The sequence below is a fragment of the Scyliorhinus canicula genome, chromosome 8, assembly GCF_902713615.1.
Source record: "Scyliorhinus canicula chromosome 8, sScyCan1.1, whole genome shotgun sequence".
Lineage (NCBI taxonomy): Eukaryota > Metazoa > Chordata > Chondrichthyes > Carcharhiniformes > Scyliorhinidae > Scyliorhinus > Scyliorhinus canicula.
Window position 1 is genome coordinate 179,864,081 of NC_052153.1, and position 144,179 is coordinate 180,008,259.

At 48.4% G+C, this 144,179-nt stretch overlaps 1 protein-coding gene across 1 annotated transcript; it reads left to right on the plus strand.

Annotated features, from left to right (window-relative positions):
- The first annotated feature begins 626 nt into the window (after nt 1-626).
- LOC119970712 (15-hydroxyprostaglandin dehydrogenase [NAD(+)]-like) lies at nt 627-109,686 on the plus strand. The gene is made up of 7 exons (XM_038805774.1): nt 627-824; nt 37,214-37,337; nt 55,643-55,749; nt 56,578-56,674; nt 87,933-88,009; nt 94,446-94,609; nt 109,517-109,686. The coding sequence occupies exons 1-7, from the start codon at nt 732-734 to the stop codon at nt 109,623-109,625; spliced, it is 771 nt and encodes a 256-aa protein (XP_038661702.1). The 5' UTR covers nt 627-731; the 3' UTR covers nt 109,626-109,686.
- Nucleotides 109,687-144,179: the final 34,493 nt, after the last annotated feature.

Consider the following 144,179-nt stretch of genomic DNA (forward strand, 5'->3'; position numbering starts at 1 on the left):
TCAAGCTGCAACAAAGAGGGACCCTCGTCACAGCAATTTCGAAAAGCAGGCAACCATTTGAATAACTTGAAGCGAGCTGTGACCATATATTTCTTTCTTGCTCCTTTGTCCGTGAGGGCGACTCAGGCAGGCTCCTCCATTACGGCGTGGCATTTATCCTTCCAATGAGGAGTTGGCTACTTTAAGGGCAGATTCACTGGCAAACCGATATGAACTTTGCCCTGATACCATCTGCCATATCGCTTTGCACCATCAATGTTTCTGACACACATTTTGCTTGAAACTTGCAACATTAATGCCGTGCAATCGACTACTTGCCGGCGAGCAGAGCTCGAAATGCCAAGCGGGTTTTCGCAACTTACTGAACACATTTTTAAATAAGGCGCAACACCCAATGTTGGATCTGATGATTACGTGGCAAGGTTAAAATTTGGGCTGAGTTTAATTTTGTGACACTCGTGGAACAATCAAAGTGGAACAAGCGCAGAAAGGGGATGTCATTAAAGGATAATAAGAAGTCTTGTCGGAGAAACAATGATTGCAAATAGAATGCTACCTCGACAAATTGTTGCTGCTGCAGGCGTTTCCTGGCTGGGTGCCAGGTTTTTTTGCCGAGTGTTAAAAGAGCAGCAAATCGTTTGCGCTGTTAGTGCGAGGACAGGTGGGAGAGGACAGCACACACGCGGGGGAGGAGGGCTCTGAGCAGCAGGGGAGAACCTTCGGCAAGCAGAATGATCTTGAAGAACTGCGTGGGTTTGGTAACGGGTGCATCGCAAGGCCTGGGGAAGGCATTTGCTGAAGCCTTGCTAAAGAAAGAAGCAAAGGTAATAACACAATGTGATTGCATAAGGAACAGGGGCGGTGGGGGGGGCGATGGTGGTGGTGGTGAGCAAGAGGGGGGGGGGGTGGGTTATTGCTGTTGTTTTCCTCAGTTTAAGTCCAAGGAATCTGACAAAGCCTGAAGTATTTGTTTGCCTGATGCAACACTTATGTAAATATTATTTGCATTTCCATCTGCAGCTGAGCATTGAGCTGGAGAAGGGAGTAACTCTGTCGGTGCTGTGCAAATATTATGGATTCCACCATTTCATCCTGAACAAAGGCGCCGTTGAAGAGATTGTTACTTATTTTTTTCAGCGACAAGGTTGAGTGGGTGTAAGAGTGTTTGTGTCTGGAGAGGCGCTGGGCGGTGGGGGTCGAACTTGGAGTGTGTGGCATTTGTTTTATTTGTGAATCACTGTGTTGGACGATACCCTTGCGGAATGTCCACCCACACGTTCCTGTTCCTCATCCCGTTCCTATCTATTTCGACCTCTCCTGATCCAGTCCACACTCTCAAGACTCCCAGTCACATTTGGGAACCAGTTAGCAGATGCAGAGAAAGTTCAGCACCAAAACCATTGGGTCATGTTCGCCGCCTGGGGAATATCTCGGTGGCCAGTTGTCTTCTCCGTGCGGGAGGGGAGAGAGGGAATGTCACATAATCTCTAAGCATCAATGGCAGTGCCAGTGCCTATGTTTGGGAGAGAAGGTTTTTAACTGTAAGTCATAAACAGATTTGTGGACCTAACCCTAGCCTGTGCTGAGTAACATGCATTCTTAATGACAACAGCAGTGGGTAACTATGACACAAACTCACATCATGTTCCAAGTTGAGATCTGGAACCAACAGCAAGTCAAACATTAGTGGAGGACGTGTTGCGATCCCTTGCCCATCTGTCTTCAATTTCAGGTGTTAGTACTGTCAGAAAACAGTCCCACAGGCAGATGTGGGGGGGTGGGGGAGCTGAGGAAAGGGGAGCGGCACTGAGGGCAAGAGGAAGGTGGGTGGGTAGAGGATAGTGAAGAGGGCTGGGGAGGGGAGATTGGTGCGGGTAGAAGGGAGTTGGAAGGGGGTAATGAAGAGGCACAGGGTAAGAGGAGGGTGAGGAATGGGCTGGGGAATAAGGCGGGGAAGGGTGGAAAGGAGTGGGGAGAGGGTTGATGGCAGAGAAGGAAGGGCGGAGCGGGAGGGATGGCGAGACGGGGGAAGGGAGAGTGGAGAAGAGTTAAAGGGAAGGGGGGATGGTGAGAGGAAGAGAAGGAAAAAAGTAAGAGAAAGGGTGGAGGAGAAGGGCAGTGGAATACTGTTGGGGGGGTAGAGATCAGGGGAAGGAGGGTAGGGAGGGGAAGGGCTGAGAAGGGGCACTGAGGGGACTTGGGAAAGGATAAGGAGAGAGTTAAGGGGGAGGAGAAGAATAAAATAAGAGGATCATTCGCATTGAATCACACTCTGGATGGAGTCAAGGACAGCGGGCAGAACAGAGTGGCACGGCAATGCCAGTGACATCAGAAACTCGCCCAGGGCCCTCCGGCTCAAGGGCCTCCAGATGACGCCCACCAAGGGCATCAAAGGCCACAGGGCCCCCACCTCTGATGTGCATCCTTGGGCCACGCCGAGATGTAGCGACAGAGCACAGAAGCTTAAGAAGATTGATGATCACTGAGTGGCCATAGGAAGGTCGGGAAAATGGCACCATCTATAGCCAGAGACAATGAGTGTTTTGAATGTTCACAATTAAAACATGTTACACTTGGGTTATATAGTCAGCTGCCCGGGCATACAGGGCATCTGTGCTCTCACGGATGCACTTGTGGGCTGCAGTTTGTGAAATGCCGCACAAGTACCCACCCGAGCCGTGGAATGATACAGTGGCATAAAAGTTCAGGGCTGCGGTGACCGTCATGGCCACCGGGAGCAGGTGACCTCCTCCTTCACGGGGTGCCAAGTTCACAAGGACATGGCACAAGTACCATACCATCCTCCTGTTGAGACGGAGACTCCTGCGGCACATGCTCGAACAACCAACAATGACTTTACACCTTGGGCCATCGCCGACGTCCCCCTCTGGGCCCCTCCCTGGCCTAATGGATGGCTGAGTCTGCAGGCTGTGTGCGGCGCTCTCCACAATGGGGTGCTGCATCGAGCTTGCGTCAGCGATGCTGCCACCTTTCATAGATTTCATAGAATTTACAGTGCAGAAGGAGGCCATTCGGCCCATCGAGTCTGCACCGACTCTTGTAAAGAGCACCCTACCCAAAGTTAACACCTCCACCCTATCCCCATAACCCAGTAACCCCACCGAACTGTAAGGGCAATTTTGGACACTAAGGGCAATTTATCATGGCCAATCCACCTAACCCGCACATGTTTGCGACTGTGGGAGGAAACCGGAGCTCCTGGAGGAAACCCACGCACACACAGGGAGGATGTGCAGACTCCACACAGACAGGGACCCAAGCCGGAACCGAACCTGGGACCCTGGAGCTGTGATGCGATTGTGCTATCCACAATGCTACCGTGCTGCCCGCCTCTGGTGTCTGGCCACCTGGGCTACCACCATCCATATTGTGATATCTGGAAGGAATTGGAGAAGATGAGAGACCGGCAATCAGTTACGGCTTTCACACTGGGACCCTCAATGCCATCCACCGAGCCCGTTGTGCTGGGGGACCGCACCCTGCACGGCCACATCAGGAGCCCTTAGACTCCACACCCCACTCCTCAGACCCCTGCCAGGAACACTTGGGGAACTATGCTCAGGAACCCCCCCCCCCCCCCCCCCCCCCGCCCCCTGCACACTCACCCTCTTGTTGCAGAGATATCCTCAGTGCTGAAGCCCAGCAACTTGTGTGTTTGATTGTTGGCTGCTGCTGCCTCTGTGGTGTTGACGGCCCAGGGTTCAGGCAAAGCATCCAGGCCTCACAGTTTGATTGGAATGCTGGGCAATAAAACCCATCAGAGACATGGCACGTCTACGCTCGAGAATGCACTGCGAATATTTTGTCTATGAAATGGTCAACAATAAAAATTATTTGAAAAACAACTATCTAACTGATGGAACCATCAATTCACCAGACACGTGTTTTCCGATATGAATATAGGCTTTAATCTACTTACTACAGAGCCAGCCTGTTACCCGTTGATGAACTCTCGGTGAACTGCAGGCTGACTCTGGACAAGGGTATTTATACAGCAGCACAAGGGGGAGGAGTTGTGGGCGGAGCCAAGCGTGGAGCCCTGTACAAGCTCCTGAGCGTTCCCAGAGCTACTCCCTCTAGTGGTCGGATAACGCTACGGCACTTACAAAGATACAGTGTGAATTACCATGTTACATTCACCACATTCACCCCCTGCAAAAAAGTCAAGTCCGGCTGGGGTGGTGGTCTACAAAGTCAGTCTGTCTGGTGGTCGAACTGTCCGCTGTGATCTGCGGAGCACCGGGGTTGCAGCCTCTTGCGGTGGCTGGATGGGTGTTGTGTGCTGGTGTATGATGGCGGACTCGAGGGAGGGTTATATCCGAGCTTCACACTCTCCTGGTTCGACCGGGGACTGGGGGCGCTGGGGGCTGGCCGGCGCAGGTGCGCGGAACTGGTGGAGCGAGCTCGTGGCCTCGGGAGCGCGAGGGGGCGGCAGCATGGGGTGTAGGGTGAGGGGTCCTTCTGTGGGGGTAGAGGGGGCGCTGGATCCAGCGGGTGCCAGATCCAGGAGGGATACAGTGTCCTGACGGCCGTCAGGGAACTCGACGAATGCGTACTGGGGGTTGGAGTAGAGCAGGCGCACCTTTTCAACAAGGGGGTCGGTTTTGTGTGCCCTGACGTGTTTCCTCATAAGTACGGGGCCCGGTGTCATCAGCGATGCCGGAAGTGAGACCCCCGTGGTAGTGCCCCTGGAAAAAATGAAGAGCCTCTCGTGAGGGGTCTGGTTGGTCGCTGTGCACAAAAGGGACCTAATAGCGTGGAGCGTGTCTGGGAGGACTTCCTGCCACTGGGAGACTTGGAGCTTTCTAGACCGGAGGGTCAGTAGGATGGTCTTCCAGACCGTCGCGTTCTCCCTCTCCATCTGCCCGTTCACCCCGGGGTTGTAGCTGGTAGTCCTGCTCGAGGCGATGCCCTTGTCGAGCAGCTACTGACGCAGCTCGTCGCTTATGAAGGACGAACCCCGGTCGCTGTGTATGTAGCTGGGGAAACCAAACAGGGTGAAGATGCTTTGCAGGGCCCTAATGACTGTGTGGGAGGTCATGTCGGGGCACGGGATAGCAAATGGGAAACGGGAGAACTCATCTACGACGTTTAGAAAGTAAACGTTCTTGTTAGTTGAGGGAGTAGCCCATTGAAATCAATCACGAGGCGTTCAAAGGGACTAGAAGCCTTGACCAGGTGGGCCCTGTCTGGTCTATAGAAGTGCGGTTTGCACTCCGCACAGATCGGGCAATCCTTGGTGACCGCTTTTACCTCCTCGTTGGAGAAAGGCAGGTTTCGGGCCCTGATGTAGTGGGCGAGCCGGGTGACCCCCGGGTGGCAGAGGTCATTGTGGATGACTTTCAATTGGTCAATCTGCACGCTGGCGCATGTCCGGCGGGATAGGGCATCCGGAGGCTCGTTAAGCTTCCCGAGTCGATACTTAATATCGTAATTGTAGGTGGAGAGTTCGATCCTCCACCTCAGAATTTTGTTGTTTTTAATTTTGCCCCTTTGCGAGTTGTCAAACATGAAGGCAACCGATCTTTGGTCGGTGATGAGGGTGAACCTTCTACCTGCGAGGTAGTGCCTCCAGTAATGAATAGCCTCCACAATGGCTTGTGCTTCTTTCTCGACTGAGGAGCGTCGGAGTTCTGAAGCGAAGAGGGTACGGGAGAAAAATGCGACTGGTCTCCCTGCCTAATTTAGTGTGGCTGCTAGAGCTACCTCTGAGGCATCGCTCTCAACCTGGAATGGAGTGGATTCATCCACCGTCCGCATGACCACTTTGGCAATGTCCTCCTTGATGCTGTCGAAGGCCTGGCGTGCCTCGGCTGACTGGGGAAATCGTGTGGCCCTAAAGAGTGGGCGGGCTTTGTCCGCATATTGAGGGACCCACTGGGCGTAGTAGGAGAAGAAGCCCAAGTACCGTTTGAGGGCCTTGGGGCAATGGGGGAGGGGGAGTTTTTAAGAGGGTGCACATACGGTCCGGGTCTGGGCCCAGGACTCTGTTTTCCACGACATAGCCGAGGATGGCTAGACTGGTTGTGCGGAAAACGCATTTCTCCTTGTTATACGTGAGATGCCGTTTCTGTGCCGTCTGGAGAAAATGATGGAGGTTGGCGTCTTGGTCCTGCTGGTCATAGCCGCAGATGGTGACATTGTCCATGTAAGGAAATGTGGCCCGCAGCCCGTACTAGTCCACCATTCGGTCCATTGCTCGTTGGAAAACCGAGACCCCATTAGTGACGCCGAAGGGGACCCGGAGGAAATGGAAGTGGCGGCCATCGGCCTCGAATGCCGTGTAGTGGCGGTCCTCCGGGCGGATTGGGAGCTGGTGGTATGGAGACTTCAGATCCACCGTGGAAAAGAGCTGGTACTGGGCGATCTGGTTTACCATGTCTGCAACCCTGGGGAGGGGATACGCGTCGAGGAGTGTAAATCTATTTATGGTCTGACTATAGGCGACAACCATGCAGAATTTTTCCCCGGTCTTAACGACCACCATCTGAGCTCTCCAGGGACTATTGCTGGCCTCTATAATCCCCTCACTGAGAAGCCTTCGGACCTCTGATCTGATAAATACCCTATCCTGCAGGCTGTACCACCTGCTACGAGTGGCTACGGGTTTACAGTCCTTTGTGAGATTGGCGAAGAGAGGGGGGGGGGGGTGGGGATTCACAGCATAGCGAGGCTGCAGATAGTGAGTGGGGGCAGGGGCCCGCCGAAGCTGAGGGTGAGGCTCTTACGGTTGCATTGAAAGTCTAAGCCTAATAAGAGTGGCGCGCAGAGGTCGGGCAAAACGTAGAGTTTGAATTTTGAGTAGCTAGCGCCTCGGATTGTGAGTGTCGCGGCGGTGCGTCCCTGGATCTGGACCGAATGGGAGCCTGAAGCGAGCGAGATAGTTTGCCGCACGGGGAAAACAGGGAGTGAACAGCGTCATACCAGGTCTGGATGTATGAAGCTCTCAGTTCTCCCGGAGTCGAAGAGGCATGGCGTTTTGTACCCGTTGATTTGAACCTCTGCCATCGAATTTCGCAGATGCTTTGGGCGTGATTGGTCCAGAGTGACTGCACTGAGTTGCGGGTAGTCGGCGGCTCGATCAGCTGTGCTGGAGTGGCCCCGTGATGACTGCCCTCTGAGTTCATAGTCGTACTCTTCCGATGAGCTGTCCGAGCGTGGAGATGCAGGTCGGGCCCATGGATCGCACGTGGCGGGCGGCGAGGAAGATGGAGTCCAAGATGGCAGCCCCCATGAGTCGCACGTGGCCGGCTGCGTGGTGGAGGTTTGCCAAGATGGCGGCCCCCATGGATCGCACGTGGCTGGAGGGGGCGGAGTCGGGGCATAGGCCGCAGCGTTTCGGGCCGCGATTACTTCGTGCCACTGGGGAATTAGAAGCTGGGGCCCTTTTAGCGAGGCACACTCTTGCGTAGTGGCCTTTCCACCCGCAGCTGCTGCAGGTCGCGTTGCGGGCCGGGCAGTGTTGCCGCAGGTGCTGATTCTGGCTGCAGAAATGGCAGGCTGGAGCAGTAGAGTGGCAGGCTGGAGCAGTATGGTGGCTGGCTGGAGCAGCATAGTGGCAGGCTGGAGCAGTATGGTGGCTGGGCGGCTGCGTAGCACAGGCCTGGGGGAGTTGCTGGTCGGGTGCCCATGATTGGGTCGCAGGGCCCACGGGGAACGAGTTAAGGCTGCGGAAGGAGATCTCCATCGTGGTCGCAGCTTCCACAGTTGTTTCTAAGTCTTGGGCCCCCTTTTCCAGCAGTCGTTGGCGCACATAATTAGACCTGAGGCCCGCTACTAAAAACATCGCGTACAGCAAGTTCTCTGTGTTCAGCCGCGGTAACCGCTTGATAATTACAGTCATTTGACAAATTATTGAGTTCCCTTAAAAATTCGGCAAGTGATTCTGTAGGCCGCTGGCGGCGAGTCGTGAACACATGGTGTGCGTAAACTTCATTAATGGGCCTTACATATATCTTATCGAGTACCGCTAGCGCTGCAGTATATGAACCGGCTGAGTTTAGTTGCGTAGAGATTCGGTGGCTCACCCTCGCGTGCAGTAGACTTAACTTCTGTTCCTCTGTCGTTTCGGCTGTGCTTGCTTCTGCCAGGTAGGCCTTAAAGCACCGCATCCAGTGGGAGAAGATTTCTTTTGCCTCTGCATCCTGCGGATCGAGTTCCAGGCGTCCAGGCTTGAGGGCCATTTCCATGATCGATCTTGACTATTCTTAAGTAGATGAAATTGATGGAACCATCAATTCACCAGACACGTGTTTTCCGATATGAATATAGGCTTTAATCTACTTACTACAGAGCCAGCCTGTTACCCGTTGATGAACTCTCGGTGAACTGCAGGCTGACTCTGGACAAGGGTATTTATACAGCAGCACAAGGGGGAGGAGTCATGGGCGGAGCCAATGGTGGAGCCCTGTACAAGCTCCTGAGCATTCCCAGAGCTACTCCCCCTAGTGGTCGGATAACGCTACTGCGCTTACAAAGATATAGTGTGAATTACCATGCTGCATTCACCACACTAACAATTCCACTTAACGCACTAACCATTAAACAGCAAGGAAATGACACTGTTCCATATTGGTCCGAATATAAAGCTGTATGAGCTCACTTTCACAATAAAAACCCACACAGTATCACCCCTCGCAGGTTCCTCAACTGAAACGGTGGATCAGCCTGAGAACTTGTCCAGAATTTGTCGTAGAAATGATCTGTCCATCAATGTGTGATATGTTCCGAGGCTCCAGCGGCTGTATGTAGAAGGAGGTCGTACGCCAGGTAGCTCCCACCAGAGTCCTCAGTTTTTGGCCCTTCTAGCCCAGTTCCCGGGGATAATTTGTGGACAAAGTTGTCCCATTTGATAGCCTTTTACAAGGCCATGTCAAAAATCACAAAAAAGAATACTGGAAAAAAGGGTACAGGCGGTAGCCCGTAAGAGGAGTTGGGGAAGGTGCAGAGTCCGTTGGGATTAAAGATGGCGGAGGCAAGCTTGTCAGGTGGGGCTGCACCTATTACTGTGGATAAGCTGATGGAGGTAATGGTGGCCAAATTTGAGAGACAAATCGGCAAGCATTTTGAGAGGGAAATGATGGAGACTCTCAAACAATCAGTGGAGGATGGGTTGGGACCGATAAAGGAAGCATTGTGTGGAGCTGGTTTAGCACACTGGGCTAAATCGCTGGCTTTTAAAGCAGACCAAGGCAGGTCAGCAGCACGGTTTAATTCCCGTACCAGCCTCCCCGAACAGGCGCCGGAATGTGACGACTAGGGGCTTTTCACAGTAACTTCATTGAAGCCTACTCGTGACAATAAGCAATTTTCATTTAATTTCATTTAATTGGGAAAGACCTCGGAGACAGTGCAGGAGTATGGTGAGGTGCTGAAGGGGGTGAAGGAGACCCTGTCGTGACACCTGGACCAGATAGCCTCACTAGAAGCTGAGCTGTTGATGGCAGATGACAGAAACAAAAGCCCAAGGGCTAAGGTGGAGGACCTGAAGGATAGAGGTGGCAGGACCTCAGGATCATGGGGTTGGTTGCCAGAGAGGGTGGAAGGCCCGAGGCTGAATAAGTATTTTACTGCAATTTTCACAAAGCTGCTGGGGGAGGAGAACCAGGTTTTCTCCCTTGAGCTGGACAGGGCCCACCGGTTGCTCCAAGTGAAGCCACGGGTGAATGAACCACCACAGGCGGTGAAAGTACGCTATCATAGCTATCGGACGACAGAGAGTGTCCTGAAATGGGCCAAAGAAAATTGTGAGGTGTAATGGGAAGGCAGCAGTATTCAAATATACTAAGATGTCACGGCAGAGTTGACAAAGAGGTATGCAGTCTTCAACAGGGCGAAGTCAGTGCTGTATAAGAGCGGTGTGCATTTTGGTGTAGCATGGTAGCAGCAGGGTAGCATGGTGGTTAGCATAAATGCTTCACATTTATTGTCCCAGGGTCCCAGGTTCGAGTCTGCACGTCTTCCCCCTGTGTGCGTGGGTTTCCTCCGGGTGCTCCGGTTTCCTCCCACAGTCCAAAGATGTGCAGGTTAGGTGGATTGGCCATGCTAAATTGCCCGTAGTGTCCTAATAAAAAGTAAGGTTAAGGGGGGGTTGTTGGGTTACGGGTATAGGGTGGATACGTGTGTTTGAGTAGGGTGATCATGGCTCGGCACAACATTGAGGGCCGAAGGGCCTGTTCTGTGCTGTACTGTTCTATGTTCTATGTACCCGGTAAGCCTGTGAGTCAAGCACAATACCAGAGATATCGAGATGGCGGAGGAAGCAGAGGCTTTCGTTCAAGCACAAGGACTTGGACTGTACTATGGAGATTTAAATGGGACCTTTATGTTGGTTGGGATGGGGCTGTTTGGGGATGTTGTAATGTTTTTTCTTTTTGTACAATAATATGGGTAATTGAAATTTATGATCTTGTATTGGGTACCTCGCGGTAGCATGGTGGTTAGCATCAATGTTTCACAGCTCCAGTGGTCCCAGGTTCGATTCCCGGCTGGGTCACTGTCTGTGTGGAGTCTGCACGTCCTCCCCGTGTGTGCGTGGGTTTCCTCCGGGTGCTCCGGTTTCCTCCCACAGTCCAAGGATGTGCGGGTTAGGTGGATTGGCCATGCTAAATTGCCTGTAGTGTGGGGTTAATGGGGGGATTGTTGGGTTACGGGTATACGGGTTGCGTGGTTTTAAGTGGGGTGATCATTGCTCGGCACAACATCGAGGGCCGAAGGGCCTGTTCTGTGCTGTACTGTTCTATGTTCTATGTTCTATGTATTCATTCAGGAGCGCGGAGTGTGCTTTTTTTTTCAGCGAGAGCAATAGCCAGGGGGCTGTTGGAAAGGTAAGTTTTCCTATTTTAAAAACTTACCTTGCAGGAGCAGCACGTGGGAGGAGCTGAGTGGGAGCGGTCGAACTGCGCTCTGGGAAGGTGAGTGAACTGATATATTTGGGCAGCGGATAAACCCGCGACACTACATGTATAGTGTCTCCCACCTGCCCTCCTCTTCTAACCAAAAAAAAAGACTGTGGTGATAAGGAGCAGCAGCTTTCAGATTTTCGGCGGGAGCAGTGGCGAGGGGTCGTTGGAAAGGTAAGTTTACCTCTTTAAAACTTTAAAAACTTACCTTGAAGAGTGACATCACAGCAAAGCAATGACCTTATTGGCTGGTAAGGAAAGTGCTCCAATTAGCAGCAGCTGGGAGAAATTTAACTCTTCGTGTGTTGGTGAGTATTGTGATTGATAAGTAAAATCTTTATTCCTTTCACTTATTAATTATTTGATAGTATATTTTGTAGTCAGTTAAGGTAAAGGGTAAAAATGGCAGGAGATCCCAGACCCGTTTTATGCTCCTCGTGCGCAATGTGGGAGTTCAGGGACGCGGCCGATGCCCCGACTCCTTCATGTGCGCGAAGTGTGTCCAGCAGCAGCTCCTGTTAGACCGCATGTCGGCTCTGGAGCTGCGGATGGACTCACTTTGGAGCATTTGCGATGCTGAGGAGGTCGTGGATAGCACGTTCAGTGAGTTGGTCACACCGCAGATTAGGATTGGTGAGGGAGACAGGGAATGGGTGACCAAAAGGCAGAGAAAGAGCAGGAAGGCAGTGCAGGTGTCCCCTGCGGCCATCTCCCTCCAAAACAGGTATATCGTTTTGGATACTGTTGGGGGAGATGACTCACCAGGGGAAGGCAGTAGTAGCCAAGCTCATGGCACCGTGGCTGGCTCTGCTGCACAGAAGGGCGGGAAAAAGACTGACAGGGCTATAGTCATAGGGGATTCAATTGTAAGGGGAGTAGACAGACGTTTCTGTGGTCGAAAACGAGACTCCCGCATGGTATGTTGCCTCCCGGGTGCACGGGTCAGGGATGCCTCAGATCGGCTGCAGGACACACTGAAGGGGGAGGGTGAACAGCCAGTTGTCGTGGTGCATATAGGCACCGACGATATAGGTAAAAAACGGGATGAGGTCCTACAATCAGAATTTAGGGAGTTAGGAGATAAGTTAAAAAGTAGGACCTCAAAGGTAGTAATCTCAGGAGTCAGAGTAGAAATTGAAGAATAATCAGAATGAATACGTGGCCTGAGAGATGGTGCAGGAGGGAGGGGTTCAGATTTTTGGGACATTGGAACCGGTTCTGGGGGCGGTGGGACCATTACAAACCGGATGGTCTACACCTGGGCAGGACTGGAACCGAGGGGGTGCTTTTGCTAACACTGTTGGGGAGGTTTTAAACTAATGTGGCAGAGGGATGGGAACCAGATTAGGAAGTTAGAGGTCAGTAAAGAGGCAGCAACTAAAGCCAGTAAGGTACTAGATAATAAACTCAATGTGACTAAGGGGAAGAGTAGACAGGGAAGAGATGATGATCGCAAAGGGACAGGTGGTCTGAGGTGCATTTGTTTTAATGCGAGAAGTGCAGCAGGTAAGGCAGATGAATTTAGGGCTTGGATTAGTACCTGGGAATATGATGTTATTGGTATTACTGAGACTTGGTTGAGGGAAAGGCAGGACTGGCGACTGAATATCCCAGGGTATAGATGCTTCAGGAGGGATAGAGAGGGAGGTAGAAGGGGTGGAGGAGTTGCATTACTAGTCAGAGATGATATCACAGTTGTGATTAAAGAGGACACTATGGAGGATTCGAGCACTGAGGCAATATGGGTGGAGCTAAGAAATAGGAAGGGTGCAGTAACATTGTTGGGACTTTACTACAGGCCTCCCAAAAGCGAGCATGAAGTAGAGGTACAAATATGCAGACAGATTATGGAAAAATGTAGGAGCAATAGGGTGGTTGTGATGGGATATTTTAACTTCCCCAACATTGAATGGGATTCGTGTAGTGTTGGTGGCGTAGATGGAGCAGAGTTTGTAAGGAGCATCCATCAGAGTTTTTTAGAGCAGTATGTAAATAGTCCAACTCGGGAAGGGGCCATAATGGTCCTGGTATTGGGGAATGATCCCGGTCAGGTGGTTGAAGTTTCAGTCAGTGATTACTTTGGGAATAGCGATCACAATTCCATAAGTTTTAGAATACTCATGGACAAGGACGAGAGTGGTCCTAAAGGAAGAGTGCTAAATTTGGGAAAGGCAGAGTATAACAAAATTCGGCAAGAGCTAGGGAATGTGGTTTGGGAGCAGCTGTTTAAGGGTAAATCCACATTTGAAATGCGGGAGTCTTTTAAGGAAAGATTGATTAGAGTGCAGGACAGACATGTCCCTGTGAAAATGAGGGATAGAAATGGCAAGATTAGGGAACCATGGATGATGGGTGGAATTGTGAGACTAGCTAAGATGAAAAAGGAAGCATACATAAGATCGAGGCAACTCAAAACTGATGAAGCTTTGGAGGAATAGCGGGAAAGTAGGACGAATCTCAAACACGCAATAAAGAGGGCTAAAAGGGGTCATGAAATATCTTTGGCTAACAGGGTTAAGGAAAATCCCAAAGCCTTTTATTCGTATATAAGGAGCAAGAGGGTAACTAGAGAAAGGATTGGCCCACTCAAAGACAAAAGAAGGAATTTATGCGTGGAGTCAGAGGAAATGGGTGAGATTCTTAATGAGTACTTTGCATCGGTATTCACAAAGGAGAGGGACAGGACGGATGTTGAGGCTCGGGATGGATGTTTAAATACTCTAGGTCAAGTCGGCATAAGGAAGGGGGATGTTTTGGGTATTCTAAAAGACATTAAGGTGGTCAAGTCTCGAGGGTCGGATGGGATCTATCCCAGGTTACCGAGGGAAGCGAGGGTCGAAATAGCTGAGGCCTTAACAGATATCTTTGCAGCATCCTTGAGCACGGGTGAGGTCCTGGAATTGCTAATGTTGTCCCTTTGTTTAAGAAGGGCAGCAGGGATAATCCAGGGAATTATAGACCTGTGAGCGTGACGTCAGTGGTAGGCAAACTGTTGGCGAAGATATTGAGGGATAGGATCTATTCACATCTGGAAGAAAATAGACTTATCAGTGATCGGCAGCATGGTTTTGTACAGGGAAGGTCATGTCTTACAAACCTAATAGAATTCTTTGAGGTAGTGACAAAGTAAATTGATGAGGTAAGGGCTGTAGATGTCATATACATGGACTTTAGTAAGGTATTTGCTAAAGTTTCCCATGGCAGGTTGATGGAAAAAGTGAAGTCGTATGGGGTTCAGGGTGTACTAGCTAGATGGATAAAGAACTGGCTGGGCAACAGGAGACAGAGAGTAGTGGTGGAAGGGAGTGCCTCAAAATGGAGAAGGGTGACTAGTGGTGTTCAACAGGGGTCCGTGCTCGAACCACTGTTGTTTGTGATATACATAAATGACCTGGAAGAAGGTATAGATGGTCTGATTGGCAAGTTTGCAGATGATACTAAGATTGGTGGAGTTGCAGATAGCGAGGCGACAGTCAGAGAATACAGCAAAATATAGATAGATTGGAGAGTTGGGCAGAGAAATGGCAGATGGAGTTCAATCCAGGCAAATGCGAGGTGATGCATTTTGGAAGATCAAATTCAAGAGCGGACTACATGGTCAATGGAAGAGTCCTGGGGAAAATTGATGTACAGAGAGATCTGGGAGTTCAGGTCCATTGTACTTTCGTTGGAAAGACGGAGTTTGAGGGGGGACCTGATTGAGGACTACAAAATTATGAGAGGTATGGACAGGGTGGATAGCAACAAGCTTTTCCCAAGAGTGGGTGTGTCAGTTACAAGGGGTCACGATTTCAAGGTGAGATGGGGAAAGTTTAAGGGAGATGTGCGTGGAAAGTTTTTTACGCAGAGGGTGGTGGGTGCCTGGAACGCTTTACCAGCGGAGGTGGTAGAGGCGGGCACAATAGCATCATTTAAGAGGCATCTAGACAGGTAAATGAACGGGCGGGAACAGAGGGAAGTAGACCTTAGAAAATAGGAGACAGGTTTAGATAAAGGATCTGGATCGGCGCAGGCTGGGAGGGCCGAAGGGCCTGTTCCTGTGCTGTAATTTTCTTTGTTCTTTGTTCTTTGTTCTAAAACTGAACACAATACTCCAGGTGTGGTATCACTAACAGCTTATACAATTGCAGCATAACCTCCCTAATCTTAACCTCCATCCCTCTAGCAATGAAGGACAAAACTCCATTCAAATTCTTAATCACCTGTTGCACCTGTAAACCAACTTTTTGCGACTCATGAACTATCACACTGAGAAGTGGCAGATGGAGTTTAACCCTGACAAGTGTGAGGTTGTCCATTTTGGAAGGACAAATATGAATGCGGAATACAGGGTTAACGGTAGGATTCTTGGCAATGTGGAGGAGCAGAGAGATCTTGGGGTCTATGTTCATAGATCTTTGAAAGTTGCCACTCAAGTGGATAGAGCTGTGAAGAAGGCCTACGGTGTGCTAGCGTTCATTAGCAGAGGGATTGAATTTCAGAGCCGTGAGGTGATGATGCAGCTGTACAAAACCTTGGTCAGGCCACATTTGGAGTACTGTGTGCAGTTCTGGTCACCTCATTTTAGGAAGGATGTGGAAGCTTTGGAAAAGGTACAAAGGAGATTTACCAGGATGTTGCCTGGAATGGAGAGTAGGTCATACGAGGAAAGGTTGAGGGTGCTAGGCCTTTTCTCATTAGAACGGAGAAGGATGAGGGGCGACTTGATAGAGGTTTATAAGATGATTAGGGGAATAGATAGAGTAGACAGTCAGAGACTTTTTCCCCGGGTGGAACACACTATTACAAGGGGACATAAATTTAAGATAAATGGTGGAAGATATAGAGGGGATGTCAGAGGTAGGTTCTTTACCCAGAGAGTAGTGGGGGCATGGAATGCACTGCCTGTGGAAGTAGTTGAGTCGGAAACATTAGGGACCTTCAAGCGGCTATTGGATAGGTACATGGATTAGGGTAGAATAATGGAGTGTAGGTTAACTTCTTAAGGGCAGCATGGTAGCATTGTGGATAGCACAATTGCTTCACAGCTCCAGGGTCCCAAGTTCAATTTCATCTATTCAACTCCAAATCATCTATGTAAATTATGAACCATTGTGGGCCCAACACTGATCCCTGAGGGACACCACTAGCTACTGATTGCCAACCAGAGAAAAGCCCATTAATCCCCATTGAAAATGCTTTCTATTAATTAACCAATCCTCTATCCATGCTACTACTTTACCCTTAATGCCATGCATCTTTATCTTATGCAGCAGCAACCTTTTGTGTGGCACCTTGTTAAAGGCTTTCTGGAAATCCAGATATACCACATCCATTGGCTCTCCATTATCTACTGCACTGGTAATGTCCTCAAAAAATTCCACTAAATTAGTCAGGCACAACCTACCCTTTATGAACCCATGCTGCATCTGCCCAATGAGACAATTTCCATCCAGATGCCTCGCTATTTCTTCCTTGATGATAGATTCCAGCATCTTCCCTACTACCGAAGTTAAGCTCACTGGCCTACAATTACCCACTTTCTGCCTACCTCCATTTTTAAACAGTGGTGTCACGTTTGCTAATTTCCAGTCTGCCGGGACCACCCCAGCGTCTAGTACATTTTGGTAAATTATCACTAGTGCATTTGCAATTTCCCTAACCAACCTCTTTTAGCACTCTGGGATGCATTCCATCAGGGCCAGGAGATTTGTCTACCTTCAGCCCCATTATCTTGCCCATCACTTCCTCCTTAGTGATAGCAATCATCTCAAGGTCCTCATCTGTCATAGCCTGTATTAAGGAACTGTATGTTTTAGGGGTTGGAGGGGGACCGAGGATTTTATTGCCCATCCCTAGTTGCCCTTCAGTAGGTGGTGGTGAGTTGCCTTAGAACATAGAACATAGAACAGTACAGCACAGAACAGGCCCTTCGGCCCTCGATGTTGTGCCGAGCAATGATTACCCTACTTAAACCCACGTAACCCAACAATCCCCCCATTAACCTTACACTACGGGCAATTTAGCATGGCCAATCCACCTAACCCGCACATCTTTGGACTGTGGGAGGAAACCGGAGCACCCGGAGGAAACCCACGCACACACGGGGAGGACGTGCAGACTCCACACAGACAGTGACCCAGCCGGGAATCGAACCTGGGACCCTGGAGCTGTGAAGCATTGATGCTAACCACCATGCTACCGTGAGGCCCCCTTCTTCAACTGCAGGCCTTGAGGTGTAGGTACACCCATTGTACTGTTAGGGAGGGAGTTCCAGGATGTTGCCCCAGCGACAGTAGGCAGCACGGTAGCCTTGCGAATAGCACAATTGCTTCACAGCTCCAGGGTCCCAGGTTCGATTCCAGCTTGGGTTGCTGTCTGTGTGGAGCCTGCACATCCTCCCCGTGTGTGCGTGGGTTTCCTCTGGGTGCTCCGGTTTCCTCCCACAGTCCAAAGATGTGCAGGTTAGGTGGATTGGCCATGATAAATTGCCCTTAGTGTCCAAAATTGCCCTTAGTGTTGGGTGGGGTTACTGGGTTATGGGGATAAGGTGGAGGTTTTGACCTTGGGTAGGGTGCTCTTTCCAAGAGCCCGTGCAGACTCGATGGGCCGAATGGCCTCCTTCTGCACTGCAAATTCTATGACAGTGAAGGAATTATGATATATTTCCAAGTCCGGGTTGTGAGTGACTTTGTGGGGATCCTCCAGCTGGTGGGGTTCCCAGATACCTGCTGCTCTTGTTCTTCTAGTTGGTAGTGGTTGTAGGTTTGGAACATGCTGTCAGAGGCACCTTGGTGAATTACTGCAGTGCATCTTGTAGACGCCACTCACAGCTGCCACTGTTCATCGGTGGTGGAGGGTTTGTGGAAGAGGGAGCAATCAAGCGGGCTGCTTTGTCCTGGATGGTGTCGAGCTTCTTGAGTGCTGTTGGAGCTGCACTCATCCAGGCAAGTGGACAGTATTCCATTACACTCCTGGACTTGTGCCTTGTAGCTGGTGGTCAGGCTCTGGGGAGCCAGGAGGTGAATTACTCCTCGTCTTTGACCTGCCTTGGTAGCCACAGTACTACAATGGCTGGTCCAGTTCAGTTTCTGATCAATGGTAACCCCCAGGATGTTGATTGATCAAGATTCAGTGATGGTAATGTCATTGAATGTTAAGGGGTGATGGTTAGATCCTCTCTTGTAGGAGATGGCAACCTCACTAGTCGGCAGAATTTAGCTCTTAAATGGCAACGAGGTGAGGGGAGGGGCTGTTAGACCTGTTTAGGCAGGTTTCGATGAGCCTAGAAGATATGAATGGCGGGTGGAAGGGGAGGGAAGGAGAGATATTAGTTTGAGAGGAAGTAGTTGGGGGATTTCTGGGATAGAGGCAAGGAGAGGGGAAGGGTATGTAGCTGACAGTGATCAGGATGTTTCTTTGTCTCATCTTGTGGGTGAGGCGGGGTGCCATCTTGGGTGGACCCTGATATTAGGAGCCTGGAAGATGGGGAGAATACTTTCTCGTGGTGGAAGCGGCTGACTTGAGGGGGAGGGGGGGTTGAGAGACTCCTGATTAGATTGGTCTATGTGGCCTATGTGGTGCTTTTGCAGGAGATGCACCTGCGGATGAGTGACCAAATAAGGCTTTGGAAGTGTTGGGCGAGCCGTGTGTTCCACTTGGGTTTTGATAACAGGGGCTGGGGGCTAGCAGTTTTACATAGATTACATAGATTACATAGAATTTACAGTGCAGAAGGAGGCCATTCGGCCCATCGAGCCTGCACCGGCTCCTGGAAAGAGCACCCTACCCAAGGTTAGCACCTCCACCCTTTCCCCATAACCCAGTAACCCCACTCAACACTAAGGGCAATTTATCACGGCCAATCCACCTAACCTGCACATCTTTGGACTGTGGGAGGAAACCGGAGCACCCGGAGGAAACCCACGCACACACGGGGAGGATGTGCAGACTCCGCACAGACAGTGACCCAAGCCGGAATCGAACCTGGGACCCTGGAGCTGTGAAGCGATTGTGCTAACCACAATGCTACCGTGCTGCCCCTTCATAAAAAAGTAAGAAGTCTTACAACACCAGGTGGAAGTCCAAAATGTTTGTTTCAAACATTAGCTTTCGGAGCACTGCTCCTTCCTCAGGAGGAGGAGTCAGTGAGTGTATGCTCTAAACTGAGACGACGTAACATTTATGTGGAGAATGTTGGCTCCAATAACAGACTTGGACACGTACCAGTTGATCTTGGGTGGGGGGGGGGGGGGGGGGGGGGATTTTAACTGTGTTTTGAATGCAAAGTTAGACTGAACCAAGCCAAAGTGATTGGTTCCTTCGGGGGTAGCAAGGCTATTGACAGTGTTCATGGCCCAAGTTTGTGTCGTGGGTACGATTGTTGGATAAAGCACCGAGGGCCAGTGTCCGCACAAACAACGTGATCTCGGAGTATTTTCAGTCGAACAGGGGAACGAGTCAGGGCTGCCCTATGTCACCCCTCTTGTTTGCATTGGTGATCGAACCTTTCGCCATTGCCCTGAGGGTTTCATATAGATGGAGGAGGATAATGAAATAGGGGTGGATGTGGAGTATAGGGTGTCCCTGTACACAGATGATCCCTTACTGTTAATGACAGACCCAATCCCCACCGTGGGTGATATGATGGCGCTGCTGAGGCGCTTTGGCTTTTTTTCATGGTAATAATTGAACCTGGAGAAAGGTGAGCGTTTTCCGTTGACTCCCCCCCCCCCCCCCCCCCCCCCAAGGAGGGGAGTCAATCTGGGGATGTTGCTGTTCCACAGGTTTCCATTTAGATATCTGGGGGTGCAGGTAGCTCGGGACTGGGCCCGGCTCTGTAAGTTTAAGCTTGGTGGGAAGGGTCAAGATCGATTTGAAAAGGTAGGATAGTCTCCCTCTGTCCTTGGCGGTCAGGGTTCAGTCGGTCAAGATGAATATTTTGCCAAGTTTTCTGTGCCTGATCCTGTGTTTGCTGGTTTTTCTACCCACCCAACACTATTTCTTTGCTGGCCAACAGGGGGCTTGGCACCACTGAGCATGATTTATTATTGCTGGGCAGCGAATGTGGAGAAGGTGTTGGGGTGATGTGGGGATCCGGAAGCTACCTGGGTACGGTTGGAGTCGAAATCATGCAGGTGGTATTACTCCCAGTGAAATATTTGGCAAATCCGGTAGTTGTCCTGAATATATGGAGAGAATTTTGACAACATTTAAATTGGGGGTGGTATTGAAGCTGGCTCGGATCCGCGTGAATCATGTGCTTGAGCCTGCGAGGTTTTATGCCACGTCCGGGAGGTGGGAAGAGATGGGGCTGGAAGGAATGGGGGATCTGTTCTTGGAGGGACGATCTGTGAGTTTGGAGGAGTTGGCGGAGAAATTTTGGCCCTTGCGGTCTGACCCGTTCAGATACCCCGCAACTTTGCAATTTTACGAAACAGATCTTTCCGACATTCCCTGTGGCCCTGCCAACCTCGAGGATGGAGAGGGTTCCTTCACTCGCAGGGTCAGAGGAGGGGAGTACCTCAGGAATCTATGGAAGGATTATGTCCGAAGACGCAGTATTGGTGGAGGGGAGGAGTTGGGGCTGTTGGTGGAGGACGGGGTGCGGAGTGAGGGCCTGTGGCAGGTGAACGCCAGGTCATTGTGCGCGAGACTAGGCTTAATGCAGTTTGAAATAACGTACAGGGCTGATTTGACAAGGCCCAGGATGAGTAGGTTTTAGTAGGAGTGGAGGACAAGTATGAGTGTTGTGGGAGGGGTCCAGCCAATCATGTGCACATGTTCGTATTCTAAGCTTGTGGGGTTCTGGGTCTCCTTCTTTAGCTCCATTTCCAAAGATGTGCAGGCTAGGTGGATTGATCATGCTAAATTGCACCTTAGAGTGGAGGTGCAGGAATAGGGTGGGGAATTGAGCCAAGGTAGGGTGATCTTTCGAGCATCTGTGCAGACTCAATGGGCGAATGGCTCCTTCTGCATTGTAGGGATTCTATGATTCTAGGTCGGCGATTCTGAAAATTGATCTGACACCCTGTCCCTCAGTGGTTATATTTGGGGTTTCAGACTTGCTGCAGGCTGCGGACGGCTGCGGGGGCTGATGTCCCGGCCTTCGCCTCAATAATTGCTCTGAGGTGTGTGCTGATGAGACGGAGGTCAGCTTTTCAGCCAGTGCCCCAATGTTGCTGGGAGATCTGATGGAGTTCCTATACCTCTTAAACATGAAATGAAAAATGAAAATCGCTTATTGTCACGAGTAGGCTTCAATGAAGTTACTGTGAAAAGCCCCTAGTCGCCACATTCCGGCGCCTGTCCGGGGAGGCTGGTATGGGAATCGAACCGTGCTGCTGGCCTGCTTGGCCTGCTTTAAAAGCCAGCGATTTAGCCCAGTGAGCTAAACCAGCCCCTGGACCGTGAGCTAAACCAGCCGCTGCACCGTGAGGGGAGCAGTTGAGGGGTTCTACTGAAGGTGGCAGCCATTTATTCTGCATTTCAAAGAGCTGGTCACCGTTCTTTGCTAAAGGGGGGATTGGGGGCAAGGGGGTAGGAGGGGAAGGGTCTGGGGGTTTCGGTTGGGGGCTGTGATTGGGTGTGTTGTTTGGGTGGGATGTGCTGTTTGGTGCTCTGCATAATAATATATATTTTTTTTAAATTTGTGTCTTAAGTGTGGGGAATACTGGTCTGAATCGCAGCCAAACGCACAGCGGGAATCATCCCGCCAAATCTGCCCAAAGTGACACAGTCACGTTTTCGGAGAACCGCACCCACTTTCTCACACAAAGGAGAGTAGAAACCTGGAACTCACATCCCTAAAATGCTGGGGTCAAATTTCAAAACTGGGATTAATAGATTTTTGTTACGATCCGATGGTGGTACTCAAAATCAGGAGGGGTCAGGACAGAGTTGGTTGTGAAAAACTGTTCCCATTGGTGGAAGGATCAAGAACCAGAGGCCAAGGATTTCTGACAATCGGCAAGATGGTGACAGGAGGAAAAACATTTACACGCAACGAGTGATTAAGGTCTGGAATGCATTGCCCGAGAGTGCAGTGGACGCAGCTTCAATCGAGGATTTCAAGAGGGAGTTGTCTGATGATTATCGGGAAAGAAACTATGCACAGGGCTGGGGCTGGTTTAGCACAGGGCTAAATCGCTGGCTTTGAAAGCAGGCCGAGGCAGGCCAGCAGCACGGTTCAATTCCCGTACCAGCCTTCCCGAACAGGCGCCGAAATGTGGCGACTAGGGGCTTTTCACAGTAACTTCATTTGAAGCCTACTTGTGACAATAAGCGATTTTCATTTCATTTCATAAGGGGAAGGTAGGTATTGCCAATAGGTCCATTCGGAGAGCTGGCACACACAACAGGCCAAATGGCCTCCTCTGCGGTATCAATTCTCAGCATTCTGTGACTCTGTAACAAAGGAATAATGGAGCAAATGTGATGAATGAGGTTAAATCTTTTATGATTTAACTGAATTTTGAGTTCACATTGAGAGGGGCTAAATGTCCTAATTCCTGCTCTTCATGTCCTCAATATAGAGACTGGGAGTAAACAGCATCAACTCTTGCGGTGTTGTTCAGTTGTAATCTACTCGTTGGTTAACTGGCTACACACCTCCCGACTGTGGCAGATGGGGTTTGCTCTCTGACCACATAACCTGTCAGTCACACTGATCTAAAAATAGAAAGTACAATCATAGAAAATTACAAGAGAATTAATGCTATCAATTAAGGCAGCACGGTAGCATGGTGGTTAGCATCAATGCTTCACAGCTCCAGGTTCCCAGGTTCAATTCCCGGCTGGGTCACTGTCTGTGCGGAGTCTGCACGTCCTCCCCGTGTGTGCGTGGGTTTCCTCCGGGTGCTCCGGTTTCCTCCCACAGTCCAAAGATGTGCGGGTTAGGTGGATTGGCCATGCTAAATTGCCCTTAGTGTCCTAAAAAATAAGGTTAATGGGGGTTGTTTGGTTGCTGGTATAGGGTGGATACGTGGGCTTGAGTGGGGTGATCATTGCTCGGCACAACATCGAGGGCCGAAGGGCCTGTTCTGTGCTGTACTGTTCTAATTCTAATTCTAAAAAAAAATTCAAATTACTCATGAGTCTTCAAATTAACTCCATTTCTGTCAATCTCAGATGTTGTTTTGCGTCAATAGATTGGAGTGAGTTGAGATTTGTATTCTTAAGTATTAATGGGTGAACCTTTGCGCAAAATTTCTTTGGTTGTTCTCCATAGAGACACTAAGCCACACTTAGATAAATAGTTCATGCCCCCAGCAAATGGTGGACTGAAGATCTTTACACAAATGCATTAAACAATCAAATACACATATATATAATTCAGCCGCACAGAATTTAAAAGAAAATGCAACGTTTTGTATGCGTTCAGGGAGGATTACTGGAGAAAAGCATCAATGGGCTGGTTGCAGGCATCTCCACAATGAAATATGGGCCCCGGAAAATTGAGCTGGAGGTTAAATTTATGCTACTGGAAGGCCTGATCCAATAATATTTGGTTGGGGACTTCAGGATAAACCTATGAATGAGAAGTCGGCAACAGAAGTGTCTATTATAAACCAAATACCCCAGGAGCTACAAGACCTTTTCCAGTCTGTCGGCATAATCTTAATGGGAGATCTGTGAAGCCAGCAGGAAAATGGGATGAATGGCCACTTATTCTGTGCCTGCCGGATGCATGCCGAAGAATTATTGTGGAATTTAGAATCACCACAGTGCAGAAGGAGGTAATCTGGCCCATTGGGTCTGCACCAAACCTCTGGAAGAGCACCCTACCCAAGCACACACCATCACCCTGTCCCGGTAACCCATTAACCCCACCTAACGTTTTAGACACTAAGGGGCAATTTAGCATGGCCAATCCACCTGACCTACATGTCTTTGGGCTGTGGGAGGAAACCGGAGCACCCGGAGGAATCCCACGCAATGCTAACCACTGTGCCACCTTCGGGTCTGTCAATGTTCTCTTCTCTTAATGCCGAGGTTGTCAGGGCGTGTAGTGGGGGGTGCCAGTGGGTAAACCCTGGTGAAGATTGTTTCTTGCTTTGCTCGCTATATGCTGGGGTGTCCATTAAAAATGGCACCTGGATCATGGGGTGTCTGATTTGATGGTGGGCCAGGCGGGTCAGAGGCCACCCTCTAGTGGTACATTGTGGAACTGTGACTTGAAGATTTTTTGTTCTAAGTGCCGCACTGTATGGCGGCGGCAGCTGCCTGCTTCAACACGCTTTTCCGGCCCGAAAGCGTTTTTGCTGATATTGGCACAAAATCCTGGTCAATGGTGTAAGAGATCATGTGACCTGCACCTCGGAGCCAGTGCGATGTGGTTAGGTATGCTGTTAAACTATTGTGTAGATTACATCACAAGGACAGATACCTGTGGGCGAACCAGGGATCAAATTGTCTAGATAACCTTTTCTTCTTGTGATGCAACCTAGAGCCACTGAACCATAGAAAAGATACAGCGCAGAAGGAGCCATTTGGCCCATCCTGTCCATGCCGCCCCAAAGGCACCCAGGTGCCCTTTCGAATCCCATCTTCTTGCCCACGATCCATAGCCCTGTAGCTTACAGCACTTAAGGTGCATATCCAGGTACCTTTTAAAAGAGTTTAGGGTCTCTGCCTCCACCACCAGCTCAGGCAGCGAATTCCAGACACCCGTCAACCTCTGCATAAAAAGGCTTTTCCTCACGTCCCCTCTGACCCTTCTGCCACTTAGCTCGAATCTGTGACCCCTGGTTTTTGAACTCTGCCAAGGCAAACCGATTCCTCCTGTCTACTCTATCACAACCCCTCACAAATTTTATCCCTCAATCATGTCACCCCTCAGCCTTCTCTGTTCTAAGGAAAACAACCCCAAACTTTCCAATCTCTCCTCATAGCTCCAATTCCCCAGCCCTGGCAATGTTTTAGTAAATCTTCTCTGCACTCTCTCCAGAGAAAATACATCCTTCCCGTAATGTGCTGACCAGAACTGCACACAATACTCCAGTTGTGATCTAACCAGAGACCTGTACAATTCCATCATTATATCCCTACTTTTGTATTCTATACCTCTGCCAATGAAGGAGAGCATTCCACATGTCTCCTTTATAAACTTATCTACAAGTACTGCTACCTTTAGGGACGTGTGCACTTGCATGCCAAGATCTCACTTCATTCCTCCCCCCTCAGTATATTCCTGTTTATCGTGTATTCTCTTTTACATTTTGACCTCACTAAATGCAGTCCCTCACACTTATCAGAGTTGAACTCCATCAACCCATCGATATCATTTTGGAGCTAACAGCTATCCACTATACAGCCAATTTTTGTATCGTCTGCAAATTTCCCAATTGCGCCCCCCACGTTCAAGTCCAAATTGTTCATATATAAACTAAACAATAGCAGATAACAATAACAGAAATAAAAGGCACGTTTCAGATACTAAAATTATAGACTTGGGTAAGGCTGACTTTAACAGGACAAGGCAGAGACTGTCCATGGTAAACTGGGAAGATGGTAATGTGTCAAACCACTGAAGATCAGTGGTGAATATTTAAAGAAACATTTAATGAGATACAGAGTGAGTATATACCCCTGAAAGGAAAAGGCCCCAGTTCACAAAACAAAACAGCTGTGAGCAACTAAAGGGGTTCGGGACAGCATAACATTAAAAGAAAGGGTTTACAAAAATGCAAAACACAGCACGGATCCGAATGAATGGGATAGATACAGGGAACAGCAAAGGGTCACAAAGCGGATTATAAGAGCTACTAATTTTATTATAGAATTTACAGTGCAGAAGGAGGCCATTCGGCCCATTGAGTCTGCACCGGCTCTTGGAAAGAGCACCCTACCCAAGGTCAACACCTCCACCCTATCCCCATAACCCAGTAACTCCACCCAACACTAAGGGCAATTTTGGACACTAAGGGCAATTTATCATGGCCAATCCACCTAAACTGCACATCTTTGGACATGTGGGAGGAAACCGGAGCACCCAGAGGAAACCCATGCACACACGGGGAGGATGTGTAAACTCCGCACAGACAGTTACCCAAGCCGGAATCGAACCTGGGATCCTGGAGCTGTGAAGTAACTGTGCTATCCACAATGCTACCGTGCTAGCCACAAAGGGATAGTGAAAGAAAACTTGCAAGGGCCATCAAAAGCAATAAGGTGGAATTCTATAGTTATTCAAAGGGAAAGAAGGTGGTCAAGAGCAATGTAGGCCTACTAAAAGCTTAAAATTGAGATAATGGGTGGGATTCTTCCGCCCCATCCGCCGCAAAAATGCCACGGGCAAGACACGGACAATGGAGAAGTCCATTGACATAGGGCGGGATTCTTCGGTCACTGGGCAGACGGGGCCAGAGAATCCCACCCATTGTCACTGTTAAAGGGGAAATGACAGACATGTTGAACAATTACTTTGCCTCAGTATTTATCGTAGAAAAGCAGGATAACTAGCTGGAAGTCCCATAAAAATTAACAGTCGATAAAGGACAGGGACTTAATACAATTAGTGTAAGTTCAGCATCACTAACTAGGAAATTAATGGAACTAAAGTGTGGAAAACCCCCAGGACCTGACAGTTTCCATCCGGGCGTGTTAAAGGAAGTAGAGGACCACATTGTAGATGCCCTAACTATAGTCTTTCAGAGTTCCATAGATTCAGGGAGTAGTCCCTTTGATTGGAAAATTACACATGTCATTCCACATTTTAAGAAGGATGAAAGGTGGAAACCAAAGAATTATAGACCAATTAGCCTAAAATCTGTGGTGGGGAAATTTCTGGAGTCAGGGATGGGATAACTGAACACCTTGAAAACTTTGGTCGATCAGAGAGAGGCAGCATGGATTCGTGAAGGGAATCTTTTTGAAGAGGTGACTATGGTAGTGGACAGGGGAATGCCTTTGGATGTTATTTATGTGGACTTCACAAGTCCCACACAAGAGACTGTTAACTAAGGGAGAAGCCCATGGAGTTGAGGGCAAATTGACATGATTAGGAAATTGATTGAGTGGCAGGCGACAGAGAGTGGGGATAATGGGTAAATATTCTAATTGGCAGGAAATGAAATGAAATGAAATGAAATGAAATGAAAATGAAATGAAAATGAAAATTGCTTATTGTCACGAGTAGACTTCAGTGAAGTTACTGTGAAAAGCCCCTAGTCACCACATTCCGGCGCCTGTCCGGGGAGGCTGGTACGGGAATCGAACCGTGCTGCTGGCCTGCTTGGTCTGCTTTAAAAGCCAGCGATTAGCCCTGAGAGCTAAACCAGCTAAACCAGAAATGACTAGTGGTGTGCAACAGGGATCTGTTTTGGGGCCTCAATTATTCACAATATTCATTAATGACTTGGATGATGGCACAGAATGCCATATATCTAAATTTGTGGATGATACAAAGTTAGGTGGCATTGTAGACAACCTAGTTGGCAGCATAAAATTGCAAGGAGATATTGACAGGCTTGCAGTGTGAGGTTATCCATTTTGGACCAAAAAAGGATAGAGCAGAGTACGTTTTGATTGGATGTCCAAAGAGACTTGGTGGTTCATGTGCATAGGTCCTTAAAATGCCAGGAACAAGTGGAGAAAATAATCAAAAAGACTAATGGAAAGTTAGCCTTTATATCTAGAGAATTGGAACATAAAGGGGTTATGCTGCAGCTTTACAAAACCCTGATTTGACCCCACTTGGAGCCACACCTTCGGACGGATATATTGGCCTTGGAGGGAGTGCAACGTAGGTTTACAAAATCGATACCTGGATTGCAGGAGTTTAGTTACGAGGAGAGATTAGACAAATTTTCACTCTAATTTAAAAGATTAAGGGGTGATATGATCAAAGTATTCAAGATATTACCAGGGAAAGGCAGGGTAGATAAAGCTAAACTGTTACCACTGGTTGGAGATACTAAAACTAGGGAGCAAAATCTAAAAATTAGGGCCAGCCCATTCAGGAGAGATGTTAGGAAGAGTTTCTTCACTCAAAGGATGGTAGAGGTTTGGAACTCTCTCCCACAATCAGCAGCTGTAGCTAGATCTGTTGTTGATTTTAAACCTGAGATGGATAGATTTTTGTTACGCAAAAAAAATTAAAGGATGTGGGCCAAAGGCAGGTTTATGGAGTTAGGTCACAGATCAACCATGATCTAATTGAATACCAGGACAGGCTTGAGGGGCTGAATGGCCTATTCCTCTTCCTGTGCTACTAGATTGACAAGCATAATTTTTAGCACACTTAGTATATCCATAGAAGAATCCATCGAATACCTACAGTGCAGAAGGAGATCATTCGGCCCTTCAGTCTCCACAGACCCTCTGAAAGAGCACCCTACCTAGGCCCACTCCCCATCCTAACCCCTTAACGCCACCTTTGGACACTAAGGCAATTCAGCATGACCAATGCACATAACGTGCACATTGTTTGACTGTGGGAGGAAACAGGAGCACTCAGAGGAAACCCACACGACACAGGGAGAACGCATAAACTCCACAATTAACCAAGGTTGGAATTGAACCCAGGTTGCCGTGGGCTGTGAGACAGCAGTGCTAACCACTGTGCCACCAAGCCGCCCGTATCGTAAAGAAACTATCAATAATCCATTGACCAAAATCTGAACTGGAACAACCTTATAAATACTGTATCCACAAGAACAGGTCAGAGGCTGAAATTGCTGTGGCGAGTAATTGAGCACTCAATGCCCCAAAAATGTCCATCACTACAAGGTACAAGCCAGAAGTGTGACAGAACATTGTCTGGTAAAGTACAGCTCAAGAACATTCAAGAAGCTCAACACTATCCAGAATAGAGCAGCCCAATTGATTGGCACCCTATCCACCACCTTTGACATTCACTCTCTTTTCCACTGCCACGGGTCCTCAATCTCACTCCATGGCAGAAGTGGACTTACAATCGAAGACACAACGTTGAAGCGCAGGGCCCCAGCCACTGTGAGGTGGCTGTGGTGTGGGAGCACCAATCAGAGCCTGGTATCTCCATGTTTGCTGATAGGTTCAAGAAATTCAAATGAGCCCATCAGCAGGCAATGCAGAACATCACCGGACTCCGGTTGGTGAACTCCCCTTTAGAGCAGGAAAACAGTTTGGCAGACGTTGAGAGGTGATGCCTTGCCTGCAAAACATGAGCTCCTACAACCTCCTTCCACTCCTCTCTAGGGTACCCAGTTCCTCCCAGCCCTGGACTTACCTGAAGTCTAATAACCATGCTGTCTTCTTTGTGGGACTGCTTGCAGTCCCAGCAGCGGCCACTACTGAGTGTTGGCACTGCTGGCGTTGGAAGAGCTGCCATGGCCAGAAGGGCAGGACCTCAGCTGAAGGGTCTAAATCCCACCTTGAGCTTGTTATCTCCCACTTTCTATGCCTTTTAGCTTTGGCAAAGGGTCATCTGGACTCGGAACGTTAGCTCTTTTCTCTCCTTACAAATGCTGCCAGACCTACTGAGATTTTCCAGCAGTTTCTGTTTTGGTTTCAACTTTCAGCATCCACAGTAAGTTGCTCTTATCTATTTATTGAACTTGTTAAGGTTGCCCGCAGCCTATTATCACTGTGGGTCAGCCTTTTTTAAAGTTGGTTGGTTTGCGATCGACTTTTCTATTAGGGGATGGTGAGCCTTGTAGAATTCACCCCTATGGCTTAGCTCACTCAGCTAAATCGCTGGCTTTTAAAGCAGACCAAGCAGGCCAGCAGCACGGTTTGATTCCCGTACCAGCCTCCCCGGACAGGCGCCGAAATGTGGCGACTAGGGGCTTTTCACAGTAACTTCATTGAAGCCTACTCGTGACAATAAAGTGATTTTCATTTTTCATTTTTTCATGGGAACCCTGAACTCATTTACGAACACATTAAAAACTGGGTCAGGTGAGAGATAGGTTTGTTCAGGGACATCATCTTGTGGGGACCGTGTCAAGGAGGAGGTCGTAGGCAAAAGGGGCAGGATTTTTAAAAAGAGGAGATACCAAAAAGTTCAGCAATGCTCAAAGTGACCCCGTCCAGGCAGGATCGAGCCTTACGTTAAAGTGGAAATTCCAGAGGGTCTGACCACAATCTCCCAATCTTTCTTCAATATAAGCATGGTGGGCCGCACTGTAGCATTGTGGATAGCACAATTGCTACACAGCTCCAGGGTCCCAGGTTCGATTCCGGCTTGGGTCACTGTCTGTGCGAAGTCTGCACATCCTCCCCGTGTCTGCGTGGGTTTCCTCCGGCTGCTCCGGTTTCCTCCCACAGTCCAAAGATGTGCAGGTTAGGTGGATTGGCCATGATAAATTGCCTTTAGTCTCCAAAATTGCCCTTAGTGTTGGGTGGGGTTATGGGGATAGGGTGGAGGTGTTGACCTTTGGTAGGGTGCTCTTTCCAAGAGCCGGTGCAGACTCGATGGGCCGAATGGCCTCCTTCTGCACTGTAAATTCTATGATAATCTGTGATAAAAGTTGTTCAAAAGGAGAGGGATAAACCCAGTAACAACAATGTGGTCAGCTTCAAGCTAATATGGAGAAAACATTCAGAGACAATAATCTTGGAAAAAATTAATTGGCAAAGATCAAATAAATGAAAGCCAGCTGAGGTTTATTAAAGGCAATATAAAATAATTGAAGGCATGGAAGAGGTAAAAATGGAAAGCTCCTGTAAGTTCAATTGTGACAATGAGAGCCGGAGACACAGGGGTTAAAATAGGTGAAGGAAAATTCAACCTTCAAATCAGGAAGGGCTTTTTTTTACACATAAAGTGATGGACAGATAGAATGAGCTTGCAGATAGATCTGAAGGAGAAATCCTCAACAGGAGGTTTTCTGCTTTAGGAAGTAGCAGCCACCACCAAAACAATGAAGAAAGAGGATATCACACAAATATTGCCAACAGTAATTAGGAGGTGTTTAAGGGACTGCCAATTTACAACAAATTGGAGGTAGTAAATATTTGTGCAATATCACAAAATTGTATTGCGAAACTTCACAAATTGGTGTCATTTCTCATCAGCTTTCCTTCCCATCTTGATAGGAAGAGATTGTTTTGCAGTGGTAATGCCACTGGACAAATATGCCTGAGGCCCAGGCTAGTGCTCTCAGAACAAAGGTTCAAATCCCATCACAGCAGATGGTAAAATTTTAATTTAATTAAAATCTGGAAGTGACAGCTAATTTCAGTAACGGTTACCGTGAAGCTGTCATGGATAGTTTTGGAGTAGTGTGTGCAGTTTTGGTCTCCTTCTCTGAGGAAGGATGTTCTTGCTCTCGAGGGAGTTCAGCGAAGGTTTACCAGACTGATTCCATGGATGGCGGGACTGTCATATGAGGAGAGATTGACTAGGTTGGGATTGTTCTCGCTGGAGTTCAGAAGAATGAGGGGGGATCTCAAAAGACTTATGAAATTTTAACGGAACTAGACAGGGTAGCTGCAGGGAAGATGTTACCAATTATGGGTGTGTCCAGAACTAGGGGTCACAGTCTGAGGATTCAGGGTGAACCATTTCGGACAATATAAGGAGACATTTCTTCACCCAAAGAATGGAGCCTGTGGAATTCAATACCCAGGAAGTAGTTGATGCTAAAACATTGAATCTATTCAAGAGGTGGCTAGATATAGCACTTGGGGAGAATGGGATCAAAGGCTATGGGGAGAAAGCAGGATGAGGCTATTGAGTTGGATGATCAGCCATGATCGTGATAAATGGCGGAGCAGGCTCAAAGGGCCAAAAGGCCTCCTCCTGCTCCTATCTCCTATGTATCTATGTATTTTCATAAATACCCATCTATTTCACTAATACCCTTTTTTGGAAAGGAAATCTGCTGTGGGGCAGCACAGTAGTTAGCACTGCTGCCTCACAGTGTCAGGGATTGGGTTCGATTCTGACCTTGAATGGAGTCTGCATATTCTCCCCGTGTCTGCGTGGGTTGCCCCCCGAGCGCTTCTGGTTTCCTCCCACAGCCCGAAGATGTGAAGGTTCGGCGAATTAGCCATCCTAAATGTCCAAAGGTTAGGTGAGTTATGCGGATGGGGCAGGGGACTGGGTCTGGCTAGGTTGCTCTTTCAGGGGGCCGGTGCAGACTCGATGGTCTGAATGGCCTCCTTCTGTACTGTTGCGATTCTGTGGAATGTTAACCTAGATTTTATGCTCGCACCCTGAAGTGGCACTTGAACCACAGCCTCCCGACTCAGGAGTACAAACGCGACCAACGGAACAACAGCTGACATTGTGGGTGCTATATAAATGCAAATTCCAGAATGATTTCTGTTGAGGAGGATGGATAACCAACTGTTAAATAAATATAATAATGATGTGATTATGAGTGTATAGCTGAAGAGATGCTGAGAGTTAATTTATTTTGTGGAAGAAAAGGCCACTGGTAGCTACACACGTTGTGGTAATTGATGAAGGTTTACCAGACTGATTCCTGCAATGGTGGGTCTGGCATATCAGGAGAGATTGAGTCGGTTAGGATTATATTTGCTGAAGTTCAAAAGAATGAGGGGTGGATCTCATAGAAACCTGTAAAATTCTAACAGGACTAGACAGGGTAGATTCAGGAAGGATGTTATAGAATCATAGAATTTACAGGGCAGAAGGAGGCCATTCGGCCCATCGAGTCTTGGAAAGAGCACCCTACCCAAGGTCCACACCTCCACCCTATCCCCATAACCCAGTAACACCACCCAACTCTAAGGGCAATTTTGGACACTATGGGCAATTTAGCATGGCCAATCCACCTAACCCGCACATCTTTGGAATGGGGGAGGAAACCGGAGCACCGGAGAAAACCCACGCACACACGGGGAGAACGTGCAGACTCCGCACAGAAAGTGACCCAAGCCGGGAATCGAACTTGGAACCATGGAACTATGAAGCAATTGTACTGTCCACAATGCTACTGTGCTGCCCCAATATTCCCAATGATGGGATATCCAGAATCAGGCATCACAGTCTCAGGGTGCAGGGTAAACCAGAGAATGCTCTGCCTGTGGAATTCGCTACCAGAGAAAACAGTAGAGGCCACAAATTGTAAGTTTTCGAGAAGGAGTTTGATATAGCTTTTGCGGTTGAAGCAATCAAAGGATATGGGGGGGGGGGGGGGGGGGGGACACACACACTGAATGGATGGTCAACCATGATCATAATGAATGGTGGAGCTAGGGCGGCATGTGGCACAGTGGTTAGCACTGGGACTGCGGCGCTGAGGACCCAGGTTTGAATCCCGGCCCTGGGTGACTGTCCGTGTGGAGTTTGCACATTCTCCCATGTCTACGTGGGTTTCACCCCCACAACACAAAGATGTGCAGGATAGGTGGATTGGCCACGCAAAATTGCCCCTTAATTGAAAAAAAAAAATAATTGGGTACTCTAAATTTATTTTAAAAAAATAATGAATGGTGGAGCAATCTCGAAGGGCTGAATGGCCTCCTCCTGCTCCTTTTTTCTATGTTTCTGGTACCTGCTTTTGTAAAGCATTTCAGTGAGTTCAGTTGCGGTCAAGGGCAGAGAACAGCTTATTGTACCAACAATGTGCCCAGACAGTAAAACCAGACAGCCAGACAGGAGGTAGGTCGAGGGTGGTGAGATTCATAGAATCCATAGAATTTACAGTGCAGAAGGAGGCCATTCGGCCCATCAAGTCGGCACCAGCCCTTGGAAAGGGCACCTACCTAAGCCCACTCCTCCACCCTAACCCCGCAACCCAGTGACCCCCATCTACCTTTTTGGACAGTGAGGGCAATTTATCATGGCCAATCGACCTAACCTGCACATTTTTGGACTGTGGGAGGAAACCGGAGCACCCAGAGGAAACCCACACAGACACGGGGAGAATGTGCAGACTCCGCACAGACAGTGACCCAAGCTGGGAATCGAACCTGGAACCCTGGAGCTGTGAAGCAATTGTGCTAACCACTATGCTACCGTGCCGCCCTAATTGGGGAGCGGCCAACAAATTTACACAAAAACTGTGAACCCGAAAGCAGCCAAAATAACCTGATGGAGCTGGAAGCAAAGGATGCAAGACTAAAACAACAAGGATCTGCATTTACCTGGCCCTTTAATGTAATAAAATGTCCCAGAATCCTTCACAGGAGCATTATGAAGTAATATTTGGCACTCAGCTTTGTAAGAACATATTAGGCTGGGGTGAGGTGAAGTAAATGATGGGCATACACAAGGCCAGAGTTAGAAAAAGGCTGATTTCTTGGAAAGATGTGGGGCTTGAGAAGGTTAAAGAAATTGGCAGTTGCAATTTATTTTGCGCCTTTCGCAACTTCAGGATATAATAGCGTTTAACATCGTATAAATTACTTTCTGTTGTAAAATAGGAAATGAAACAGCAAATTTGCACGTAACAAGCACCTAAGGAGCTCTCACAAACAGCAGTGACCAGATAACGTTTTTTTTCTGATTATGGTGGTTGGGGCCAGAGATGGCCTGGACACCACTGAGAATTTCTCGGCTCTATTCATATAGTACTGTGCATATTTCACATTCACCTGTGGAGGAAGGCAAAGTCTCAATGGAAGATTTGCACTCTCTCAGCACTGGACAAAATTCCTACAAGAGTGTGAGTATGATTACCTAACTCACTGAAACAAGGCTGAGGAGCAATGTTGCGCATTGTAGTGAATCTGGGGAATTCTTTACCATAGAGAGCTTACAGAGCCTCGGTTGTTAACTCAATTCAAGATTGAGATAGATAGATTTTTAATCAGTAAGGGAATCAAGGGTTATGGGGAAATGGCGGGAAAGTGGAGTTGAGGTCGACCATGATCTCATTGAATGGTGGAGCAAACTCGATGGACCAAATGGCCTACATCTACTCCTCCATCTTATTGTCTTAGGGTATTGACTAATCAGAGTCAACTTGCTAACCAATCAGCATCTACTTCTCATGCAGTTTAATTTGTTGTACTTGAATATTGTTGAACCCTTTGAAATTGGGCATTCTTGCTTCTGTCCTAATAAGTGCAAGATGAAAAGCTTTGACAGCTTGTTTGCGTTTTCAGCAGTCATTTTACAACTGAGATTGATAGACTTTTGCGAGACAATGTAGTAAAAGGATATAGAGCCAAGACAAATGATTAGCCGTGATCTGTTGGAATGCTTGAACATGCTTGAGGGGCTGAATGACCTGCTCCTATTCCTGTGTGTCGTTAATTCTCTGAATCTACAGCTCTAAATTCCTCATGTAAAAGGAAGGAGGCATTTCATAGAACAGTACGGCCCTCAATGTTGTGCCGAGCCATGATCACCCTACTCAAACCCATGTATCCACCCTATACCCGTAACCCAACAACCCCCCCCCCCCCTTAACCTTACTTTTATTAGGACATTATGGGCAATTTAGCATGGCCAATCCACCTAACCCACACATCTTTGGACTGTGGGAGGAAACCGGAGCACCCAGAGGAAACCCACGCACACAGGGGGAGGACGTGCAGACTCCACACAGACAGTGACCCAGCCAGGAATCGAACCTGGGACCCTGGAGCTGTGAAGCGTTTATGCTAACCACCATGCTACCCTGCTGCCCCTTTCACTTCCTTTCACTTTGATACACATTGTTGTTTTGGCTCTTGAACACAGGGTGGTTTTCACTGAAGGACACGTTTGTTATTTGTTTTGATTTCATATATATCTTGTTCGCTACTGAATTTAGCTTTCTATTTCAAGTGTGGCTGAATGATGGACGCCCACTGCTGTGCACTTTCCAATATCAACCCTCTTGCTCTCACTGTTACCATGGAATTCCTCAGAGCCAGCTCTCGTTCCACCACTGTAGCTTCACTGGGAATGTGGCAGAAGCCCGCTTTGGTGGGAAACCGGGATTCACAGTGAAACTATGTCAGCGGAGGAGCAACAAGTTCCCAGGAAATAGGAGCAGGAGGAGGTCATTTGGCCCTTCGAGCCTGCTCCGCCATTCATTACGATCCTGGCAGATCACACAACTCAATAGCTGATCCCGCCTCTCCCCCCCCCCCCCCCCCATATCCTTTGATCATCTTCACCCCAAGTACTATATCTAACTGGTTCTTGAAAACAATGTTTTGGCCTCAACTGCTTTCTGTGGTACTGAATTCCACAAGCTCACCACTCTCTGGGTGAAGAAACTTCTCTTCATCTCATTCCTAAATAGTTTATCGCGCATCCTCAGACTGTGACCCCTGATTCTGGACTCACCCACCATCAAGAACATCCTTCCTGCAACTATCCGTCTAGTCCTGTTAGAATTTGATAGGTTTCTTTGAGACCCCCCCCCCAGCCTCATTCCTCCAAAGTCCAATGTATATAATCCTAACCAACTCAATCTCTCCTCATACGTTGATCCGGCCATCCCAGTAATCAGTCTGATAAACATTCTGTGCACTCCCTCTAGAGCAAGAACATCCTTCCTCAGATAAGGAAACCAAAACTGCACACAATACTCCAGGTGTGGCCTCACCAAGGCCCTGTATAAATGCAGCTCCTGCACTCGAATCCTCTCGCGATGAAGGCCAACATACCATTTTGACTTCTTTACTTCAAATAGATGGAAGAACTCTCAGGCGCCTTTTTTTTTTGTCTTTCTTTAAGATCAGCAGCAGGAGATGGGCTCCATAAATTCCACAAAGCTACAACAATGGAATTGGAGAAATGATAAACAAGTGGAACAAATGAAATAAGAAACCCCGAGGGCAGCACAAATAAAGATCATGTGCGATCACACTTTTTCATAAATTACTGTCCCTTTCTTTTGGTTAATGCCAACCTTGCTGATATTTTTGACACCCAGATAAAATCCATTCCCCGAGTATACAAAGATTAGAAACACGCTTTGGCAATGTTGCAGTGGGTAATAATTGAACCATGCCTTATCTAAAGACTTATCTTCAAACGCTACACGAAGCACAGATGATAGAGCCCCGGCACATTTTGAAGTTTTATCAAATTGCAAATTGTTATGCAAACTTGAATTAGGCCTGTCTGAGTTCCGCTCAGCTGCAGGCACGAAGTTCGGACCTGAACAGATTTGATAGGTTTCCAACATTGTAACTGTGACAACATATCAAGAAATACCTCGCTGGCTACGTGGCATCTTGGAACATCCTGCGGGTCTGAAAGGCACTTTCCTTCCTTTGTTGGCATGGGTGAAAATAAGGACTTCTTTCGATAGTTGCAGATTCTTCTGCAAATACTAATAAGCGTTGAAGATACTGCTGCCACATTTACATAAAATGTGCAATGGATTGCCTGTACAGGAATAATTGTTTTCTCATCTCATTCCCCATCACCTTTCTACAGTTAGTGTAAAGGTCTATTCTTCACCTTTCAGGTTGTTATATGTGATCTCAATCACGCACAAGGCGCAGATACTAAAGCAGAGTTCGATGAGAGGTATGGGCCTGGTAGAACAACATTTATGGCCTGTGACGTCACATCTCTGCCCCAAATGAAAGGTCAGTAAAATCTGTTTCACAGTTTGTACACTCAAAGGTTTATTGTCCAAGGGCATTGGACAGTCTGAAAATAACTTGTTCCTCCAGTATTGATGCGTTACTTGAAAGCAATCTCACTCTGTGCAGCATCTTCGTTGTCCAAAGGTTGCTGATCATGACTTATGCTACCATATCACTATAGCGTAAGGTGAGGAGGGCAGGTACCAGGAACTACCTCAGTATTTATAAGGATCAAAACAGCCCTTGGTGGTGTTATTCTGTACTGCATTCTGGCCATCTAGTTGACTGAGCTGATTGGAATGTATTCAAAAACTGGCAAATCAAATGCCAAAAAGTGTTAATACCACCTGACAATTAGACCGCCAAATATTTGCAAGATGCTCGCGTGAGTCTTGATTTAGAGGAGCACGCTTTTGGGAGTGAAGCATGGAAGTGGGATCAGGCAGTACAGAAGGAGGCCCTTCTGCCCACTGTGTTTCTGTCAGCCCTCTACAAGAGTTACCCAGTTATTCACACTCACCTGCTAATTCTGTATTGCTTGGCAAGTTTCTCCCTCTCTCGCACTTGTCCAGGAAACCTGAACATCTTTGGACTGTGGGAGGAAACTGGAGCACCCGCAGGAAACCCACGCACACATGGGGAGGACGTGCAGACTCCGCACAGACAGTGACCCAAGCCGGGAATCAAACCTGGGACCCTGGAGCTGTGAAGCAGTTGTGCTAACCACTATGCTACCGTGCTGCCCTGACACTGTTAAAACACCTCTATTCCTTCTTTGAGGCAAACAATCCCTGTCTCTACAGAGAACACACAACTATTTCCATTCTTGCAAATCTCCTCTGCACTTTCTTCAAGGCACTGGAAGTCTTCATTCCTAAAGTAAGTGCTGCTCAGAATTAGACATGGTAATCCAGGTGAGACCTAGCCAGTGGTTTGTGATGGTCAGTGCCCTTATAACTTTCAGCAGTTAAGTGTATAATTTGAGTTTGCATGGGATTTGTCATTAATTATGAACAAAGAGAGTCTTTTGTTGCTCTGCATGACGCACTAAATGTTTCGGCTTAATACTTCCTGCACTGTAAATATTAAAGTGCTTATTACAATATGAGATAAGGTTTCAATTGGTGTCCGCTTTTGGTCTCTGATGATTAAAAGTTCTGCACATATTTTTTTTCCTGTTTACAGTATGCATCTGAAGTATGGCTCTCACACTGTCAGCCAGCCAGTGAGACAGCGGGAAACGGCAATTTGGAGGCATTTACATGCAGAATGTCAGCCTTAACTCAGTTGGTTGCTTCTGAATCCAAAAGGCTGTGGGTTCAAGAACCACTCCAACAAATTCAGCACAAAATCTTGGCTGAAACTTGATTGAATCATACAAGACCCTGAGGGGTCTTGACAGGCTGGATGTGGAGACGATGGACAAGATCAAACGGCCACGTTGTGCCTGAAAGGCAGAGCGCCATGGCGCAACATGGCATGTCGAAGCCGCGATCTCAGAAGACCCCGACCATTGTGAGGGGGGTCACTTTTTGGTCAATCTGCATATTAGAGCGAGGCAGCTCGTCTCACTTAAATATGCATTTTCCTGAGGCACACGACGTGTGGGGATCTATCCCCTTCACCCCAGAGACCTCGGACAAGCGCCATTCAGTCCTGGTCTCCATAAACTGGGACCAGACAGCTCTCGTAGGGATTTCCCAGGGGATCGGAGGCCCCCAGGTGCTTGCCTTCCGGGTAGAGTCGCACTCTGGCACTGCTTGTGCCACCTGGGCACCTTGGCAATGCCAGCCTGGAAGTTGTCAGGTAGCACTGGCAGGGGCACTGCCAGGGTACCAAGCTGGCATTTTCTAGCCATCGGGCCGGGGGTGACCTGTGTGGCAGTTGGCGGGGCCAGGGGGGATGTTGATGGGAGGCAGGGGGCCAGGAGCCCCCTCATAGTGAGTTGGGGCTTGCTGGGGCTCAGAGGTTGCGTCGGAGGCTCCAGAGTTCGAGGTGGCAAAACTGGCGTCTTGCTCTTTCGCCGAGCAGAGCTCCTCAATGCAGAAAACGGGGCTCTGTGTGGCCCCGCCGAGGTCCCCTATCTAACCGGGGCTACTTTTCATAGCCGGGTGTTTTTCTGCATTACGAGTGCCGGGAAACATGGAGCTCCCTCGCTATCAGACTTTGTTCCCATTTAGTTAAATCGCACCCGATGCTTCCTCTTGTGGGAGAATCTAGAAATTGGGACCACTGATAAGAATTAAGAGCTCGCTCATTTAAGATGGAGATGAGGGTCTCTCAGAGAGGCCGTGAATCTCTGGAATTCACTTCCTCAAAAGACAGTAGAAGCAGAGGGCGGAAGTGTCATATTTCCTGGCAGAGTGGCACAGTGGGTGGGAAAAACAGGGTGGAAGCTGCCAGCCCCTAGGGCAGCTTCCTCCGCCGAATGATGAGGCACTGAGAGAAAATAAATTGAAGAGGCACGTCGCACAACATCACACTGGTGGAGCGGGTAAATATTGAGCCTACGCTGCCAGCAACTTAGGGTTTAGAAAGATCCGGTCGCCCTCCCTATACAAAGAATTAAAAAGAGAACACGCCCACCCACACTATGGAACTCCGCACCCCCCTTCCCCACCCCAGGTAATCACTGCATCACAACCCATCACAGAAGCACCCCACCTTGGAACTCCATTCCCCCACCCCTCGCCATGAAACACCTCCACCATGAAAGACCACCCAGGCGCTACCTCCGGCACTGCCTGGATACTGTGCCCAGCACTGTACGGGCACTAGCCCTGGCACACACCCCTGGCACTGCCACGGTGCTGCCCACGACTGCCCCCGGCACTTCAGGGCACTGCCCCAACAGACTCACTCCACCTGGGTGCTGTACCCATCTGTATGCCTCCAGCGGGTTCTGCTCGCCAGGTGCACGCCATGATGCCCTGTCGCGCTAAGGACTCTGGTTTGATCCCAGCCCCGGGTTACTGTCTGTGTGGAGTTTGCACATTTTCCTTGTGTCTGCTTGGGTCTCACCACCACAACCTAAAGATGTTCAGGGTAGGTGATTTGGCCAGGATACATTGCCCCTCAATTTGAAAAAAAAATGAATTGGGTAATACTTCAAATTTTTAAAAAAATGTATGATGCCCTGTCGTGATTCACGTTGGCGTGAATGGGACTATTAGGAGTAAAGGCCTGATAATTATGCTTAAATATATTGAGATCAGGACCCCGGCATTCAACATCAGGATATCCGTTACGTCTTTGGCGACGTAAAATGCGCTTTAGGAATCATACAGAATTCTCCGTCCCCGCCCTCCAAAAATGGGAGTGACAAATTACCCCCAGAGTCTTTGAATATTTTTAAGGAAAAGCTAGTTAGATTCTTGATTGACAAGGAGGTGAAAGGTTATCGGGTGGGCAGGAATTTGGGGTTAATGTTACAGTCAGATCAGCCGTGATCGTATTCATTGGCAGAGCAGGAGCGAGGGGCCGAGTGGCCTACTCCTGCTCCTAATTCATGTGTTCGTATATGAGAGAAACATTCAAACTTTGGAGAAACCTTTGGGACTTCAGAATGAGAGATTAAGCTGGAGAATCTAATCTCTTTTGGTTCTGAAATCAGATAGAGGTAACTTGATAGACTTGCACTGCACTGTAACTTACAGCTAGGTCAAATTAAACTGGGAACCTTGGACAAGAGAACATGGATTTCAACTTCTTGGTAGGCCGGCATTCATTCCCCATCGCTAATTTCCCCTGAGAAGGTGACGGTGAGCTGTCTTCTTGAACCAATGCAATCCATGTGGTGTAGGTACACCCACAGTGCTGTCAGGGAGTGGGTTCCAGGATTTTGACCCAGTGACAGTGAAGGAACGCCGATATATTTCCACGTCAGGGTGGTGAGTGACTTGGAGGGCAACTTGTAGGTGGTGATGTTCCCAGGTATCTGCTGCCCTCTTCTTTCTAAGTGGTAGACCTCGGAGGTTTAGAAGGTGCTGTCAGATGGTTCTCCATGAGTTGTTGCCATGCTAAGTTTAAGATTGTTATCAAGAAGCCCTTCCTCACATCAAGTAGAGGAGTTAAAAAGCAGAATGGTTTGAGGGCGTTGGACTCTTGCACTTGAGTTGCTGGTTGTGTAAACTGTGATAATTTATTTCCTCATATTAATTCAAACATGAATATTGTTCACAGGGCATCCACCACCTGTGAAATACAAATGCATAAAACCAACAAATAGATTCTCCATTTGTGAGATGTGGGGTGAAATTCTCCGTTTCTGCGGCTAAGTTCTGGCTCGAACGGGGAATCCGTGGGAAGTTCATTTCAGGAAAATCGGCGCAAACCCGCACTGATTCTGGTACCGGTGAGGGGCTAGCGTGTAGTGCCCGCAGATCGCTTGGAATGGCCGGGTCCCGGGCTGCGCATGCGCACGGCTGACGACCTGCACCAGTCGGGCCAACAACATGGCGTCCGCTGTGCGTGTAACCTAACCAGCAAACCATAACCCCACAGCCCACCCCCCGGCCACCTCCCATCAGTCCCCCCAACCCCAGAAGATTTCCCCCCTTCTTCCCCCACCCCGGCTAGCGGCACAGATCCCGGCCGAGTGTGGCGGCGCTGGACACAGTCCACAGCCGGCACGCTGGCTCAGGCCACATGTGTCCCACGCCATTGGGAACTCAGCCCGTCAGGGGCGGAGCATCATGGGTAGGCCAGCCGATGAGGCGGCAACTGCCTTGCGACTGCACACAGCACGCGTCACGATGACGCCAGTTTGGAGGGGACAGAGAATCGCAAACTGCCGTCAAATCCATATCGTCCCCTGTTCCAGCGTCAGAATCGATTCTCCGCCCAATCACCAATTACGATTTTGGCGTCGGGCAACGGAGAATCCAGCCCATGTTCTCCCGCCGGAGCTGAATTTCAGTAGTTTATGATCCCCTTGTGTCATAAAGTGGGGCATAATTCAATTTTCCATGACATTCAAATCTATGCATGGCATGGAATACGAGGAATTCCCAGGAATAAAAACCATCTGTAGCATTGATTCATTCATATACTTTCATGCTTCAGTGGTCTAAGTGATGAAACCCCAATGGTTGTAAATATTGATCACACGCATGTGCACGGCGGCCGAGTCCAGCGGCCTCGCCGTGCTCCATGGCGAACTCAGACCGTGGAGGTAGACCCACAAAGGAGACACCCCGATTGGCCGCGCACCTAACCATCAACCTCCGCACAAGCATTCCCTGGCCGCCTATAAGCCCCCCCCCCCCCCCCCCCGCCCCAGCCTCCGACGCCAGCCCCCGACCAGGGCGGCCGCGGTCTGAGTCCGCAGCCGCCACGTGAGTATCCCGACCAGCTGGAGCACATCATTAGTTCCACGCCGTTGGGACATCGGTTGGGCGGAGAATGGCTGAGTGGGCCTCTGGCAATGGCCCCAGTTAGGTCCCAGGTGGCGCGGCGCACTCCCCGAGTACACCGCTTTTCGGGGCCCGCAGAATCGGTGAACCGGCGCCAGTCCCGACTTCTTGTGGGAACATCGATTCTCCGCCCCCACGCCGGCCGCGATTTCCACGCGAAGCTGCGGAGAATACAGCCTCAGGAATTGTAAAATGGCTGAGATGACCTTAAGACAATGTGTGAAAGGACATTCACAAAACTAAAAACATCAAAGAGCAGCATTGTACTCCAAAGAATACTGGATGCTGGAAATCTGAAATCTGAAGAGAAAATCCCAGATACACTTGCGTGGCAGCATCTGTGGAGAAGCGAACCGAGTTCAGTAAAAACAGAAAATACCGGACAATCTCAGTAAGTCTGACAGCTTCTGTGGAGAGAGAAGAGAGCTAACGTTTCGAGTCTGGATGTCAACACTAGAGAGAACTGGAAATAGGGTCAGATTTATACTGTTGTGGGGGTGGGGGGTGGGGGGGGGGGGGGGGGGGGACGTGGAGCAGTGGGGTTGGATAGAGGGCCAGCGAGAGATGCAGATTGACAAAGATATCATGGACAGAAAGACAAAGGAAATGTAAATAGGTGAGATCAAGGCGAAGAGGGGTGGCTGATGGTGGCACATTAAGAGATCAGAATGTGTCAATGGCAGAACAGAGGTAATCAGTGTGTCAAAGTACAACTAGGAGCAGGGGGCAGATGGCCCAATAAGGGTGGGCTGGCAGGAGGGAGACAATGGTGAGGGGGAAATGGATCGATGGAAGTAATGAAAATAAATTCACAGAATCTACAGTGCAGAAGGAGGCCATTCGGCCCATCGAGTCTACACCGACCCTTGGATTCTCCGACCTTGATGGGCCGTACGCCGCGCGGAAACAGCAGAGTCCTGCCGGCGCCGTCCACACCTGCTAAGCTCACCTTATCCCTGTAACCCAGTAACCCCAGGACATAGCGCAATTTAGCATGGCCAATCCACCTAACCTGCACATCTTTGGACTGTGGGAGGAAACTGGAGCACCCGGAGGAAACCCACACAGACACGGGCAAAACGTGGAGACATAGGCAGTGACCCAATCTGGGAATCGAACCTGGGACCCTCGAGCTGTAAAGCACTGCGCTACCGTGCCGGCTTTGATAGCAATAAAAATAAATAATCTTTTATTTTCACAAGTAATCTTACATTAACACTGCAATGAAGTTACTTGAAAGGCCCCTAGTCGTCACATTCCAGTGCCTGTTCGGGTACACTGAGGGAGAATTCAGAATTCTCAGCTGGTACGGGAATTGAACCCACGCTGCTGGCCTTGTTCTGCATCACAAGCTAGCTGTCTGGCCCACTGAGCTAAACCAGCTCTAAATAATGATCGCTTATTGTCACAAGTAGGCTTCATTGAAGTTACTGTGAAAAGCCCCTAGTCGCCTCATTCCGGCACCTGTTCGGGGAGGCCGGTACGGGAATTGAACCCGCGCTGGTGGCCTTGTTCTGCATTACAAGCCAGCTGTTTATCTCACTGTTATGGTGAAGGTGGTATCAAACTATTTTCTATTTCTGTTTCAAGTTCCAGCATCCGCAGTAATTTTCTTTTATGAACAGAGTTAATAGTTCAGGATGATGAACTTTCACCAGTTTGGAGAATGATGACTCTGTCTCTCGTTCCACAGATGCTCCTGGGCTTACGGGAAAGTCATATAGATAGCTAAGGCAGTGGGAAGCAGGGATCAGCAGATGAAGTGAAGTGAAAGCTTACACACCTTTCATTTATGATGAAGGTTTTTTTTTACCTATCGGCTCTCTCTCTCTTTGGGTGTGATTTGGGCGTGGTGCCACTGCGCATGCACGGGTTGGCGCAGTGCCCAGTTGGCATCAGGAAGGGAGGCTGGAGCGGCGTGAACCGCTCCAGCGCCGTGCTGGGGCCAGAATCGGTAGTGCACGCGCCCATTCCGTGCCGTCGTTAAACACAACGGCGTTCACGCCGGCGCGGACACTCTGCCTCCATTTCGGAGAATCCCACCCTTTCTCTCTAGATGTTATCTGAGCAACTGGGTAGAATTCCAACATTTTCTCATTCGATGCCAGTGAACACTATAACATGACCCTGCAAACGACAAAAAAGGGTCGATTGTCACCAATGATTTTGGACAAACAGGAATCAAAATGAGTCAACCTTCTTTGGGCAATTAGGGTTGGCTTAAAAGGAAATGCTTTCACAACTGGTGCAGACGCGATGGGCTGAAGGGCCTCTTCTGCACTGCATTGTTCTGTGATTCTGGTAGACCCTGACCATCACAGCGGTCGTCTAACCAGTTATTAGAGCAGAGGTATCAAATAATCTGTTTAAAGCAGGTCAACTAAGTTAATACAAAGACAAACTTCAAAGTATTCGTATTCATTAACCTACAGTGTAATTTCAAATTCCTGAAATCTACTCATTTAGGCTTATCGGCAAGCTTTGCCCTTTTTATTCAGAAGCATTCTGATTAAAGATTTTTATTTCCTTTGCACAAAAAAAACTGTTCCCATGAGCTCGCTGACAGAAAGGAAGCAAGGGGATACAGCTGTGCTTTTGCTGGAGTTTTACCAATGCGGTAGGTAAAAAAAAAGTAAAGTTGCCATAATCCCAGATGACCAGAGGCTGCTTTCCTCTTTGAGGGGGAGAGCTGATTGGTGATATTAACCTGAGGGTTACCACAGCTCAGGCGAGGGACATGGTTGAAAAGGTGGGGCCTTGATGAACAACCTCAGCCAGGACGGGAATTGAACCCGCTCTGCTGGCCATGCTCGGCATCATAAACCAGCTGTCCAGCCAACTGAGCCGAAAAAGCTCAACCGGTATGAGAAAGAAACTGTACACAGTGCCTTTAACAACCTCAGGATCACTTATTTTACAGCCAGTAAAGTATTATCACTGTTGCAATATAAAAAACGTGGCAGCCAATTTGAGCACAGCAAGCTCTCAAAATCAAATAAATGTTCCAAAATGGCAGCACAGAATTGGATGAGAGGTCTATAAGATAATGAGGGGCATAGATAAGGTCAATATTTTTTCTCAATGGTCGGGGAGTCTAAAACTGGAGGGTATAGATTTATGGTGAGGGGGGAAAGATACAAAAGGTACAGAGGAACAATTTCTTCACACAGAGGGTAGTGAATGAGCTGCCAGAGGCAGCAGTAGAGGCCGGTACAATTTTATCTTTTAAAAAGAGGGGCAGCACGGTAGCATGGTGGTTAGCATAAATGCTTCACAGCTCCAGGGTCCCAGGTTCGATTCCCGGCTGGGTCACTGTCTGTGTGGAGTCTGCACGTCGTCCCCGTGTGTGCGTGGGTTTCCTCCGGGTGCTCCGGTTTCCTCCCACAGTCCAAAGATGTGCGGGTTAGGTGGATTGGCCATGCTAAATTGCCCGTAGTGTCCTAATAGTAAGGTTAAGGGGGGGAGTTGTTGGGTTACGGGTATAGGGTGGATACATGGGTTTGAGTAGGGTGATCATTGCTCGGCACAACATCGAGAGCCGAAGGGCCTGTTCTGTGCTGTACTGTTCTATGTTCTATGTTCTAAAAAGCATTTAGACAGTTATATCGGAAAGATGGGTATTGGGCCAAATGCGGGCAATTGGGACGAGCTGAGTGGTAAAAACTAGGCGACATGTACAAGTTGGACTGAAGGGCCTGTTTTCATGCTGTAAACCTCGAGGACTGTATAAGAGGACAGTACTTAATGTACTGCCTGAAAGATGACACCCCCCCAGAAATGCAGCACTCCTTCAGTATTGTATTGCAGTGTAAGCCTAACTTTATAGGCCAAACTCTGGAGGGGGAGTTCAACCCACAAACTTTCCTGACTCAGAAGTAAGCGCAACTGGGCCAAGGCTGACACAGTGGCAGGAACAAAAGGAGCTGGGGACAATCAGAGTTGTTGCCATGGTTTCCCTTCTGTTACTAAATTCGCAGGTGCAATTACTTGTACAAGGATGCTATTCAGAATGCCTCTGAATACAAAGGAAATTATGAAGATGTACAGCTTTCTTGTGGAGGAGATAAAGGACAATTTAATTAGTTCTGCCTTAAGGAGTAAAATGGGAGAAGGTCAGTTAAGGTGACTTAGTTTAATTAGAAGGATCAGCAGTGCCATACTGGGAAAGTAACAATCGTTGAGATGCATTTGAATTCAAAATGATGTTAGATTTGCATGAGTCATGTGTTGGCAAAAACAAGTCTGTGAATAAGATACAGCAATGACACCAGGCACCAGCCATGCAAATTGCCATTGACTTCTGCAAGACCAAAAGATGTTAAAATTAGAGGCAAGGTATTTAGGAGGGACAAACAAAGGATAGTGGATACCTGGAATTTTCTTCCCGAAAAGACTGTGGATGCTGGGACAGTCGGTGTTTTCCATACTGAGATTGTGTTGCTAGGTAAGATTGCGAGGGATATGGAGCTAAGGTGGGTACATTGAGTTGAGGGACAGGTGAGCAATGATCAAATTGAATGGCGAAGCAGGCTTAAGGGCCTGGATGAGCAACTTCCTGTGCTTCAGATACCCAGACAAGAAACCACAAGGAAATCAAGATGCTATTGATCTAGCCCTCCCAATTCCAGAAATCATTGCGATATGTACACATAAAACCAGAATTAAATTGCGGATGCATAGCAGACCACAGACCACATGCCGCAGTGATGACGTGTTTTATTAGGTTCTGAGCTTTCTGTAACCGGTTCACATTTTACAAGCAAATCTTGCAGAATGCATCACAGATTATAAATTCAGGAGGGATAGAAAATGAAACATCTGGGCTTGAAGTAAATTTTACAGATTTAATTAAATGATCTCCACAAATGGTGAAACATCAAATATCTGTTCAACCATATCATTAGACTGCATTGACTCATCCCCATTCAACTTCTGCTCGTGGAATCGGGAGGGTTTTTTTAGCCAGTCTGTTTACAATGGTTAGAACAGAGATAAAAAAAAAGGGAGAGAGCTACTTCACTTTTCCCAATCTGCATTCGATTCTTCAGAAACAGGAGTCTTTGAATATGCATGACTTTATTACTCTGAAACTGCCCAACTCAAGTCACTTTGAAATTCAAATTTGGTCCACAGGCTTTATAAACCATATTAAATAGTAATTGTATCTAAACCAAGTATATATATATAGTGTTGCAGATAGGAGGCCTACAGGCAGGGCCTTGGTTTGGTGGGAGGGGTAAAGTGGGTATCTGAGGGGGAGGACTCACGGTGCCAGCTAAGTTTGACCAATAAGGAGTTTGCACGTTCTCCCCGTGTCTGCGTGGGTTTCGCCCCCACAACCCAAAAATGTGCAGAGTAGGTGGATTGGCCGCGCTAAATTGCCCCTTAATTGGAAAAAATAATTGGCTAATCTAAATTTATAAAAAAAAAAAGTTTGACCAATAAGTTTGAAGGTGAGGCACTCCTATTCATTTCAGTTCTACAAAAGTATAATTTTGAATAAGTTTTGTGTTCCTTTTTTCTCTGACTGCAAACAATCAGGGTCGTACATATCAAAGGACCCCAATTTGGATGGTAAAGCAACCATACACCAAAATATGGGGTGGGATTCTCCGATCCTGGGCTAAGTGTTGAGGCCGTTGTTAACGCCGGAGCCTTTTACAACGGCATCATCTGGCCCCTAGGATCAGTGAGCCTGTGCCGCACAGGAGGCCAGCACGGCACCGGAGCATTTCACGCAGCTCCAGCCGGGTCTGCACATGCGCGTCACGGCCCGTGCGAATTTGCGCATGCACGTGGGTGCCTTCTCTGCGGCGGCTCCCAGGTAACATGGCGGAGCCCTACAAGGACCTGGTGCGGAGTAACATAGCCCCCCCCCCCCCCCCAGTGATAAGCTCGCCCACCGATCGGTAGGCCCCGATCGCGGGCTGGGCCACGGTGGAGGCCCCCCCCCCCCAGAGTCGTATCCCCCCTCCCCCACACCAGGACGGCTCCCCGCAGTATGAACACTGAGGTCCCGCTGGGTAGGACCACATGCGAATGACGCCGGCGGGACTCAGCCGAACTCGGCGGGCACTTGGCCCGTCGAACACAGAGAATCGCCGACCAGCACCACGCCGGCGCCATTGGCGCCGTTTCTCCATTTGCTGGAGAATCGGCGGACCGGCATTGGAGCGGCATCACGTGATTCCCCCCCCCCCCCCCCGCCATGCGCAGGGTCGGAGAATCCTGACATCTGTCGGGCCTGGGCAACAGCCGGCCCTGTTTTCAACTCCAGTTATGTTAGCAGTAAAATGAGTGGCCAACTGCCCAATGTCTGCCTCAAGGAGTCGGCACTTACCCATCGGGATAATCTAATAACAACGGCTGAAATCAATTAAGAGTTGAAAATATCTGGGAACGGAATTCTGGCCCATTTCTGTATAATTGAATAAGCAATCATTTCTTATTTTGATGCTTGTTTTGATCCGAGTTGCATTGAATAGTCATGTATTTATCGGCACTCCAAGCGCCTGGAAACTCGCGACTAAATGCACTGGCTTGGAGATTTTGTTCCCTTTTGGGAGAATCACACCCATAATATGGTGGACAGGAAATGGCTAATGTTTAAAGCGGGACCAGAACGGCTGGCCAATCGGCCTAAGGGGGGGTCTTTCTGACTCCGCCATCAGCGATCACTGTCACAGGCAGGATGGTAAATGTGAAGAGCCTTTAAACAAAGAATAATAATAATAATAACTTTTTATTGTCACAAGTATGGAGTTACTGTGAAAGGCCACATTCCAGCACCTGTTGAGGTCAGCTGGTACGGGAATTGAACCCGCGCTGCTGGCCTTGCTCTGCATCACAGACATGCTGTCCAGCTCACAGAACCAAACCATGTTAATATCTTTTGTTCCTTTAGAAGTCAATGTACAAAGAACAAAGAAAAGTACAGCACAGGAACAGGCCCTTGGGCCCTCCAAGCCTGCGGCGATGATGATGCCCTCACTAAAAACAAACTTTCTGCCCTTGCTCAATCTGAATCTCTTTATTTCCTCCCTATTCATGGACCCATCCAGATGCCTCTTAAATGTTGCTAATGTGCCTGCTTCCACCACACCCTCTGGCAGCCCGTTCCAGGCACCCACCACTCTGTATGTGAAAAACTTACCCCGCACATCTCCCTTGAACTTTCCCCCTCTCACCTTGAACCTGTGCGTTTTTGCAATTGACACTTCCACCCTTGGAAAAAGCCTCTGACCATCCACGCTGTCTGTGCCTCTCCTTATTTTGTGGAGCTCTATCAGGTCTCCCTTCAGCCTCAGTCTTTTCAGTGGAAAAGTCAGTGGCACTCCAAATTTTCTTGGCCCACCCATGACGATGCCACCGGTGTCTGTCTTCACAGGGGAAGATGCAAAAAAAACCTCAGAGGAATACTCGAGAAGCAAGTGAATAGTGTGAATGAAGAACTGCGGAATATAAATATGAGTAAAACTGTAATACTGGATAAATTAATAGGGCTGAGAGCTGACAAACCCCCCTGCAGCTGATGATCTGTACCCTAGAGTGTTGAAAGAGGGGGCTGTAGAGAGAGTGGATGCAGTGATATTCGCTCGACTATAGAACGGTTCCTGCAGACTGGAACTTAGCAAATGTCACTCCACTATTTAAGAAAGGAGGAAGGGAGAAAATAGGGAGCTACAGACCTGTTAGCCTCTTATCAGCAGTAAGTTAAGTGCTAGAATCTTTTATAAAGGACAAAGCAGCTGGATATTTATGAAATAAAAATAGGATTGGGCAATCAACATGGATTTATGAAAGGGAAATGATGATGTAACTGGCAGATGAGCTGGATTCTCTGATTTTGAGGCTATGTCCTGGCGCCGGCGTGGGAACGGTGGTGTGTTACTACCGAAGATTTGGCGCAAAATGGTCACTGATCCTCCGTTTGGCTGGGGGCCAGCAGCCGAGCAGCATAGAGCACCCAGCTCCAGCTGCTGTTATGGCCAGTGGAATTGCCAGGTCCTTGGCCGCGCATGTGTACGGCGGCGGCGTCCTGCGACTCCGCCATGCAACGTGGAAAATACTGCTCCCCATTTTGGACGGCTCACGAGCCCCGGACCACCCCCCATCAGTGCCCCCAGCCCCTGATGTTGTACCTTCTAAACTACAGTGTGTATTTAACCCGTATACGGTGGACAAATAATCACACATGTTGCTTAATACAATAATTGTTTATTAACAAGTACACAAGGTTAATATTAATCAATGACACACATATGCAAGTTGGACTCTAAACCAATACACTAAACAACCTTAACTTACCTTCCTGGTGACTGGCAAGTACAGAGCAGATATGACCTTATCTGTAACCTTGTAGTCTGGCAGTGTTGGATGTCTGTTGCTGGTTGGCTGTGTCCTCGGCTCTGGTCCCTCTGTGGATGGTGTGTGTGGTCTTCTTGGCTGGTGAAGGCTTCACCGTTGTTGTTGGCTGTTGAAAGCTGCAGCTGAGAGAGAGATGCTAAGGTGGTGCAGCACCTTTTTAACCTGCTTCAATGTTCATGCCCTTTTGTGGGCTGTCTCTGGGCCATTGTCAATCAATTGAACAGGGCTCCATCACCCTGATCTATCAAGCCCAATCAGGGGCTGCCACCAATTTTATTTTTTAAATTTAGAGTACCCAATTATTTTTTTTTCCAATTAAGGGGCAATTTAGCATGGCCAATCCACCTAACCTGAACATCTTTGGGTTGTGGGGGTGAAACCCACGCGGACACGGGGAGAATGTGCATACTCCACACGGACAGTGACCCAGGACCGGGATTCGAACCCGGGTCCTCAGCGCTGCAGTCCCAGTGTTAGCCACTGTGCCGTGCCACATCGAATTTGGGGTGGGCACTCAGTGGAAATGCTTGGAAGTGTTGGGGGCAGGGGCTTAGGTGCCACTGGGTATGGTAAACAGTGTGATTAACAGGATAGTTCTATTGTTCCTGGGATGCCTGGAGATGGTCTTTTTCCTGGGCTGTTAAAAACGTCTGAGCTGCAGCGTTTGTGTATCTGCAAGCTGCAGCCTGTCTGAGCCTGATTTTGACCATTTTTCCTAGTGTTCTTTGCTGGAGGCCATTTTGGATGGCCACACTGACAAAGTGTCCCCTGCCTGCGGATCGGCCCTCCCCCGGCTGTGGCAGCGCTGGATTGAGTCCGCAGCCGCCACGCCGAGTTCTTGATGCATGATAGTTCACACGCGACCAACGGCGTCGTGAACTTGGCTATTCGGGGGCGGAGCATCGGGGGTGAGCCTTGGGTAATGTCCTGAGGCCTTCCATACGGCGCGTGGCCTATTCTGCGAGTAGGCCGCTTTGGAAGGGGCGAAGCATCGCAAAACGCCGCCCCCCCCCCGGATTTTGTCGGAAACGGATAGTCTCCGGCTGATCGCTGAACGTGATTTCAGCATCGGCGACCGGAGAATCCTGCCCAATGTGTTTGGATTTTTAGAGCCTTTTGTTAAGGTTCCACACAAGAGGTTAGTGATCAAAATTAGAGCACATGCGATTGGGGGTTATATACTGGCATGTATTGACAATTGGTTACTGAACAGAAAACAGAATGAGGATTAAATGGGTCATTCAGGTTGGCAAGCTGTGCCCAGTGATGATATCGTAAAGGTCAATGTTTGGGCCCCGGCAGTTCACAATCTACATCAATAATTTGGATAAGAAAATACTTTAACATAGAACATAGAACAGTACAGCACAGAACAGGCCCTTCAGCCCTCGATGTTGTGCCGAACAATGATCACCCTACTCAAACCCACGTATCCACCCTATACCCGTAACCCAAACAACCTCCCTTAACCTTACTTTGTAGGACACTAAGGGCAATTTATCATGGCCAATCCACCTAACCTTCACATCTTTGGACTGTGGGAGGAAACCGGAGCACCCGGAGGAAACCCACGCACACACGGGGAGGACGTGCAGACTCCGCACAGACAGTGACCCAGCCGGGAACCGAACCTGGGACCCTGGAGCTGTGAAGCATTGATGCTAACCACCATGCTACCGTGCTGCCTTTGCGTCTGTCTTCGCAGAGGAAGATGCAGAAAACCTCCTTGGGAAACTGAACAACCAAGGGATTAGCGAGATTGAGGTGCTGAAAGAAATGAATATTAGTAAAAGGTAATCCAGGACATGTTAATGGGACTGAAAGTTGATAAATCCTCTGGACCTAATGATCTACATCCAAGAGTGTTGAAAGGTTTGATTGTAGAGCCAGTGAATGCATTGGTCACCATTTAAAATTCTATAGATCCTGGTGGTGACGGTCTGTAATGCACCACTTGGGAGGGTTGCCTCACATCCTTTTGAATATACCTGGATGAGCACTTAATACATCATAATATTCAAGGCTATGGGCCAAGTGATGGTAAATGGGATTAGTCAGTAGGTCAGGTGATTTTCATGTGTTGATGCAGACTCGACGGGCTGAAGGGCCTCTTCTTCATTACATTTTCTGTGATTCTCGGATTTACTGGCTGTTCACGCCGATGGGAAATTCCGTTCCCGTGCCAGTGCCCAGGTTTCCTGAAGATGAGGGGTGCAGTCAATGGGAAATCCCATTGACAATGGCGGGTCCAGCAGATCCCACTATCAGGCCACCTCCCTCGCCGAAAAACACGCTGCAGGCTGCTGGGAAAATCCTGCCCCAATTCTCACTTTGTACAATCTCCTCATTGTCCGAAGATGAAATGAATGAAAAAATGAAATGAAAATCGCTTATTGTCACAAGTAGGCTTCAAATGAAGTTATTGTGAAAAGCCCCTACTTGCCACATTCCGGCGCCTGTTCGGGGAGGCTGGTACGGGAAGATGAATAATCATGGCTTAATCCATGGTAGTGCTTTTGGGCAAGATGAGGAGACAGGCCCCAAGGACTACCTCCCAGTATGGGGATTGAAACCTAAGCTGTTGGTTTGCACCACATCCTAACTATCTAAGTTGCTGTTTGAGAGAATTTGCTGTGTGCTAATTTTCTGTCCTGTTTCCTACATTACAGCAGTGATTAGACCTAAAGAGGTTCATTAGCTCTGAAGTCACAGAATCACAGAATTGTTACAGTGCGGAAGGAGGCCATTTGGCCCATTCTGCCTGAACTGACTCTTCAACCGTGCATCATAAGTTAAAGCACTTTGAGATGTTATGAAGGGAGCGATCTAAATGCAATTCTTAATTGCTATCCTGCTCATAAATTGACCTTGCGCTTCTTCTGATGCTGGAGCCTTGGTCTCGTTGCAGCCGCACCTAGATTCACCTCAGGATCACTCCCCAGCTATCCCTTCCTGGCTTCAAGCCAGGCAGGGATATGTAACAATGCCACAAACCAGGGGAATGGGGAGGGGTTGTGGCTGGGTTGCGATGGTAGTCAAAAGAACATCTAACCAGTATTATTGGTTTTAAATTAAAGATCATTCCCTTTGTTCAGTTTTGGCTTATGGAAGGAAGAAACCAGAGACAAGCTCACAATAAATGCCTTTAGCATCTATCATATGGACTGGTTTAGCTCAGGGGCCTGGACAGCTGATTTGTGATGCAGAACAAGGCCAGCAGTGTGGGTTCAATTCCTGTACCGGCTTACCTAAGCAGGTGCCGGAATGTGGCAACCAGGAGCTTTTCACAGTAACTTCATACTTGTGACAATAAAAGATTATTATTAGTGTTTCTGTGCAGTGCCTGTTTTTTTTTTGGAATCTTTTTTATTGGCTTTTCTCATATTTATAAACAGGTGTGCAGTTCCTGTTGATTGAGATAGAAAGGTCTGGATTATGGAACTGAAAGAGACAGCTTGGGCAGGGGCCTCCATGATTAGCCTCTCTTGAGATCATATAGAGAACACTAAATTTAGTGGAGGTGAACGTTAAGGCCTCTTATCTAGTAGAAATAGGCCAGTAATACCACAAAAATGGCTGCATTCATGCTTCCATTGTCGTTCCCTGGGGCAGTCGATGCAGCACCTTGAATCAGGTACAAGGCCCAGTAGATGTACTGTACAATGCTGTGATGTACGCAGGATCCTAAGCACCAACTTTGCACTGAACTGGAAGGAGTGGCTTACCTCAGCAGGTGGTTGGACGAACGAAGAAGTCCAAAAAGTTGAGTTATTGTTTAGTATTATTGGTCTGGAGGAGCAAGATGTGTTCCAGGTTTCTCAAAAGCACCTGGTCCACTACAGTTTGGGTTCGCCCAGCTCTCCCACCCCCTCCCCCTTCACCCCCACCCTGCCATGATCTCAAAACTTCCCACCCCAAATGGCTCCACCTTCTTCAGACCGGGAGGCCCGACCGGTTGTTGTGGTGACTGGGAGCTGATGGGTTGCCCCAAAATGATGTCTGATCTTGCCTTCCTGATGCTAATGCCGCCTGGGTGTTACCTTTTCCGCCCAAATGAAGTAGGTCTCCGGCCTGAACTACCAGTTGGAGATTTCCATCCCTTTGTTTGCCATCCTAATGGTTAGGTGATAAGGCAATGGAGCCCTGTTAACAGTACTGCAAACGAGAAAGAAAAGAGGCTGAAACAGAACATGACAGAATCTCTCAGCGGCTCACTCAGTGTCTGTGAGAGCAGACAAACCCTGAACTTCCAGGGCATCCGTTCTGAACCCCAAGCAGAGGCCACAGTTCAAGTGTTAACCTGTCATTTTCTTCACACATCAGTCAGCGTGGATGGGAATCTCATTCGTATCTGCACTAAAAGTGCACACTAAGGGAGTAAAATCTGCATGAATTCATAACCTCTTAAAAACGGCCCAGCAATCCAAATATTGTAAATGTCCATCCATTGTATGATGCTGCAGGGAAATGACAGTTTCCAAATCTGATCAATCAAATCAAACAAATGTTCACCGTGTCTTCCAGATGTTTTTTCTGAAACGCTGCAGACGTTTGGGAGACTAGACATACTGTGCAACAACGCTGGGATAAACAATGAAAGTTCCTGGGAAAAGACCATTTCTGTCAACCTGGTAAGTACTGTACAGTGAAACACTATTTCCATATCAAATCGATCCTTGTAATTCAGTAACAGTTGTTTTTAAAATATATAAAATCTTGGGGGTGATTCCCCGTCCTGCCATCCCGTCTTCTGGCGCAGCACGCCACCGCCGGCAGCGGTATCCTCCATCCCACCAGCCGGCCAATGGGGTGCCCCATTGTGGGTTCCCTCACACCATCTGGAAATCCACTGCTGATGAAAGGGAGGATCCGATCAGCGGAGAATCCAGCCCCTTGTCTTTCAAATTAATCCTTTGTTTGTTGTTCCGTTATATCAGTGGATCCGAGGGGTAAATTTTGAGTAGAACTTTGAAGAGAAGGGGATGGGCAACAAGAAGGAAGAATTCTGGATAAGCACTCAAGAGTGAAGGGCCCCCAGGCAACTGTTAATGACAACTTGCTGCTTCACAGGCGCGTTTCCAAACAGAACTTGACATCCAGCCAAGAAAAGAAATATTAGCGCCAATCCTTGCTCAAAATGATAGGTTTTAAGGAACATCTTATGGAACGAAAGGGAGGTGGAGAGGTTTAGAAAGGGAATTCCCAAACAGCTGAAAGCAGAGCCACGAGTGATGGAGCGATTGAAATCCGGAATGCACACGGCTTTGGATTTGAAAGAGTGCAGAGGTCTCAAGACTTTGTAATGATTCGAAAGCTTGAGTAAGAATTTTAAAATCAAGGAAATGCTGAACCAGGAGCCAATACGGTTGATCGAACACAGGACTTACTTCAGAGCATAAAGTCATGTCCAATTTGCTGAAATAATTTTACACCACATATTTGTGTGTGTTCTTATGCAGGTGGCATTGATCCAAGCAAGTTATCTGGCTTTGGACCATATGAGGTGCGACCGTGGTGGGCACGGTGGGAGCATTGTGAACGTGGCTTCCATGTCAGGTAGGAATTGAAAGATATCACATCCCACAGATTATTTTACGATATAATAAACTTTGTTCTATCAATGGGAGGTCAAACAATATTTGCTGCATGAAGAACCTAGGAAAGCTGGGATTGTTCTTCTTAGGGGCCGACTCGCTACGGAGAATCCTGGACAAAAGGAAATCTGAAATGAAAACAGAAAATGCTGGAAAGCCTCAGCGGGAGAGAAACAATATTAATGCCATATTGGCCCTGTTAGGCAATGCCAGAAATGCTGAGCCTATCCGGAATTTTCCATTCTTATCACAGTTTTCCAGCATAGGGGCTGGTTTAACTCACTGGGCTAAATCGCTGGCGTTTAAAGCAGACCAAGGCAGGCCAGCAGCACGGTTCGATTCCCGTACCAGCCTCCCCGGACAGGCACCGGAATGTGGCGACTAGGGGCTTTTCACAGTGACTTCATTTGAAGCCTACTCGTGACAATAAGCGATTTTCATTTCATTTCATTCACATTCATAAGTAGTTATTTGGCTGAAAAATGCAGAAAGGTCATGCTCCTTCGATGGTACCTTTCGAACCCACGACCGCTACCACCAAGAAGGGCCAGGGCAACAGGTACCTGGGAACACCACCACCTGCAAGTTCCCCTCCAAACCACACACCATCCTGACTCAGAAATATATCATCGTTCCTTCACTGCGGCTGGGTCAAAATCTTGGAACTCCCTCCCTAACAGCACCGTATGTGTACCTACACCGCACAAATTGCAGCGGTTCAGGAAGGCAGCTCACCACCATCTTCTCAAGAGCAATTCGGGATGGGCAAAAAATGCTGGTCTTGCCAGCGACGCCCAAATCCCATGAACAAACTAAAAATAGGAAATGTGCAAACAGGATGGAATTTGTTTCGTTCTTGCCAAAAGGAGAGTCATGATTCACCTTTTTGAATTACCCAGAATCACGGAGAGCCTATTGTGCTCCATTCTTCACCAATATTGCCCCTTAGTGTCCAGGGAAGTGCAGTTTTGGTGGGGTTATGGTGATAGAGCACGGGTGTGGGCCGAGGTAGGGTACCCTTTCGGACAGTCGGTGCAGATTTGATAGGCCGAATGGCCTCCTTCTGCATTGTTGTAATTCTATAATCCTATGGTTCATTGTTAGCTCCATGGCGACACCTCGGCCAATCAGAATCCACTTGCCAACCATCAACACCCTTTTCTCCTGTAGTGCAAATTATTTTAATTATTTGACCTTTGTGTTTTTGATCTCATGAATGCAAGGCATATTTCTCATCACATATTTCTCTCTTCATCTGTATTCGAGTTCTGTACGACCAAATAACTGTTTGCTTCTTTCCGTTCCTTTTCAACAATTATCTCCAGCAGTGACTTTTCCCACATCTCATTTAGATATTCTCACTGTTCCACTTCTAATGTATTGCAGCCTTTGCTGCCACTGCAAGACTCTGTGGACCAGGTTGACCTCTTCGACTGAGAGTCGCCCTTTGAACAATCCTTTTCCTTCGCCTGTGTTTGTTAAAGCCCTTTCTGTTTTCCTTTAGATTGGCTCCGATCTTCCTCTTACCCGCCCTAATCCTTTCTACTTCCTAATTTCCCTTTCTGCTTCCCTTCCAAACATACTTGGGGGATTATTTTTCTAGCCTTGCCATTTTTCAGCATGCTGAAACACAAATGCTATTTTCTTGTCGAAAAGAGGCAGTGAAGTTTGACCGGATAGCCTGCAAGTTCTCAGCACAATATTACACAACACAAACTGGAGACATTGCATACATGTCATTTTATATTGCAGTGTTAGTGCACCACTTTCTGTTTTCCCCACATACTGCAGGTGGAGCATTCCACGTGGCTGTGTTCTCCTGCCATACCATAGAACTGAGCTCTTAGATTCTCCCTTAAATTTAGATTGCTGGTTGCGCAAAACTACTTAAGACACCAGCTACTCCAAAACTAACTTTCCTGAAAGAAAATCTTAAAAATCTCTCCGCGTTCCATGTTCTCTTGTTTAAATTTTGGTTTTCAAAATGTACCAGTGCCGGTCTGGTCAAAATGCACCAATGGCTGAAGCTGGTCACATGCTGATAGTTCTCACTGCCATCACTCTCAACACTGACCTTCAGAAAGTCTCTTCTGGACAAAGAACGGAATTGTGCAGACAGAGCCACTGATATTGGACGGACTCACTGGGCACTCCACTCACGTGAATTTATGGCAGTAGCATTTTTGATTTTCTGAGAGGAAGTAAGGAAGTTAACTCTTGATGTTGAATGAGAATCTGAAATACACTGAATGGCAGCTTATTAATCTTGTTGATTGGAGTATTTGTTCATGCACTGAACTGGCACATTTTGTCCTGCACTAGCCTTAACTCAAGTGATGTAATCAGTTGATTTGTCCACCTCATTGCTCATCCATATTCCATATTTCCTGGTCTCAAGGCACACATTACAACAGTGACCGTCTTTACTGTCATGCTGACAAGAGGTAAACTTGGATTTCAATTCAGCAATTATTCAGACAGGCTTGCTTTTGCAAGTTCAAAAGCCCTCAAGCAGTTAACCAGTGATCAATTGTATTTGTGTGGCTTACGCCTTTGTGTTCTGTGGGGCGAGGATGTGTGGGGTCGAGGGGTCGTGGCAGCATTGGGTGGAGGGTGTGATGTCATTTGGGGGGAGGGGCGTGATATCATTGGGGATCCCCCTGAAATGAAGGTGAGCGCGGGACCCCACAAAGTGTAAGTCTGCCACTGGCGCTAAACATTGTGCAATCATCAGCGAACATCCCCACTTCTGACCTTGTGAAGGAAAGAGATTTTGGCTGTTCTTCAATGACCTTCCCTCCATCATAAGACCAGAAGTAGTGCTATCTGCTGATATTTGTAAGCAAAATTACTGCGGATGCTGGAACCTGAAACGAAAGAGAAAATGCTGGAAAATCTCAGCAGGTCTGGCAGCATCTGTAGGGATGAGAAAAGAGCTAACGTTTCGAGTCCGAAGACTTTGTCAAAGCGGATATTTGTATAATGTTTGGCACTATTCATGATTCCTCAGATATGGAATTAATCCTTATGCATGCAGCTAGAACTGTACTAGAAACTGAACTGGACCGAACAATACTGTGACTACAGGAGCAGATCCAAGACTGGGAATCTGATTCAACGTAATAACCCACCCTCTGACTCCCCAAAGCCTGTCCACCATCTGCAAGTTACAAGCCTGGAATCTGATGGAATACTCATCGCTTGTCTGGATAATTGCAGTTCCAACAACAATCATGAAGCTCGCAATCATTCAGGATAAAGCAGACGACCTGACTGACACGCCATCCACCACTTTAAACATTCATTCCCTCCACCACTTACGCACAGTAGCAGCAGTGTGTACCATCTACACGGTGCACAACGAGAACTCCCCAAGGCTCCTTCAAAACTACCTTCCAAACCCACAACCTTTACCACTTAGAACAGGGTTTACCAAGGTGCGGGTCACAACCCACGCAGGCATTGGGATCGGTCACGCCATTTCCTCGGTGGTCCCAATAGTGGGAGAAAGATACAACAGATGCTACCGCTTTTTATGCTGAGAATGGTGGCCACTGACACCTTTAAATGGAAATAAATGAGGCTATGTGGAGTCTTCTGGCCAGAGGTGGCAGCAGAACAGGTCAGGTGCCCTGCATGCACATTTGATGTCAAGCGCCCTCCAGATATGTGCTTTTGGCGCCATATCATAGAGCAGTGCTGCTTCCATTTTCCAGCTGCTGGAAAGCAACTCAAGTGAACTGTGAACATGGAACATACAGTGCAGAAGGAGGCCATTTGGCCCATCGAATGCACCAACCCACTTAAGCCCTCACTTCCACCCTATCCCCATAACCCAATAACCCCTCCCAACCTTTTTTTTGGTCACTAAGGGCAATTTAGCATGGCCAATCCACCTAACCTGCACGACTTTGGATGGTGGGAGGAAACCGGAGCACCCGGAGGAAACCCACGCAGACACGGGGAGAACGTGCAGACTCGTCACAGACAGTGACCCAGTGGGGAATCGAACCTAGGACGCGGGCGCTGTGAAGCCACAATGCTAACCACTTGTGCTACCGTGCTGAAGATGAATGGTTTTCTTCAAAGTAAGAGATAGGCAGAGACTCAAATAGGCAGTTTATCTATTGGACAGGATGTCACAACAGAATCTGCTGGAGTAAGCTGCTGCTACGGATGCCTGGTCAGCTCTCAACAGTGGCTAAGAGACCGGAGCAGATGACATAACTTTTATAAGTTTTAACGCAGTACAGGAAGATCGATTTATGAAGCAATTTTTCTTCTGTTAGGAACAATTGTTCAGAACCCTTTCCCAAAGCCTGCCTCGGTGCAACTATCATGACCTCTGTGGTCGATTTTCACAGCCTTCTCCTTGTCACTGTTCAGAACAGTCTCCTTTCTCTCTCGCTCTCTCTCTAAGCTCCGCCCACCCCCTCAAACAAAGATTCTCCCCTGAGGTGGCCAGACTTGAAACCATTATTGTTATCTTGGCTGTCAGATTTCCCACTCCCTTTTCTACAAAACAAAGAACAACGAACATAGAAAAGTACAGCACAGGAACAGGCCCTTTGGCCCTCCACGCCTGCGCTGACCAGGCTGCCCGTCTAAACTAAAATCTTCTGCACTTCCTGGGTCCGTATCCCTCTATTCCCATCCTATTCATGTATTTGTCAAGATGCCCCTTAAACGTCACTATCGTCCCTGCTTCCACCACCTCCTCCGGCAGCGAGTTCCAGGCACCCACAACCCTCTGTGTAAAATACTTGCCTCGTACATCTCCTCTAAACCTTGCCCCTCACACCTTAAACCTATGCCCCCTAGTAATTGACCCCTCTACCCTGGGAAAAAGTCTCTGACTACCCACTCTGTCTATGCCCCTCATAATTTTGTAGACCTCTATCAGGTCGCCCCTCAACTTCCACTGTTCCAGTGAGAACAAACCGAGTTTATTCAACCATTCCTCATAGCTAATGCCCTCCATAGATTTCATAGAATTTACAGTGCAGGAGGAGGCCATTCGGCCCATCGAGTCTGCGCCGGCTATTGGAAAGAGCACCCTATCCAAACCCACACCTCCACCCTATCCCCATAACCCAGTAATCCCACCCAACACTAAGGGCAATTTTGGACACTAAGGGCAATTTAGCATGACCAATCCACCTAACCTGCACATCTTGGGACTGTGGGAGGAAACCGGAGCACCCGGAGGAAACCCACGCACACATGGGGAGGATGTGCAGACTCCGCACAGACAGTGACCCAAGCCGGGAATCGGACCTGGGACCCTGGAGCTGTGAAGCAATTGTGCTAACCACTATGCTACCGTGCTGCCCTTCCATACCAGGCAACATCCTGGTAAATCTCTTCCGCACCTTTTCTAAAGCCTCCACATCCTTCTGGTAGTGTGACATTGAAAAATTGAAAATCGCTTATTGTCACGAGTAGGCTTCAATGAAGTTACTGTGAAAAGCCCCTAGCCGCCACATTCCGGCGCCTATCCGGGGAGGCTGGTACGGGAATCGAACCGTGCTGCTGGCCTGCTTGGTCTGCTTTAAAACCTGTGGGCCTGTACACCTAGATCTCTCTGACTGTCAATACTCTTGAGGGTTCTGCCATCCACTGTATATTCCCTACCTGCATTAGACCTTCCAAAATTCATTACCTCACATTTGTCCGGATTAAACTCCATCTGCTATCTCTTCGCCCAAGTCTCTAAATCCTGCTGTATCCTCTGACAGTCCTCATTGCTATCCGCAATTCCACCAACCTTTGGTTTGTCTGCAAACTTACTAATCAGACCAATTACATTTTCCTCCAAATCATTTATATACACTACGAACAGCAAAGATCCCAGCACTGATCCCTGCGGAACACCACTAGTCACAGCCTCCAATCAGAAAAGCACCCTTTCATTGCTACTCTCTACCTTCTGTGGCCTAGCCAGTTCTGTATCCATCTTGCCAGCTCACCCCTCATCCCATGTGACTTCACCTTATGTACCAGTCTGCCATGAGGGACCGTGTCAAAGGCCTTACTGAAGTCCATATAGACAACATCCACTACCCTACCTGCATCAATCATCTTTGTGACCTCTTCGAAAAACTCTCTTAAGTTAGTGAGACACGACCTCCCCTTCACAAAACCGTGTTGCCTCTCGCTAATACGTCCACTTGCTTCCAAATGAGAGTAGATCCTGTCTCGAAGAATTCTCTCCATTAATTTCCCTACCACTGACGTAAAGTTCACCAGCCTGTGGTTCCCTGGATTATCCTTGCTACCCTCCTTAAACAGAGAAACAACATTGGCTATTCTCCAGTCCTCCGGGACATCACCTGAAGACAGTGAGGATCCAAAGATTTCTGTCAAGGCCTCAGCAATTTCCCCCTAGCCACCTTCAGTATTCTGGGGTAGATCCCATCAGGCCCTGGGGACTTATCTACCTTAATATTTTTTAAGACGCCCAATACCTCGTCTTTTTGGAACTCAATGTGACCCAGGCTATCTACACATCCTTCTCCAGACTCAACATCCACCAATCCTTCTCTTTGGTGAATACTGATGCAAAGTATTCATTTACTACCTCGCCCATTTCCTCTGGCTCCACACATAGATTCCCTCGCCTGTCCTTCAGTGGGCCCACCCTTTCCGGCATGGGTCGTGAAGGCCGGTTGGCATGAGTCACAGGAACATGCCGGTCCTGAATTCATTTCAACTGACATTTGAAAGCTTCCCACATATCAGATGTTGATTTGCCCTCAAACATCCTCCCCCAATCTAGGTTCTTCAGTTCCCGTCTAATATTGTTGTAAATAGCCTTCCCCCAATTTAGCACATTCACCCTAGGACCATTCTTATCCTTGTCCTCCAGCACTTTACTGACTGAATTGTGGTCACTGTTCCTGAAATGCTCCCCTACTGAAACTTCTACCACCTGGCCCGGCTCATTCCCCAATACCAAGTCCAGTAAAACCCCTTCCCTAGTTGGACTATCTACATCTTGTTTTAAGAAGCCCTCCTGGATGCTCCTTACAAGAGAACCGTTCATTCGCAACTAACCTTCCATTTACGGTAATATAGGTCATCACATTCTGTGATAAGATAATGGTGGGACAAACAAGGTTGTCCCAAATGACAATGGATCTTGTGTGGATCATCTTGGTTGAACCCGGACATCCTGTGTATTCTTACTAATTAGGTTAAGTCTGAATGGGACAAGATAGCTCAAGCAGTGGGCGTACCCCTCTGGCTCTGCTGCTAGCAGTCTTTTCCTTTAGTTTGTTTGACCCCTAAATTTCCTGCTACAACTTGGGTCCCATTTCTGGACCCAAGTTCCTAATATCTCCCTATCATGACTGCACAGGAGAGTCCAGGGCAAGACAGAGCAGTACTTGTATTAGATCTGAACAGAGATTCAGCACCTCTGGTTTACAGCCTACAATGAAGAAACTTAACTCAAGGGAAAAAAAGCAGTGTCAAAGTGAATCCTTGAGGTATGGCTTTGTCAAGTCTCCCGATGCAAATAAGGATGCAAAGCCCATTTGTTTTACATGCAGGGAAGGACTGGCAAATGAGAGGAGAAGTTTAAGATTTTGAACGAGAAGTGGTTGGTGAAAAATTCCTTTTGAGGTTGAGACACCAGAGTCAATTATTAACTTAGAACTAACCCCAAATAAAAATACAATGCTGCTGTAGCTGATCTGGAATATCACATTAAAATCATGTCAAAAGCCCATAAGGCTGTCAGCATTCTTTTGCAGCATCTCCCAGCAGTATCCAGTGCTGAGTAAAACAAGCATTTTGTTGCTATTGCCTTTCACGATGACCTACATATGCGAGGTTGGATTTTCCATTTTCATAAAGATGGCACAAAGGAACTGGCTGAAGTCTGTGCCTGATACGCACATTGTCCTCTGCTCCTTTGAAATGGATTCAAGTGAGAACGTGAGAGCAATGCAGGCTCCCCTTTTGTATTAAAGGGAAGCGAACGTGGTGTGTGTCTCAAGGTTCGGTCGGCATGGGTCATGAAGGTAAGTCGGTGTGCGTCGCAAAGGTTGGCTGGCATGGGTCGCGAAGGTCGGTTGGCATGAGTCACAAAAGTGGGCCAGTTGGCAAAGTGGGTTCTGAGGAAAACGTTGAAAAACACTGACCTAGAAGGCATGAGCAGCAGAAGCATGGGAGAACCACCACCTACCTGCAAGTTGCACTTCAAGTTACTCACCACCCTGACTTGCAAATATAACATCGTTCCTTCACTTTTACTGGGTAAATGTCCTGGAACCCCCCCCCACCCACCCCACCCCCTACACCACAGGGACTGCAGCGGTTCAAGAAGGAAGCTCACCACCACCTACTCAAGGGCAATTAGGATTGGGAAACAATTGTTGGCCGAGCCAGCGAAGCCCACATCCTGTGAAATAATGAAAAAATGCAGCATCCTTAAGTAGTATTTTCTGATAGTTAACAAGCTCCAGACTATTATTTAACCAATTCTAAAGTAGGTTAATACCAGAGCTACGGCGAATGGTCACTGACATTGGAGAAACTGCTCAGTTTCTTGCTGTTGTGATCTGTAACTAATTTTGTGTTTTTTGCCTCAGAACTGAAAATTGAAAATGCACCGGAAAACATCCCTTCCTTTTTGATTTCTGCATCCTCATTTGGCCCAACTCTGGATGAACCTAAGCTGGCCAATTAGAATATAAATTAAGCACAGCACACTGAAATTGACGCTGAGCTCTATTTCCCCTCCAGGGACTCCCAACAAACAGTGGCAAAAAACAATCGAATACATATTTTAACTTTTCCATCCATAATGGTAGCCTTCCCTATTGTTAATTTAATGAGTCGTTTTTCTGATCATCCAATGTTTTATACTTTTTCGTTTGGATTTTTCAATTACAGAACAACTTTTTAATCAATACAAACCTGCATTACCAACTCCCCAGCAAACAGCAGACCCATGTGGTTCTACCAATTGTTCAGTTAAACTTGCAAAATATGTAACATGCAGTCCTCAGAGAGGGCAGGATTTTTTGGGGCGGCACAGTGGTTAGCACTGCTGCCTCACAGCTCCAGGGTCCCAGGTTCAATCCCGACCTCAGGTATCTGTCTGTGGGGAGATTTCACTTTCTCCCCGTGCCTGCATGGGTTTGCTCCGGGTGCGCTGGTTTCCTCCCACAGTCCAAACATGTACAGGTTAGGTGGATTGGCCATGATAAATTGCCCCTTAGTGTCAAAAAGATTAGGTGGGTTTGTGGGTTACGGGTGGCGGCTTGGGCTTAAGAAGGATGCTCTTTCCAAGGGCCGGTGCAGACTCGATGGGCAGAATGGCCTCCTCCTGGACTGTAAATTCTATGCAAAAATATTAAAACATGGGGCGGAATTCCCCCCCCCCCCCACACACGCCGGATGGGAGAATCGCCGGGGCACCGAGCGAGTCCCGCCACCCCACCCCGGCACCCGCACGCGATTCTCCCACCCTCCCCAAACCGGCGCGGCGTTTGTAACAGGCGAGCAGCGATTCTCCGGCCCAGATGGACCGAGTGGCCTGCCCAACACTGGTTCCCGCCGGCACCATGCACACCTGGTCGCTGCTGGCGGGAACAGCGCGGGAATGCTGGGGGGGGGGGGTGGCCTGTGGAGGGGGCGGGGGTTCTTGCACCGGGGGGGCCTCAAAAGGGGTCTGGCCCGGAATCGGTGCCCACGCATGCGCGGGTGACGTCATTTACGCAGCGCCACCTTTACGCGGCACCAAGGCCCAGCGCGCGTAAATGACGCGGTGCCGCGCCTAGCCCCCCCCCCGGGGGCGGGAGAATAGGGGGCTGGGAGCGGTCCGACGCCAGAGTGAAACACTTCGTTTTTCACTCCGGCGTCGGGACTTAGTCTCCCGATGGGAGAATTGCACCCATGTACTTCTTGAAGCTCTACAGCAGCATTCAGAAACACAATGGGAAGAGAGCAATTTTCATATTTTGATTCCTGAAGCTGTGATTTCTCGGGCTTCAAGTTCAGTTTGAATTAAGATCTCTAGGAGTACGGTAAGTAGCTCGGTAAATTCTTTCGAACTAAGTCCACCTAATCTAGCTTGAGGCAGAGGCTCTTTGAGGAACTTCAAAGCAGCTGTAGACCCAATGGTTGCCATGGCTGCCATTTAGTTGTGCAATAGGCAGCATCAAAATGGTGATCAAGTGAAATCTTTGAACTTGAATACATCGCTCCTTTACAGCTACTGAATAACTACTAAGCTAGTCAACAGAATATCCTGACCTTGTTAGTCTGGTTGCCCATGTAGATACAATTACCGCGTTGCTCCTTTCACCTCCATTTTCTGTGACAACCCGACCAGATGGTTAAAGTCTCAAAGAACAAAGCCAAAGAAAAGTACAGCACAAGAACAAGCCGTTCTGCCCTCCAAGCCTGCACCGACCAAGCTGCCTGTCTGAACTAAAATCTTCTACACTTCCGGGGTCCGTATCCCTCTATTCCCATCCTATTCATGTATTTGTCAAGATGCACCTTAAACGTCACTATCGTCCCAGCTTCCACCACCTCCTCTGGCAGCGAGTTCCAGGCACCCACTACCCTCTGTGTAAAAAACTTACCTCATACATCTCCTCTAAACCTTGCCCCTCGCACCTTAAGCCTATGCCCCCTAGTAATTGACCCCTCTACCTTGGGAAAAAGCCTCTGACTATCCACTCTGTCTCGTTGCTTCGTTGCATTGACAACAACACCTTCCACTCACATAACAAATTCAATATGATAAAATTCCCCAGGAAACCTCATAGAACTCCATCAGAAAAAAACAGACACTAAGCCACGTAAGGAGATACGAGCGCCAGTGCCCAGGAGCTTGGTCTTATGTTTCAAAGAGTGTCCTAAAGGAAGAGAGATGGATAGATTTAGGGAGGGATGTCCAGAGTTTAGGGGCCAGATGGCTGAAGGCACGGCCACTAATGTCAAAGTGATGGAAGTGATGCAAGAGGGCTGAATTATCATAGAATTTACAGTGCGGAAGGAGGCCATTCGGCCCATCGAGTCTGCACCGGCTCTTGGAAAGAGCACCCTACCCGAGGTCAACACCTCCACCTTATCCCCATAACCCAGTAACCCCACCCAATACTAAGGGCAATTTTGGACACTAAGGGCAATTTATCATGGCCAATCCACCTAACCTGCACATCTTTGGACTGTGGGAGGAAACCGGAGCACCCGGAGGAAACCCACGCACACACGGGGAGGATGTGCAGACTCCGCACAGACAGCGACCCAAGCCGGAATCGAACCTGGGACCCTGGAGCTGTGAAGCAATTGTGCTATCCACAATGCTACCATGCTGGAGGAATGCAATCGGTATGCAATCCATTCGCGACATATGAATTAGAAGACACTGCTTTGCCTGTGGATATTAAAGCATAGAACAGTACAGGGACAGAACAGAAGAGGCTGAGAGGAGATTTGATTGAGATGTACAAAATTGTGAGGGGCCTGGATAGAGTGGATGGGAAGAGTTTATTGGCTTTGGCAGAGAAGTCAGTTACTCGAGGGCTTAGGTTTAAAGTGATTGGTAGAAGAATTGAAGGGGAGGTGAAGGAATGTTTCTTCAATCAGAGAGTCACAGGGGACCTGGAACTCAGTGCCTGAAAGGGTGATAGCGGCAGAACCCTCATTTTAAAGGTGTCTGGATAGGCACCTGAAGTGCTGCAACCTGCAGGGCTATGGACCAAATGCTGGAAAGTGGGATTAAGCTGGGTGACTCGTTTTAGAGCTTGCCCAGACACAATGGGCCAAATGGCCTCTTTCTGTGCTGTAAACCTGCTATGATTCTAACTGATGGTCAGGAATGTTCTCAGAGCGCCTTGCAGTTGATCACCATAACGTCTCCAACGCACAATACGTTCCACTGGTGACGTTATATCAACGGAGCAGGAGAATATTTGAGGAAATCTCGCTGAGGAGAGATTGAGTCGGTTAGGATTGTATTCACTGGAGTTCCGAAGAATTAGAAAGGGATCTCATAGAAACCTATAAAATTCTAACAGGGCTAGACAGGGTAGATGGCAGAGGGATGTTCTCGATGGCGGGGGTGTCCAGAACCAGGGGTCACTGTCTGAGGATATGGGGGAGACCTATTAGGACAAAGATAAGGAGAACTTTCTTCACCAGAGAGTGGTCGGCCTGTGAAATTCGCTACCACAGAAAGAAGTTGAGGCAAAACATTGTATGTTTTCAAGAAGCACTTAGATACAGCACTTGGGGCAAAGGGAATCAAAGGATATGGGGGGAAGGCGGGAATAGGATATTGAGTTGGATGTTCAGCCATGATTGTAATGAATGGCGGAGCAGGCTCAAAGGGCCAAATGCCTCCTCTTGCTCCTATTTTCTATGTTTCTAAGTCCTGTTAGTTACTTTCATTGTTCTTTCAATGGTGGACACGCCTTCTAACCATCTTGCTCCTAACTTATGGAACTTCCTCCCTAAATGCATCCATCTCTCTTCCTTCAAGATGCTTCTTTAATCCTCAATCCAAGCATCTGGATACTGGCTCTCTTATCTCCTTACTTGGCTTGGAGTCCAGCTCTTTCTGGTTGCACGTTTGTGGAGTACTTTGAGGAGTTTTATCACATTAAAGTTGCTGTATATAAATGCACCTTGTTGTTGACAAAGCAATGAAGCAGCAAGACTCTCATTGAGGAAGTCTCTAACAGCGCTGTGAGTGTACCTGCAACCCGCAGCCCTGCTTCGGTTCAGGAACACGACTAACCACCACTTTCTCAGGGGCAATTAGGATTGGGCAATAAATGCTGGCCGAGCCAGTGATACTCACACTCCATGAAAGAATAATAAAGAAAAGTTACATTTAGCGACAGTCTGGTTTCATGGTATTGATACCGAGTAGAATGTATTGACCAGAGACGACCAAGAACACCTGGTAAGACAGAGACTTAGATTCTCCGTTCCCTCACACTGGCAGGAATCTCTGTTCCCGCTGCGGTGAATGGAGTTTTGGCTGAGCGCCAAATTCTCCGCACTGTCTGGCATTGGTAGCGAGCTGGAACCACAACGGAGAATCCAGCCCATAACCTGGGAGTATATCATGGTTGCCCGCTGACAGGCCTCATTATGAACTGATGAAATGCTGGGTTTGGCTGCAGCAGAAATAAGGCCATGTTTGTGACCCACTGCACTCCCAATGCAATTATCTGTTTTACCATAAGACCATAAGAAATAGGATCAGGTGTCGGCCGTTTGGGCCCTTGAGACTGCTCTGCCATTCAATAGGATCATGGCCAAACGAGAGGGCCTTGGCTTTCAGTTTTCACAGAGAAACCAACTGATTTGAGGGATGCGGGACCAAAGGGAAGCAGAGGTCAAAGATCCGAAAACGCAATGTTGTAATAGGAAGCTCACTTCTTCAGTCACAATGGCCTTTCTCAGAGATCTTCACGCCAGGATATTTCTCAGTTGCACGTTGGTAATTGTCAGCTTTACCAAGTCCCAGAGGCGTGTGTGTCACTCACACCTCTTCCAAGAACAATAAAATGGATTTTTTCCTTGTGTTTTCCATTCGAAGATTATTGTTTAGACTGCTGTCTTGGGAAAAGATTGGTGAGGTGATAGCCCAGGCAAGCCAGCTGACACGATAGATAACGATCGGATCTTGGCAAGAAATGCTGCTACTTGGAAAATAAATATTTCATAAATCCTGACGTTTATTGAAAAGACTCAAAACGGCATTGACATTTTTATTCCAAGTGCTCCCGGAGTAACACAGTCAGTGCAGCTTCTGGCTGCATTGTTCCGGCTGATGAAGGGAGCCATGAACTAAGGAACAGGTTACAGTGTATTTCTTACATATTAATTAACATACAACAATATACACACTTCACATATTGAGGTTAACAAAGGCACTATATAAAATGCAAGTTCTTTCGATATGTAAAAGCTAGGTGGCTGGAGTAGTGGTATCATTAGACTAGTAATCCAGAGACGCCGACTAATGTCCTGGAGGCATGGGTTCAAATCACACCATAGCAGCTGGTGGAATTTAAATTCAATTAATAAGTCCAGGATACAGTAAATCCCTGTTTGAAGTGTCCCCTTTTGAAGTGGATTTGTTTTAAAGAGATTTTTTTTATGTCTTGTTTCCATCTGAAGTACAGTGGCCGCGATTCTCCGCTCCGACGGCGCCAAAACGGGAGTGTTTCACTCCGCGGTCGGCGCCCGTCCCGGACCCCATTCTGCGCTGTACAAGGGGGCCAGCAGGGGCACGGTGGAAAGCGCGGGGGCGCGGCCTCGGAGCAGCGTCGGAGATGATGCGTTACTCAATCGCGCAGCACTGCGTCGCACATAAGGCGACGCGAGCTTACAGGCTGCCGATGGAGCAACATGGCGCCATGCCAGGCAGCGCCGCGGTTCACCAACCACGACCTGGAGATGCTCCTGGATGCCCTCGAGGAAAGGAGAGGGCATCTGTTCCCTGGACCCGGCCAGAGGGTGCCACCCAACGTGGCCCGGCATCTGTGGAGGGAGGTGGGCGCGGCCGTCAGTGCCATCGCGTTGATACCCAGGACTGGCAAGTAGTACCGCAAAAAGCTCAACGACCTACTGAGGGCAGCCAGGGTGAGTACCCAGCAATGTGCCCATGGCACCAACCCCCCCTACCCCCCATATATGTGACACCTACTCCCGCCCCAGGGGGATGGTACAACCACAGCTGTGACCCGCATGGCTGCAGCCACCCATGCAAGCCGCATTGGCTTGTGCCCTCTGCACCCATGCCAACGGAGATCCAACTGCATGCATCGGACCGCCTAGCAATGCTGTAATTTCCCCCCCTCCCCCCGCCCCCAGGAGAAGAGCGCCCAAACCAGCGAGAGCGTGCCTGAACCGGAGGGGGTGAACCTGACTTGCGGCCCCTCACCGTGCACGAGCAGAGAGCACTGGTTATAGCTGGTGCACTCGAGGGCCGGGAGATTGCCCATGCCGAGATCGGGGGCGTGCCACCAAGTGAGATCCCCCTCTGCCTGGCCCCTTTCCCCTCAGCACTCTCCCCTCAGCACTCTTCCCTCAGCACACTACCCCGAGCACTCTCCCCTCAGCATTCTCCCCTCAGCACTCTCCCCTCAGCACTCTCCCCTCAGCACTCTCCCCTCAGCACTCTCCCCTCAGCACACTACCCCGAGCACTCTCCCCTCAGCATTCTCCCCTCAGCACTCTTCCCTCAGCACTCTCCCCTCAGCACACTACCCCGAGCACTCTCCCCTCAGCATTCTCCCCTCAGCACTCTCCCCTCAGCACTCTCCCCTCAGCATTCTCCCCTCAGCCCTCTTGCCTCAGCACTCTCCCCTCAGCATTCTCCCCTCAGCACTCTCCCCTCAGCACTCTTCCCTCAGCACACTACCCCGAGCACTCTCCCCTCAGCATTCTCCCCTCAGCACTCTCCCCTCAGCACTCTCCCCTCAGCACTCTTCCCTCAGCACACTACCCCGAGCACTCTCCCCTCAGCACTCTCCCCTCAGCACACTCCCCTCAGCACACTACCCCGAGCACTCTCCCCTCAGCACTCTCCCCTCAGCACTCTCCCCTCAGCACACTACCCCGAGCACTCTCCCCTCAGCATTCTCCCCTCAGCCCTCTTCCCTCAGCACACTACCCCCAGCCATTTCCCCTCAGCACTGTGCCCTCAGCACTCCCCCCTCACCCAGTACCACTACCCACACCCCCTCCACCTGCCTAACCATGATGGTGTATTATGTGTTGCAGGTCCACGCGGTGACCGACCCGGAGCACCTGACAGACACCACCCGCATCCAGCGCCTGGACGGCCAGGCAACGCAGACCAACCGGGCACATCTGGCAGACACCGCCCCCGGCCAACGCCTGGACGGCCAGCTGACACAGATCAACCGGGCGCATCTGGCAGACACCGCCCCCGGCCAACGCCTGGGCGGCCAGCCCAAGGGACTCCAGCAGCGACGGGGAGGGCAGCTCCAACAACAGCCCCCCAGCCCAGTCCAGCGATGACATGATGACCCAGGACACCAGTACACAGGGGACAGACAGGCACGACACAATGACACAGGACACTAGCACACAGGGGACAGACAGACAGGAAAGAACACAACACGGCACCACCATGGAGGGGACGAACATATGGGACATGGCACCCCAGGGTACCCCCGACCGCAGGTCCGATGAAGACACCGAGGTTGCTTCACAGCTGTCCCCTTCACCCTCCGCCACTGCAGAGACTCTCATCTCGGTTGGCCATTTTATCGATGAGGTTTCTGGGAAACTAACTGGTGCGCACCACACAGCCGATCCGGTACAGCAGATGGAGGTAGGAGCAGCCGAGGGGCCGGACGGTCAGAGGGCAGCCCAGCCCCGGCAAACACCTGCCACTCAGATGGGTCCCGGGTTCCTGGAGTTCCCCCACACACCCATAGACCCGATGCAATCAGGGATCCAGGGGCGTGCTAGTGTGACGGACGGACGGTTTCCAGCACCTGCAGCCGCAAGTGCAGGAGCAGGAAATGGTGCCGGTCATGAGTGCCACACAGGCCAACACCGCACGGGTGGCGTCCGCGGTGGAGACAATGGTGACGACAGTGTTGGGCATGGGACTGAGTTTGCAGGGCCTGGGGCTGTCTGTGCACGTGTCCTCCGCGGCCCAGGACAGGGCTGCCGTCTCACAGGCAGCCATGAGCCAAGGCCAGCTGTACATCGCAGAGGTGCTCAACAACCTGGCACGGTCTCAGCAGTCCATGGCACGGTTTCAGCAGTGCATGGCACGGTCTAAGCAGTCCATGGCACGGTCTCAGCAGTCCATGGCACGGTCTCAGCAGTCCATGGCACGGTCTAAGCAGTCCATGGCACGGTCTCAGCAGTCCATGGCACGGTCTCAGCAGTCCATGGCCCGGTCTCAGCAGTCCATGGCACGGTCTCAGCAGTCCATGGCACGGTCTCAGCAGTCCATGGCACGGTCTCAGCAGTCCATGGCACGGTCTCAGCAGTCCATGGCACGGTCTCAGCAGTCCATGGCACGGTCTCAGCAGTCCATGGCACGGTCTCAGCAGTCCATGGCCCGGTCTCAGCAGTCCATGGCACGGTCTCAGCAGTCCATGGCCCGGTCTCAGCAGTCCATGGCAGGGTCTCAGCAGTCCATGGCACGGTCTCAGCAGTCCATGGCACGGTCTCAGCAGTCCATGGCCCGGTCTAAGCAGTCCATGGCCCGGTCTCAGCAGTCCATGGCAGGGTCTCAGCAGTCCATGGCACGGTCTCAGCAGTCCATGGCACGGTCTCAGCAGTCCATGGCCCGGTCTCAGCAGTGCATGGCACGGTCTCAGCAGTGCATGGCACGGTCTCAGCAGTCCATGGCACGGTCTCAGCAATCCATGGCACGGTCTCAGCAGTCCATGGCACAGTCTAAGCAGTCCATGGCAGGGTCTCAGCAGTCCATGGCCCGGTCCCAGCAGTCCATCGCTGAGAGCATCAGCGCCATTGCCCAGGTGATGGACGGCGTTGTGCAGAGCCAGACAGGGATGGCAAACTCCCTGAGCTCCATGACTGCGATCATCCAGACCCTGTTTGATACCAGCGCGGGCCTCCAGGACTGGAAGGGCAAAGTGTTGGTGGTGCCCCGGGTGCTGGATCCGCTCGCAGCCCCATCCCATGGAGAGCCCCGGGGGCCACCGGGCACCCCGAGCGAGGAGGAGGTGCTCGTGCCCGTTCCGGCTCCCCCTGCAGGTAGGTGCCAGTGTGTGTGAGGGGCACCTCCACGCCCCCGGCCCCTCACGGTTCTCCAACCCCAACCCGCCCCCCAGCCATACGTCAGGGCCATGGGATGCAGTGTCTGGGCCGCGTGCAGTGTCCACCCAGGTGGAAGATCTTGATGTGGCCATGAGTCAGACATTGTCGAATGATGTATGGCTCGGAGCCCATCGCACGGTGGGCTGTCATCATCCTTCATGCTTGTACCAGACCTGCTCACACCATCAACCGTTTGCCCCCAAACCGTTGTGCCGCAGGTGAATGTGTCATGGAGGGGTCGTATGCATGCGGGTGATGTGGTGGTGGGGGAGGTGAGGGTGATCGGTGGTGGGGGAGGTGAGGGTGGCCGGTGGTGGGGGAGGTGAGGGTGGTCGGTTGTGGGGTAGGTGAGGGTGGGTGGTGGTGGGGGAGTGCTGAACACTGCTGTCTGTGCCCATGCCCATCACTGCTGATGCCCACAGTGGTTGCCGAAACGTGCAGTTACCAGCGACACCCGTGCCTGCTGGCTCAGCCGATGGCACTTGGCAGCCTCCTGTTACGGTCCATCTCCCACGTCCCTTGCATCTGCTTCCCCCTCGCCATTCCCCTCATCTGGAGAAGAGTTCCCCTCATCCTGACCATCCTCCTCCTCCTCCTCCAGCACATCGCCCCTCTGCTGGGCTATATTGTGCAGGACGCAGCAGACTACGCTGATGCGGCCGACCCTCTCCGACGGGTACTGTAGGGCCCCCCCAGAGCGGTCCAGGCACCTGAAGAGCATCTTCAGCAGCCCAAAGCACCTCTCAACCACACTCCTGGTCGCTGCATGGGCACCATTGTAGCGGCGCTCCGCGTCGGACTGTGGCCTCCGGATAGGCGGCATCCGCCACGTCCGCAATGGATAACTCCTGTCGCCCAGCAACCAGCTCTGCAGGCAGGGGGGGTGTCCCTCAAATATGGTGGGCATGAACAATTGGGAGAGTATAAAGGAGTCATGCGCACTGCCAGGGTACCTGGCGCAGACGTGCAGGATCGTCATCATGTGGTCACAGACCACCTGCACATTGAATATGTTCCCTTCCTGTTCAGGCACATGACCCTTTCCTCCGACGTGGGCCGCATGGCGATGTGCACTCCATCGATCGCCCACTGCACTATGGGTATCCGGGCAACAGCGGCAAAACCCGCTGTGCGGGCATCCTGGTGGGCGCAGTCCACAGGGAACTGTCTGTACTGGTCCGCGATTTCACACAGGGCGTTGGTGATGGCCTGGATGCACCTGTGCACCGATGGCTGGGAGATGCCGGACATCAGTGACTGGAACGACCCCGTCGCGAAGAAGTTGAGGGCGACCGTCACCTTGACGGCTACCGGGTGGGCATGTCCACCCCCGGTCCCACATGGTGCCAGGAGTGCCATCAGGTGGCAGATGTGAGCGATGGTCTCCCGGCTCAGCCGGAGTCTCCATCTGCAAGCCCTGTCCAGAGGGTCCTCGAAAGACATGCGGGGCCGGTACACACGTTGTCGCATTGGACGTCTCCGTGGCCGTGGCGCACCCTCCTCCTCCTCCTCGGTATCCTCTTGCTGTGGCTCCCACATGGCGTGGTGCTCCTCCTGTGCCTCTTGGGTGTGTGGCCAAGCGGCCTGGGCAGCTTGCATGTACCCCGCCGCAGCCCGCTGCTTTACAACAGGCTCCGCAACCTCCCTATCACGCCCGTGCTCCAGCTCCCACTGGGCCTCATGCAGGGTAGCAGCCCCCATCACGGTGGCCAACAACGCTGGAAGATGGCTAAACATTGTACTATCTGTAGGGGGTGTGATAGACAGGGTTTTCAGCGTTGGTATACACCCCACCACAATCAGGCGCCATGGGTTACATGTCCGGCACGGTTGCCAGCATGCGCCCCACCCCTGCCCGCTCGGTGCCCTGAGACCTGTTGGCTGTCCCTACTTCCAGGGTCACCGCCTGGTGGCAGTGCCCGCACCAGGGGGGCTCCTGTATGTGCCGCCCTGGACATGCCCGCTGGTGGGTGCCGCCAGTTTGGTGGGGGGGGGGGGGGGGGGGGGGGCCTGGAACACGTCAGGGCAGCCGGGCTGCCTGCGCCGCGAAGCGAACGGGTAGGGTGGACAGCCGCATGTCCACCGTCATGAGATCTGGCCGTTGGATCCACCCTGCCATGGCGGGCCGTGGCTGCCCGCAGCCTTTGTTGCCCCCACCGCTCCTTCTCCACCCCCACCCCTGGATGTGTGCCCACACCCCCCCCAACACGCCGGATGTGTGCCTCCCCGCCCTGCCCACCCCAACCCCGGCAGTCCCCCCGACACTGCCCGCAGACACGGCTGTGCCGCTCCCCCTCCCGGGCTCCCCACCCCCAATGCCGTCTGGCTGATGCTGCTTTATACCATGTTAGAACGGCGCCTGCACGACATCCAGTCATGCCGGCGGGACTTCGGCTCTCCTGCGGAGAATCGCCGCTGCGACCGTTCTCGCCGATTCTCCGAGCGACCGGGCGCCCGTTTTGCCACGCATCGGAGAATGGCGGGAGGTCGGAGAATTCCGCCTGGTATTCCCCGTTTTAATGGCTGCGAGCCATTTGATGATGTTATCAAGCCCCTCCCTTCCCCCATGTGATGACACCATCGCACAACCAGGTGAATCCGTGAGTCTGCCGCAATTTTGTCCTTTCTGTACACGTGAGGAAACTAGTTTTTTTACTGCATTTTCAGCTACCCAGCCTTCCATACTAAACTAAACTTAATATTAAACAGTTTGTAATACACTGTTCGCTGTGTTTGTTAAGGAACTCTGTGAACTTTTCTTATCAAAATAATTTTATGCAATATTGCGCAGTGCCCTAATCTACAGAACAGGTAATGTACTGTCAACTTTGTTTTTTAGATTTCTCTGCTGTTTGTACATTGAGGAACGGCTATGAACCTCTGTTTATAAAATAATTCTTTGTTGCACAGGGTTACTGCTCTGTACTGTACCGTACAGTACTGTGTTTGAGGAACCCATTGTAAAGTTGGGGGGTGTGGATTTTCTGGCTGCTTCCGCCAGTGGGATCTTCTAGTCCCGACGACGAAGATGCACCCCCTCCCGTGGGGAAACCCGTGGATTCAATGGGAAATTCCATTGGCATCGGCAGGACCAGAAGATCCCGCCGCCAGCCAATGACAGGCAGGTCTGGTCACCAAGAAACACACCCCGGTGAGGTGGGGGGGAATCATCCCTTTGGTGTTTTAAGGAGATCTCTGCATGGAAGAAATCTGCAGGCAAGGCCGTAATTTTAAAGTCGCACAATGTACTTATATTGTGCTGAATGGAGGAAAATGTTCCATTTGTTGGGGCTGGTTTAGCACAGTGGGCTAAACAGCTGGCTTGTAATGCAGAATAAGGCAGCAGTGTGGGTTCAGTTCCCGTACCGGCCTCCCCAAACAGGCGCAGGAATGTGGCGACTAGGGGATTTTCACAATAACTCCATTGGAGCCTACTTGTGACAATTAGCAATTATTATTATTGTTATGTTGTGTTATATATCTTGCAGTAATATTTTTTTAAATCCTAATTTAACATTCAGGCAGGTGGTGTGTCTGAAAAAGATGCATCTAAGATGTTGTAGAAGTGTGATAATCATTGTTTATAACCCTTTATCATAGAATTTACCGTGCAGAAGGAGGCCACTCGGCCCATCGAGTCTGCACCGACTCTTGGAAAGAGCACCCTACCCGAGGTCAACACCTCCACCCTATCCCCATAACCCAGTAACCCCACCCAGCACTAAGGGCAATTTAGCATGGCCAATCCACCTAACCTGCACATCTTTGGACTGTGGGAGGAAACCGGAGCACCCGGAGGAAACCCACGCACACACGGGGAGGATGTGCAGACTCCGTACATGTGACTCCAGATCCACAGCAAATGTAATTAACTCTTAACTGCCCTCTGCAATGGCCGAGCAAGCCACTCAATTTGAGGGCAATTAGGGGTGGGTAACAAATGCTGGCCTTCCCACCCACACCCGAATCCCATTAATAAAATGTCTGTGCTGATTTTTAATTGTTTACCTACATAGGGTGAATGGACTTTTGTTTATAGAAAGAAGGTTTACTGGGGTTTAAATAATTGAGCGGTTGCGTTTCGCCTTAGTAAGATGGTCATAAAACAGGTAGTGGATTGAGTTCATGTAATTAATGGGAGGAGCCAGGTCTGTAGCAAACAGTTTAGCTTTCAGTTCGCCAAAGACAGAAGGACTTGCAGGTTGTGTCTGGAAAGGATCTCTCTCCTTTGCTGAAATCAAGTCTCTTTACAAAGGATAGCAAGTATCTCTGTGTTTGCTAACTTTATTTACATGTGACTTTTGACCTGTATTGGGCTTTGCTTAATTGGCGATAGAGAAGGTATAAGTTAGAAGTTAAAGTGTTTCCTTTTATTGTTAAGAATTGTATAACTGTTAATTGTAATCTACTTTCTGTGATGTTAATGCATTCGTCCTGTGTTAAGAATAAAGTTTGTTTGATATATGAAAGATTCCAGTTTGTCAGCGGAATTACTCTTGGGGTTTGAAGGACCCTTCACAGTTTACAAATTTTTTAAAATGTTCTTGTCCAGTTTCCTAACGTACATTGGGTTTTAGTCCGGTGCTGTAACAATATGTATAATTTAAAGCTAGTCTCAGCAATAGTGACCATGACAATACCATTGATTGTCGTTAAAAAGTTATCTGATTCACTAATTTTCACCCTTTCCAAGTACAACCTGCAAGTCATCCTGTCGATGGCAGACTAAAAGCAAAATTACTTGCTACTGACCTGGCTCCTCCCATTAATTACATCATCTCTAACCCATTAACTGTCTTATAACCATCTTACTAAGGCTAGACACAACCCCTCAATGATCTGAACCCCAGAGAACCTTCTTTCTATGAACAAAAGTCCATTCTCCCTATATAGGCAAACAATTAAATGGTTATAATCAATGATTATCCCACTTTTACGAAATCTTTAAGAATTGAACTCTGCCATCCTTACCAGTCTGGTGTACATGTTACTCCAGATCCACAGCAAATGTGATTGACTCTCAACTGCCCTCTGCAATGGCCGAGCAATTCGAGGGCAATTAGGGATGGGTAACAAATGCTGGCCTTCCCACCCACGCCCGAATCCCATGAATAAAATGTCTGTGCTGATTTTTAATTAGATGTAACTGACCGCTCTTTCTACAACAAAATTGAAGAATCAGGTCAAAGAAAAGACACTGCATACATTCTCAATCACATTTCAGATTGTGCACTGCACAATGGTTTGCACAGTATTTACAGGGACTTATACCTCTGTATGTTCTGGAGCAGAATTTATTGGCAGAGCCAGGCCCCCACTTGGCAGAAGGGCAGCATGGTAGCATTGGGGATAGCATAATTGCTTCACAGCTCCAGGGTCCCAGGTTCGATTCCCGGCTTGGGTCACTGTCTGTGCAGAGTCTGCACATCCTCCCCGTGTGTGCGTGGGTTTCCTCCGGGTGCTCCGGTTTCCTCCTACAGTCCAAAGATGTGCAGGTTAGGTGGATTGGCCATGATAAATTGCCCTTAGTGTCCAAAATTTCCCTTAGTGGTGGGTGGGGTTACTGGGTTATGGGGATAAGGTGGAGGTGTCGACCTTGGGTAGGGTGCTCTTTCTAAGAGCCGGTGCAGACTCGATGGGCCGAATGGCCTCCTTCTGCACTGTAAATTCTATGAAATTCTATGAAAATGGCTTTGGTTGAGAGCTTATGAAATGATCAGAAACTACATCATGGTTAGAAAAATTAATCACAAAATCCCTACAGTGCAGAAGGAGGCTGTTCGACCCATCGAGTCTGCACCGACCCTCCAAAAGAGCACCGGCCCAGGCCAAATACCCTGCCCTATCCCCAGAACCCCAACTAACCTTTGGACACTAAGGCGCAATTTATCATGGCCAATCCACCTAACCGGCACATCTTTGGAATGTGGGAGGAAACCAGAGCACCTGGAGGAAACCCACGCAGACATGGCGAGAACGCGCAGACTCCACACAGTCACCCAAGGTCAGCATCGAGCCCGGGCCCTTGGCCACTGTGCCACGGATGGAATAACTATACAGCTTGCTTTGTCACTGTCTGGCCTTGGGCTTCCTACAGCTGGGGCAATTTCAAGGGGCAATTTCAAGACAGCTTGCAGGTGATCTCCTCAGTGTGTTTGTTTAAAGTCTCACAAGTACCACGACAACATGCTCTTGCATTTATTAATGTTGAGAGAACAGGAGCTTTGGAGATTTAGGTGTACATAAATAATTAAAAGCTAGTGTTTAGGTTCAAAAAGTAATCAAATAGGTCAATGAAATGAAAAATGAAAATGAAAATTGCTTATTTTCACGAGTAGGCTTCAATGAAGTTACTGTGAAAAGCCCCTAGTCGCCACATTCCGGAGCCTGTCCAGGGAGGCTGGTACGTGAATCGAACTGTGCTGCTGGCCTGCTTGGTCTGCTTTAAAAGCCAGCGATTTAGCTGAGTGAGCTAAACCAGCCCCTCTGTTGGCTTTTATCTCAAGGGGACTGAAATACAAATGGGATGAGATTATGCCTTAGATGTAGAGAGTCTTGATTGGACACAATTTCAAGCTGAACTGTATTCAGTTCTGGGGAAGGAAGCTCTGGGAGGTGATAGTTTCCTCAAGATGATACAAGATTCACCCGAAATATACCAATGGTTTTGGAGATTAAATTCTGAAGAGAAAGGACAGGATGTGTGTGTAGGAGTGTGTGTGTGTGCGAGCGTGTGTGTGTCTGTGTGTTTGTGTCCATGTGTATGAGTATTTGTTTTTTTTATAAATTTAGAGTACCCAATTCATTTCTTCCAATTAAGGGGCAATTTAGCATGGCCAATCCACCTAGCCTGTACATCTTTTGGGTTGTGGGAGTGAAACCGACGCAAGCAGGGGGAGAATGTGCAAACTCCACACGGACAGTGACCCAGGGCTGGGATCGAACCTGGGACCTCAGCGCCGTGAGGCAGCAGGGCTAAGCCACTGCGCCACCGTGCTGCCCTGTGAGTGAGTATTTGTGTGTCTGTGCATGTGTGTTTGTGAGTATTTGTGTACCTGTGTGTTGTAACCTGCCCAAATCCTAACAGCTGGGGACAATTGGTTATCCCATGATTCTTGGAGACTATTGTGCTGGATTCTTCGTGGCTCTCACAAAACTGTGCATGTGACTGTGTGCATATTTGTGTGTCTGTGCATGTGTGTGTGTGTGTGTGTGGCTATGTGTACATGTATGTAGCGCCTGTTCAGCTCAGTTGGCTGGACAGCTAGCTTCTGATGCACAGGGAGGCCAACAGCATGGGTTCAATTCCTGTACCGTGTGAGGTTATTTATGAAGGTCCTGCCTTCTCAATCTTGGCTTGAGGTGTGGTAATCCTCAGGTTAAATCACCACCTTTGGTCATCTGGGACTATGGTGATTTTACTCACTTGCATGTATGTGTGCATATGCTTCTGCAAGAACAGTTTTGGACTATATATGTTTCACTGGTAAATTATAAGTAATTTGCACTGGGCTGCACCCAGGATCTACATCAGTTCCAGAATATTTGTAGCTTAAAATAACTGTGACTATCAGTAGTGAAAATGTTCATGCATGCATAAGAAATTCCTTTGCCTGCTATTTTAATGGGGCCACTTGTTGCTTATATGTCACAATAATGTTTAAGTCAATTGTTCAATGGGATATCAACGGGTGCCTGATTTGCTTCAACGTCATGCACATTGAACTTCAGCCGGTGAGGATTAATTTAATCTTTGGTCTCCCATCTACAAGTGAGAGAATCATAGAATCAAAGAATCATAGAATTTACATGGCAGAAGAGGGTCATTCGGCCCATTGAGTCTGCACCAGCCCTTGGAAAGAGCACCCTACCTAGGCCCACACCTCCACCCTATCCCAGTAACCCCACCTAACCTTTTTTGTTCAGATACTAAGGACAATGTCGCATGGCCAATCCACCTAACCTGCACATCTTTGAAACCAGAGCACCCGGAGGAAACCCACGCAGACACGGGGAGAAGGTGCAGACTCCACAGAGTTAGTGACCCAAGCCGGGAATCGATCCTGGAACCCTGGAGCTGTGAAGCAACTATGCTAAACATTGTGCTATCATGCCACCCTGTAAAAGTGTTGAAAACAATGGTGCAATTGCTTGAGGAGTTTCAGAAACTGGAAGATTATTGTGTGGATGTTCCTCAACCGGAAATGTTACAAAATACTGAGGTGGATTTGCAATCATAAGTACAGTCCGACCACAAACATGTAGATATGGTTTAAGCTTTAGTAAATTCGTAGTATCTGGTTCTGAGCTAATTGGGGCTTTATAGGAGAGTGATAACATTGCCACAGACTCTCAATGCAACTCCAAGGGGGCAGGATTAATCAACCTTGTCCAGCTTACAAAATCAAGTAGATAGGTTTACACAGAAGTACTCATCATTGACACCCTAAAACCAGCATTGCACCAATCTCATCAGTTTGGGATGGTGTATTCAATAAATCATGTTGCTCTTTCTCTTGAAAGGTCCAATTGTCTTATCACCACAGACTTTTGGGAAGAGAGTTCCAGATTTCTGCTGTCTTTCATGTGAAGAACTGTTTCCTGATACCCCACATGCTTGTACTTTTAAGATGACCTCCCCGTGGCCCTTGATTCCCCGATCAGAGGCGATAGTTTTTCTATGCCTATTCCACTAAAATTCCTTCAACAAGTCAAACATCCCAATCAAATCACCTGCTCAGTCTCCTATATCCAAAGGAATGCCATACAAATTCATAGTAAGAGGTTTTACAACACCAGGTTAAATTCAAACAGGTTTGTTTCGAATCACTAGCTTTCGAAGCGCAGCTCCTCCCTCAGGTGAATGAAGAGGTGGGTTCAAATACCTATATCGACAAACTCAATGATGCAAGATCATACTTTGAATGTTAATCTTTGCAGGTAATTAAGTCTTTACAGGCCCAGATGGAGAAACTGGAAAGAGGGATAATCACAGGTTAAAGATGTGTGAATTGTCTCAAGTCAGGTCAGTTGGTAGAATTTCGCAAGCCCAGGCAAGATGGATTTGGATTTGGATTTGGATTTTTGTTTATTGTCACGTGTACTGAGGTACAGTGAAAAGTATTTTTCTGTGAGCAGCTCAACAGATCATTAAGTACATGAAAATAAAAGAAAATACATAATAGGACAACACAAGGTAAACAATGTAACTACATAAGCATCGGCATCGGATGAAGCATACAGGGGTGTAGTGTTAATCAGGTCTGTCCACAGGAGGGTCGTTCAGAAGTCTGGTAACAACGGGGAAGAAGCTGTTTTCGAGTCTGTTCATGTTCTCAGACTTTTGTATCTCCTGCCAGATGGAAGAAATTGGAAGAGTGAGCAAGCTGATAGGGAGGGGTCTTTGATTACGCTGCCCACTTTCCCCAGGCAGTGGGAGGTGTAGATGGAGTCAATGGATGTGAGGCCGGTTTGTGTGATGGACTGGACTGTGTTCACGACACTCTAAAGTCTCTTGCGGTCCTGGGCTAAGCAGTTGCCATACCAGGCTGAGATGCAGCCAGATAGGATGTTTTCTATGGTGCATCTGTAAAAGTTGGTAAGAGTTAATGTGGACATGCCAAATTTCCTTAGTTTCCTGAGGAAGTCTAGGCGCTGTTGTGCTTTCTTGGAGGTAGCATTGATGTGGGTGGACCAGGACATATTTTTGGAGATATGTATCCCTAGGAATTTGAAGCTGCTAACCATCTCCACCTCGGCCCCATTGATGCTGACGTTGATGTTGATGATGTGGAGATGCCGGCGTTGGACTGGGGTGAGCACAGTAAGAAGTCTTACAACACCAGGTTAAAGTCCAACAGGATTGTTTCAAACACTAACTTTCGGAGCGCTGCTCCTTCGTCAGGTGTTTGAAACAATCATTTTGGACTTTATCCTGGTGCCTGAAGTCAAGGACCAGCTCTTTAGTTTTGCTGGCATTGAGAGATAGATTATTGTTGCTGCACCACTCCACTAGGTTCTCTATCTCCCTCCTGTATTCTGACTCATCGTTATTCGAGATCCACCATGGTCATATTTTCAGCAAGCTTTTGGATGGAGTTGGAACCAAATTTTGCCGTGCAGTCATGTGTGTACAGGAATCTGTTCGGGAGAGCTCGCAGAGAGTCACCACCCTCCGGCGCCATCTTGCGTTGGGGCGAGGTGGGGGGGAGTTGATGTTGGGCAACATGAGTCCCAGGTCCCAGTTGAGGCCGTCCTCATGTGTGCGGAACTTGACTACTGTATCAGTTTCTGCTCGGCGATTCTGCTTTGTCGCACGTCCTGAAGGCCGCCTTGGAGAACACGTACCCGCCATAGTTTAGTTTATTCACTTAATCTGCCAATGTCCCATTGCAATTTGCTGCATTAATTCTGGACCCATCCAACTTAGTGACCTCTGCAAACCAGGATAATGCCTTCATCAAAGTCTGTAATCAATATGGAGACAGTTTCAAGCACCAGAAAAAATCCCTGGGGTCACAATGTATCAAATCTGCCAAGCAAATGTTAAACCTTCTCTTCTCACTTTCTGTCTCCTACCTCCCAACTATTATAAATTTTGTCAAAAGATAGCCTCCAATTCATTGGAGTTTATTTTGCAAATAATCTCTTGCCTTTCATATGTCAAACTGATCGGCTGGTAGTCACCTTCTTTCTTTCTCCTACCATTCTTAAATAATGGAGTGACTGTAGAAAATTTCCAAACCAACCACACAAACCCCAAATCAAGAGAGCTCTGAACGATCGTAGTTGGCAGAGAGTTAGTTATTGGGTCATGGAGGTCTGCAGCACAGAAATGGCCCCTCGGCCCATCACATCTACTCTGGTCAAAAACAACATCTAACTATTCTAACCCCATTTTCTAGCACTTCTGGCCTTTTAATTCTGTGGGGTGAAAACCATCAAGTCTGAAGTCCCATGATTTTCTCCATTTTTGTTTTGTTTCTTATATTGAATTATGATAATACTTGTGCAGGATAAGAACAAAGAAAATTACAGCATAGGAGCAGGCCCTTTGGCCCTCCCAGCCTGCGCCGATCCAGATCCTTTATCTAAACCTGTCGCCTATTTTCCAAGGATCTACTTCCCTCTGTTTCCCGCCCGTTCATATATCTGTCTAGATGCATCTTAAATGATGCTATCGTGCCCACCTCTACCACCTCCGTTGGCAAAGCGTTCCAGGCACCCACCACCCTCTGCGTAAAAGACTTTCCACGCACATCTCCCTTAAACTTTCCCCCTCTCACCTTGAAATCGTGACCCGTTGTAATTGACACCCCCACTCTTGGAAAAAGCTTGTTGCTATCCACCCTGTCCATACCTCTCATAATTTTGTTGACCCCATCAACCTCACCTTTCCAATGAAAACAATCCTAAATCTACTCAACCTTTCTTCATAGGTAGCACCTTGCATACCAGGCAACATCCTGGTGAACCTCCTTTGCACCCTCTCTGAAGCATCCACATCCTTCTGGTAATGTGGCGACCAGAACTGCATGCAGTATTCCAAATGTGGCCTAACCAAAGTCCTATACAACTGTAACATGACCTGCCAACTCTTATACTCAATACCCCATCCGATGAAGGCAAGCATGCTGTATGCCTTCTTGACCACTCTATCGACCTGCATTGCCACCTTCAGGGTACATTGGACTTGAACTCCAGATCTCTCTGTACATCAATTTTCCTCAGGACTCTTCCATTGACCGTATAGTCCGCTCTTGAATTGGATCTTCCAAAATGCATCACCTCTCATTTGCCTGGATTGAACTCCATCTGCCATTTATCTGCCCAACTCTCCAATCTATCTATATTTTGCTGTATTCTCTGACAGTCCTCCTCGCTATCTGCAACTCCACCAATCTTAGTATCATCTGCAAACTTGCTAATCAGACCACCTATACCTTCATCCAGATCATTTATGTCTTTCAGAAACAACAGTGCTCCGAGCACAGATCCCTGTGGAACACCACTAGTCACCCTTCTCCATTTTGAGACACTCCCTTCCACCACTACTCTCTGTCTCCTGTTGCCCAGCCAGCTCTTTATCCATCTAGCTAGTACACCCTGAACCCCTTGCGACTTGACTTTTTCCATCAACCTGTCATGGGAAACTTTAACAAACGCCTAACTGAAGTCCATGTATAAGACATCTACAGCCTTCTCTCCTCAATTAACTTTGTAACTTCCTCAAAGAATTCTATTAGGTCTGTAAGACATGACCTTCCCTGTACAAAACCATGCTGCCTATCACTGATAAGTCTATTTTCTTCCAAATGTGAATTGATCCTATCCCTCAGTATCTTCTCCAACAGTTTGCCTACCACTGATGTCAAGCTCACAGGTCTATAATTCCCTGGATTAATCCTTCTTAAACAAAGGGACAACATTAGCAATTCTCCAGTCCTCCGGGACCTCACCTGTGCTCAAGGATGCTGCAAAGATATCTCTTTAGGCCCCAGCTATTTCGTCCCTCACTTCCCTCAGTAACCTGGACAGATCCCATCTGGACATGAGGACTTGTCCACCTTAATGCCTTTTAGAATACCCAAAACGTCCCCCTTCCTTATGCCGACTTGACCTAGAGTATTTAAACATCCATCACTAACCTCAACATCCGTCATGTCCCTCTCCATGGTGAATACCGATGCAAAGTACTCATTAAGAATCTGACCCATTTCCTCTGACTCCACTCACAAATTCCCTCTTGTCTTTGAGTGGGCCAATCCTTTCTCTAGTTACCCTCTTGCTCCTTATAGATGAAAGCGCTACTGCACTGATGGAGGGGCCATAGTAATGATGAGCGGCATGGTAGCACAGTGATTAGCACTGTTGCTTCACAGCACCAGGAACCCTGGTTCGACTCCCGATTTGGATCACTGTCTGTGCAGAGTCAACGCGTTCTCCTTGTGTCTGTGTGGGTTTGCTCCGGTTTCTTCCCACAAGTCCCGAAAGACGTGCTTGTTCAGTGAATTGGACATTCTGAATTCTCCCTCAGTGTACCTGTATAGGTGCCGGGATGTGGCAACTAGGGGCTTTTCACAGTAGCTTCATTGAAATGTTAATTTGAGCCGACTTGTGACACTAATAAAGATTATTATTGTCAGAACTGTCAGCGAATTATGGGCCAATGTAGTAGAAATCTTCAATGCGTTTTTTTACTGAATAAGTGACCACGAGGGAAAGGTTTGTTTGAGTAAAGCAGCCTGGAAATACCATTGCAACGAGGCTTGAGAGAAGGTGAAACCCGAATAATCGTGTGTTATTGGTAGCTGTCAGGTCGTTTGTTGCTGAGGTAACTTTTTCCCTCGAAGATACGGCAGGTGATAAATCCATGTTATTTTATGCTGTCATTTGTTTAATTTATTCAGCTTTCCTACCAGGTGCACACTGTCCAGTGTACACAGCTTCGAAGCACGGCGTGCTTGGTTTTACCCGTTCTCTTGCTGTAAGTATTGTAAACAATAACAGTAGATCACCTGTCGCCATAATCCTCCAGTCCACCACCGTTAGCTAAGTGCAGTACATAGAATTTACAACACACAAACAGACCATTCAGCCCAACTGGTTTGATATGATGTTTATGCTCCACACTAATCTTCTCCTTTTCTATTTCATCTCACCCTATCAGCATATCCTTCTATTCCTTTCTCACTCATAGAACATAGAACATAGAACAGTACAGCACAGAACAGGCCCTTCGGCCCTCGATGTTGTGCCGAGCAATGATCACCCTACTCAAACCCACGTATCCACCCTATACCCGTAACCCAACAACCCCCCCCCCCCCCTTAACCTTACTTTTTAGGACACTATGGGCAATTTAGCATGGCCAATCCACCTAATCCGCACATCTTTGGACTGTGGGAGGAAACCGGAGCACCCGGAGGAAACCCACGCACACACGGGGAGGACGTGCAGAGTCCACACAGACAGTGACCCAGCTGGGAATCGAACCTGGGACCCTGGAGCTGTGAGGCATTTATGCTAACCACCATGCTACCGTGCTGCCCTTTGGGGTAAACACAGTGGTAAACCCTGGAGCTGTGAAGCATTTATGCTAACCACCATGCTACCGTGCTGCCCCTTGGGGTAAACACAGTGATCATGTGTTTACATTAAATGCTCTATTCACCTCATATACTCCAGGTGGTAGCATCTTTCTTATTCTTACCACTACCTGGGTAAAGAAGTTTCTCCTGAATTCCCTGTCTCATTTATTAGCCATGATGTGGAGATGCCAGTGTTGGACTGGGGTGGGCACCATAAGAAGTCTTACAACACCAGGTTAAAGTCCAAAAGATTTATTTGGAATAACTAGCTTTCGGAGCTTAGCTCCTTCATCAGGTGAGTAATTTATTAGTGACTATTTAATATTTATGATCCAGCATTTTGGACTCCACACCAGCAAAAATATCTTCTCCACGTCTACCCTCTCAAAACACTTCATAATCTTAAAAGCCTCTCTTAGATCACCTCTTGGCTTTCTCTTTTCTCGAAGCAGGAGACCCAGCCCATTTAATATGTCCTGCTTATTATAACCTCTCAGTTCTGGCACCATCCTTGTAAAAAAATGAATTTTGGGGGAAAAGTTACCACAGCAACAAACGGCCTGTCTGCCACCAATAACATGATGAATCTGGTTGCAGTTTCCTTCAACCCTCATTGCAATGGTAATTCCAGGCATTCGACTTTCTCAAACAAACCTTTACCTCATGTTTAATCGCTCAATGAAGAAAACTGCATCAAAGATTTCTGTCACATTGGCCGAGATTTTGGTGACAGTAATGATGGCAGATCTGTCAGCATCCATCATTATAGCTCCTCCCAAGCTGACAGCAACTTCTGGGCCGGGATCCTCCGACCCCCCCGCCGGGTCGGAGAATCCCCAGGAGGTAGGCGTGAATCCTGCCCCGCCGCCTCGACACCGGTTGCCCTATTCTCCGGCTCCGTTCTTTGGGTGCTGGTGGGATTCCCACCAAGCCGGTCGGGGGCTATTGACAGCGCCCCCCTCCCCCCCCCCCCCCCCCCCCCGGCGTTTCTCTGGTCCCCGATGGGCCGAGCTGGCCAGTCCCGCCGGTGTGAATACTCACCTGACCTACCAGCGGGACCTGGCAGGTAAGTCGGCTGGTGCGGTCCTCGGGGGGGGGGGGGGGGGGGGGGGGGGGGCGCAGGAGGATCTGATCCCGGGCGGGGCCCCCACGATGGCCTGGCCCTCGATCGGGGCCTACCGATCTGCGGTCGGGCTTGTTCCATGGGGTGACTTCTTTCCTCCGCGCCGGGCCCCTGTAGGGCTCCGCCATATTGCCCGGGTGCCGGGGTGGAGAAGAGAACCCCCCCACACGCCGGCCAGCCTGCGCATTCACAGAAATAAGCTGGCCGTTCCACGCATTCACGAACTCGCGCCGGCCCATTGCCGCCAGCTGGAATGGCGCCAACCCCTCCAACGTCCACCTAGCCCTCGAAAGTTCCGAGAATTCCTCACTTTCGGGGGCTGTTGATGCCAGAGTGGTTGGCGCCGGTTTTCCCTCCGGCGTGGGGACATAGTCCCCGACTGCTCATAAGCAGTTAAAGGGGCTGGTTTAGCACTGGGCTAAATCACTGGCTTTGAAAGCAGACCAACCAGCTCCCCATACCAGCCTCCCCGAACAGGCGCCGGAATGTGGCGACTAGGGGCTTTTCACAGTAACTTCATTTGAAGCCTACTTGTGACAATAAGTGATTTTCATTTCATTTCATTTCATTTCAAATGCGGAAATCCAGAATTTTCCGTTGGTGATTCCCACCCGGCGAACTGTCGCAATTTCCCAAACTGCAAATCAAGTGGAAATCATTGAACTGCTGAGAACTTGCCTTCTGGCCTTGTCCTCTAAAATTCCTTGAAAAAGTTACGCCTCGTTCAATGAGGTGGAAATAGATTTGACAGCCCACAAAGTATATCATTATTCATGAGCAGCTTCTGGTCCCTGAGAAGCGAGTTTGACATTTGTGGAATGTCAAATTTCTCCATTATGATTTTTAAAAATTCATGTCTTAAAAATCTTTTCCAGAGATATATTTTCAGTCTCTACTTCAATCTCGCGTGTCAGTCCTCATAATTTACTTCACTCTTTGTCGAATTTTTATTAAAAATGAATGATTTTTACTTCCTGGTTTGTTATCTGTGAGGATACAGACATTTGAACAGACAAAGATATGTCCCAATCTCCGTTTGGGAGACTAAGTCCCCACGCCGGCGTGAAAACGGTGGTGCTTTAGGCCAGGGAAACTGGCGCAAAACGGCCACCGATTCGCCGTTTTGCTGGGGGTGAGCAGGGAGGCAGCGTAGAGCTCCCAACTCTAGCTGCCAATATAGCCCAGAGCATTACAAAGGGCCGCAGCAGCGTATGCACATGGCAGCGGGCTGCAGTGGTCGCGCCGTGCTTCATGGCGGACCCAGCCCGCAGACCCGGACCGCAGTAATAGTACACCCCTTCAGCCACTCGCGCGCCCCGGACCACCCGTCCACAGTGCTCCCAGCCCCAAATGAAGCCCCCCCCCCCGCCTGCGGAATGGCCCTCCCCTGACTGGAGCGGCACCGGACTGAGTTGGAAACTCGGCCGGTCAGGGACGGAGCATCGTGGGGCTGGCCTCGGGAAATGGTCTGAGGCCGTCGATATGTGGCGCAGCGTACTCCTACAGTATGCCGCTTTTCAGGGGGGCGGAGCTTCGTGAAAGCAGCGCCGCCCCCGATTTGGCATCATCGGGGATTCTCCGTCCCCTCACCGAACATAATTTCGCCGTCGGGGGGGGGGGCCGAGAATCTAGCCCATGAATTCAGAGGAAGAGGAAGCAACCATGTTCCTCGAGCCTGCTCTTCCATTCGATAAAATTATGGCCTGCATTTTCAGGAATCTGAACGTTTAGCACCTGTCACCCTGAGAGTAGCCGGGAAACACATTCCTGCTGCCATTTCAAGCTCAGTTTTTTTTTCCAATTGAGGGGAAAATGTAGAGTGGCCAATCCACCTAACCTGCACATCTTTGGGTTGTGGGGGTGAAACCCACGCAGACATGGGGAGAATTGACAAACTCCACACAGACAGTGACCCGGGGCCGGGATCGAACCTGGGTCCTCAGCACCATAGGCAGCAGTGCTAACCACTGCGCCACCGTGCCGCCCATTTCATGCTCAGTTGAGTTCTGATTGACAGCTCAGGCGAGAATTCAGTCCGCACTTGGATGGAAGTCCCACCTTGAAGAGCTATCACCCAATCAGATTGTTTGTTACTTCTTCAGCCCCTCCAGGCACAGCACTGCATGGGCCCTAAGAAGTGCAGCAGCGCTGTGCCTGAGACTATGTCCCGGGACTGCACTTCAGGGAAGTACCGGGGATCCCAGGGAGAGGAGGGTGGGGAATGCCCTGTAGGGTGGGGCGTTGGGAGTGGGGGTGAGTAGGGGTAAATCTTGGTGTGAGGTGCTAGGCCCAGTGGGATAGGAAGGCCCAGAGCTTCCCAGTCCCCGAGAGAGGGCTCCCCTCATCTGAAGGGGCCTTCCAATTGAGATAACCCACCCTTCCCAAATGGGCTTGAGGCTGAGAACTTTTTCAGTTCCCCACCCTCAGTCATTGGGCCTAAAAATTGAGGCTGGGTAGGAGAAGGCCCATAAGTAGCCATTAAGCAGTCACTTAAGGGCGTCATCAATGGGGCAAAGGCAAGACCTTGTGTGCCAACTATAAAATCACATCTCGGTTGGGGATTACCTCACTTGCCTAAACAGCTGGTTCATGCTGTCGAGCGAGGTCTGCAGTGCGGATTCAAGTCTCGTACCGACTAAGGTTATTCATGAAGGCCCCGCCTTCTCAACCTTGCCCCTCGCCTGAGGTGTGGTGAAACGTAAAGTTACCTAAAACCTATGTCCTTTGGTTACCCATTCAAGTGCCAGTGGAAACATTTTCTCCTTACCAAACCTTTTTCAGAGCTGAACCTCTTAAGAATTCAACTTGAAACATTAGCTCTGTCTCTCTCTCTCTCTCTCTGTCTCTGTCTCTCTCGCTCACTCTCTCTCACTCTCTCTGTCTACTCTCTCTCTCTGTGTCTCTCACTTTCTGTCTCTCTCTCCATCTCTCTCTCTGTCTCTCTCTCTCTGTCTCTCTCCCTGTCTTCTCTCTCTCTGTGTCTTCTCTCTCTCTGTCTCTCTCTGTCTCTCTCTCTGTGTCTCTCTCACTCTGTCTCTTTCTCTTCTCTGTTTCTCTCTCTCTCTATCTCTGTCTCTCTCGCTGTCTCTCTCTCTCCCTTTAGCGATGCTGCCAGACCTGCTGAGCATTTCCAGCAATTTCACTTCAAATTTCAGACTTTCAGCTTCTGCAGCACTTTTTTTCTAATCTGCAGTGAGGCCCTTAAGACCATAAGACATAGTAGCAGAATTAGGCCACTCGACCCATCCAGTCTGCTCTTATTTAACAGTCTCCTATGCGGCACCTTGCCAAAGGCTTTCTGGAAATCTAAATAAATCACGTCCACTGGTTCTCCTTTGTCAACTTCTTTGTTACTTCCTCAAACAACTCTAACAGATTTGTCAGGCATGATCTCCCTTTGACGAAGCCGTGCTGACTCAGTCCTATTTTATCATGCACTTCCAAGTACTCCGCGATCTCATCTTTAATAATGGACTCTAAAATCTTACCTATGACCGAAATCAGGCTTACCGGTCTATAATTTCCCGTCTTCTGCCTCCCTCCCTTGTTAAACAGTGGTGTTACATTAGCCACTTTCCAGTCCTCTGGGACCCTTCCTCTCTCTAGTGATTCCTGAAAGATCATCACCAATGCCTCCACAACCTCCTGAGCTATCTCTTTTAGGACCCTGGGTGTAGTCCACCCGGCCCAGGTGATTTATCCACCTTCAGACCTTTCAGTTTCCCCAGAACTTTCTCCTTAGTAATGGTCACTGCACTCACCTCTGCCCCCTGGTTGTCCTGGAGCTCAGGCATCCCACAGGTGTCTTCCACCGTAAAGAATGATACAAAGTAACTATTCAGCCATTTTTTTGTTTCCTATTATTATTTCACCAACCACATTTTCCAGTGGTCCAATGTCTATTTTTGCCTCTCTCTTACCTTTTATTTATTGAAAAAAACTCTTCCTATCTTCCTTTATATTACTCGCTAGCTTGCACTCATATTTCATCTTCTCCCCCCTTATTGCTTTTTTAGTTGCCCTCTGCTCGCTTTTAAAGGCTTCCTAATCCTCTGGCTTCCCACAAATCCTCGCCACTTTGTATGCTTTTTCTTTAGCTTTTATGTTGTCCTTGACATCCCTGGTCAGCCATGGATGCCTTGTCCTCCCCTTAGCATGTTTCTTCCTCTTTGGGATGAATTTCTGTTGTGCCTCCCTAATAACCCCCAAAAACTCCTGCCATTGCTGTTCCACTGTCTTCCCTGCTCGGCTCCTTTTCCAATCAACTCTGGCCAACTCCTCCCTCATGTCTTTGTAGTTACCCTTATTTAATTATAATACCATTGCATCTGAGTGCAGCTTCTCCCTCTCAAACTGCAGAGTAAATTCTATCATATTGTGGTCACTGCTCCCTAAGGGGTCCTTCATCTTAAGTCCCCTAATCAAGTCTGCCTCATTACATATCACCAAATCCAGAATTGCCCGGCTGGCTTTTCTCCCCTCCCACTCTGCAGGCTAGGGGTGCTTGTGATACCACTCCACTCCCCCACCTGCCCCGATAGCAGCATCGCCATTGAGATTTGCTGACGTCACTGAGAGGCGTTCAACTCCGTTATGTCCCTGTTCTGATCAGTCACACACTCACTGGGTTAACAAACTGAGACAATGGAGGGTTGACGAGGAGCAGCAATTTCTGACCAAGAGCTAATGACTATCCCTCTTTCCTTCAGGAAGCTTCGAGACTTGGAAATTATGGAATACGGATAAACGCCCTCTGCCCAAGCTTTGTCAACACTTCAATTCTTGACACTATAAACCATGAAGAAATTCTGGGTAACTTTTATCAATTCAAGGATGGCGTCAAGAATTTAATCAAAGTCTTTGGAGTATTGGAGTAAGTTATCGTTATGTAATCCGGTTACTGTGCTGTTATATAATCACCTTCATCTGATTCTAAATGTTTTTCATCAGATTCTCTGGGTCACTGGGATCAAAGGGTATTTGAGTCCCTGGGGAAGTCCATGTTTTCCCACAATATTTTTTCAAACAATTTCTTGGGATTGTGGTTTTTCTGGCTCGGCCAATATTTGTTGCTGGTCAGCACGCGGGCAGCATGGTAGCATATTGGTTAGCACAATTGCTTCACAGCTCCAGGGTCCCAGGTTCGATTCCTGGCTTGGGCCACTGTCTGTGCGGAGTCTGCATGTTCTCCCAGTGTGTGCGTGGGTTTCCTCCGGGTGCTCCGGTTTCTTCCCACAGTCCAAAGATGTGCAGGTTAGGTGGATTGGCCATGATCAATTGCCCTTAGTGTCTAAAATTGCCCTTAGTGTTGGGTGGGGTTACTGGGTTATGGGGACAGGGTGGAGGTGTGGGCTTGGGTCGGGTGCCCTTTCCAAGAGCCGGTGCAGACTCGATGGGCCGAATGACCTCCTTCTGCACTGTAAATTCTATGGTTAATTTCCCTTGAGAAGGTGGCAGTGAGTCAGCCACTTGAACTGCGACAGTCCATCTGCTGTGGGCCTACACACGGTGCTGTTAGGAATGGAGTTCCAGATTTCTGACCAGCGACAGTGAAAAATTTAGTTTCAAGTCAGGATGGTGTGCGCCATGGAGGAGAACATCCAGGGAGCGGTGCTCCCATGTGTCTGCTGCCTTTGTCCTTCAGGTAGCAGAGATCATGGGCGGGATTCTCTGATCCTGAGGTTAAGCGTTGCCGCCGTCGGAAACGTCGTCGCGTTTCTCGACGGTGTCAACACAGTCCAGGATCAGCAATTCTGGCCCCTACAGGGGGTGGAGTGGTTCACGCCGCTCCAGCTGCTGATCCGACCGTGGAATGGGCACCGGGCAATGCGAGCATGCGTAGTGGGTCCAGCGCGAACCCGCGCATGCGCAGTCCCACCGGTGCGATTTCCTCGCATGCGCGGTGTCTCCCTTGTCCGCGCCGGCCCCGGCGCAACATGGTGCAGGAGTTCAGGCGCTGGCACGGAAGAAAGGAGGCCGGGAGACAGAGAGGCCGGCCCGCTGATTGGTTCTCCCGATCGCAGGCCAGGTCACATCGGAGGCCCCCCGTCTGGGGTCGGACCCTCCCCCCCCCATAGGCCGCCCCCGGATCCTTCAACAGCGAGGTCCCACCAGCTCAGAGTGGCGCCGGCGGTACTCGGGTTTTTTTATACGGCCCATTCGGGCTGGAGAATCGCGCGGGGGGGGGGGGGGGGGGGCTGCGCAGAGCGGCCCCCGACCGGCGCGTGCCGACCACGCCGGGCCCAATGGCGCCGATTCTCTGCTCTGCGGAGGATTGCGTTCCGGGGTTGGGGCAGTGCGGGGTCGGAGAATCCAGCCCCATGGGTTTGCGGCTGCTGCCAAAGGAGCCTTGCCGAGTTTCTGTGATGCATCTTGTAGATGGTCCACACTGCTGTCACTGTGCCTGACTGGTGGAGGAAGTAAATGTTTATGGTGGTAGATGAGGCATGAGGCACCATCAAGAGGGATGCCTGTCCTGGATTGTATTGAGCTTCTTGAGTGTTGTGGGAGCTGCCCTCATCCAGGCAAGTGTAGAGCATTCCACCACACTCCTGACTTCAACCTTGTAGATGGTGGGTAGGATTTGGGGAAGCAATAGGTGAGTTACCCATAGAACCATCGAATCCTTACTGTGCAAAATGAAGCCATTTGGCCCATCAGATCTGCACTGAGCCTCCGAAGGAGCACTCTACATAGGCCCACTCCCCCGCCCTATTCCCCGCACCCCATAACCAACCTAACCTTTGGAAACTACGGGGCAATTTTAACAAGGCCAATCCACCTAACTTGCACATCTTTGGACTGTGGGAGGAAACCAGAGCGCCCGGAGGAAACCCACACAGACAAGGAGAGCAAGTGCGAACGCCACACAGAGTCACCCAATTGAATCTGGGTTCACAAGAGGTGGATATGCAGACATCGTGGTTAAGATGGAGGTGAGTGAAGTATTGGATGTAATAAACATAGGGAGAGAGGAAGTATGAAGGGGATTGAAAGTATATAAAACAACTGGGTCAGATAACAAGTATCCCAGGTTGTTAAAAGAAGCCAAAGAGGAAATAGCGGAAGGCCTGACCATCATTTTCCAACCTTCGATGGATACAGTTGTGGCGACGGAGAATTGGAGGCATTCCAAAGTTGTAATTCTCGGAAAAATAGAGCAAGGGATAACTTGAATAATTTCACGTGGAAAGAATGTTTCCTCTAGTGTGAGAATCTAGAATGTTTCAAAATAAGGGGTCGCCCACTGAAGACAGAGAGGAGAATTTTCTGCCCTCAAAGGTTTTTGATTCTTTGGAACTCTTCCTCAAAAGGCGGTGGAAGCCTTTGAATATTCTGAAGTTGGATGGAGATTAAGACTTGCTAAACAAAGGGGTGAAAGGTTATTGGGGATAGGAGAAAGGTAACTATCATGTCTGCCATTATCTTGTCCTACTCCTGCTCCCATGTTCATATGTACAGGCCAGTCAGTCTAAGCATGGGTAGTGGGAAAATTATTGTCATCAAATTCTGAGACACAGGGGGCTGGATTCTCAGATCCTGGGGCTAAGTGTTGATGCCGTTTGTAAACGCCCCCAGGAGCAGCGATTCTGACCCCTACAGAGGTCCAGCACGGCGCTGGAGTGACCCACGCCGCTCCAGCTGCCGATACCGGCGTCAAATGGGCGCCGCGGGTCTGCGCATGCACAGTGCGACCGGCGCCAATGCACGCATGCGCAGTGCGACCAGCACGCTTACGCGCATGCGCGGTGGCTCCCTTCTCCCTGCCAGCGCCGACGCAACATGGCGTAGGGCTATAGAGGCCGGCGTGGAGCAAAAGAGGCCCCAGCCCGAGAGGCCGGCCTGCCGATCGGTAGGCCCCGATTGCGGGCCAGGCCACAGCGGAGGATCCCCCCTGGGGTCGGACCCCTACCCTCCCCCCCAACAGGCCACCCCCGGGTGGATGCACGCCGAGGTCCAACCGGGAAAGACTACAAGTGGACGGCGCCGGCAGGAGTTGGATTTTCATTTACTGTTGCTCTGCCCATCCCGGGCGGAGAATCGCCAGGGGTGCCGCGAAGAGCGGCAACCGACCAGCACCGCGCTGACCGCGCCAACGCCAATGGCGCCGATTCTCTGCTCTCCGGAGAATCAGCAGACCGGCGTTGGGGCGGCGTCGCGTGATTCGCGCCCGTCCTGGCGATTCTCCGGCCTGGCCTGGGCTGAGAGAATTCCGCCCAGGATAAACTGTCACTTAAAAACGCTAGGGTTAATCAAGGATAGTCAGAATGGATTTGTTAAGGGAAGGTCATATCTGACTAATTTGATTGATTTTGTTTGAGAAAGAAACAAGGAGGATTGATGAGGGTAGTGCAGTTGATGTGGTCTACATAGATTGTAGCAAGGCTTTTGACAATACTGCACATGGCAGAGTGGTTAAAAGAATAAAAGCCCACAGGATCCAGGGGAATGGAGTAAATTAGATACAAAATTGTCACAGTAAAGGGGGAAAGGCTAATTGTTGGCGTGTGTTTTTCCAACTGCAAGGTTGTTTATACAATGCCTTTGAATGTCAAGGAATTATAGATCGATTCTTTCTTGTTGGAGATGGCCATTGCGTGAATGTTACCTGTCGACCAGATTACTTTGAGTCTGCAGTCACACAGGCAAGCCAGATAAGAACAACAGATTTCTTTGACAAAAGGGAGCCAGGTGTATGTTTAGCAATGATGGTTTTGCGTTGCCATGCCAGCTTTTATTAATTGAATTTAAGTTCAGCCAGCGGCCATCGTGGGATTTCAGCACATGTCCCGACTGCATTAGCCTGCAGATCTCTGGATTACTAACCCAGTGGCATCGCCATTAAGCCACCATCTTCACCCCACAGAATTAAACCAGTCCATTATTTTGTCAAAGACCTCAATCGAGTTAATCAAACACACATTGGCTTTAACAACCCCACGCTGACTTTTACTTATTAACCAATACTTTTCAAATGTTAATTCATATTATCCCAGATTATTGTCTCCAAGCGTTTCCCCACTTCTGGCATTTAGCTGACTGGCCTGTAGTTTCTGAATATAAAAAATATGCAAACTAAGGGCATAAAATGACCAGCTGATCCGTCAGTTGAAGTCATAGGGTTGCCTTCTGCACATCATAGCTCCCGCCTCCTACACATCATACATCCCACCCCCTACACAACATGCATCCCACCCCCTCCACATCATACATCCTACCCCTACACATCATACATCCCACCCCCTCACTCGCTTTTTCAGTGAGTTAGAAGCTAAGATTCATAAATTATAGAACCACAGAACTCCTACAGAACAGAAAGAGGCCATTCAGCCCATCGAACCTGCATAAACTCTTTGAAAGAGCACCCTACCTAGGCCCACAGTCCCTCCCTATACCCGTAACCCCACCTAACCCATTGTACACTGAGAGGCAACTGAGCTTGGCCAATCTTTAGACTGTGGGAGGAAACCAGAGCACCCGGAGGAAACCAACGCAGATACGGGGAGAATGTGCAAACTCCACACAGTCACCCAAGATTGGAATCACACCTGGGATCCTGGCACTCTGAGGGAAGCAGTGCTAACCATTGTGCCACCATGCCATGCTTGGCCAATTCAGCAAATAGAAGTGCACAAAGCACCCTGTAAAATATTTCAGGAATCTCAAAATGATTGGCTGTGTTTGAGTCACAGGCCAGTGAAAGTTTATTATGCTCTACTGTGAAGACTTCAACAAACCTAGCTTCAACCAAAATACATTGTCAGTGTGCTGTTGTCTCACCCATTGGCTCATGGGGGATGTGATGAACAACCCATTATAATCCAATAGTAACCAATTATTCATTCTGATGCACATTATATCCTAGTTGCTACATTCAGAAAGAAATTACTTACCTTCTCATTGTGTTAGGCTGTCTCAAAGCTCTTAAAAGTCAATCTCTTAATGTAGTCGGTTTTGTTCATTTGTAATCGTCACGATCACAGAGCCTGCACATGAGATAAATGACCAGTTGCTCAATTTTTCATTGTGAGGTCAAGAGCAATTGATGATCTTTTCCATTCACTGGGCTCTGTTTAATGTGTCACCCAAAAGACAGACCATCTAATAATGCACTCCCACAGTATTACACCCAGGTAACAGGCTAGGTTATGGACTTAGGTTTTGGAATGATGTTTGAACTCACAAGCGAGGGAAAAAGTTAATATTTGGATGAAATCATTCATCAGAACTGCAACCCGTTCTAATTCTTGACAAAGTTAAATTGAATGTCCTGCCTCTTGATTTTTCTTTTAATCCAAACTAGAAATGTGGCCGTTGTATACTGTGCTCATTCCTTCTTGTGGTACCACTGACGAGAGATGGTATTTAATAAACATTTGTGATTGCCTTGGGCGTTCTAAAGAGCCAAACCCAAAATGTACAACTCGTGTTACAGGTAGTTCCACGTTTTTGGTTCACAAGAATGCTGCAACTTTCGCAACCAATTCATAGAATGTGCCGACAAATGGTCAAATATACCAATGTCAACTGCTCATGGCGCAAATGTGAACTCGCAATGTGCTGATTCGCACCAAATATATCAGGTCACCACACCCAGTTTTAATGGCACATCTGTACTTGACAGGGTCTAACCACAGGTCGCCACCACCTTCTCACGGGCAGTTAGGGATGGGCAATAAATGCTGCCCCAGCCAAGACACTTAACCTGGATGAGTGCTTTGCTTTTCCAGTTTATAGTTTTGATTCTTTAGAAAGATTGCCGCTTGTGTCAGACATCAGAATCAGTCACCGAACTACGTCCTTTTTAGTATTGTTTTTCCAGTTTGTTATCGTAAAAGTAAAGTTGCCACAGTCCCAGATGACCATAGGCTGCTTTCCTCTTTGAGGGGGAGAGCTGACTGGTGGCGATTTAACATGAGGATCACCACACCTCAGGCGAGGGGCAAGGTTGAGAAGTCGGGGACTTCATGAATAAACTCAGCCGTTACAGGAATTAAACCCACGCTGTTGGCCTTGCTCTGCATCACAAACCAGCTGTCAAGCCAACTGAGCTAAACAATCTATCTTGAAGACTTAGACGCAGGGATGGAAGGTATGAAAGCCAGATTTACAGATGACACTAAAATAGGTGGGAAATCTGGGACCCCGCCGGGTCGGAGAATCGCCGGCGTCAATCCCGCCCCCGCCGTGTCCCGAATTCTCCGCCACCCGAGATTCGGCAGGGGCAGGAATCACGGCGCGCCGGTCGGCGGGCCCCCCGCGGCGAATCTCTGGCCCGCGATGGGCCAAAGTCCCACCACTGACAAGCCTCTCCCACCGGCATGGATTAAACCACCTACCTTACCGGCGGGAGCAGGCGGCCCGGGTGGGCGCCGGGGTCCTGGGGGGGGCGTGGAGCGATCTGACCCCGGGGGGTGCCCCCACGGTGGCCTGCCCCGAGATCGGGGCCCACTGATCAGCCGGCGGGCCTGTGCCGTGGGGCCCTCTTTTTCTTCCGCCTTCGCCATGGTCTTCACCATGGCGGAGGTAGAAGCGACCCCCTCCCCTGCGCATGCGCCGGGATGACGTCAGCTGATGCTGACGCTCCGGTGCATGCGCGGATTTACACTGGCCGGCAAAGTCCTTTTGGCCCTGGCTGGCGTGGCACCAAAGGCCGTTCACGCCAGCCTACGGAACGGGAACCACTCCGGCGTGGGCCTAGCCCCTCAATGTGAGGGCTTGGCCCCTAAAGGTGCAGTGACTTCCGCACCTTTGGGGGGGCCCGCTGCCGGAGTGGTTCACGCCACTCCAACACACCGGGACCCCCCACCCCGCCGGGTAGGGGAGAATCCCGACCCAAGTTGTGTAAGGAAATAAGAAATTTACAAATGGATATATGGATGGATTAGGCGAGTGGGTCAAATTTTGGCAGATGGAAGTTAGCATGGAGAAGTGTGAAGTTACCCATTTTAGTCTGAGGACTAAAAAGGCAACTTATTATTTAAATGGAGAGCAAATTCAAAATCTCTTGGTGCAGAGCAATGTGTGTGTCTTTGTGCATGACTCGCAGAAAGTTAGTCTGCAAGTGCAGCAGGTAATAAGGAAGACAAATGGAGTTTTGACATTCATTGCTAATGGAATAGAGTATAAAAGTAGGGAAGTGCTGTTGCAACAGCACACTTGAGGAAGGACGTAAATACATTAGAGCAGTTCAGAGAAGGTTGACAAAATTATTCCAGGGATGAAGAGATTGAGCAGTTTAGGCCCATACTCGCTGGAGTTTAGGAGAGGAGATTTAATTGATGTATAAAAGATGCTAAAGGTTTCTTTTTTGTTCATGGGACGTGGGCGTCGCAGGCTGTGCCAGCATTTATTGCCCATCCCTAATTGCCCTTGAGGGGGCAGTTAAGAGTCACCCACATTGCTGTGGGTCTTGAGTCACATGTATGGATGTTCTCTCTCATTGGACAGTTTAGCGGTTTAGTAGGGCAGCACGGTAGCACTTGAGCTTTGACAAAGGGTCATCTGGACTCGAAACGTTAACTCTTTTCTCTCCCTACAGATGCTGCCAGACCTGCTTAGATTTTCCAGCATTTTCTTTTTAGTGGTTAGCACTGTTGCTCAATAGTTCCAGGGTCCTAGGTTCAATTCCCCGGCTTGGGCCACTGTCTTTGCGCAGTCTGTACGTTCTCCCCGTGCCTGAGTGTGATTTTCCTCCGGGCACCCAGGTTTCCTCCTACGAGTCTCGAAAGACGTGCTTGTTAGTTGAATTGGACATTCTGAATTCTCCCTCAGTGTACCAGAACAGGTGCCTTAGTGTGGCACAGTAACTTCATTGCAGTGTGAATGTAAGCCTCCCTGTGACAATAATAAAGATTAAGATGATTAAAGTTAAGATTAGAATGAGAAGCAATAGCTTTAAGCTAAGTGGTGGAAGATTTAAAACAGAAATGTGGTGGAATTACTTCACTTGAAGGGTCGTGAATCTGTGGAATTCTCTACCCCAGAGTACAATGGACACCGGAACACGAAACAAAGTTCAGGAGGAGATAAATAGGTTTTTAATTAGTAGCGGGAGGAAGCCTTGAGGGGAGTGGGCAGGAAGGTGGCAATGAGGCCAAGATGAGATTATTGAATGGCAAAGGACGTTTGAGGAGCTGAATGGCTGACTCCTGCTCCTAGTACTGGTTCTTATGTTAACTGGATTACTAGACCAGTCACATAACCAATCACGTCCACGCTGAGGCCCATTGGACTGCACATTTGAGTGCTGTCATGTGATCCAGCCTCAGTTTCACTTTGGCCTATGAGCAGAAAACAGCGCGTACAGCACAGCTCTGATGCCTTCAAGCTATATATATATATTATATATATATATTTATACAGTCCTTATGTGCCGAGTTGGAATAAATGAACCCACAAAGTGTTTGCACAATCCTTTATACGTGTCATTGCACTAGTGATCCACAGACTCAGGGATTACTGCAATTGTCCCTTTAACACAAAACACTTTGCTTACTCTTCCTTAAATTCATATGAACCATGCCTTGGTCTCAGTTCACTTAATTCCAGATTTCTTGGACATTTCTCTTCATTTCTCTAGTTTTCATAACTAGCTGTTCTTAAGATCTCTGCAATTACTTTATCGTATGGCTTTTCTTATATCAAAGCTGAGAGGAATATTCCCTCTCTCGCCTTCTGAATCAACTGCTTATTGCAGAGCTTTGAGAGCTGCCTTCTCTTTCACTACCTATCTCCATGTGCAATAAAATTAGCCAAACCCAAACTTAATAGCTTCCCTATCATACAATGCCCCAGTTTCTAAGCAACCACTGCTGGTCTATTTATTCTTCATACTGTAGCCCTCTCTAAGCACATTAGAAACACAATTGGAACCTTTGCTTTATTCATTCATGGGATGTGGGCATTGCAGGCTTGGCCAGCATAAACGTCAACCACATTGCTGGAGATCTGGAGTCACATGTAAGCCAGACAAGGATGGGGTTTTACAACAATTTTTACAACATGGTCGTCATTAGACTTTTAATTCCAGTTTTTATTGGCCGGGGACCCAGATAGTGAATGCCAATGTGTTGTGCCATTTGCCTTTATCGACTAGCCTCATATTACAACCCCAGAATGGACAAAGTGGCCACTACTCTAAACTTCATGGATTCTTTGCCGACCACGGCACCTCAGATCCGTATATGGACTCGGACAGACTCGATTCTCGCAAAGGTTCGGCACATTGTGTTATATGGGGGTCAGCATCAACAGCTATCAGATGAATTAAGGACGTTATTGTCAAATTATCTGGGTTTGTGTGAAGGACGGCATCCTGTTATCTTGGGGTACGTGCGTCTTCATTCCAGAAAAAGGCCAGGAGTCGATATTGAAGGACCTCCATAATAATAATAATAATAATCTTTATTAGTGTCACAAGTCGACTTACTTGTACAATGAAACTACTGCGAAAATCTCCTAGTCGCCACATTCTGGAGGGTGTTCAGGTGCACAGAGGGAGAATTGTAGGAGGAAACCAGAGCTCCCGGAGGAAACCCTCGCAGACACGGGGAGAACATGGAGACTCCGCACAGACAGTGGCCCAAGCTGGGAATTGAACTCGGGTTTCTGGCACTGTGAAGCCACAGTGCTAACCACTGTGCTACCGTGGAGCCCTGTAATGACTCCCAGGGGAATCCAAAATAAAGATGTTGGCGCGCAGGTACGTCTGGTGGCCAGGCCTGGATGTGAATATTGGGAGGATGGCCCAGCAATGCTCCATCTGTCAGGAACACCAAAAGCTCCCACTGCCTGCACCCTTTCACCATTGGGAATTGCCAGGACGGCCCCGGGCACGATTGCATGTCGACGTTGCCAGTCCGTTTCAGGGTTCATTATTCCTCCTATTGATTGATGCCCATTCAAAATGGCTGGAGGTCCACAAGATGGCGGCGACCACCTCCCAGGCAACCATTGAGAAGTTGCATTATCATTCAGCACATACGTCAACCTTGAAGTGCTCGTTACAGACAACGACTGAGGAGTCCTCTGGGCCTTTGAAGGCTAATGGGGTATGGCACATCTGTACCTCGTATATCAACCTACTTCGAATAGTTTAGCGGAGTAGGTGGTAAAGACATGCAAAAAATCCCTCACGAAGCAGTCTTATGGTTGATGGACAGAAGGCTGGCTCATTTCTTATTTTGCCACAGGGCCACCCCACACTCAGTGACTGGGGTGGCTCTGACTGGAATGCTGATGGGCCATAGGCTTCAAACCCACCTGAGTATGAATTTCCCTGACATAGATGCGAAAGTGCACCACAACCAGGAGTTGCAAGGGCGTTGCCCGTTCGACGTCGACCACCCAGATGCTTTGTTCCAGGTATCACAGTGTATATTCCAAACTATGCTGACAGTGCCCAATGAATCTCTGGGACTATCCTCAGCCACACAGGGCCGATCACACATCAAGTACAAGTCCAAGGTCGGTCATGCGAAAGCACCATGATCACATTCGGTCCAGGCAACCAATCCTTCGACAATCCCGTGAACATAGCTTTTAAATCCAAGGGGATCAAGACGCCGATATGAGAGAGGTCGTGGACGCAGCTTCGGAAATGGAAACTCAAGCATCGGCAATCTGAATACACCACGACGTTCCAGTCGAAACCTCTAAACAATGTATAGATATATGATATATAAAGCCGGTCAGTTTGGCATCGGCAAGGCAGACCCAGTAGGGATGTAATGTTTATAACAGTTATTGTAAATAAACTAAGTTTATTTGAACCACCCGGTGTGGACACCTTCGTGGCCTTATTGAACACATGGACCAAGTATTACCTGTAAATACACTTCGATTTCCGTTTTCGATTTTGACTTGTTAGTATTTGCTAATTTCTTTTGGCTCACAAACTGTGAGTAACAAGCTGTAATAATCAGTTGCCTGTAATCGTAAACGTGTACAGCTAAGGTAAACACTTACAAATGAAAGTAAGGGCAGCTTAATTTTTAAATTCTTTTTTTTCTGCTCAACATTTTACCTGAATGCTCGTAGTATTCGGAATAAGGTAAATGAGTTGATGGCGCAAATCATCGTGAATGACTATGATTTAGTGGCCATTACTGAAACATGGTTAAAGGATGGTCAAGACTGGGAGTTAAATGTCCGAGGGTATCAAACTATTCGGAAGGACAGAGTGGATGGTAAGGGAGGTGGTGTCGCTCTGTTATTTGAGGATGACATCCAGGCAATAGTAAGGGATGACATTGGTGCTATGGAGGATAAGGTTGAATCCATTTGGGTGGAAATCAGGAATAGTAAGGCGAACAAGTCACTGATATGAGTGGTCTATAGGCCACCAAATAGTAACATTTTGGTGGGGCAGGCAATAAACAAAGAAATAACTGATGCATGTAGAAATGGTACAGCAGTTATCATGGGGGATCTGAATCTACATGTCGATTGGTTTAACCAGGTCGGTCAAGGCAGCCTTGAGGAGGAGTTTATAGAATGTATCCGCGATAGTTTCCTAGAACAGTATGTAATGGAACATACAAGGGAACAAGCGGTCCTAGATCTGGTCCTGTGTAATGAGACAGGATTGATTAACGATCTCAGAGTTAGGGATCCTCTCGGAAGGAGCGATCACAATATGGTGGAATTTAAAATACAGATGGAGGGTGAGAAGGTAAAATCAAACACTAGAGTTTTGTGCTTAAACAAAGCAGATTACAATGGGATGAGAGAAGAGCTAGCTAAGGTAGACTGTGAGCAAAGACTTTGTGGTGAAACAGTTGAGGAACAGTGGAGAACCTTCCAAGCAATTTTTCGCAGTGCTCTGCAAAGGTTTATACCAACAAAAAGGAAGGACGGTAGAAAGAGGGAAAATCGACCGTAGATATCTAAGGAAATAAGGGAGAGTATCAAATTGAAGGAAAAAGCATACAAAGTGGCAAAGATTGGTGGGAGACTAGAGGACTGGGAAATCTTTAGGGGGTAACAGAAAGCTACTAAAAAAGCTATAAAGAAGAGTAAGATAGATTATGAGAGGAAACTTGCTCAGAATATAAAAACAGATAGTAAACGTTTCTACAAATATAGAAAACAAAAAAGAGTGGCTAAGGTAAATATTGGTTCTTTAGAGGGTGAGAAGGGTGATTTAATAATGGGAGATGAAGATCAGTGTTGGGCCCACAATTGTTCACAATTTACATAGATGATTTGGAGTTGGGGACCAAGGGCAATGTGTCCAAGTTTGCAGATGACACTTAGATGAGTGGTAAAGCGAAAAGTGCAGAGAGGATACTGGAAGTCTGCAGAGGGATTTGGATAGGTTATTTGAATGGGCTAGGGTCTGGCAGATGTAATACAATGTTGACAAATGTGAGGTTATCCATTTTGGTTGGATTAACAGCAAACGGGATTATTATTTAAATGATAAAATATTAAAACATGCTACTGTGCAGAGGGACCTGGGTGTGCTAGTGCATGAGTCGCAAAAACTTGGTTTACAGGTGCAACAGGTGATTAAGAAGGCAAATGGAATTTTGTCCTTCATTACTAGAGGGATGGAGTTCAAAACTAGAGAGTTATGCTGCAATTGTATAAGGTGTTAGTGAGGCCACACCTGGAGTATTGTGTTCAGTTTTGGTCTCCTTACTTGAGAAAGGACGTACTTGCACTGGAGGGTGTGCAGAGGAGATTCACTAGGTTAATCCCAGAGCTGAAGGGGTTGGATTACCAGGAGAGGTTGAGTAGACTGGGACTGTACTCGTTGGAATTTAGAAGGATGAGGGGGATCTTATGGAAACATATAAAATTATGAAGGGAATAGATAGGATAGATGCGGGCAGGTTGTTTCCACTGGCGGGTGAAAGGGCAGCAGGGTAGCATGGTGGTTAGCATAAATGCTTCACAGCTCCAGGGTCCCAGGTTCGATTCCCGGCTGGGTCACTGTCTGTGTGGAGTCTGCACATCCTCCCCGTGTGTGCGTGGGTTTCCTCCGGGTGCTCCGGTTTCCTCCCACAGTCCAAAGATGTGCGGGTTATGTGGATTGGCCATGCTAAATTGCCCGTAGTGTCCTAATAAAAGTAAGGTTAAGGGGGGGGTTGTTGGGTTACGGGTATAGGGTGGATACGTGAGTTTGAGTAGGGTGATCATGGCTCGGCACAACAATGAGGGCCGAAGGGCCTGTTCTGTGCTGTACTGTTCTATGTTCTAAAGCAGAACTAGGGGGCATAGCCTCAAAATAAGGGAAAGTAGATTTAGGACTGAGTTTAGGAGGAACTTCTTCACCCAAAGGGTTGTGAATCTATTGAATTCCTTGCCCAGTGAAGCAGTTGAGGCTCCTTCATTACATGTTTTTAAGATAAAGATAGATCATATTTTGAAGAATAAAGGGATTAAGGGTTATGGTGTTCGGGCCGGAAAGTGGAGCTGAGTCCACAAAATATCAGCCATGATCTAATTGAATGGCGGAGCAGGCTCGAGGGGTCAGATGGCCTACTCCTGCTCCTAGTTCTTATGTTCTCAAGTTCTAACTGTTTTTCTCTCATTTACTCCGTCCATGTTTTTTACTTATTTTTTGCTCCCTCAGTTTTTTGTTGTCGTCCTCAAGTCCCAGTGAATTTCGAGGTGGGGCCTGCAGGAAGTACACTGACCTCTGAGTGGTTGACCAGGGGTTCTGAAAGGTTGTTTAATTTTCAGCCAATTGAGGGCCATATGTCTGAAGTCTGGCATCGTCCATGAGAACAGCAAGGTCATATTAACAATTCAGTGTACCGATGGCCTGATCAAACCTACAGGGGGACTTTGATCTGCGACACTCAAAGCATTAATAAAACTACGATGCAATAAAAATCTGTGCTAGTAGATCTAATCTAATAGAAATCCGGGAACAATAAGGTTGAAAGATACCCAGGAAACTAGAGGGAGAGGTGTCGCAATGGTGAGATTACTGGACTAGTAGTCCAGAGGCCCAGGATAATGCTCTCATGACACCGGTTCCAATCCCACCGTATCTGTTGGCCAAATTTGAGGCAAATTAACCAAAATCTGAAATTGAAAAGTGCGCGCCTCGGTAATAGTGACCAATTGTCGTAAAATCCCATCCGGTTGACCAATGTCACTCAGCGAAGGATATCTGCTGTCCTCATCCTGCCTGGCCTACATGTGACTCGGGTTCCGCAGCCAATGTGGTTTGATCCGAACCACCTTCTGAAATAGCGGAGCAAGCCTTGCCCAGTGACACCCTTGTCACTTGAAAGAATGCATTAAAAAAAAACAAAGGTACCTCCATTCACCTTGTTGATGCCCAATATATATTGGGCTGGATTCTCCACTTCCCCAGCCGCATGTTTCTCGGTGCTGCATCGTTCGCTGGCAACAGGATTCTCTACTCTCCTGGCATTTCCCGTTGACGCCATCCCATGCCGCCGGGAAAGGCACAGGAGGGGGTGCGCTGCCAGCAGGTAAAGAGAATTCCGACGACCAGAGAATTCAGTCATTATTCCCACTGCTGCTTCACATCGTGGCAACCTATCTTGAAAAGGGTTTTATTATAATGGTATATAAGCCGGAAATGCTGGAAAACCTGGGCAGCACCAGTGGAGTGAGAAACATTTTGAGCTCTGAAGAAGTCGAAACGAGAACGCGGTTTCTCTCTCCACAGATGCTGCCCAGCTTCCCAACGTCCGCAGTATCTTGCTTTCATCGTTGTGATGTTCCTCTGACTAAATTATTAATTTTTTTAAGTTCTTCTTCACACCATTGAATTCCATATTCTTTATTGCAGACCGTCAGTCATAGCCGATAGTTTTGTACAGCTGCTTGAAGACGACAGCTTGAATGGGGCTGTAATGAAAATCACAACAACCAAGGGTGTTCATTTTGAGAACTATTAACCAAGACCGCGCCCCTCAGCAGTGGACTAACCTTGATTCAATTTGCCTTTTGGCAAAAAAATGTTTTTGTGCAATGTTTCCAACACTGGCTCCAAACCGACATTCCTCATTACTTCAGCAAATCGGAAAATTTTGGATGATATTAAAAGCTGATTTGTGGTATTTCATGTCAAGCCAAAATGGGGGATAGATAATATGATCCTTCCTGACCTTATTTATCCATGTCAGTCAACACAAATTACAACACAAATTTTAGAAAATTGTCATTTTAAATTAAAATTGTTGTAATTGTTTGCTTGTCTACCATAATGTGGGGCAGCACGGTAGCACAGTGGTTGGCTCTGTCGCTTCACAGCTCACAGGTTCGATTCCGCGCTTGCGCCACTGTCGGTGCGGAGTCTGCATGTTCTCCCTGTGTCTGCGCGGATTTCCTCCGGGTGCTCCGGTTTCCTCCCACAAGTCCAAAGATGTGCAGGTTAAGTGGATTGGCCATGCTAAATTGCCCTTAGTGTCGAAAAGGTTGGATGGGATTGCTGGGCTGGGATGGGGTGGAGGTGTGGGCTTAAGTGGGGTGCTCTTTCCAAGGGCCTGTGCAGACCCGATGGGCCGAATGGCCTCCTTCTCCACTGTAAATTCTATTCTAATGATGATCATGAATTAGAACTCTCGTCCACTGTGGATTGATTTGGGCAGTTGCTCGAGACGTTTTGTTACCCGAGCGGTCAGTTCTGATAGTTCTTGCTCTTTCCCTCTATCTTTCTTCTTCTTTCTCCGAGATCCCAGAGGTGACGCTTCCATCAATTCCCCCACCTTGTCCTCGGTTTTCCCCTGAGCTACTTGAGGTGAGGTTTAGTATTGCCGTATGCCAAGATGGCGTGTCTCGGTGCTGTGGTAGTTTAGGAGTCTCCCCGTTTGACCTGTTTGTCTTACGGCGACTCTCGGTCTTTTGAATGATCCTGGTTGTTGGGTTGTGTTCCCGGGTGCTGGGTGAGGTGGGATCGCTCACCCTCCCGTGGCCCCTCCCTTTTAAAGGGAGCCCTTCCAGCCCCCTTTTTCCTGGGGCGGAGTTCCCCCTTTCCATTTGAGGCTGAATGTATCCTTCCTAACCTTGGGCCTCATGGTTATTCTATCTCCTGCTCTTAGGGATGGATTACTGTTTGATAGCCTGGTAGGCTGTTCCTCCTTTGAACTTGGGACCTAATGGGTGGGGCCTGGTAGCTCGGGTCTTTACTTACTTACTTACTTCTTATTCCAGGGAGACCCTGGGTTTAAGGTTGACGTCTGAGATTTACTTGGATGTATGGCTGCTGACCCTCTCCTTATAGCCCTGTAGACATATGATGGTTATCTATTCTGTCCTGGGCCTGGACGGGGTTGGATTGCAATGTGGGGTATCAATATAATGTATTTCCCCCTTAGTTCTGGAGCTGTTGTGAATTTTTTTCCCCTCTGTTATTCTTTTTTGAAGTAATGCGTTTGACATAACTCTGTATTTTTGATTGTGTTTTGCTTTGACACAGATGGATCTTGTATCTGTGAAGAGTCGTAGAATTCCTACAGAGCAGAAGGAGGCCATTCAGCCTATCAATTCTGTACCCACCCTCTGAAAGAGCATCCCACCGAGGCCCAGTTCCCCTTTCAATCCCTGGAACCTAACCTGTACATTCCTGTCTGTTGAGGGACAATATATAATGGCCAATCCACATAACCTGCACATTTGTGGATTCTGGAAGGAAACTGGAGCACCCATGCAGACACGTAGAGAAAGTACAAATTCCACACACAGCCACCCAAGGTCGGAACTGAACCTGTGCCCCTGCGCTACAGAGGCACACAGTATACCCAGGCACCCAATATACACAGGCTTCCAGTATACATAAGCACCCAGTAAACACAGGCACGTGGTATATGCAAATGAATGAAAATCGCTTATTGTCACGAGTAGGCTTCAATGAAGTTACTGTGAAAAGCCCCTAGTCACCACATTCCGGCGCCTGTTTGGGGAGGCTGTTACGGGAATCGAACCGTGCTGCTGGCCTGCCTTGGTATGTTTTCAAAGCCAGCGATTTAGCCCAGTGTGCTAAACAGTATATACAGACACGCGATATATACACAGTAAGAAGTCTTACAACACCAGGTTAAAGTCCAACAGGTTTGTTTCAAACACGAGCTTTCGGAGCACGGCTCCTTCTTCACCTGAAGAAGGAGCCGTGCTCCGAAAGCTCGTGTTTGAAACAAACCTGTTGGACTTTAACCTGGTGTTGTAAGACTTCTTACTGTGCTCACCCCAGTCCAACGCCGGCATCTCCACATCATGGCGATATATACAGGCACCCAATGTACACAGGCACCCAGTACGCACAGGCACCCAGTAAACATGAGCACCCTGTACACACAGGCACGCAGTATACACAGGCACCCAGTATACATCAGTACCCAGTATGCACAGGCACGCCGTATACACAGGCTTCAAGTATATGTTACCTAACAACGAACATACACACTTTGTATTTTTGTTTGATTTATTTATTCATGGGACACAGTTATCACTGGCAAGGCCAGCATTAGTTGCCCGTTCCTAATTGTCCTTGAGAAGGTGGTGATAAGTCACTTCTTCAACTCGACAGTCTGTTGTAGCAGTTTTGATACAGCTGGGCTAAATGTGCTTTTGTCCTATCTGGTACCGAGGCCTATGTCGAGGCCTATGGCGCAAAGTTTTATTTTTATTTGCATCTTGTGGGAAGATGATGATTTATGGTAACGTCACTGGACTGCAAAAGAGTCCGGGCTAATGCCTTTGGGGGCGGGAACTCGAAACCCACAATATCAGCTGTCGGAAGTAAAATGCAATGAATTCAAAAATCTGGAACAGAACACGAGTCTCAAAGGGTGTAAACATGAAATCAATATTTGTCATTCCTGCAGATATTGGTTTTCTGAACCAATACATTGAGGAACCAACTAGAGAACAGACCATCCTAGACAAATGAGGAAGGAATCATTGGCCATCTGGTTGTGCAAGGCCCCTCGGGGTTGAATCACCATATGATAGAATTCTTCATTGAGATGGAGAGTGGCACAGTTGATTTTGAGACTAGGGTCCTGAATGTCAATAAAGAAAACTGTGACGATAAGAGGCATGAGTTGGCTATGATGGATTGGATTGAACATTACTTAAAGGGACGCTGGCGGATAGATAATAGGGAAACATTAAAAGAGTGCATGGGTGTACTGCAACAATGGTCCATTCCTGTCTGGTGCAAAAATGAAACAGGAAAGGTGTCCAAACCATGGTTTACAAGGGAAATTAGAGATAGTGTTCGATCCTAGGAAGAGACATAAATTGGCCAGAAAAAACAGCAGACCGGAGGATTGGAAGCAGTTTATAATTCAGCAAAGGAGGACAAAGGGATTGATTAAGAAGGGGAAAATAGAGTACAAGTGTAATCTTACAGGGAACACAATCACTGACTGCAGAGTTTGTCATATGAGGAAATTGAGGACTCTGGGTCTCTACTCATTTGAGTTTAGAAGGATGAGGTGGGAACTTATTGAAACTTACAGGATACTGCGAGGCCTGGATAGAGTGGACGTGGAGAGGATGTTTCCACTTGTAGGAGAAATTAGAACCAGAGGACACCATCTCAGACTAAAGGGACGATCCTTTAAAACAGAGATGAGGACGAATTTCTTCAGCCAGAGCGTGGTGAATCTGTGGAACTCTTTGCCGCAGAAGGCCGTGGAGACCAAATCACTGAGTTTCTTTAAGACAGAGAAAGATAGGTTCTTGATTAATAAAGAGGATCAGGGGTTACGGGGAGAAGGCAGGAGAATGGCGAAGAGAAAGATATCAGCCATGATTGAATGGCGGAGCAGACTTGATAGGCTGAGTGGCCTAATTCTGCTCCTATGCATTATGATCCTATGGACTTATGGACAGGTTTTCAGTATCGATTTGGTAAGCCACTGTGTGAAAAGAGGTGCTCGATATAACTGGGCACCAAAATATTGGCCGGAATTCTCCGGCCGATCACCAGTGGTGGGATTCTCTGGTCCCGACGGCAGCTCCCCCACTGGCACCGTGGGGTGGCTTCAATGGGAAATCCCATTGCCAGCAGCCGGAGAAACGAATCCTGCCGACAGCGAATGGCACGCTGCCAATAAACATGCCCATTGGCTCTATCACTAAATACTTTGATTGAATATGTAGCATTATAAACTTTCATACAATATGTATCATTTACTCTGCAGACCCTATGGTGACTGGTAAAAGCATGTAAAAATATTGTGGGAAAAAAAAATAAAGTTAAAGCTTCCAATATTTGCAGTTTTCTCTCTGTTTTCTGTGGCCAGTACACCTGTGAACATTAAAGCTCCGGTTTGTTTTATATATTTCTTTGGTGGATGTGATAATAGTGCAGGCCAGCACGTCAGGCAAAGGACAAAGTTTGGAATGTTCATAACCATCTTCAGCCATAAGTGCCGAGTGGATGATTCCGCTCGGCCTCCTGCTGTGGTTCCCAGCACTGCAGGTGCTTGTCTTTAGCCAATTCGATCCACTCCACACGATGTCAAGAAATAAAGTGCGTAAAGGCTGTGGGCCCTGACAACAATCTAGCTGTCGTGCTTGTGTACCAGATCCAACTGCACCAGGATGTTTATGTGCACTCACAGCTACAACGCTGACATCTATCCGGCAATGTGGAAAATTGCCCGGGTGTGTCCTGCCCTCAAAAAGTAGGACAAATCCAATTCCCACCCCATGAGTCTACTCTCGCTGCCAAAGTGATGTAATGTGCCCTTGGCAGTGTTAGAAATAACTGCTCCCCGATGCTCAGTTTGGGTTCTGCCAGGGTTACACGGTTCCAAGCCGCATTACAGCCTCGGTTCGAACATGGATAAAAGAGCTCAACTCAAGAGGTGAGGTGGGAGTGACTGCCCTTGACATCAAGGCAGCATGTGAGTGAAATGAAATGAAAAAATGCAAATCGCTTCTTGTCACAAGTAGACTTCAAATGAAGTTACTGTGAAAAGCCCCTAGTCGCCACATTCCGGCGCCTGTTCGGGGAGGCTGGTACGGGGGTGAGTATGGCACCCAGGAGCCCTAGCAACACTGATGTCAATGGAAGTCAGGGGGGAAACTCTCCACTGGGTGGAGCACCAAGGAAGATGGTTGCAGTTGTTGAGGCCAATCATTCTCAGTCCCAGGACACCACCGTACAATTTCCTCAGGGTCGTTTCCAAGGCCCATCTTCAGCTGCTTCATCAATGACCTCCCTCCAGCAGAAGGTCAGAAGTGGGGATATTTGCTGATGATTGCATCCTATATTACAACAATAGCATTTTCAAAAGTACTTCTTTGGCTGTAAAATACTTGAAAGGCCCGATGGTCATGAAAGGTCCTATATAAAGGTGCCAGGCCTTTACAATGATTGCAATAGTGTTCGGTACCATTCATGACTTCTCAGATAATGATGTTGTATTTGCTCACATGCAGCAAAGCGTGGCCAAGATTCAGGCTTGTGCTGATAAGTGGCTTGTGACATTGCCAGGCAATGGTCATCTCCAACAAGAGAGAATCTAAACTCCTCCGCTTGATTTTTAATGGCATTAACACCACTGAACCCCAACCATCTACATCCTGGGGGTTACCATTGACTAGAAACAGAACTACACAAGCCAGATAAATACTGTGGCTACAAGAACAGGTCAGAGACTGAGCCATTCCAAAATCGATGTGTTAAGAACACTGCCGATGTTACCTGTGCGAGTGTTTCAGGAAAAGGGGTAAACCTTTCAAGGCTGAGGTGAGGAGAAATTTCTTCACCCAGAGAGTGGTGAATCTGTGGAATTCACAACCACAGAAAGTAGTTGAGGTCAAAATTTGTGTAATTTCAAGAAGGAATTAGATATAGCTCTTGGAGTTAAAGGCATCAAGCGATATAGGGGGGAAGGCGGGATCAGGGTATTGAACTTGATGATCAGCCATGATCATAATGAATGGCGGAGCAGGCTCAAAGGGCCGAATGGCCTCCTCCTGCTTCTATTTTCTATGTTTCTATTTCTCAAAACCCCAAGGGATAACTTGAAGCACTGGTTCTTAGTGGTGTATTTTTGTTTGGGATAATCCATGGACAACAAAGTGAGGAATCAATCCAGTCATTGTGTAAACAATTAATAAAGAATATTTATTAAAGCAAAGTAAAAGAACCGAAAAAACACACGACAAAAGACAAATGTACACTATGACATGTAAGTATATGAATAACTAAACACACCGTTTTATCTGAAGTAACATCTTGTTCCCAGAATACGCCCACATTCTCCAAACTCACTTGAGACATCCCTTTTCCCCAAACAACATCCAATTTTAGTAACTGTATAGCTTCAATCCAGGTAATAGTTATCACCCAATACCGCTTAGGTGACCAGGTCTTGGCAAACCTCTCTTCCTGGTTAAGCGAAGGCACAAAACTGGGTCTTCTAGAGAAGAATATCTGCAATCTGCTTCAAAGTGTTAGCGGGAACAAGCCTCTGTGGCTCAGACCACAGATGGAACTGGCCTATCTGGCTGTTGGGTGGAGAACTAGCCTCTTTCCCTATGAGGGTTCCAGCATTTATACTGTTCAACCTCTTTAAGTATTCCCCTCTGTGGATTCAGCTGTCTACCTCGCTTAAATTCCTTGCCTTTAGAAGTTACCATTTGTATAAACCCACTGATCTCTGATTAACAATGTTTCTGATATGGCCATTTGCAAGTCAATGTCTCTCAACTCCTGCTAATCTTGTTACAAGGCGAATTGCATCTCATTATTCCTCTAGGTGCCTGCTTGTGCTGTTATTTTTCTGCTATTTCATTTTCATCTCAAATTCATTTTTAATCTCATTAACCTTCCGCATTCCCTCCAGAAACGCCAAACAGAGCCTTGTGCACCATCTTCAAGATGCGCAGCAGCAACTCACCGAGGCTCCTTGGGCAGCACCTTCCACACCCTCGACCACCACCATCTGGAAGCACAACAGATACCTGAGAACACCACCACTTCATAAAGTCACCCACTATCCTGGCTTGGAATTATATCACCGTTCCTTCACTGTCACTGGGTCAAAATCCTGGATTTCCCGCCCTAACAGCATGGTGGGTGTACCTGCACCACATGGACTGCAGCGGTTCAAGAGGATAGCTTATTATCAAGGGCAATCAGGAATGGGCAGTCAATGTTGGCCAAGCCAGAGATGCCGACATCCCATACATTATTTATTTTTAAAGTGGCAGCAGTGTACACCATATAGAAGATGCGCTGAAGCAACTCAATAAGGCTGCTTGGACAACATCAACCCAAACCCACAACATCTAACACCTAGAATGAGAAGGGCAGCAGACAAATGGGTCTGGAGTGACGTGTAGCTTTCCTTACGAGGCACGTCCTGATTTGGAACTATATCACCTTTCCTTGACTGGGTCAGAATCTTGGCTCCACACTAGCACCGTGGGAGAACCTGCATCAGATGGACTGTAGCAGTCGTAAAGGCGACTTACCACCACCTTCTCAAGAGCACTGAGAAATGGGCAACAAATGCTGAATGTAAAATATGAAGCAAAGGTATTCCTTGCTTTCTGGTCCTTTCAAGTGCGCAGAATTCCATTGTGTTCTGTATTGATGCAAAATTGGTTCACAAGTACCTGAAAACAGCTGAGAAATGAGTCCTCATGTGAACATGTTCATGAGCGCAACCACTGAAAATGGGCTAAAGGCCTCCTGCTGTGCTGTAAAACTCCAGGAAATGGAGCCTTTGAGGGTATTTTGTACAGCGTCAACACCAATTTGGCCAAATACAGAGAGTGGGAGGGGGGGGGGGGGGGGGGAGGGCATGAGGAAATGCCAGCAGTATTGCTCACACATCCTGAACTATATTTAGCAGAGGTTATGAATCAGTGGCCACAAGTATGAGCCTGACCAAATTTAATCAACACCAGCGGATTAATGGTAATGTGGCAAATAGTACTCAGCGGTTTCAGCTGTGCCTGAGCAGCTAGTCCTGGAACCAAGAAATAGCAGGAGGAAAATGGCAAGGTTTTAACATCCCTTCACAGCAGAGACACAGAAACCACTGTCCTAAAAACATATCTAGTTCACTAATGTTCTTCAGGGAAGGAAATCTTTCATCCATATCTGGTCTAGGCTACATGTCACTCCAGACCCACAGCAATGTGGTTGACTTTTAGAACATAGAACATAGAACATAGAACAGTACAGCACAGAACAGGCCCTTCGGCCCTCGATGTTGTGCCGAGCAATGATCACCCTACTCAAACCCACGTATCCACCCTATACCCGTAACCCAACAACTCCCCCCTTAACCTTACTTTTTAGGACACTACGGGCAATTTAGCATGGCCAATCCACCTAACCCGCACATCTTTGGACTGTGGGAGGAAACCGGAGCACCCGGAGGAAACCCACGCACACACGGGGAGGACGTGCAGACTCCGCACAGACAGTGACCCAGCCAGGAATGTCCTCTGCAATGGAAGAGCAAACCTTTCAGTTCAAGGGCAATTAAGGATGGGCAGCCGGTGATGGCCGCATCCCATGAATGGACAATTTTTAAAAAAAGTTCTAAAGAGTACAGAAGGTCAGGGGAACCTGGGGCACATGGAACGGCACAGTGGTTAGCACTGCTGCCTCCCAGCTCCAGGGACCTGGGTTCAATTCTGGCCTCGGGGGACTGTGTGGAGTTCGGACGTTCTCCCCGTGTGTGCGTGGGTTTCCTCCGGGTGCTCTGGTTTCCTCCCATGGTCCTAAGACATGCAGGTTAGGTGGATTGGCCATTGTGAAATTGTCAGAAAAGGTTAGGTGAGGTCACTTGGTTACGGGATAGGGTGGAGGCGTGGGCTTAAGTAGGGTGCTCTTTCCGAGGGCCGGTGCTGACTCGATGGGCCAAATGGCCTCCTTCGGCACTGCAATTTCCATGATTGTAAGTGGAACCTTTTTACACAGTGATTGGCAATGACCTGGAACTCACTGCCCATAAGGACAGTGGAAGCAGAGACAATCAATTCTTTCAAAAGGAATGGGCACTTGAGGTAAATAAACTTGCAAGGCTATGGGGAAAAAGTGGGGGAATGTGACTGAACAGTTGGCTCCTCAGAGCCATTGCATAGCTCAATGGCCTTTTTATTCAGCATGAATAGCTCTATCGCTTTATATTTGTATTCAAACACTTCACCATTGTGAATGATATAATGATGAAATGATTAATGTATTGTTCAAGAAACCAGAGTAAGCTGAGGATAGAATGTTTTGGGGTACTAATGCTAACTTGGGAGTTTGGTACAAGTGGGAATCTGTTAAGTTTTCCTCAAGCTATAATTTAGGTTAGAAGTCAGACTCTGACTTTAAAATTGCAAGCTAGTTAAAAGCCTAGTTACCAGAAACGGCCTGGCAGTGGCAGTTATCTGCCAATCAAATGAAAGTAAGTAAGAGTCCATCATTATTGCTAGAAGTCGAATTAGCAGTTACAACTCAGTAATGGGGCATCAGCCTCCCATAAAAGTCGACAGGTTTTGCTCGTGCACAGAGTGTGAGAGCACAGAGCTGGCTGAGGAGATGGTCCTTCTTGGGAATTTAGTGCAGACAGCACTCCTGTGTCATCAGCAAATTTAGCAACCATACGTTCCATCCTTTGATCCAAGTCACCAATATAAATTGTAAAAAGTTGAGGCCCCAGCACGGATGCGCACTCCACTTGTCGCATCCTGCAAAACATAAAAAGACCAATTTATGCCTATTCTCTGCTTCCTGTCAGCTAACCCATCTTCGCTCCATGCCAATATGTTACCCCCTTCACCGTGAGCTGATAATTTTAACCTTTGATGTGGCACCTTACCAAATGCTGCCTGGATTTCTAAGTCCAGCACATCCGCTGGCTGCGACTCCTTCAAAGAACTCCAATAAATTGGTTAAGCATAATTTTCCTTTCACAAACCCACTGTGGCATTAGTGAGAAAAAAATCTTGGATCAGGAAATCAGGAAGTAGAATGAGTATGGATAAAGATCGTCAATGGCAAGCATCAGAAGACGCTAATGGGAATCATTTATGGGTCCCCCTAATAGTAGTGATACCATAGGACAGAGCGTTAAAACTAAATTATTGGAGCTTATAACGAAGGGAATGTAATCATTGTGGGGCACTTTAATCGTCATATAAGCTGAACCAATCAAACTGACAAAGGTTACTTGGATGTTGAGATTGCACAACACTTTTTTAGAAGTTTCCTGAAGAAATATATTGTGAAGCCAACTATGGATCAAGCTATTTCAAATGTAATATTGTCCAGTGAGGCAGGATTAATGAGTAATGTCATAGCAATGTCACTGGGAAATAGTGATCATAATATTATTGAATTCCACATTTAGTTCGAAAATTGAAGTCTGATATATTCCAATAGCTGTGAGGGACTTAAATCATTAAATAAACCAAACCAATCAAATCGGCAAAGATGATCTGGATGAAGAGTTTGCGCAACTCTTTTAAAAATGTTTCCTGGAGGAACCAACTAGGGATAAAGCTATTTTAAATTGAGTATTGCGTAATGAGGCAGCATTAATTGATAATGTAATGGTAAACGAACCACTAGAAGCTAGTGATCGTAATACAATTGAATTCCACATTTAGTCTGAAAACGAAAGTCTGAAGTACTCCAATTGCAAAGAACTTTGAACTTGAACAAAACCGATCATATATGTATGAGGAGAGAGCTGGCTAAGGTTGATTGGGAAAATAGGCTCAAAGGGGTGATAGTTAATAAACAGTGAGAAAAATCTAAAGAAACAATTAAGAATGTTCAACAAAAATACTTTCCATTGAAAAAATTCAGCGATAAATATCCATCCTTGGCTTAGGTTAAGAATAAAAGGAAAGTCTGATCATCTTGAAAAGAATAATAGTTGGTTTAAGGATTTGGAATGTTTATGAAACCATCAAAACATTAACAACATGTTGATAACAAGGAAAAGATGAGTACGCTAGCCAGTAAAGGCAATGTCATATTTATAACTACACGTTATATCTGCACGTCCTCCCCGTGTGTGCGTGGGTTTCCTCCGGGTGCTCCGGTTTCCTCCCACAGTCCAAAGATGTGCGGGTTAGGTGGATTAGCCATGCTAAAATTGCCCGTAGTATCCTAAAAAGTAAGGTTGGAGGGGGGGGGGGGGGGGGGGGGGGGTTGTTGGGTTACGGGGATAGGGTGGATACGTGGGTTTGAGTAGGGTGATCATTGCTCGGCACAACATCGAGGGCCGAAGGGCCTGTTCTGTGCTGTACTGTTCTATGTTCTATGTTCTATGTAGTCTGAGCATGAACACTATGGTGCAGAATGGGATGTGGGACAGCAGTTTCCATCATTAAAAGAACAACGATCTGAATGGTAATTTTATGTCAGCTTTTTGAAACATCTCCAGAGTTATGCTTGCTCTGTTTGCAAGCGATACCCTGCACCAGAAGGTGGTACAGAAATCTCTAAAAGCGAGTGGACAATGTATAAGTTCAAAGGTTAATGGAACATTGGCTTTTGTCTCACATAGATGAGAATATAAAGTGTAAATGTTTTGTTACATTTGTATGAAACTCTGATTCGACTGCATCTGAAATACTGAGTTCAGTTTTCGGTTTTCGGCACATCCTCAGGAAGAAGATATTGATCTTGGTGAAGTACAGAACAAACTTACCACAATGATACCAAGACTAAAGAGGTTATTTTAGGAGGACAGGTTGCCCAGACTAGGCTTGTATTCCCTTGAGTATAGAAGTTGCGGAACAAATTAATGGAGCTTTTTAATTTGCTTGGGTAGATGGGAAAAAAAATATTTCCTCTGGTTGGGGAGTCCAGGATAAAGAAAGTATCCCTAAAATTAGACCTAGGTGGTCCTGGATCAGCGGTGGGTGACCTGTGGCATGGGGGGGTCACATGTGGCCAATCTGGGTTCTGAGTTTGACCCACGAGACGTTTTGTTGACTGTTGCCCACATGCAGGGTTGCCACATTCTACTGGTTTCCGTCCACTTTGTTTTTGTTTTCCTCCTGGTATCACTGAAGTGATGCGCGAGTAAAACAAGGGGAAAATATTTTTTATTCATAGAATTGGGCCTCGCAAGCTGGGCCTGCATTTCCCGTCCATCCCTGAGAGGAATTTTTAACAGTCAGCCACATTGCTGTGGGTCTGGAGTCACATGTAGGCCAGACCAGGTAAAGACGACAAATTTCCTTCCCTAAAGATGACATGAGTGAAACAGAAGGTTTCTTACGACAATCGAGAATGGTTTCATGGTCATCTTTTTAGGCTTTTAACTCCAGATTTTTATTGAACTCAAACTTCACCCATCTGCCATGGTGGGTTTCGAACCCAGGTTCCCAGATCATGTCTCTGGGCCTCTGTGTCGATAATACCACTGCCTCCCCACAAAAGTGACGCTTGGTGCACGCTGACTGCACACAGCATTGAGTGTGAGAGCCGTGCATTTTCTCTGTGTCCAAAGTGTACATATTTATTTAATTTCTGCCATTTGAAGTTCAATTAATATACAAATGATGAAATATTTTCTATAACTCGTTATCAAATATTCGGCGTGTATTAAATGTACTCGATCTTATTCATGGGGTCATGGTTGGTGAACAAGGCCTGATTTCAATCTTGCGGTCCACTCAGGTGAAGGAGGGCCACTCATTCTCACTGAGCTAAATCGCTGGCTTTTAAAGCAGACCAAGCAGGCCAGCAGCACGGTTCGATTCCCGTACCAGCCTCCCCGGACAGGCGCCGGAATGTGGCGACTAGGGGCTTTTCACAGTAACTTCATTGAAGCCTACTCGTGACAATAAGCTATTTTAATTTCATTTTTTTCATTCATGGGGCCCACTCAATAGCCCAGGTTGCCCATCACTCTTCTGGATTGATGTCAGGAAGTATTTCTTCACATAAAGGGTTCAGGAAATCTGAAACCCTTCCTTCAGAAAGCTGCTAACATAAGAAAATAGAAGCTAGGAGCAGGCCATTCGGTCAGGACCTTGCATGCGTCAGTGCAGACTCAATGGGCCGATTCTGTAATGTGCGTTCGCCACGCATCAGCTTCCTCTTCCTGAAATCATTTCATTGCCTGTACTTTTGGACTGTCTAAGGTTGAGAAAGGCACAATATAGACGTTAATCCATCCTTTTTAATGTTTCTCTTCTTGTTACAAATAATGAGCCTTTCCCCTTGCACGGCAGCTCTACACAGCTGTATGTTGTTTGTATTATTAATTATGGGGAGCTTCGATGATCACAGGGGATTTTAGGATCAACAGACCTTTGGGTTTACATCCTGAATTTTCAAGTCTCCAAAAAGAGAACTTCACATCCGAAAACAGAAATAAGACACTTGTGAAAGAAAGCAGGGTCTGATAACAGAGCTCCTGCTGCCACCCTGTGGTGGCCCGGAGTAATTTCAGCCAACTCAAGCTGAATAAATGTAAAGAGAAAAGCGGTTCCTGTTAATTATCTTGGTAACATCTCGTGGTTTTATTTAACAACCTGTGTTCCTAAAAATCTAAAAGCTACAGCCATTAACTCAGGTTCTTTAAAAAGTAAAGAAAGATTATCCTTTTAGCTGTAGTGGCACTGCCAGTCTGCTGAATCGCGCCCACAATCATAGAATAATTGTGAATCAAGAAGTGAAAGCGAGGGAAGAATTTAAAACAATTATAAATACCAGGGAAAGGTAACTGAGAAAATTCTTAGAATTGACAAGTACCCAGTTCCTGACAGACTTCAATCTGGGCCCTTAAAAAGTGTTTGCTTTTAATTTTTCAAAATTCCCCAGATTCTGGAAAGGTTCCATCAAATTGGAAAAATCTCAAATGTGACCCCTCTGTTCAAGAAAGAAGGCCACAAACTATGGGTCAGTTAGCTTAACATCGGTCACAGGAAAATGCTGGGATCGATTATTAAAGAGGTATTAAATGGGCAGCACAGTAGCATAGTTGGTAGCACAATTGCTTCACAGCTCCAGGATCCCAGGTTTGATTCCAGCTTGGGTCGCTGTCTGTGCGGAGTCTGCACATCCTCCCCGTGTGTGTGTGGGTTTCCTCCGGGTGCTCTGGTTTCCTCCCACAGTCCAAAGATGTGCAGGTTAGGTGGATTGGCCATGATAAATTGCCCTTAATGTCCAAAATTGCCCTTAGTTTGGGGTTGGGTTACTGGGTTATGGGGATAGGGTGGAGGTATTGACCTTGGGTAGGGTGCTCTTTCCAGGAGCTGGTGCAGGCTTGATGGGCCGAATGGCCTCCTTCTGCACTGTAAATTCTATGATAACCTGTTTATAGGGGAGCACTTCGAAAATCTCAGTGCAAACAGGCAGAGTCAACATGGTTTTGTGAAAAGGAAATCGCATTTGACTGTTATAACTTATACGAGGGTCACGGGATTGGGCTGATCAGGTTCCCCATGACCTTTGAAGAATTTGAACTTCCCCACTGAAGGGAACAGAGCTTCCTTCAAGAACGGGATCATCCTGGATGTAAAAACCCCAGCCCAGATCTGGGTGGAAAGCAGGAGTTCCTTCAGGGAGCACGATGTGCTGAGTTTGCTTAATTAAACCTTTTGTTTTTCCTTCTGCTCTTGTGTGGCCACTTCCTCAAACCTAACAGACTCATTTATTCCTAAAGTTCATCAAGGAATTAACAAGCAATGTGGATAAAGGGGAACCTGTGGATGTAGTCTACTTAGATTAACAGCAGGCATTTGACGAAGTGCCACATCAGTATACAAAATAAGAATAAAGGGAAGGATGGTTTGTAACAGTTGTAGAAAGCAATGGTGTGACCATATTTAAAGTGCTGTGCACCGCTTTGGTCTCCCTATTGGGCGGGATTCTCCGATCCGTCGGCAGAGTGTTGACGCCGGTGTAAAAACAGGAGTGTTTACTCCGGCGTCAACAGGCGTCAACAGGCCTTCCGAGACCCGATTCCCCAGGCCACAGTGGGATAGCACGGCGCTGGAGCGGCCCACGCTGCTCCAGCAGGCAATCTCGGCGCCAATTTGGCGCCTTGAGGTCCACTCAAGCGTAGTTGAACCGGCGTCAACACATGCACGCGCAGTAGCACTGGCGCAAACGTGCACATGTGCAGTGGCTATCCTCCCCGCGCCAGCCCAACACCAAATGGCGCGGAAGAGAGGAGGCCCCCAGCACGAGAGGCCGGCCCGCCGATCGGTGGGCCCTAATTGCGGGCCAGGCCACAATGGAGGCCCCCCCCCCGGGGTCGGATCCCCCTCTCCCCTCCCCCCCCCCCCCCCCCCGGGGTCGGATCCCCCCCCACAGGCCACCCCCAGACCCTTCAATGCCGAGGTCCCGCTGGCTCAGAGGATGGCAGAACGACGCCGGCGGGACTCGGCGTTTTTGCTACAGCCGCTTGTCCCATCCAGGCTGGAGAATCGGCGCGGCCCCCGACTGGTGCCGCACCGACCACGCTGACGCCGACTCTCTGCTCTGCGGAGAATCGCATCCCACCGTCGGAGCGGCGTAGCGCGATTCGCGAGGCGCCACGGCCATTCTCCGACCCGGCAGGGGGGGGATTCTGAATGGGATTCTCCGTTTCTCAGGCTAAGGGCCACATTCTCCGATTCTGAGGCTAAATACAAAGGTACTGTGGCGTTTTACGTGGAAAACATCGGCAGCGCCCCCTCAGCGATGCTGCGACCGGTGAGTGGCTAGCAGCCGCGCCATGTAAAACGCCCAACCTCCACAAAATAAATGGCCAGAGAATTTCTGGGCCCATGGCCGCGCATAGCAACGACCTGCAGTGGTCGGGCCGTACAACATGGCGCCGGCCGTGCACGGATTCGGCCTGCCAGATAGTGGCCCCCTCGCCACCCCCCACCAGTCCCCCCCAGCCCTTGCAGACGTCCCCCTGGCCAGCGGCACAGCTCCTGCCCAACTGTGGTGGCGCTGGACACATTCCGCAGCCGCCACGCCGGGTTCTCGCTCGGCTGGGACCACACGTTCGCCACGCCGTCGTGAACTCGGCACATCAGGGGCAGAGCATCAGGGAGGGCCTTCAGGTAGCATCCTGAGGCGACCCCAACGGCGTGCAGTGCGCGCCGCGAAGACACCGTTTCAGAGGGGGTGCCGCATGCAAACCTGTGTAAAACAAATGCCGCCACCAATTCCGTTGTAAAACGGGCTCTCCGCCCGATCACCGATTACAAAATCGGCATCGGGAAATGGAGAATCTCGCCCTATGTGTTGATGCCAGCACAGAATTTGTGGAGTTCCATGGCAGTAAAACTAGTACCGCCCCTGGACCCATTCAACTACTGTTCAGGGGCTGGCACCGGCGCCATGTGGAACACAACCGATTCCAATGAAAAAGGATGTGGGATTCACTGATTTCGCGATTGACACTCAGGAGGCTGACAAGCTGCTGCTACATATACACACTGCACTCCCCACACACACCATCCCAGCCAACAAGATGGCAGCAAGATGCGTGGCCCCACGCTTCATGGATGCTGAGCTGGACACCCTCGTGGATGCGGTGGAGGAGAGACGGATCACCCTGTACCCCCGGCCCAAGAAGGAAGTTGCCAGCCTCTGCCTTTTGCCGTGATTGGGCGCAGTTGGCAGAGGCGGTCAGCACTGTGGGCAACGTCATCCGGAAGGGTCAGCAGTGCCATAGAAAACTACACAGCTTCCGCAGGATGGACAGAGTGAGTAGACAGCACTGTGCCCTGGCACAAAACCCCATCCCACACACCCATGACCCCCCCCTCCAAACCTGGAGGGTGGCAGAACGCCCACCCTGCACCACATGCCCGCATCCATACCGGCTGCCATGGCTGGGTGCCGTGGTCGCTGATGCCACTAATTACCCACACCCTGGGCTGCATGCGTCAGACTGTCTAACACTGTTCACCCCCACCCACCCCTCATCCCCCAGGAGAAGGCCGCCCACAACCTCCGGGATCGGGATAAGACTGGAGGGGGGCTGCCGGACCTGTTGCCCCTGTCCCTGGCAGAGCAGAGGGCCCTGGACGTGGTCGGTGGCCCGGAGTAAAGGGAGGTCGCCATGGTAGAGTTTGGCTGCAGGCGAGGAAGTGAGATCCTGCTGTTGCCCGTGACATGTATGTCAACACCCCCCCCCCCCCCCACCCCCAACACCAACCCCCACCATAGAAAACATAGAAAAATACAGTACAGAATAGGCCCTAGGCCCTTGGCCTACACTGTTGACCAAACTTTTGTCCTAGATTAAGAACAAATGAATCTGCACCCCATCATTCGACCGTAATCCACGTACCTATCCAATAACCGCTTGAAGGTCCCTAATGTTTTTGACTCAATTACTTCCACAGGCAGTGCATTCCATGCCCCCACTACTCTCTGGGTAAAGAACTTACCTCTGACATCCCCCCTATATCTTCTACCATTCACCTTAAATTTATGTCTCCTTGTAATGATTTGTTCTACCCGGGGAAAAAATATCTGACTGTCTACTCTATCTATTCCCCTGATCATCTTATAAACCTCTATCAAGTCGCCCCTCAACCTGCTCCGTTCTAATGAGAAAAGGCCTAGCACCCTCAACCTGTCCTCGTAAGACCTACTCTCCATTCCAGACAACATCCTGGTAAATCTCCTTTGCACCTTTTCCAAAGCTTCCACATCCTTCCCAAAATGAGGCAACCAGAACTGCACACAGTACTCCAAATGTGGCCTTACCAAGGTTTTGTCCAGCTGCATCATCACCTCACGGCTCTTAAATTCAATCCCTCTGCTAATGAACGCTAGCACACCATCAGCCTTCTTCACAGCTCTATCCACTTGAGTGGCGACTTTCAAAGATCTATGAACATAGACCCCAAGATCTCCCTGCTCCTCCATATTGCCAAGAACCCTACCATTAACCCTGTATTCCGCATTCATATTTGACCTTCCAAAAATGGACAACCTCACATTTTTCATGGTTAAACTCCATCTGCCACTTCTCAGCCCAGCTCTGCATCCTATCTATGTTTCTTTGCAGCCGACAACAGCCCTCCTCACTATCCACAATTCCACCAATCTTCGTATCGTCTGCAAATTTACTGACCCACCCTTCAACTCCCTCATCCAAGTCATTAATGAAAATCACAAATAGCAGAGGACCCAGAACTGATCCCTGTGGTACGCCACTGGTAACTGGGCTCCAGGCTGAATATTTGCCATCCACCACCACTCTCTGTCTTCTATCGGTTAACCAGTTTGTTATTCAACTGGCCAAATTTCCCACTATCCCATGCCTCCTTACTTTCTACATAAGCCTACCATGGGGAACCTCATTAAATGCCTAACTAAAATTCATGTACACTACATCCACTGCTTTACCTTCATCCACATCCTTGATCACCTCCTCAAAGAATGCTGACTATCCCTAATCAAACAGTGTCTTTCTAGATGCTCAGAAACCCTATTCTTCAGTACCCTTTCCATTACTTTTCCTACCACCAAAGTAAGACTAACTGGCCTGTAATTCCCAGGGTTAGCCCTATTCTCTTTTTTGAACAGGGGCACGACATTCGCCACACTCCAATCCCCTGGTACCACCCCTCTTGACAGTGAGGACGAAAAGCTCATTGCCAACGGCTCTGCAATTTCATCTCTTGCTTCCCATAGAATCCTTGGATATATCCCGTCAGGCCCGGGGGACTTGTCTATCCTCAAGTTTTTCAAAATGCCCAACACATCTTCCTTCCTAACAAGTGTCTCCTCGAGCTTACCAGTCTGTTTCACACTGTCCTCTCCAACAATATGGCCCCTCTCATTCATAAATACTGAAGAAAAATACTCGTTCAAGATCTCTCCTATCTCTTCAGACTCAATACACAATCTTCCGCTACTGTCCTTGATCGGACCTACCCTTGCTCTAGTCATTCTCATATTTCTCACATATGTGTAAAAGGTCTTGGGGTTTTCCTTGCTCCTACCCGCCAAAGGTTTTTCATGCCCTCTCTTAGCTCTCCTAATCTCTTTCTTCAGTTCCCTCCTGGCTATCTTGTATCTCTCCAGCGCCCTGTCTGAACCTTGTTTCCTCAGCCTTACATAAGTATCCTTCTTCCTCTGAACAAAACATTCAACGTCTCTTGTCAACCATGGTTCCCTCACTCGACCATCTCTTCCCTGCCTGACAGGGACATACATATCAAGGACACGTAGTATCTGTTCCTTGAACAAGTTCCACATTTCAATTGTGTCATTCTATGACAGCCTATATTCCCAATTTATGCATTTCAGTTCTTGTCTGACAGTATCTTATTTACCCTTCCCCCAATTGTAAACCTTGCCCTGGTGTACGCACCTATCCCTCTCCATTACTAAAGTGAAAGTCACAGAATTGTGGTCACTACCTCCAAAATCCTCCCCCACTAACAAATCTATCACCTGCCCTGGTTCATTACCAAGTACCAAATCCAATATGGCCTCCCCTCTGGTCGGAAAATCTACATACTGTGTTAGAAAAGCTTCGTGGACACACTGCACAAACACCACCCCATCCAAACTATTTGATCTAAAGAGTTTCCACTCAATATTTGGGAAGTTGAAGTCACCCATGACTACTACCCTGTGACTTCTGCACCTTTCCAAAATCTGTTTCCCAATCTGTCCCTCCACATCTCTGCTACTATTGGGGAGCCTATAGAAAACTCCCAACTCCCCTCATCCCCACACCCCTCATCCTCACCACCCGCTCTCCCTCCCGGCCCATGATCTAATAATGTGTCTTGTGTTATGCCTTGCAGGACCTGCTGGAGATGGGGTGGGCCCATCCGTCCCCAGCTAGTTCCACAGTCGGATACCCCTCCCCCCGTGAAGCGAGCATCGATGCTGAGAGCAGCTCGGACGTGAGACCTCCAACCGAAACGCAGGACACCCCGGAGCTCGAGTCTGAGGATGACAGTGACTTCCCGTCACAGCTGCCTCCAACACCCTCCAACAGAGTTTCTCATCTCAATTGGGCATTTCAGTGAAGAGGCTCCTGGGGCATTATCTGGTGCACCACACAGCTGATCCGGTACAGCAGATGGAGTTAGGAACACCCGAGGGGACGGACAGGCTGAGGGCAGGCCGATCCCAGGGATTACCTGCCATTGAGACGGCCTGCTGGAACGGACAGTCCCATTGATTGTGGAGATGCAGTCAGAGAGCCAGGGACTACATGAGGGGATGTCGGCGAGCATCCATCAAGTGCAGGTGCAGTCGAAGGAGTCCAATCGTGTGCAGGAGCAGGAGGTGGTGCCGGCCGTGTGTGCCACCCAGGCCAACTGCGCGATGTTTTCATTTCTGGTGCCTCAGTCGATCTGTCAACTGACTAGCTTGCTCAGCCATTTTAGCGAGCAGTAAAGAGTCAATTACACTGCTGCGGACCGAACACATATCTATTTTGATCCCATTTTCCAGCACTTGGTCCATAGCCTTGTATGCTCTGGCGTTTCAAACGCTCATCTATATGCTTCTTAAATGTTGTGAGGGTTCCCGCCTCTACCACTCTTTCAGGCCGTGAGTTCCAGATTCCCATCACCCTCTGGGTGAAATAGATTTTCTTCAAACACCTCTAAATCTCCTGCTCCTTACCTTAAATCTATTCCCCCTGGTTAATGACTCTTCAACTAAGGGGGAAAGTTTCTTCTTATCTATCCTATCTATGTCCCTCATAATTTTGTACAACTCAATCTGTTCCCCCCTCAGCCTTCTCTGCTCCAAGGTAAACAACCGCAGTCGATCCAGCCTCTCTTCATAGCTGAAACTCTCCATCCCAGGCAACATCCTGGTGAATCTCCTCTGCACCCTCTGCAGTGCAATCACACCCTTCCTATAGTGTGGCAACCAGAACTGCGCACAGTACTCCAGCTGTGGCCTAACAAGAGTTTCATACAGCTCCATCATAACCTCCCTGCTCTTAAATTCTATACCTTGTCTAATAAAGGCAAATATCCTATATTGTTTCTTAACTACCTTATCTACCTGTCCTGCTGCCTTTAATGAAATGAAAAGAAAATCGCTTATTGTCACAAGTAGGCGTCAAATGAAGTTACTGTGAAAAGCCCCTAGTCGCTACATTCCGCCGCCTGTTCGGGGAGGCTGGTACGGGAACCAACAGGCCAAGATCCCTGTGGTCCTCTGTACCTCCTAGCACCCTTCCATTCACTGTATAGTCCCTTGCCTTGTTAGTCGTCCTAAAATGCACCACCTAGAACATAGAACATAGAACATTACAGCGCAGTACAGGCCCTTCGGCCCACGATGTTGCGCCGTCCTGTGAAACCCCTCTAAAGTCCCTCTACACTATTCCCTTATCGTCCATATGCCTATCCAATGACCATTTGAATGCGTTTAGTGTTGGCGAATCCACTACTGTTGCAGGCAGGGCATTCCACGCCCTTACTACTCTCTGAGTAAAGAACCTACCTCTGACATCTGTCCTATATCTATCTCCCCTCAATTTAAAGCTATGTCCCCTCGTGCTAGACACCACCATCCAAGGGAAAAGGCTCTCACTGTCCACCTTATGTAATCCTCTGATCATCTTGTATGCCTCAATTAAGTCTCCTCTTAACCTTCTTCTCTCTAACGAAAACAGCCTCAAGTCCTTCAGCCTTTCCTCGTATGATCTTCCCTCCATACCAGGCAACATTCTTGTAAATCTCCTCTGTACCCTTTCCAATGCTTCCACATCCTTCCTATAATGTGGCGACCAGAACTGCACACAATACCTCACACTTTTCAGGGTTAAATTCCATTTGTCCCTGTTCTGCCCATTAGACTAGGCCCTGTATATCATCCTGTAATCTAACACTTTCCTCCTCGCTGTTTCCCACACCTCCAATTTTCATGCCACCTGCGAACTTGCTGATCATCCCATCCACATTCCCATCTCGATCATTAATGTTCACCACAACCAGCCCAATCCCGGCGGTACACCACTGGTCACAGGTTTCCAGTCACATTAACAGCCATTGACCATCACCCTCTGCCTCCTATCACTGAGCTCATTTTGGATCCAATTTGCTCTTACACACACATTCACTCTCTCTCACACACACACATTCACTCTCACACAGGCACACTCACACACACACTCTCACACACTGTGACGGATGTAGGAAATTCATATATATTTTGTATTATTATATGTATCAGGTGCAATAACGGTTTTGAAAGCCGGAGTTGACGTGTGTATATATCTGCTGCAGTAACATTCTTTCATTCACTCTCACACAAAGACACACACTCTCACTCAATTACAGACACGCACTCTCTCACACACACACACTCACACTTACAGTTACACACACTCACACTCATTCATTCTCACACACACATACTCATACTCACAGTCACTCTCTCAGACATTCACTCACTGGCAGCACTCACTCTCTCACTCACTCACACACTCATTCACTCACACTCACTCACACGCGCACTCTCTCACACAAACACTCTCATACACACTCACACAAATTCACTTTCCAACACACACTCATTCTCTCGATAAACACACTCACTCTCTCACACACTCACTCTCTCACATACTCATTCACTAACACGGGGACTCTCTCGCGCACGCACACACACTCATTCTCTTGACACACACTTACTCTCTCAACACACACTTACTCTCTCACACATTTATTCCCTCACTCTCTCGACACACACCGTCCGGGATTCTCCTTTCCGGGGACTAAGTCCCCACGGCGGCGGGAAACCCGATGCCAATGACCCCGGCGTCAACGGCCCCCCAAGGTGAGGAATTCTCACTTGTCGCGGGGGCTAGGTCGATGCCGGAGAGGTTGGCGCCGCTCCAGCCTGCGCCGAAGGGACTGCGCGACTTCGTGCATGCGCGGAACCGCCAGCGTGTTTTGTCACATGCGTGGGGGGGGCGTTCTCTTCTCCACATTGACCATAGCGGCGCCCTACAGGGGCCGGCGCAGAAGGAAGGAGTGGCCCCACGGCACAGGCCCGCCCACAGATCAGTGGGCCCCGATGCAAGACGATGCTTAGAATGTGAGCATTCGTAGGTAATTACGTTTTTACAGATCCAGAGATAGGGGTAACCCCAGGTTAAAGAGGTGTGAATTGTCTCAAGCCAGGACAGTTGGTAGGATTTTGCAATCCCAAGCCAGATGCAACGTGAATCCAAGGTTCCGGTTGAGGCCGTACTCATGTGTACGGAACTTGGCTATAAGCTTCTGCTCAGTGATCCTGCATTGTCGCGCGTCCTGAACGTGCAACAACGCAGAATTGCCGAGCAGAAACTTATAGCCAAGTTCCGCACACATGAGTGCTCACATTCTAAGCATTATCTTGCATCTTTGAATTTGTCCATATATGTGTTTCTGGAACAAACCTCTTCATTCACCTGAGGAAGGAGCAGTACTCTGAAAGCTAGTGTTTGAAACAAACCTATTGGACTTTAACTTGGTGTTGTAAGACTTCTTACTGTGCTCACCCCAGTCCAACGCCGGCATCTCCACATCCTTGTAATGATATGTAGACAGACATGTAACTGAGGGGTTAATCAGAACACCCAGCTGTGGCATAACCACTAGATGGCATTACACAACCACTATAAAACCACAGCCCAGCCCCTCACTCCCAGCAGAGGCTGGAGGAAGAACACCAATGGAGCAGAGATCTCAGTGAAGACACCACAGGTGGCTTAGATACAGTTTATACAGCTAGTCAGGTTTACTGTGTTGCTGGAGTTAGATCAGCGGTGTCACACTCATTTCTTAGTTTTGTCATTGCTAAATAAATACTTTCAACTTACTTCGAGGACTGGAGTATTTTTCAACATTGTCTACAGTTAGTAGCAACTTATACATAACATAATACTCCTCTCACACTCCATCTGCCCGGACCACTGCTATTCCTGGCCTGCCCACCCCACCACCTTGTCTCCTGTAGTTATTTAGAGGGCCTGCGCTTGCACTTCAGAACGTGACATGGCCACGGGTTGGCTAAAATACCCAGAATCCACCCTGGCTGCCAAAAAAATGGCCCTGTGGACTTGAGCTCTCATTCCAAAAGCACCGTCTGTGATAGATTTCTTCCTGGAGCGGAGAGTCCACCGTGCACTTGTCTGTGGTTGCATTGAGTGGGCAGGTAGTCACTTGAGAGAGGGGGCGATGCTGCACGAGCCTGGGTTCCCAAAGAGTATAGGACTCCTGACTATCACCATGTGACCACACCCCACCACCACCACCACCCCCACCAGGTTAGAACTGCACCGACCGAGGCGAGTGGAGAGAATCCCTTCACACTCCTCACTCGTGCCTTGTGGCGCACAGGATAGGATTTGGGAAGATATTACAGCAGAGGCTACAGTTCAAAGTAATTTATTTGTTCTGAAGCTCTGGTGAAAGGCATGTCACAAAAACAAATTATTGCTTTTTTATAATGTTTAAGGTAAGATTAGTGACAATTTTCAGGGGCTTTTACTAGCCTCCCGCCAAAGTTCATAGAATCATAGAACTTACAGTGCAGAAGAAGGCCATTTGGCCCATCGAGTCTACACCAGCCCTTGGAAAGAGCACTCTATTTCGGCCCATGCCTCCACCCCAACCCCATAACCCTCCTAACTTTTTGGGGGGCACTAAGGGACAATTTAGCATGGCCAGTCCACCTAACCTGTACGTCTTTGGATTGTGGGAGGAAACCGGAGCGCCCGGAGGAAACCCATGCAGGCATGGGGAGAAAGTGCAAACTCCACACAGACAGTCACCCAAGGCCGGAATTGAACCCAGGTACCTGGAACTGTGAGGCAGCAGTGATAACCACTGTGCCACCGTGCCGCTCCTGGGAGTCTTGGAAAGCCCCTGACAAAATTGTATATTGGCTAACGTCGACTAATCTCAGAATGTATAAGTGGTTCATCCTGGCTGTGATGGGGCAACTACGCCTCAATGTTTTTGAAATGGACAGCAAGCCATGACATTCCACAAACTGGCTTAACTTGATGTAATACAGTGCCTAGTTCAGGAACGAAGAAGTGCTTTCAGCCTCTGGCCTTTTAGCCTTCTGCATAATTATACAGAAGTTGGAACACATTAACAGACCATTGAGCCCAACTGGTCAGTGTTTGTGCTTGACATGTTTTACTTTGCAACCACATCCCTGTCAACAGCTGTGGTGTTGCTCATGGAGTCGTGACGAGGGAGTGTCTTAGTGAAGCAGTGTTTGTGCATTGGGAATAATTGGACCAGAGTTTGCTGATGTAATTCAATTCTCACTGTGATGTTTGGCGTTCTGTCTTTGCTCTTCTATTTGGTGTTATCTGTATTTAGATAGGGAGGAAAGTTTTTTTTTAATTTTTAAAAAATAAATTTAGAGTACCCAATTCATTTTTTTCCAATTAAGGGCAATTTAGCGTGGCCAATCCACTTACCCTGCACATCTTTGGGTTGTGGGGGCGAAACCCACGCAGACACAGGGAGAATGTGCAAACTCCACACAGATAGTGACCCAGAGCCAGGATCGAACCTGGGACCTCGGCGCCGTGAGGCAGCAGGGCTAACCTACTGTGCCACCGTGCTGCCCAGGGGGTGGGGAAGTTTTTAAAGTAATTACAGTCTGACATGTTTATACGTTCCGTTTCCATTGTAAATGCGAACAGGAATTTATAATGATAGTCGAGTAGACAACCTTATATTCATTTTGAACTCTAAATTAATTAACAAATGGGTTTGCTTCAAACACTCAAAGTATAACTCAATCCCAAATTCTCTCCATGGACACTGAAAAGTAAATGATTAAAGCTTTCTGAACACAGCACTTAAGTTGTTGAGCTGCATCAAAGCAAGTCTTTCTTGCATTACCCGGTTCAAATGTGCTCTTTGAAATAAATGGACATTGAACCGAGAGCATGTGATCAGATTAAATCTCTGGTCTAAACAACACTATTGATCAAAAATAGATGAGGATATCAGTGGGTTATAACACCCGGCATTTGTTTTGATGAGGTTTCACTTGTACTATGAATGACTTGGAGATAGTCACTAGTATTTGGTTTCAATTGCAACGATTTTAAGAGCTATTTTATATCTAAAACCTCATGGTAAGCACATTGTTCTCTAACTGTCTTGCTCCTTTGGAGCCTCTTGATCATCTGACCCTGAGGTCATGTTTATATCATCTTTAGCATCATTGTCTAATTATCATAACCTTCTCTATCAATAAACTTCTTTTGGATTTTCCTTCTCAGGATCACAGAATCACACAGTGCAGAAGAGGTTCTTCAGCTCCATCAAATCTGCACTGACACATGAAAAACACCTGCCCTGCCTACCTAATCCCATTTGCCCAGTACTTGGCCCATAGCCTTGAATGTTATGACGTGCCAAGTGCTCAGCCAGGTACTTTTTGAAGGAAGTGAGGCAACCCGCCTCTACCACCCTCCCAGGCCCTGCGTTCCAGACCGTCACCACTCTCTGCGTAAAGAGGATTTTCCTCAAATCCACCCTGAACTTGAACCTGTGTCCCCTCGAAACTGACCCTTCGACAAAAGGGAACAGCTGCTCCTTATCCACCATGTCTATGCCCCTTATAATCTTGTACACCTCGATCAGGTCGCCCCTCAGTCTTCTCTGCTCCAACTCTCCCTGAGTATTGATCGATTGTCCTCTATTGTTACCTCACCAGCCTTTTTTAGTAGGCCAGGTCCCAAACACGCTGCCCTGCCAAGCAGAGAAATTGGCTGGTTTTGGCAGATATAAATAGATGGGCTGAAGTGAACTGACCCTTTAACTTTGAGGTCTGTGCTCCGTGGCCCCTGTAGTTTTACTGTAAATGGCTGGATGTGTGCTTCCTGAAGCCAGTCCAATTTGCCCGATAAGGCTATGACCCCAGACTTGATATCTGGTTCAAATTCTGTTCTGTCCCCTTGAAACTCAAACTCTATAGACCAGAACTACCTTTCGGAATGTTTCATTTCTCCTAGGAAACAGTCAGGTTGAAATGCTGCTGGAAGTGTCCGGTTGTTCGCTAGCAACATGATTCTGTGGTCACACTGGCATCGCACCCCACCTGCTGGAATTCCCTGTTGGCATGGGGTGGCTTCAATGGGAAACCCACTTGACAGCGGCAAGAGCAAATAATCCCGCCACCGAGAAACACGCGGCATGGAGGCTGGAGTGTCCTGCACGCCGTATTTCCAGTTCCCTGGACTTCAAAATGTTTGGACACCTACTCCAGCTTTCTTGCTCGAATGAGAACTTTTGATCCTCAGAATTGTTTAAAGTGACCAGGCTTGCCAGAGAGAAAGTGTTTAGCTCCCCCTGCTGGGCAGTCTTTGTGGCAACACTGCCTTTTGGCATTGCATCGAGGGCACACCCCATCAAGATGTTAACCCCCCTGCCCGCTTTGCGGCTACCCGACTGATCTCCAAAACCAACCCCCTTACCCTACTTCTCCCCTCCCTAGGGTGCCCGAGCCCTCCCTGCCCAAAATGCTCAGGAATGGCCTGAGTTTGGTGTCCACCTTCCCAGCAGTGCCCACTATTGAGTTCTGAGGCTACTGGGACTGCAAGCGCGGCCAGCCAATCAGGTGGCCGGGTGCTCTCAAGGGCGGAACCTCCGTTCCCCTAAGGGGCAGAAGTCCCACTCTCAGCATATTGAAGCGGCCTGCAACATGTCATCGCCGTGGGGCAGTTTTATTCAAAGTCGGTCAGTCTCCAACCAACTTTTCTCACCTGCAAAATTCAGCCCCAAGTATTTAAAAGAATAGGAGCAGGCCATGTGCCTACCTGCTTCTAGGTACTGCTGACTGGGGGTTCCGAAAACTTAAAGAGACAGGAAGAAAATATATTGCTAAGATCTGGGGCTGGATTCGCCGCACCCCAACGCCGAAATCGCGATTGGCGACGGGGCGGAGAATCCAGTTTCCCGCATGAAATCGAGACCGGCGCCGGTTCGGCGATTTTATACTGCCGGCGTACTCCCAGAGTATCCACCACCTGAGGCCATTACCTGAGGCCCGCCCCGCTATTCTCCACCCCCGACCGGCCGAATCCCCAACGGCGTAATTTCTAATGTGGTCCCAGCTGTTCGGGAGGCTCGCGAGGCGGCTGCGGACGCCACAGTCAAGGGCGGGTCGATCGGAGGGCAGGGAGGGCCTCATTCGGGACTGGGGTATTTTTGAGCGGGCAGTCCGGGTCGGGCGCACCGCTGATCGGGGGCACTATTTCGCGGTCTGAGTCCGCCATGGAGCACGGTGCGGCCTCTGACCCGGAAGTGCAGGGGGGCCGTATCGGCAGCTGGAGCTGCGAGCTCCAAGACAGCTGCCTGCTAGCCCTCTGCAAGGCTGTGAATCTGAGGCCTTTTGACGCCACTTTTTCTGGCGTAAAAGACCACAGTTTTCACAACGGCGTGGGAACATAGGCCCTGAAACGGAGAATCCAGCCCCTGATGTGCAGTGGAAAGTTTTGTGTCTCAAATCACAGGGACAAGAAACCCCAACAATTTAAATGCAGCCTCTTGTTCCAGACACCACTGTCTACTGCAATGAATCAGATTCCATTTAGACCTGACACAAATAGCAGGGTCAGCTATATACAATGCCAAAGGTCACTGCCCCTTCCTGGCTCTCGGGCTAATGTGGTAGCAGCATGCGCTATTTTGAGAACCGGGACTAAAATAGCTTCAGCTGGCAGATAATGGCCACACAAATCAATGCATCCACCGCAACTCAGGCTAATCGAGCTTATCAAATGGAACGTCTCCTTGCTCAAAAAATAAATCACCTCCTCTGAAGTAAAAGAAATAACTTGCATTTCTCTCGCCTCTTCCACAACCTCAAGTCACCCCGAAGTGTTTTGCAACCAGTGGAGTACCTATTCTCTGCTGTAGCGTAGGTAGTGAGACCGGCAACTTGCACAGAGAAAAGTCCCAACCTGCAGAAAAGTGATAATAGCCAAAGAAGCAACTGGTTGTGTCAGTTGATGAATAAATATTGTGCAGGACACCCTAATCTTCTTTCACTTTCCATTTAGCTTATTCTGAGAGGGAAAATGGGGATATGGTTTACAGCTCCTCTGAAAGACAGTGCCTGCTTGGGAGGGGCGTGGGATTATACATCACATCCTAAATAGTAAGGGGTAGTGATGGACAGCGGTTTAAGAAATGCTTCCTTAAAAGGTACGGTTACCATCACTTCACAACAGACTCCACTACCGGCAGCTTTAGTAATTTTTCGGTATGAACTAAAGAATATAAATTGGCTGCTTAAATCACAATATAATAATGACATTATAGTATTCATTTGTTTTAACATTGCCTTGCAGTTCTTATTGGAAACCATTGACCTAAATTGGGTAACACTGATTTTCAACTAATTACATGAGTAAGTTCAGTAAATGTTACAATTTATTACATTAATTTGGCGGCACAGTGGCACAATGGTTAGCGTTGCTGCCTCATAGCTCCAGGGACCCGGGTTCAATTCCGGCCTCGGCTGACTGTGTGGAGTTTGCACTTGTGATAGTATGACTAGGGGTATTACGGTACCTGGGAGTGCAAGCTGCTATTGGTGTAGAAGGCTCACTGCCCATTGGCCCAAAGTGTTGTCTTCTCATTGGTCGAGAGGAAGGTAACTCCGCCTACGAGGCGGAGTATAAGAACCCGTGTTTCCCAGCAGTCAGGTCATTTCTGTACTCCTGCTGCTGGGCACACTTCTTGTAGATTAAAGCCTTCGATTCGGACTACTCCTTCGTTTCTGTGTTCATTGATCGCGCATCAGCGCTTTCTCCTTGTGTCTGTGTGGGCTTCCTCCGGGTGCTCTGGTTTCCTCCCACAGTCCAAAGATGTGCAGGTTAGGTGGATTGGCCATGATAAATTGCCCCTCAGTGTCCAAAGGTTAGGTGGGGTTACTGGGTTACGAGGATAGGCTGGAGGCGTGGGCTTAAGTAGGGCAATGTTTCAAGGGCAGGTATAGACTCGATGGGCCGAATGGCCTCCTTCTACACAGTAAATTTTATGATTCCATGAAAGTACACTAAAATTATTGAGGAACAGAACATAATTACTGCATCAATGTGTTTTCCACTTACTATCAGATATGGCAATCGGATTACAATCCAATGTTGGAATTCCTAACTGATTATTTGGTATTTATTTAGTCCAAATGGATGGTTGATCTTTCATTTTCAGTTTGGAGGCAAGTATAATAGTCGGCCCCTTTTTGTTATTTAAGAACATAATACATAGGAGCAGGAGTAGATCATGGGCTGGTTTCTCCAGTGCCCCAGCCACATGTTTCCCGGCCACATGTCATTTGATGGCCGCCGCTTGTCAATGGGATTTCCCATTGTAACCACCCCAAGCCGCCGGGAAGCCCATGGGCAGGGGTGCGCTGCCGGTGGGAAAAGAGAATCCCGACGACCGGAGAATTCACATGGTCCCCTTGGACCTGCTCCACCATTCAATACAATGATGGATGATCGGCTGTCTCAACTCCTCTTTCCTGCCCACTCCCCATTATCATTTGATACCCTGAGAGATCAAAAATTAGTCTCCCTCAGCCTTCAATATGCTCAACAGTGGAGCATCCACCACTTTTTAAGTTAAAGAATTCCGAAGATTCCCGACATCCGAATGCAAAGGTTTCACAGTGCAAAATGATCAACCCTTTATCCCGAGGCTGCGCCCCCCACCCCCCCCCCCCCGTGTTTTATCGTCCCCCAACCAACGTAAACAATCTCTGTGTCTACCCTGTCAAGTTCTTTCAGAATTTTGTTTCTAAACATATTCTTGAGATGTACAAATTGCTGACAAGGTCACCATTTATTATTCAGCCCTAACTACCCCTGAGCAATTGGTGGTGAGCTGACTTCGTGTACAGCTGCAGCCCATGTGGTATAGATACAACCACGGCACCTTTGGCAAGCGAGTTCTTGAACTTTGGCACTGAAAGTGAAGGAGCGGCGCCATACTTCCAAATCAGGATGGTGTCTGACTCAGGGGGAAACCTGCAGGTGGTCATGTTGCCATGTGTCTACTGCCCTTGTCCTTCTAGTAGATAGAGGCCGCAGGTTTCATAGAAATCATAGAAAGCCTACAGTGCAGAAGGAGGCCATTCAGCCCATCGAGTCTGCACTGACCCATTGGCAGAGTACCCTACCCAGGCCCACTCTCTCCCCTATCCCCATAACCCCATAACCCCACCTAAGCTTTGGACACAAAGGGGCAATTTAGCATGGCCAATCCACCTAACTTGCACATCTTTGGAGCACCGGATGAAACTGGAACACCGGAGGAAACCCACGCAGACACGGGGAGAGCATGCAAACTCCGCACAGTCAACCAAAGCCGAAACTGAACCCACGCCCCTGGTGCTGAGAGGTAGCAGTGCTAACCAAGGTGCCACCCTGCCATTTGAAAGATGCTTTCAAAGGAGCATTGGGAATTGCTGTAGTTCTTGCTGGAGTGGCGGTTGGCATCGCCACTGGGGGTAGCGGCTTGGTTGGGTGACTTATACGATTTCCTGTGGTTGGAGAAGATAAAGTATGAGTTAAGGGGCTCCGCAGAGGGGTTTGAGAAAAGGTGGGGGATGCTTGTGCCTGTGTTTGAGGAACTGTTCGTCGCGGGGGAGGGATGTGGAAAAGGGGGGAAACTTTCTACTGTATAGTTGATTGCTGGGAAGTATGTTTCCCAGCATGTTTATTTGTTGTAACCTGTTTTGATACATGTTTGTAATAAAATATATTTTTGAAAAAAAGAGAATTGCTGTAGTGAATTTTTATAAATGGTGCACACGGGTGTCACAGTGCACGAGTGCGAGGGGAAATTAATATTTAAGATGATGGATGGAGTACCAACCAGGTGGACTGGATGGTTGTGGTGAATGTGATTCACACCGGATTATAATCTGTGCATACATGTGCCTGTATTGTAAGTGCAGTTGCACTAACTGTCCTCCAGGGGGAGTAGCCCTGGGAATGCTCGAGTTGTACGGGGCTTCTCCCTTGGCTCTGCCCAGAACTCCTCCCCCGGAAGCTGCTGTATAAAGATCAGTGCCACATGGTCAGCCGGCGAGTTCACCGAAAGTTCAATGGCTAATAGGCTGGCTGTGTTGTGAGTATATTAAAACCGCTATTCTAATCCTACAAGCACGTGTCTGTAGAATTGTTGGTTCTAACAATGGTTTTGGATGCTGTCGAGTTTCTTGAAGTGTCATTGGAGCCAAATTCATTCAGGCAAGTGGAGAGTATTACATCACACTCCTGGCTTGTGCCAAGCAGACATTGGACAGGCTTTGGGAAGTCAGGAGGTGAGTTACTCCCTGCAGAATCCCCTGCCTCTGACTTGCTCTTGTATAAACAGTATTTGTTCAGAAAGCTAGTCCTTCTAAGTTTCTGACTAATGGTAACCCCCAGGATATTGATAGTGGGGGATTCAGTGATGGTAATGCCATTGAATGTAAAGGAAGATGGTTAGGTTCACTCTTGCTGGTAGTATTCATTGCCTGGCACTTGTGTGGTGCGAAAGCTATAAGTAACTTATCAGCCTAAGCCTGAAGGGCGTCCAGGTCGTGTTGCATGTGGGCATGTGTTGTTTCAGTAATTTAGGAGTTGCCAATGACACTGCATTCATCTTTGAGCATCCCTACCTGTGACCTTATGTTGGAGCGAAGGTGATTGATGAAGCTGCTGAAGATAGTTCAGACTAGGACACTACCCTGAGAAATTCCTGCCGCACTGTCCTGGGACTGAGATAATCTCACAACTACAACCATCTTTCTTTGTGGCTGGTTATAACACCAACAAGTGAAGCATTTTCCCCTGATTCCCATTGACTTACATTTTGCAAGGGCCCATGGAAGTCACAGTTAGTAAGATGCTGCCTTGACGTAAGGACAGACGCTCTCGCCTGCTTTCTGAAACTCGGCTCTTTCGTTCATGTTTAATGGAGGAGATGTTTGTGGAACATTTTGAAAATTTTATTTTTTGCCACACAAGTGCCAATAAAAGTGGACCTAGCAATCTCCTCTTGACATTCAATGGCATTCCCATCGCTGAATCCCCCACTCTCAACATCCTGGGGTTTCCACTGGCCAGAACCGCCAAATAAACACAAAAAGTCTTCATTTGCTGTGGTTGTGTTCCTGAAAATCGCACCTCTATGTGAAACAACTGTAAACGAATCACAGGTTCCCATGGGAATCCATGTTTTTTTTGGATAAATTTTGAGTACCCAATTAATTTTTTTACAATTAAGGGGCAATTTAGCGTGTCCAATCCGCCTAACCTGCACATCTTTGGGTTGTGGGGGCGAAACCCACGCAGACACGGGGAGAATGTGCAAACTCCACACGGACAATGACCCAGAGCCAGGATCGAACCTGGAACCTCGGCGCCGTGAGGCAGCAGGGCTAACCCACTGCGCCACTGTGTTGCCCCATGGAAATCCATTTTAAAGCCAGAGTTAGGTTCCTTCGGGAATTTGCTACCACTGGAAGAAATAATGTACAAGTTGCAATGCTGTACCGTACATGTGCAGCAATGTGCATTCCTAGCTGGAATAACTTGCAAAATAAAATAAATAACTGAATATAACAGAAATACATTGAAATGAGACAGCACTAAATCACCCAAACCCTGAGTTGCATATTTCTGGGTCTCAGCTACAGATCTCCAAATTCTACTCAACATTTTACTTCCTTTCCTTTCCCACTCTGTCCGTCTGTATGTGTGTCTATCTCTCTCTCTCCTTTCCCACTCTGTCTATCTGTATGTGTGTCTATCTCTCTCTCTCCTTTCCCACTCTGTCTATCTGTATGTGTGTCTATCTCTCTCTCTCCTTTCCCACTCTGTCTATCTGTATGTGTGTCTATCTCTCTCTCTCCTTCCCCACTCTGTCTTTCCATCCCCAGCACCTGGGCCTCTAACAGTTTGCTGTGGCCAACCCCCTGCCCTGCGGTATACTGCAGAAGTTGGGCAGCATGGTAGCACCGTGGTTAGCACAGTTGCTTCACAGCTCCAGGGTCCCAGGTTCGATTCCCAGCTTGGGTCACTGTCTGTGCGTAGTCTACACGTTCTCCCCGTGTCTGCATGGGTTTCCTCAGGGTGGTCCGGTTTCCTCCCACAGTCCAAAAATGTGCAGGTTAAGTGGACTGTCCATGATAAATTGCCCTTCGTGTGCTAAAAAGGATAGGTGGGGTTACTGGGTTATGGGGATAGGCTGGAGGTGTGCGCTTAAGTGGGGTGCTCTTTCCAATGGCTCGTGCAGACTTGATGGGCCGAATGGCCTCCTTCAGCACTGTAAATTCTATGTATGGGGTGGGGTGTGTGCTCGTGTGCAATAGAACTGGAGCCAGGAGGACCACAAAGGGGCTGGTGGGGTTGTGCAAATAACTGGGGGTGGGATTCACAGAAGAAGTCAGGGACACCATCGAAGAAGCTGAGGTTGTTGGGGGGGGGGGCTCCGACATCAGAACATGCCAGAGCCTGGCCCAGAGTTCAGCATGGGGGTTGGAGGGGGAGGGGCAGATT

Excerpts from the sequence above, each read along its gene's own strand:
- LOC119970712 (XM_038805774.1), top strand. The coding sequence starts at position 732 with ATGATCTTGAAGAACTGCGTGGGTTTGGTAACGGGTGCATCGCAAGGC. Across the intron at positions 37,338-55,642 it reads ATCTCTGCCCCAAATGAAAG|ATGTTTTTTCTGAAACGCTG; the intron begins GTCAGTAAAATC and ends CGTGTCTTCCAG. Across the intron at positions 56,675-87,932 it reads GAACGTGGCTTCCATGTCAG|CTTTCCTACCAGGTGCACAC; the intron begins GTAGGAATTGAA and ends TAATTTATTCAG.